Source organism: Panthera leo, chromosome C2, assembly GCF_018350215.1.
Source record: "Panthera leo isolate Ple1 chromosome C2, P.leo_Ple1_pat1.1, whole genome shotgun sequence".
Classification (NCBI taxonomy): Eukaryota; Metazoa; Chordata; class Mammalia; order Carnivora; family Felidae; genus Panthera; species Panthera leo.
Window position 1 is genome coordinate 10923033 of NC_056687.1, and position 144179 is coordinate 11067211.

General features: G+C 46.1%; 2 protein-coding genes, 1 long non-coding RNA gene and 1 other non-coding gene across 9 annotated transcripts; 1 reads left to right on the forward strand and 3 right to left on the reverse strand.

Moving 5' to 3' along the window:
- Positions 1-4801: 4801 nt before the first annotated feature.
- Positions 4802-16996, reverse strand: SMIM11 (small integral membrane protein 11). The gene is made up of 5 exons (XM_042955763.1): positions 16889-16996; positions 13837-13919; positions 13110-13212; positions 7676-7846; positions 4802-4984 (listed from the first exon to the last, which is right to left on the reverse strand). The coding sequence occupies exons 3-4, from the start codon at positions 13119-13121 to the stop codon at positions 7691-7693; spliced, it is 168 nt and encodes a 55-aa protein (XP_042811697.1). The 5' UTR covers positions 13122-13212; positions 13837-13919; positions 16889-16996; the 3' UTR covers positions 4802-4984; positions 7676-7690.
- A 3908-nt stretch (positions 16997-20904) lies between these two features.
- On the reverse strand, positions 20905-96968 carry KCNE2 (potassium voltage-gated channel subfamily E regulatory subunit 2). 5 transcript variants are annotated; one of them, XM_042956181.1, is made up of 4 exons: positions 96872-96968; positions 70684-70817; positions 52736-52849; positions 20905-21598 (listed from the first exon to the last, which is right to left on the reverse strand). In XM_042956181.1, exons 3-4 carry the CDS (start codon positions 52844-52846, stop codon positions 21218-21220), a joined length of 492 nt encoding a protein of 163 aa, XP_042812115.1. In that variant the 5' UTR covers positions 52847-52849; positions 70684-70817; positions 96872-96968; the 3' UTR covers positions 20905-21217. The 5 variants fall into 5 exon arrangements, 3 of the variants coding, with proteins under 3 accessions (XP_042812115.1, XP_042812113.1, XP_042812116.1); XR_006207402.1 differs by lacking the exons at positions 20905-21598; positions 52736-52849 and adding an exon at positions 63601-63773; XR_006207401.1 differs by lacking the exons at positions 20905-21598; positions 52736-52849 and adding an exon at positions 63780-64046.
- Positions 44361-49830, reverse strand: LOC122230392. 2 transcript variants are annotated; one of them, XR_006207404.1, is made up of 4 exons: positions 49660-49830; positions 49426-49512; positions 45534-45660; positions 44361-44576 (listed from the first exon to the last, which is right to left on the reverse strand). It is a non-coding gene; the product is annotated as an uncharacterized LOC122230392 (long non-coding RNA). The 2 variants fall into 2 exon arrangements; XR_006207403.1 differs by having other exon boundaries at positions 49426-49830.
- On the forward strand, positions 52828-52932 carry LOC122199009. The gene has a single exon (XR_006193289.1). It is a non-coding gene; the product is annotated as a U6 spliceosomal RNA (small nuclear RNA).
- Positions 96969-144179: the final 47211 nt, after the last annotated feature.

Sequence of the window (144179 nt, forward strand, 5' to 3'; positions counted from 1 at the left end):
CTAATACGATGGATCCACGGTCATCAAGAACCCAGAGTCCTTCCACTGTCCTAACATGGTTCCATCCTCATTGTCCCAAACGGCTGCTGAACAAGCCACTGCATCAGCATTCCAGAGGCGGGAGGCGGGGGGCGGTGGGGGGAGCACTGACAGGTCACACATCTGCACCCCCAGCCTGGCGCCTTCATTCTGGGCTCCCCCGGTGGGGTCTCCAGGCTCCTCACGGGGAAGGGGAAGGCTTGGGGACACTTCGCCCCGCTCTGACTTCTACACTCCAGGACCTTCCCTCTGGCCTCCCACCCACACCCCGGGGGGCCCTGAAACCACCAGAGCCTTTGTTTAGGGAGCAGCTCTCTGTCTGGGCGGATCCACCTGACCCCTGGCAGGTGCACGGGGGGGTTGGGAACGGAACGGGGCAGGCCGGCCCTTCCTCCTCGCTTTAGACTCTTGCTGGTGCCATCTGGTACCCTCAGAGTAAGTGGTTAAAGGCTTAACTCTTCCATTTGGAGCCTGTTGCCTCGATCAGCTCCTCGGACGGCTGGCAGCTCAGCCCCCTCTCCCAGCTCAGCTGAGCCGCTGGGGCCCCGGAAGCAGGGAGACACCACAGAGGCTACGGGGGAACAGGGAGGAGGGTGCCTCCGTCCGAGGGGAGAAGGCAGAGGGAGAAGGGATTGTGGAGTCTGGCCCCTCAAGGGCAAGACACAGGGGGCTCTCCCCGCTGCACGCAGCACCCCTCCCACGTTGGGAGCAGAAGGCCTTGTGCCAAGCCGGAGGGGAAACTGAGGCCACCGCCCTGGCTTCCAAGGCCTTCAGTGCCTGGTCCCCAGATGACCCCCCTCCTCGGGCCCTCCCTGCTTCCTCGCACAGCCGGTCCCCCTTCCTCTGTCTCCTTCAGCCCTGATGGAGCTCAAGCTTCCCCCTTTCAGAAAAACTTTTCCGTCCATCCTGCCTTCCCCCAAGGCTACCGAGGTTCCTCTCCCCTCCCGGGAGGTACTCAGCCTGCTGCAAAGTTGGGGATCACAGGACAATTCTACAGGAGCCCGATGCGGGGCTCGAACTCATGAAACCGTGAGATCATGACCTGAGCCAAAACCAAGAGTTGGAAGCTTAACCGACTGAGCCACCCAGGCGCCCCTCTAATATATTTTTTAAAGGTTTTATTTTTAATTTAATTTAATTATTCTTATTTTTTAAATGCTTATTTATTTTTGAGAGAGAGAGAGAGAGAAAGATGGAGTGTGAGTTGGGGAGGGGCAGAGAGAGAGGGAGACGCAGAATTGGAAGCAGCCTCCAGGTTCTGAGCTGTCAGCACAGAGCCCAATGCAGGGCTCGAACCCACGAACCTGAGATCATGACCTGAGCCGAAGTCGGACGCTTAACTGACTGAGCCCCCCAGTCACCCCAGGAATCTGCATTTGAAACTGCCTCTCATGTGTGCTCACGTTGGAGAACCCATCCTGCATTCTTGTTTCCCTCCAGACTCTCTCCATTATCTCCCGGCTTCGCTCCCACACAGGGGCGACCCGGGACCAGCGCCCAAGAGGCGATGTCGAGCAACATCCACGTGATCAAGTCAGGCAAGACATCCTGCTATCAAGGCCCAGGCATCTAGAAACCATCGGGACTAGGGCACCCGGGGGTCCGATGAAGTCAGCGGAGCGTCCCAGTTGGTCTCAGGTCGTGATTTCCCGGTTCCTGAGTTCGAGCCCCGCATCCGGCTCGTTGCTGTCAGTGCAGAGCCCGCTTTGCATCCTCTGTCCCCCTCTGCCCTCCCCACGCTTGTGCTATCTCAAAAATAAATATTAAAGAGAGAGAGAGAGAGAGAGAGAGAGAGCGTCGAGACTGAATCATTTAGGCAGCTATGTTTCCGCAGAGATGAGAATTTGGATACTCTTCGGGGGAGAGGTAATGCTTTTTAACACACTCAAGATATTTTCGTTTGAACTATTCAGTTCCTGAAATACATCATATATGTCTCTGCCTCTCTGCCTCGATAAGCAAAGTAGTTGAACCTTTTCTTAGTGACTAAGGTCATCCTTGTGAACGTAAAGTCATAACGTGCGGTGGTCCCGGTGTGGGGCCGTCGGCCACTGTGTCGTCTGGCACTAGGTGATGGTACAGTGACTTCTCAGGCTCGGTCCGCTTCACAAAGACCACCTCTTTCGTGCCGAGGCATTTCTCCTGCGAACAGCCTTTTCATTTCTGCTTCCGATATGTTAATCAGCTTGAAACCAACAGAGAGGGGTTAGGACAAGTCTAATAAGATTAAATGGGATCTGTGTAAGGGGTCCCGGAGCTCCCCTGGGGGGAGAGAATAGGTTTCAGTTTCGCTCTCAGAAACCTCTTCCGGCTGCCCGGGGGCGGTCTTCTTGTGGATCCACTCACAGTTAAGGTCGGAGAGCTGCTGGATCGCCGCAGACCGGCTGGGGTCCTGGCTGTGGGCTGCACCGATCTCTCTGTCCTGTCCACCTACATTCATCCACGCACAGCCTGCATCCCGCCAATTATTTAAACTCAAACAATACATCTACCGACTTTGTGTGTGGTTAATGGTTTAAGCAGTTCAATCCTTAGGTCACCCTCTACCAGATTTTCCAAGATAACCCCATGTTCCACAAATTCCCCAGTTTTCAGTCCCCTAGGAAAGCACCTGTTTAAAATAAACGTGGATCATCTGGTTGGGCAGATTGACTCTCCGGGAAAAGGGTACAGCCCCCCTCCTAGGATTGATGAGGCAGCCAGCAGGGGGTGCACGTGGGAGGAAAGGTACCCAGAGGTACCCCGTGTGCTGGAAGCCAGGGATGCCCTAGACCTGCAGAGAGGGAAGGAAGCAGAGACAGAGGTCCCAGGCCAGGGTGGGTGGGTCGCCTGCCAGGCTGGAGAGGGCACCGCGACAAAGGCGGGAGGGTTGGCCGTGGCCCAGGGTCAGTTCTGGACCCCACCTGAGGAACTCGGGGAACGTGGGGACCAGGGCGCAGAAATCCTAGGGCATTCCACTTCTGTTCTGAGTCTGTTTGTGCTCCACGAGACCCAGGCCACATGGGCTCTGGGGATTTGTAGCTTGTTGGGTCAGAACCAATTCTGTACCTAGAATTTGATCCTATGTCAATGCTGCTTCCTAAATTGTGGCTAAGAGCATCCAGTAACCACAGTAAAATTTAAGAACGATAGAATTCCTTTTACCTCTCTGGTTTAAAATTCGAAGTTCTGTCAACCGGGGCCAGAGTGGGCTGGACACCCATTAATACACAGCTGCTCCTTGAATGCAGGGGTTAAGGATGCCAGTCCCCTGCGTAGTCAAAAATTCACCTGTATTCTTCGTAAAACTTAATAGCCTATCGTTGACCAAAAAGTCTTACTGATGGACATAAACAGCTGATTAACACGTCTGTTGTGTATGTATTATACAATGGGTTCTTTTCTCTTCATCTTTCATATCAGCTCTTATTCTGCAAATGGTTACATGTCATTTCTGACCATGAATTTTAAAAATGGTTTCTTCCAATTTTATTTTTGAATAATTTATTGTCAAGTTAGCTGATATACAGTGTATACAGTGCAGTCTTGGCTTCGGGAGTAGATTCCTAGGATTCATCTCTTACATACGACACCCAGTGCTCATCCCAACAAGTGCCCTCCTTAATGCCCGTCTCCCATTTTCCCCGTCCCCCCACCCCCCCCCCACCCCCATCAACCCTCAGTGTGTTCTCTGTGTGTAAGAGTCTCTTATGGTTTGCCTCCCTCTCTGTTTGTGGCTTAATTTTCACTGGAGGGTATTCTGCTACGTGAAATAAGTCAGTCAGAGAAAGACAAATATCGTATGATTTCACTCACATGTGCAATCCGAGAAACTTAACAGAAGACCATAGGGGAAGGGAAGGGAAAATATAATGTGTTCTTCAAGCAAGCTAGGGAAAAAACCCATTAAAACCGTAAGCAAAATACATTGACAGCACTGTATTTATGGAGAAAACCCACGTACAAGTGGAGCCCTGTGGTTCAAACCTCCGTGGCTCAAGGGTCGATTACACACCCATGCAAATGTTCCACGTGGCCACCAGCAACGGCACCAAACCTTCCCCCAGATGTATGGCTTTGGTTACTGCTTTCTCATCCCTGATCCGCTCTCTAATCGAGGGAAGTGAGACATCGTGAATCTTTTGGCAGAGATCTCCGTCTGTGAGGTGCTGAGTCAAAAAATCTTAGGATCGCTTCTCTCAAACCTGAAAGGCTCCCTGGTTCATCCCTCCCCTTCGTCTCTTATCGCAAATCCCAACAAGCACACGGGGTGGGGGTGGGGGGGGGGAGAGGACCGTGTACACCCCGCTCTTCTAACTCTGTCACAGCAGGACTCGGGGACGCGAGTTCTTCCTAGACTCCCGCCCAGTGTGGCCGATGGGTCTCACCCTGCAGCCCTCCCCACGAGGACCCTCCTGGGTCAGCAGAGGCGCTAACGTGGCTTGGGCAAGTGGGGTGCGGCCTCCCTCCACCCCAACAATGGAAACACGGCCGGAGGCGGGCCGGAGCAGGGCAGCGTGCGGGAGGGCAGCACAGCAGAGGGCCGGAGAGCCGGGGAGGGCGGGTGGCCGAGGCTCCCACCCCCGGAGCAGACGCCACTTCTCCCTCCGCCCGGTCCTGGGTCAAGAGCACCTGCGATCCCAAGAAAGGCCGGGAGGGGTGCAGGTTGGCAAAACTCCCTCCCCTCACAACACCGGGCGGGGGGTGGGGGGTGGGGGTGGGGGGCGGTGTGTGTCTGCGTGAGACACAAATGCTCTGGCTTATTCCAGAGACAGAGACAACGTTTTTACAAAGGTATTTTATTTCAGTAAACAAAATACTGGTTCTTTCAAGGGCATAAAAAAATGCATACAATTTTAAGTTAAACCTATAGGTTGGGAGTCTATCCTCCGACACCCCATTCAGTAAGGGTCTCCGCTTCCTTCTCAGCTGGGGTCCACTCAGGCTGACATTTAAATCGCAAACTCTAGAAAGGAAGACAAAAAGGGTGGGTATGAAATGTCTGATTGAACACCGACGGAGGTTTGACCTGCTCAGCGCTGACCCTGGCGCTCAGCCGGCTCAACGTAACAAACAGAAACCACCGCAAGTTTATCTATTAAAAGAATGTTATTTTCAACATCCCGGTTTTCTGCCCTGGTTTAAAAGCAGGTTCGAGGCTGGCAGGAAGATGAAGCGTCAGTCTCGCGGCAGCCCCCGCGCCCCGAGGCCTCTGCGGGTGCCGGTGGGAGGGAAGCGCTCGTGGCCCCACATCCCATCTTTCCTTCTTCTTCTTGGTCTAACGCAAAATGAGGGCTCTGGGGGCGCCGGGGTGGCTCAGTCGGCTCAGGTCATGATCTCACGGTCTGTGAGTTCGAGTCCCGCATCGGGCTCCGTGCTGACAGCTCGGAGCCTGGAGCCTGCTTCGGATTCTGGGTCTCCCTCTCTCTCTGCCCCTCCCCCTGCTCGTGCTCTGTCTCTCTTGCTCTCAAAAATAAATAAAACATTAAAAAAAATTAGACTCTGCCTGAGACGGAAATTCAACCTACCACACATTTCAAAGAGAACTGCCCTCCCTTGATGGTTTTAGTTTTGCAATGCTCCCTCTTTCCTCACCCCAGTTGCCCACTCCTGGGTTTCAGCCAGTAAAACACCATTTCCAAAAAAACCAAGGTTCTGGCCAGGGACGGCGTGGGGGGCAATGACAGAGGAGGGGATTCTGGGCCCGGGGTGAGGACCGGAGAGCCTCTGTGCTTCACAGTCTCTCAGTGCACGTCCCTGCACTCGGGAAGGGGATGCAGCCGGGGTGAGGTCCGGTGGGCCCGTGTCTGACCTGGGTTCGATCCTGACTCTGCTCTTCACGAGGCAGAGGGCCAGCCCTTTCTCAGTCTGAACGGGCCCCGCAGAGCTATCAGCAGTAAGCGATAAGCCGGCCAGCTGAGAAATGCTGAGCAAAATGCTAGCCACACAACAGTCATTCAGTAAGTGTTGCTACGATTACTAGTCGTGTGCCATTAACCTCCACAGGTCCAAACTTTTTTCTTTTAACATTTATTTATTTATAATAAGAGAGAGAGAGAGAGAGCGTGGGCGGGGGTGGGGCAGAGAGAGAGGGAGACCCAGAATCCGAAGCAGGCTCCAGGCTCCGCTGTCAGCACAGAGCCCGACGCGGGGCTTGAACTCACGGAGTGCGAGATTGTGACCCGAGCTGAAGGCTGACGCTCAACCGACAGAGCCACCCAGGCGCCCCTACACCTCCACAGGCCTAAAGATCCTCTACGGGAGGCACCTGGGTGGCACAACTGGTTAAGCATCCGAGGCTGATTTTTGCTCAGGTCATGATTTCACAGTTTGTGGGATCGAGCCCCGTGTTAGGCTCTGTGCTGACAGCTCGGAGCCTGCTTGGGAGTCTCTCTCTCCCTCTTTTTCTCTGCCCCTCTCCTGCTCTCTCTCTCTCCCTCAAAATAAATAAATCAACATTAAAAAAGGTTTTTAAAAATCCTCTATGGGAATTCCTATTTACAGAAGCATGGTATCTCCGGGTGGAGAGGGGTTAGGAGATCGCTGGCCCAGTGGCTCCTAGAGTGACACATTGCTGAAAGGGCTGTGTTAACTAACTAAAATTTAAATGCATGTTAACTAACTAAAATTTAAATAAAAAATACACCTACGTATGTTAAGAAAGAAAAAAAAGAAAGAAAAATCCCTTAATGGTTTTTCAAAAGAACAGATGTCTACACCCACGTAATGGAATCTCTCGGGGGTTGGGGCCTGGAAATCTGCACTTTCAACAATTCTGATCAGGAGCCAAGTTTGGGGACCGCTGATCTAGAAACCTGTCACCGTAGTTGAATCCTCAAATTTTCAGAGCAGCACAGAATTCAACCCGATAAATGGAAGAAATCAGATCACACACCAGAACTAAGGGAGGTGCTGATCATCGTCTGTTCACTCTGTGGTGGGCGTTTCAGAACTACTTCCTGGTGCCTTAACTCAACAGATGTGCTCTGGGCACCTCTTGGGTGCTGTGACAGGCCCAGGGCTACCGCGACGAGTAAGACTTCACGCTTACATGAAGAGGTTGTTGGGAAGGACCCTCTGGTACTAACAAGCCAAGGCCAAGGGGCCGGAAAGTCTCCCACGGTCAAGGAGTGGCCTGCAGAAGTGTGGGGAGTGAGCACTGGAGGGGCAAGAACACATCGGGAGGGGATTTCTATGCCATTCCTGGGAGTCAGACTTTCTCCTGAAGATCGAGCAGGGTTTGTTCATCTTAGGTACGGGCCACAGACCTGTGACCCCACCTCCTCCCCGCCCCCGTCTGCAATTTGATGTGCAACTGTAGGTGTTTCTACTATGCGTGCTTCTGCTGGGAGAAGGTCCACGGCTCTCAGGAAATTCTCAAGAGTTCTGCGACCCAACACCTGCTCAGCCCCGCTGCCTGGATAAGGGAGCAGCGCCCAGGCTTCGAGCAGAGGCGGGCACAACCTAGCTCATCTGCACCCAGGGTGCAGGGGGCCGGGATCTGCACGCCTCCCCTCCCGCAGATGCCCCTCATCAGACAGCAGGTGGGTCTCACGCGGCCTTCAGACTGGAGGCAGGAGGGGTTCTCTGACCCCCACGTCTGTGCCTCGGCCCACCCCGGCCCGCTGTAAATTTTGCACGAGCAAAGTCCCCATACCTTTGATTTTTCCCTCTAGTTATCTTTCTTCTCTGACTGCTTCTTTTTTTCAGCTTCCAGTTTTGCTTCTAATCTTTTCCGTTGGTAGATTTTGACTCCAGCAAACGCCAGGCAGAGAATTAAGGTTTTTGCTGCCAAGATATACAGCAGCAAGGGCATGTGTTCAAGGACCTTAAAGAAGAAAGCAAGCATTCTAGATGTACTATGATTGAGAAGGAACGTTTCTGTTACATTCCCTCGTTTAGCAAACCCTTACCGCACACCTGTCACGTAACAGGCACTAGGCCAGCTGCTGGGGCTACGCTGGCGACCAGGACAGACGCGGTCTAGTTTTCCCTCCACCCTCCACCGCCCCCTTGCTGCTGGCTTCGTGCGCGAACCACCCACGGGCCGCAGACGTAACTGTGGTCTCCCACGACTGGACCAGGCCCTGGGCCGGTCACCCCGGCCCCTGCTGCCCAGGAGGCACTGCGGTCCAGTGAAAGCAGCCGGAGCTGGGGTGGGGGGGGCGCAGGGGGGCCCGGGCTATAGCTCTGCTCTGCCACCGACTGACCACGAGACCTGGGTCAGGCACTTGACTTCTAAGCTTCTGCCTCCTCAAGGGAGGTGGGCCAGACCCCGTCTCTAGATTCTCCGATCCTAGGAGGCTACGATTTCCTCTTGGTTGTAGCCACTCATCAGCATCGGCGCTTCAATAAATATAAAAATACAGTAAAATTCAAAACATGAAAACTGAGCTACTCATTAACTGTTCCCATAGTTTCCGGTTAGAGGGTAAGTTCTGACCCATGGGCCACAATGGCGTCCGGGGAATAACGATGGATTTGAATTACTGTCTGTACTAGTAGGTACGTTACGATGTTAGTGCACATAGAGCAACAGTATCTCAAGGGAAACACTATACTTGTTTCATAAACACGGTTAGCGTGACCTGAATGATAACTGTGAGCTTTTCGCGTGAGTAAAAACTCCTTCCCGAATAAAGGTGTGCTTTAGTTGAGTGGTCACTTATTCTAGAGGATTAATTAGGGAGGATTTATTCCAGTGAAATCAGTAAACTGCCAAACATAACTTATTATACGCAATTCCCATATAAGGAGGTCCTACTAGATTCTACTACAGAAAGCACATTTGTCTCTCCTTCTAACAGAATGAGTCCGTGAAAACTTCAGCTAGCCGGGAACAATATGCTCACAGAGCGGGAGGGCCGGGAGGGATTTTAAGCACGACTTAAATCTACCACTTGTTTGCCTTACAAACAAGGACAGTGAAGCTCATGGTCGGGGAGAGGCCTGCGTCACACAGCCGATTCACGATGAGGCCAGAGTCAGAATGAAATATTCTAACCTCGATGCCGGTCTTCTTTCCCCTGCTTCCCGAGTTTCAAGGAAACGGACTTAATGAAATCATAAATTACGTACATACGTGTTCGCACAATTTTATTACAATTCTTTAGGCTTAGACCTAGATATAGATTTCACGCTTAGATGTCGTGGCGTCAGTGAGGCCTACAGGGAGCTCACTGGGCGCTACGGGCCTCCCCTACAGGTTCCTCCCATAGCAGGCGGGCTCCCGGCTCCTGTCCCCGGGAGGCAGACAGACTGTCCTAATTTTATGGCTGAGAAAGTGTAAAGTCTGGAACGGTGAGGGTCCGACCGAGCTCAGACCGCTCCAAAACCTGAGCTCTCTTTATCACTACACTGTAAGGTGCATCATCCGCTCCCCACGCTCACCAATTTTGCTATGAAATTATACAAACAAACGACGTCTGGGCTACTGAATTTACTAAAGCCGACTGCAATCACTACCTCTGAAATGATTTAACAGGCTACTTACGGATATTTGAGGACGACGGCAAGGTGGTACAGCAGGAAGAGAACGGACATCCAAAGGAGGAATCCAAATATTTCAATTGTTTTAATTTAACCAGAACAGTCAGAACCCAAGAACACTGAGCAGCTGGGTAACAGTGTCCAAGCACAAAGTCATTTTCACAGCAAAGAATAAATACAACATACGCACTGAGAAAGACCACTCGAGCAACAGTAGAAGAAACTGAACACCTTGCAAAAGTGAAACTTTCCATCGTGACAAATATAAGCAGCTTGGAACGCGGGTCTGCCTCACTCAGACTTAGAGCTAACCTCCGCTACCTCCCCCCAGTAGCCCTCTAATTCCTGTATTTTCTTGAAGGTTCTCAGTCGAGATGAGGCTGGACGCCATGTTTACAAACCAGCTATGAAAGAAAAAAAGCGTTAAATGTGCTTTTATTTTACCTCCTTGGCGGCAAAAATCAAGCAGTTCAGAGGCGGAAACCCCCTTTGATGTTCATGGGGTTGATCTAGGCCAACAGAGCACTAATCCACATGGGAAAGTCACCCCTCCAGTTCTCCCCATCTCCACGGCTGAGGCCGTGGAGTCCTACTATGACGGAGCCCACATCACAGCTCACGGTTCCCTGTGATCTAAACATCAAACGGCTCAGTGACGGGAAATGTAGAGCTCAACGGGAAGTTAGAAAATACACTGAATTGGGAATACATCAACAAGTGGACAGAGGCAAGTGGTGTGGGTACTTACGTTCTTTCTAAAGGTAGTGGAGAGGAGGCAGCGCGAGGCAGGGGTTTCAGGACCGGGAAGGGGGGCAGAGAGGCGGCAGCAGAGGTCAGGGGCCCCCCTTCCCCAGGCTTAAAGCAAAGGGTTTCAGGGCTGCACTCCTGCCCCTCTGGGGGACTGAGCTTCAGTTGTGCTAAATGTCTGCCTTTGATTTCTTTCTAACAAACCCCTCATTTTATTTAACTTTTTTAGAGTTTATTTATTTTGAGGGAGGGGGATGGTCAGAGAGAGAGAGGGAGAGAGAACCCCAAGCAGACTCCACACTCAGTGAAGAGCCCAATGCAGGGCTCAATCTCATGAACCATGAGATCGTAACCTGAGTCAAAATCAAGAGTCAGCCTCTTTAACCAACTGAGCCGCCCAGGCTCTCCCTGTCTCGGTCTCAAAACCAACCAATCTTCAAGGGGGTAAGTGAATAAAATATTGTGGGAGTGGGCGAGATCTATGCCAATTTTTAAAAGTTTTTTAGATCTATTTATTTATTTTGAGAGAGAGAGAGAAAGTAGGAGTGGGAGAGGGGCAGCAAGAGAGGAGACAGTGAGAATCCTAAGCAAGTTCTGCACGGAGACCAGCGGGCCCAACGCGAGGCTCGAGCTCACGTACTCAGAGATCACGACCTGAGCCGAAGTCGGATGCTTAACCGACTGAGCCACCCAGGCGCCCCATACCAATTTTTTAAAATAAATCCCCAAATCTCGTGTAATGAGAGTGGCTCATTTTTTGAATAATTAGCAAATACTGTCGCTAATGCGCAGTACTGACTGTCACTGATGCCACAGGCCCCCTGAGCCAGAAAGGGAAGCCGACAGGATGTACCGCGGGCTACATAATCCTGCTGCCTTCCAGAGCCTCATGCAGTCAGGGTGCGAAGAGAGGCCACTTCTTCCCGACAGTACAGGGAAGGGCCCCCTCTTAAACATGAGGTGGTTCCCAGGCAGCCACAGAGCTATGTGTCTGCTCGAAGTCGGAAAGGTTTGGGCAGATTCTGTCCCTGACATAAGAAAGAACGCCTTCTGTCACCAGCAGGATTGGCCTGGGTGGTCAAGTGGGTTGTCCATCATTCTACGATTAAAAACGTTCTCTGTGGCCTGCCTTAGACCAGTGGTAGCCCCAGACTAAGTGATCAGGAACTTTGGGGGGTGTGTGTTTTAACACCGTCTGTGTTTTAACAAGTCCTCTGCAAGCCTTCAGTACCAGTTACTGCCTCTTGTCCCCACTGACTGTGGCCACCACAGAGAGGACAGGCCCTTCCCTAAATCCCACCCCACGCCGTTTTCTGCTTCTTCCCCTTGTATCTCCTTGCTGCCTCGTCTTTCCTTCCCAGCCTTTCCACGGTGAGTTCTGGAATCCCAATATTTGCTAAACAAACGCTCCAACATTTTCAACCCCTTCAAGAAGTCCTCACTCTGCCTCTTAAATTCAACCAGGCTTGTCCTGGAGAAAAGTCCCCATGGTCCGTCCTTCTGCATGGTCCCCCCCAAACCTTTGCCCCAAAGAGCTGGGGAAGCAGAGGGGTTCTCTATCTCCTAGCCCCCCCCGGTCCTGCTTCCACACCTTCCCAGGGAGCCTTGCAATGGAAAGCTGGTGGATGTTTTGAACAAGCAAATGCTCATAATTGCAAAAATACACAGTGAGATCCTAAGTTTGAAAACACACACGCTACACTTACAAATATGGACAAAACACTAGAAGAAAACACACCAAAATTGTTAATAGTAGCCATCTCTAGACGGTGAAGACAACACGATTTTTGCCGGATATCATACTTTCAAAGACTCTACAATATGATCTATTTTAGTGGCTGCTCTCTAAACCAACAGCTACCACACCCCACCCACTTTTGGGATTTGATGCGATGATTCTCCTTCCCTCTGTAAAACCTGCTGGCTGCTGCCCGCAGCCCGCTGAATGCCCCGCAGAATTCTGCCCTTGGCCCTGTGCTCTCATCTGCTGAATCTGTTCTGCAGAGGACAGCTATGTTTATTCCCCAACTAGTTTAAGTTGAACTTGATGTTATCATAGGTAATTTTTGTAAACACAACACTTAGTGAAATATGGCTATATTTTATAGAGAAAAAACTTGTTTCCATGAGAAGTAAATCAAACGCTTTCAATGCATTTTCGAGTTTGAGTTGAAAAAAAAAAAAAAAACAGTGCTGTTGGCAACACAAATGTAAAAGATTAGGGAAGACGAGATAAAAATCTGGAAAGATTTTGTATGTAGGTTGTTTCATAACATAGTAACCCACTTGAAAGAAACCAAAATGTGAAACTGTAGGTAAAACTTTACAGGCATGGTTTTTGCAAGAAAAGTGAGGCAGATCTGAAGTCAGTGTACCCCCATTCAAAGAAAGGGCCTAACCCCCCTCCAAAAGTCTGGTGACTAAATGAACTTTTATATGTTTTAACTTAAAATTAAATATTAAATAGTATTATGATTCCTGCTTTAATTCATTTTTTCTTTTTAATCAACCCACCTCTACAGCACTGTTACTCTCAATTTAAAAAAAAAAGCTTTTTTTTTAATGTTTATTTTTGGGGGGGGGGAAGAGAGAGAGAGAGAGAGAGAGAGAGAGACAGAGCATGAGTGGGGGAGGGGCAGAGAGAGGGAGACACAGAATCCGAAGCAGGCTCCAGGCTCCGAGCTGTCAGCACAGAGCCCGACACGGGGTTCAAACTCAGGAGCTGCGAGATCATGACCTGAGCTGAAATCGGATGCTTAACCAACTGAGCCACCCTGGTGCCCCCTACTCTCACTTTTTACAATGAGGAGAAAGAAAAAACCAAGCCACAACGTATAAATTAAAAGCATACTCACCTTCCAGTTCATGCTGGGCCAATTGCGAAGTCACTCCTGGTCGACGTGGGCCTGCTCAGACAAGCACATGGAGAGAGGAACTGGGAGGTCAGGTCTTGCTGTTCTGGGGGGGGAGAGAAGAAACAGGTCACTTTGGGTTTTCCAGATCAGTCCACCTTAGGAAGCCTTCCCTTTGATGGAGAGAAAGGGCACATGAGCAAAGACAGCAAGCCCCACAGAGAGGAGGGTTCGGGGGGGGCCCCCAGCAGGGGACCCAGAGCCTGGTGGAAAGCAGATGGCCCGGCTCAGGGAGGAAAACGGGCTTGGCTCTTGGTGAGCAGAAAGGTCTCCGTGGCTATTTTTTGCCTGGGCTGGGGGCACAGCCCCGAGCAGCGGTGGCAGTGTTGTGCCTGAGGGGACAGGTGCTCCCCCCCCGCCACGCATCTGTGGACAGAAGAGCTCCCAAGTCTTCTCCACCCACCTCCTGTCCTGAGCAAAGAGCTGGCCGGCGGATGAGTGCCTCTCTTTTTTCAAGTCCTCTGAGTGTTAAGCTCATCTTGGTGTTTAAAAAATATCTGGAGGGGAATAAATGATACGCAAAAAAACTGTCCTCAGGAAGTAATTCCTATCTAGAATCTCATCTAAAATGTGAGGAAGCAGCAGGAAATGACAGGTCAGGGGACACAGCTGGAGCACAGCATCTGCTCCAAGGCCTTGTATGTCATTATTCTTATGCTACGGCACGTACCCCAAGAGTCAGAAGACTTGAGTTCTGGATGAAGAACCCACGCACTCTGGTAAGTGACTTCCCTCCCGGGGCCTTGGTCCCATCTGTAAATGAAGAAAGGGGGTGTCAGCCAGATGGGCTCTAGGGCCCTGACTTTTTTCTGAAATTTGGCAACTTACAGTATACTCAGAGCTTCACGTCACGGTGCCTGGCTGCACTACGGCACATTAGCTGTGCAAACTCATTTAGTTTTCACACGAGCTCCGGAGAGAGATTTATTGTTCTGTGTCAGAGATGAGGCAACAAAGTTTATGTAACGCGTCCAGGGTCGCACAGGGACTGGGATTTGAACCCATCCAGTGTGGCTCCAGAGTCTTACCCTGATATAGGCAGAAAGCTTTGCAAATTCAAAAATCATGGGGATGCTTGCCTTTAAATGTACTTAGAATGGAGAAAAGGCACAAGAAAAGGTCAGGCCTTTAGAATGGGGATACTAAAATGAACTTCGGGGAAAGTGTTTTATTAAAACTTTTACTTACAAAAGCATGTAAGTATAGAAAATTCATACCTCATCGATTCAAGGTCATAGTATCTGGAAAACAGGCTGGTGGTTGGCACAAGATAACCGAGTTTTCCCCATGACTTCTTTCAAAGCCAGATAAGTTCATGATAGGAACGTACACCATAAATCTCTTTAAATGGGATGACGTGATTGAAGGTGCTCGTTTTCTTCATGGATAAATGGCCTATTTGTCCTCAAGTAGCAGGAGATTCTGACTTGCACTGGAGAAACACGTTCCTATGACCTGTTGCTAGAATTTTCACTTTCAGTAATCTCTGATAATCTCAGGGCTTAGCCGTGTTGTAATTGAACAATGTTTAAGGTTATGTAAATTTTATTTTTACAACTCTTGCTCTAACGGAGCTGTGTACAAATACAGTAGGTAAGTTTGGCTGTTCTTTATTTTCTGCGGTCATATTAATGTATTAATGTAATTAATTACAAGAATTAATGTAAGAATTAATGGATTAACGTAAGATATTGATTCCCAAGGTCAAGGGCAACAAATAGGTCCAAAAAGCTTATGAGAGGAAATTAAAAAGAACACCCCATGGGATGCCTGGCTGGCTCAGTTGGTAAAGCATGTGACTCTTGATCTCGGAATTGTGAGTTAGAGCCTCACAATGGGTGTAGGGATTATTTAAGAAAATGAATTAAAAAAAAAAAAAAAAAAAGAGTGTTGACTTAAAAAAAGAACACCCAACGGTCTGGCCCTCTGGCAACCAAATATTACATTTACTACTGGTGTGACCTTGGACAACTCACTTGGCCTCTCTGAGCCCCGCATCTCTCATTCGTAAATTCTTCAGAGACTGGATTATAAACACTAAGCACAATGCTCAGTACATGGAAAACATTTCAATAAATATCAACCATTAGTGTTATGATAAATATCTCTCCTTCTGCTAATGGGCATGCCAAGCTTAAGAACCATAAACAAGAGGCAACCAGAGCAAAATGCAATCAATGCAAGATAGCAGGGACCAAGAGAACTGGAGAGCTGGATTCTATTCTTGGTGGCACCAATGGCAGGCATGTGACCCGGGGCAAGCCATTAACCTCTCTGAACCAAAATGTTCTCATTTTAAAAATCGGAATCCAAGGAACAACTCTGCAACTCTGGAATTCGTTAAGTCCCCATTTTCTCTGATATCACACAATCTGACTATGAAAATTTACTGGCAGTTGCCTCAGCTTCATACCTAGGGTGATGAAATTCAAGCTCTTTAGAAGGAAACATATTTAAAGTCAACTTGCAAAAAAAAAGTAGTGGGAGTGATGCAGTGAGCGGGTGGGAGACAAGAGGGCTGATCAGTCCAGCTCATTCCTACCTGCTGCCTCCAAATGATAACTTTCCTCTTCTCGCTTCAATTGCATGCTCTAACTCTAACTTTTGTAGCACCTGGCAGGACTTCAGCAAATGAGAACCGAGACAGCTAAAAATATCAGCAGGCTATTAGCTCCACTGCCATATGTATGTCTGATGCAATATTAGCCACAGAAGGCAGCTGGTATCTGAGGGCCGAACTGCAGAAGCCAACAAGGCGTGGACACTGTTGAGGCATAAAAACTGTGAAGTGCAGGAGGTTTTAGACTTCCCCCGGAACTATGCACCATTCAAGCTAACTTAAATCTGAAAAATAACAGTGGCTCAGATAGAAGCCTTTGCTTCTATCATTTTTTTTTTTTTTTCCTTTGCCAGATTTATCCTAAAAACCGGAAAAGCTCTCCGTTTATTCAGGTTAGGACAATGAAAGCCATCTGGACAAAATACTGTCCAGAATCTACGTTTTCTTCTTGGCACACCCAGCAAACTCCAGGGTGGTCAGTCTCCTGCTATCTACGCTCATTCCAGCCGCTAATTAGGCCGTGTCAGAACGTTTCGGAACATGTTCGCATTCCCGGTCTCTGCCCTTTTCACCCCAGCTCTTCACCCAATCATTAGACGTTGGGTGGTGCGAGGAGGAGGGAGTTGCAGGTGAACCCTGGGCATCACTCCGTCGACCTCTGAGCCCCACTACCAGGTCACCTGCGGTTCCCAGGGCCAGAGAGGCTGGATCTCGGCTCCTCCATAACCGACCCTTGGGGAGTAACACCTAACCCGCTGAGACCCGGGGATGAGGGCCAACGGCGGCCGTCGCTTCCCCCACCCATCCACATAACAGGGTGTCCGGAATATTCGCTCATCTCTCCAAACCCTCCGTCCGGAACAACTCTGGGCCCCGTCCGGACCTCGTGCCGGCCTAAACACAGCGCCCCCGGCGCCGGATCCGCGGATTCCGCGGCGCCGGGACGACCGAGCCAGGCCGGGGCGCTCCGCGGGTGGGGCCGCGGCGGCCGTCACCCTCCCGGTCCCCACCCGGGAAGCCGGCGCCGCGCGGCAGGGGGGCCGGCTGGCGGGCATCCCTGACAGAACAGCAAACGCGGGGCCGACCACCGGACTCCCCAGCGCCCCCCAAAAGCTGTCGGGCTTCGGGTCAGGATCCCGCTGACCGGATGTCACCCACTTACAGCTCCAGGCCGCGGAGGCTCCTGCGCCGGGGACTGCACAGGAACGGTCACTCGCTCAAGGCGGCGGGGAGACTACACGTCCCGACATGCACCGCTCCGCGCGCCGGCGCAATTCGCGGGCCGCATTCGCGGGCGTACGCCCGGTACGCAGGCGCAGTGGGACGCTCCGCACCGGACTGCTGGGGGCTGCGCAGGGGTCAGGGGTCACGATTGGCACGGCTGGAGACTGTGCTCCGGAACCCGGCGCGTTCCCGTTGTGACCTTACCGGAGCTGGGGGAGGTCGACGGCCGCAGGACTGGGCGTCCCGCTTCCTCTGGCTACTACCCGCTGCTGTCTGCGACTGAGGACCCTTGGGTCCCCAGAGGTTTCCAAATATAGCGTTCATCTCTGACAAAATGCGTGCGTTTTCCTTTGGGAGAGCGGTAGCCCGGGTACCGGGGTCCCAGCTTCCTTCGTTCACCAGACGCGAAGTACGCGCTCGGGCACGCTCAGCCCCGGCCCCGCGGGAGCGCGCAAGCCGGACCCCAAATAAATGCAAGGGTGACCCCAGGGAAGGTGCACGGAGCTCTTTCTCCGTGCTCGGCTCACCCTTCTGTGGATTAAGGAGCCGAGCAAGGGGAGAGTAAGCGGCTGGCGCAAGAACAACACCCGTGAATTGCAGGGACAGAATTTAGATTCGAACCCAGGAGGAGGTCTGACTCCAAATGCCATTATGACGTTTTGTGGTGATGACGCACAAGGTGTTGTTAGGCCTGCAGAGGACAAGGACAAAGTGAGGGGTGGAGGGTTTGGTTCGGCTGACCAGCGAACTTTTCCTATAGAAAGTAACAAAACTAGGCTTCTTGTCTCGCGGAAGTCTCGTAACGAGCCTATACCCGGACATCATACAACTAATTCGCACATGAGGAAAGGGAGGCACAGAGAGATTAATTTGTCCAGGGTCTTAAAGCCCGCAAGTGCCGGAGCTGGGACCCTGACTCTCAGTAGTCTGGATGTAGACTGTAGGGGCAGCAACTCCCATGGGCTCGTTTTCGGACCACTTCTGAACTCTTGTAAGAAGTTAAGAGGGGCTCAGGTCATATGGAGCCAGGGATCCAAGCAGCTGGAGCTCTAACAGCGAACGGGGTAGAAAAGAAAAACAAGTTGTTTGAAGGGGCATCTTTCGTTGCCGAGTTGAAAGTGGAAAGCCTAGGATTTGGGGGATTAATGTCGAAGTGGGTTCCAACAGCTCTCTACCCAACATGCTTCTGAAGATTGGGCATTTCGCCCATCCCCCAAAAGGAAAGCTGGCTGATAGCCATCTGTGTCACCAGCTGTCCTTTCAGTGATGATAATAAAATGCACTTTCTTCCAGAAATCTAAATTTCTTTCCCTCAATTTGGTTTCCTGTGTCCAAGATGAAGCCAGACACTAGTTAAAGCATGAAGGATAGACTTCCTTCAGGAACTGTTGCAACAGAGAAGAGGGTCCAGTATGAACCAAAGTCAAGTTGGATTTATGGAGTGGGAACTGGGGGGGGGGAGAGTGGGGGAGTGGGGTGGTGGGGTCAGTTGAGCAGAATCAGGGAAGTGGAAATTTACAAAAACCAGGGCATTAGTGGGTCTGATTTGACTTACCCGAAAGAGAAGAAGCTTCTGTCTTTATGACCAGAGAGAGTGGTGCACGTTCGAGCAAGGTACCCACCGGGTGGGAAGGGTTCCCTCCTTGAGTGTTGGCGTTTCAAAGAGACAAGGCCGTGCTGGCTGGTAAAAGATTTGTATCTCAAAGCAGGAGAGAAAAGATTTCTAATTCCACGTTTCCTAACTGCTCTCAGAGGGGATTCAGGGAGCTGATCTGCCAATCCCCAGATTTGGGCTGGAACCAACAGTGAATTTTCCCAGCAGCCTGTTGAATTTTCTCAGGCACACACTCTAAATGGAGCTGGGGTCCTCTTAGGGATGAGGCCTTGAGCTGTTAGTAGCTGTGGTAGTGTTTGTTCAAGTCTCCTAGTGTGAAGAGGGGGACGAAGTCACTTGTACCAAGTCTCTACAGTATTTACAGGCCAAGGCCGAGACCTGCTTGCTGGCTCGGAAGAGACTGACCAGAAGTTAGTGAAGGAGATGGTCTTTGTCACCTGGTAGAAACCTTGGGTCTCTGTCTGGATCCCGGCCCAAGGCCAGGGTTTGGTAGCCGGGGCCGCTTCTCTGGGCACACCGGGATGAACGTTCTGTGTGCGATAGCGTTTCTGGATTAATGATTTGAGGCAGGAGGCCACTCTGGTCACACGTGAGTATCAGTGGATTTTCATGATACTGTTGTAATGCTTATGTTAGCATAATTGCACATTTGTTACTAAGGAACAAATATCTCGTAGACACCTCCCTCTGGAGATATAATCCTTGTAGGCAACAGAAGACATCCTACAAGCCTTGAAGAAGGGATTCTTTTTTTGAATTTTGTCTTGGAACCCTGAGACTTTTTGCTTTTTAAGATTTGATTTACTTATCTCTCTATTTTATTTATTTATTTATTTATTTATTTATTTATTTATTTATTATTTTAAATGTTTATTTTTGAGAGAAAGAGAGAGAGAGCAGAGGAGGGGCAGAGAGACGGGGAGACGCAGAATCTGAAGCAGGTTCCAGGCTCTGAGCTGTCAGCACTGAGCCCAATGCGGGGCTCGAACTCATGGACCACGAGATCGTGACCTGAGCTGACGTGGGACGCTTTAACCAACTGAGCCACCCAGGCGCCCCTATTTGTTATTTTTTAAAGTTCATTTATTTTACCTTGAAAGAGAGAGAACGAGAGAGAGAGAGTGTGCATGAGCCGGGGAGGGGCAGAGAGAGGGAGACAGAGAATCCCAAGCAGGCTCCATACTGTCAGTGGGAAGCCCAACGTGGGGCTCGAACTCACGAACCTTGAGATCATGACCTGAGCCAAAATCAAGAGCTGGACGCTTAACCGACTGAGCCACCCAGGCGCCCCTAGAGTCCTGAGACTTGAGGCCCTACTGACAATTGCTGTGCCTTGGCTGAGAAGATGGGGAGATAGGGAAGAAGAGAGGGAAGCTGGGAGGTACGAAGCAATAACCCCATACACCCGTCTTGGCTTTGACTTCCTCCTCTCAGCTACTCTGAGAGAATACACCTTAACCCGAGTTAGGTCCCCATCCTGTCCCTGCTCTAGCTCTGCCCACTCTGTGTTGATCTCCTTTATAACCTGTCAAGTTGTCATCATGAGGTTTACGTACCTGACTCGCTCTAATGAGCGGGTCACTCCAGCTCAGGGAGTCTCAATCATCTCTACACTCCTGGGGTCTACACCAGTGGCCTGAGTGGATAGATAGGTGTTAAATATCGCTTGGCTTAATTAGTAGATGAAGTCACCTAATGTGTGGATTGCATCTCTAATGCAATGTCTAGATGGAGTGAAGTGTCTAGCTTTTTCAACAGACATCAGTAATTCGACACCTTCTGTACCGTTAGTCTTTTGAAACACAAATGAAAATCATTGTAAATGGAAGAAAATCAAGTGACTGAAAAGAATATGCTATTTACAAAGTGATGTTACAACTTTTCATTATCCTTTTCTATAATAACAAGAACTTTAAAGGGTTAGTTTTCCATAAAACTTTAAATGTTAATTTAAAAATATGTTTCTGTTGCACTGGGCACTTCGTAAAGATGCTACGTCTCTGTTGTGGGCGATTTGCCCTCGTGAAATGTTTGTTCTGTCGACAGACTTCCCAGTAAGCCAGATGCCGGGAAAACAATATACATAAAGTCACCTGGTGATTCTGTTCATTCATCACTTCAGACTTGACATTCATGAATGAATAAATAAACGCTCTGATGTCAAGCCAGTGAGCGGGTGACACATTTTTGAACCACAGCCTCTGCGCAATACATCTGGGTTATTTACAGAGCGAATTCATCACATACGAAATACTGTTTCACGAGGAAGACAGTTCAGTGACTTGTTGGTACCTGCCTCCCCCTCCTCCCCCGCGCCCTCGCCGCCAGCACACAGGCGCTGTCCTTCAAATTTGACTTTATTTCCACTCACTCGACAAAATGTGTCAAATTTGACATTGACTAAAGTGACATTTATGTTGCACAGAAAGTAAAAGGGATCTTCAGCATAAAACACGGCTCTGGTGAGCAAGTCTAAATCACACTGAGATTACCATTGTCGTCTTAGTTGAGTCGCCGCAGGGTCTCCGTGAAAGTTCTCAACGGAAAGCAAGGAGCTTAGTGTCGTCTAAGTGACAACTTGGATTTGCTCCACGGCACAGGCGTCTCTTCACACCCAGGCATCCTCTGTGGGCTTGACGCCTTTCCTCCTCATCAAGGAGCCAGGTGGAACCCTGCTGCCCCGAGGTTCTCGTGGATGGTGGTCTTTGATTCTTCTAGATTCAAAATTTGACTCTTGTACTTCTCTTGCCAATCTTCCACGATGTACTGGTGGTAGGGGTCGTTGGAGTGCTCTCGTCGCTTGGATTTCACCGTGCTCACCAGGATGGCGACAATGATGAAGGAGAACATGCCGATCATCACCATGAGGTACAAGATGACATAGTAGAAGTTCTCAGCATCAAGCTTGGCTTGCAGGGCCTCTTGCTCAGCTGTCGTGTTCCTGCGCCAGTTGTCCATATAAGTGATAAAAATCCTTCTGAAGGCATCTTCCAGCGTCTGTGTCAGATTGGACAGAGCCGGCATGTCTCCCTCCTGCTGCAATTTAAATAATGAAACGGATGACCAAGGTTAAGAACACTGATTCTTTCTGCATTTGCCTACTTTAAGGGATAAAGAGGGGTGAATACAAAGGGGGGGGGTAATATAATTTCTTCTTTACCTGGCTGGTGATTGATCGAGTGCATATTTTTTGAAAATTATTCTTTAAGCCTTGCATACGCAGTTTATGTATTTTTTGCATGCGTGACACCTTCCGACAGAAGTCTGATGGGAGGGCGCCTGGGTGGCTCAGTCGGTTAAGTGTCTAACTCTTAATTTCCGCTCGGGTCATGATCTCACGGTTCAGGAGTTCAAGCCCCGCGTCGGGGTCCGCGCTGGCAGTGCAGAACCTGCTTGAGATTCTGTCTGCCTCTCCCCTGTTCGTTTTGTATCTCTCTCTCTCTCTCTCTCTCTCTCTCTCAAAATAAACACTTTTTAAAAAGCTGGCTGGAGGACATAAAACCGTATATAGTACCCCAACTTACATATGTAAATAAGTATAAACATACAAATGAAAATGGAAAAAAGACTGGAAATGACGAGTTCAAAATGTTAACAGTGGGTAGTATACTTAACACCCCCCCCCACGCTTTATACTTTGTTCACGTTCCAAATTCTCGTCAAGCACCTCACCCTACTTTGTTTTTAAAAAGACCAGTCGCCTCACGATGCCTAGCATAATACGTCGTTCGTAACAGGCGTCCAACAGACATCAGCTGAATGAAGCAATGACTCACGTCTGACCCGTGTGTGCAGAGAATTATGGGGCAGAGGATTGCAAGGGGCATTGACCTTGCAGTCTCCTCCATCCCCTTTGTCTCCGCTGTGGGCTTTTTCCAAGTAGGCCCCAGGGCGGAGTGTGTCTGTCCACATTGGAAAGAAACATCTTAGGTAAGTGGCACAACGCGACGACCTGAGAGATCATTCGTATTCCCCAAGTCCGGCTCCCCTCTCCATCCTCACTGGCGCTGTCCAGCCACCAACACCTCTCACCTGGATGACACCATGCGGTGCAAACCGCCCCCCCCCCCCCCCCCCCGCCCCGAACAGTCTCCCGGGGCATATCTGTCCCTCCCTGCCCTGCACCGCAGCCACGGTGCTCTTTTTAAGAAGGAAGTGAGATCAGGAGCACCTGGGCGGTGGAGGGCGCTCAGTCGGTTAAGCGTCCAGCTCTTGATTTCTGCTTAGGTCGTGATCTCATGGTTCATGGGTTCAAGCCCCTGTCGGGCTCTTGCGCTGACAGCGTGGGGCCTGCTTGGGATTCTCTCTCCACCTCCCTCTCTGCCTCTCCTTCTCTAAGTAAATGAATAATGAAGAAACAAACGTTTAAAAAAAAAAAAGAAAAAACGAGAGCATATCCCCTTGCTTTTAATATGACTCAATACCTTCCTGTCCCACTTAACATAAAACCCCAGTTCCCTAGTGGGGTTTACCTGGCTTGGCCTGAGCTGGCCCCCAAGCACCTCCCCAGTCACTCCACCCTCGTGATGACTGGTCGTTCGTACCTCCAAGTCAATAAACGTTCTCCCGCGTCGGGGCATTTGCACATTCTCTTCCCCTCGACCTGGAATAACTTTTCCTTTCTCTTGCCTCTGCTACCTCCTTACCTTTTGGGCCCCAGCTTAACTGTCACTTCTGAGAAAACCCCCTGGCCCCGCTCTAAATCACCCCCTACCACCACCACTTTTCTCCAACGGCATCTTTTTACTTTTATTTTTTTTTCCAAAGCTTCCTTCACCATCTGTGCTGACTGTGTGTGTGCCGCTGGTGTTTGTGTGTGATGATTGGCTCACGGTGTCGCCTTTCCTGCTCAACTGCCATCTCCGTGACACAGGGCTCGTATCGCCTTTGCCTACCTTGGTGTAGCGAACGTCACCACAGAGCCTGACACATCGAAGGCACCCCGTGGATGCTCAGTGAATAAGTTAATGTGCCAGGCACAGGCGGGGCGTCGGCAGGGCCGAGATGGTGAGGGGGAGGTTTCTGCCTGTGGCAGCTCGGTGTGGCAGGAGCACTGCAGACAAACAGCCACGAGAAGCCCAAAGGCTGGCGAGCGGTATGGACAAGGTGAGAAGGGACTCGGAGAGCTGAACGTGGTTCGGGGATGGAGAATGCGGGGGTGGGGGGAGGGGAGCAGAAGTGGGCGGAATGTAGACAGGAGGCGAATTGGTGACTAGCCAGGACCTACCTACAGGTTCACCCAGGCAGTAAGAGCCCGAGCAGTGGGTTTGCCAAAGGCCCTTCCGGAAACAACGCCCACCGTCTTCAACATGTCTTTCCTTTCCTCTTATAAGGTGAGATGTTGCAGGCCTCCCTACCTGAGGGAGGGGCCCGAGTGGAGGTCCAGGTCTTTCTCTGATGCTTTCCCAACATTTCGCTCAGTGAGAGTTACTGACAACTCACTGTGAGAGAGTGCAGCGAGGCTGGTTTTAATCTTACCCAAGATGTCGCCACAGGCCCCCTGACCCTTACAGAGACAAGATCTGCTCCTCTGGTGGGAGGTTTATGTGTATTCATTTAGAGAGAGAGAGAGAGAGAGAGGTGGGGGGAGCAGCAGAGAGAGAGAGGGAGACACAGAATCCGAAGCAGGCTCCGGAATCGGAGCTGTCAGCACAGAGCCCGATGCGGGGTTCGAACGCACGGAGCCATGAGCTCATGACCTGAGCCGAAGTCGGACCGACTGAGGCCCCCAGGCGCCCCTCTGCCAACTTTTCTCGGCATCTTCATCCAATAAAGAAAACTGTGATTTTTCCAGCTTATATAGTCCCCCTACTGCACCTTCTAGAGAGAATTCAGTTTTCTTTTGCAAAGCCAAATTGAAGAATGGAGAGAAGATAGAGACAAGAAGAACCAGAAGAGCTACGTGTACCAAGTGAAGGGCTGGTGGAGGGGTGTGGAAGTCACCGAGATGAATGATGGGGGCAATTGGGTATCGGGGAGGGTGCTGAGCAAACCCAGGGCAGCAGACAACCAGCAGGGGGAAGGGGAACCCTCTTCCAGGCAGAGAAGTCAGTCCCCTGCAGGGTTCTTTCTAAGGTGCTATCAAGATTGGAATTATTACTGAGGTGCCTGGGTGGCTCAGTCAGTTGAGTGCCTCCCTTCAGCTGAGGTCACGATCTCACACTTCATGGGTTCGAGCCCCGCGTTGGGCTCTGTGCTGATGGCTCAGAACCTGGAGCCTGCTTCAGGTTCTGTGCCTCCCTCCCTCTCTCTTTCTGTCTCTCCCCCACTTATGCTCTCTCTCTCTCTCTCTCAAAAATAAATAAATAAACATTAAGAAAAAAAATTAAGATTGGAATTATTCCAGTTATTTTTGCTTTTTGGACAGCCCTTTTTTTGGAGGAACTCTAGTATGCTCTGAGCACCCAAGGCCTTGCCTCGTATCTGAGTTTCCCCCAGAGAGGTGGTAGCATTGCAAGTTCCCAAGTGCTCTGAGCTCCTCTGTCCACCCTGCCTCCCGTTTATCTCCTTTGTGGACTCTGCTGCTGTGCCTGGAAATTCCACCAGTGAACGCCTCTGAGTGGAGGACATAAAGGTCCTAGTCTTTTTCTTTCAATAAATATTCAAAAACAATTTTTGTTAATGTTTACCTATTTTTGAGAGAGAGAGCAAAACAGAGCATGAGTGGGGGGGGGAGGGGGGAGGAGAGAGAGGGACAGAGGATCTGAAGCAGGGTCCGGGCTCTGAGCTGTCGGCACACAGCCTCACGCAGGGCTTGAACCCACAAACTGTGAGATCGTGACCTGAGCTGAAGTCTGATGCTTAACCGACTGAGCCGCCCAGGCGCCCCGAGGTCTTAAATGGGAAATGCAGTAGGGTAGGGCATGCTCACTGTCAATATCGTTTTGCGAATGTTTTCATCAAAGCTATGGCACACCACCTATGAAAAATCTAGACCAGCCCCTGACTCATAAGAGGGCTCAATAGTTAGTCCCCTGTGTTTTCAGGGCTCTGAGAGAATGGGGACACAGGAGACCTATGTTTTGGTGCTTTCTTAGCAAAGCCATCCAGGACAGGGTGCCTCAAGGGAAGCCTCAAGATTCCACAGGTAAAATGGGAATGGGGCACCTTAAGTAAGTATTGAGGGGAAGGGGAAATGGAGCCCAAAGGACAGGGGAGAGGTCACTGAAGTAACCTTGGTCTTCTGAATGATCATCCCTGAATTGCCCTGCAGAGGAAGAAAGAAATACAATTTCTGTAAGACAGAGGAGCTGAGTATCTCCAGGCTCACCTGTAAAAATGGCGGTATGCTGGGGCACCTGGGTGGCTCAGTCAGTTAAGCGTCCGACTTCGGCTCAGGTCATGATCTCACAGTTTGTGAGTTCGAGCCCCGCGTCAGGCTCTGTGCTGACAGCTCGGAGCCTGGAGCCTGCTTCACTTGTGCTCTGTCTCTGTCTCTCAAAAATGAATAAATGTAAAAAAAGATGGCAGTATGCTCTTGTAGTTGAGAAAACCCCATCAGTGGCCGCCTCACCCGCAAGCTCTTCCCCAGATCTCTGAGTTGGAGATCCCTTTCTGTGCTTCTTCTGCAAACTGTCACGTGTCTGTCTGCTTGTTTGCCATTACCCATTTATTGTGTGCTCGTGCATGTGAGCACTGTCTATGACACTGAGATAATTGCCTCCATTTTGCAGGGATGCTTAGGTGATTTGGATCATAATTACATGACAGCTTGAGCTGCTGAAGGGGGCAAGGATCAGTCATTTTAGTCACCTTTGCTTTTTTTTTTTTTTTTTTAAAGTTTATTTATTTTGAGCAAAGGGTGCAAAGAGAGAGGGAGAGAGAGAATCCCAAGCAGGCTTCACGTGGACGTGGGGCTCGATCCCACGAACCCATGAGATCATGACCTGAGCTGAAACCAGGAGTTGGACGCCCAACTGACTGAGCCACCCAGGTGCCCCCATTCTGTTCATCTTTGAATCCCAGGGCCCTACATGGTGGTTGGTGCATCATAGATCTTTACTAAATGTTTGGTGAATGAATGAATGCTCCTCTCTAGTGTACTGTGGATTCCCACTAGAAACTGCTAGAAAGGGTGATTCTCAACTTACTTGCAGGAAAGGAAGGGATTTGACTTTATTCTTCTCCCCAAAAGTATACATGTGCACATACTCTACATTCAATCTCCAGGAACTCCCTAAAGCCCAACCGAGTACCTCTGCAGCAAAATATCTTTGAGTTGAGGGATGTCAGTGCTGGATTCCACTGGAGCTGTTTGGGTTTGAGGCGTGAGCACGGCAGCGTTCTCCAGCCTGCTGGAGCCAACACTACTGATTATTTGTATGGACAAAGTCTGCTGACATGGACAAAGGCTTGTGGCAGAGAACACATCAGGAGGTGCTTCTTGATAAGACTTAATCTTAGAGTGAAAAGGGCCCAGATAGATAAAGTGCCTGGTCCCCAGCCAGGCTGACAAAATTGGGTCCAAGGGGGATTCGCATTTTGAACACTGTTGGAGACATGGCTGAACAATCCATTGTCTCTTCCCTAACCGAGGGGAAAGCCAATCAGTAGGTGAAAGCAATTTTCTTGATGGACATGGAGCTAGAACGTTCAAATAGGTTTAAATTTATGATACCCAGAACAACTACCTAACTGATAGACATTGAGCGTATTTGGTATACATATTATCCCTCCTCTAAGTAGAATACGATAATAGGTATTTAGCAATGAGAGGACTGTTATTTATGTTCTGTTCGATCATATGAAAGAGCCATTTCTATAGGTGAAATCCGGTCAATATTGGCAATTTCATGTGGTTCAACCTAACATATGCGGACCTATATTTTCAGCCATTTTCAATAAGTAGTCCTTGCTCAAAAGCCAGGATGGGGCCCTAGAGATTATTTAGGCTGGCCTGCTCATTTGGCAGGTGCAGTAACTATAGCCCACAGAGCTTAGATCATCTGTCCAGGGTCACAGGGCTTGCATGTCGACCACTGTGCTGGCACTCGAAACCCAAATCACGCAGGCTAGCTAGCGCCCAGGACCCACTGTGCCCTAGCAGAGGTCGCACATTCCAACAATGCCCCATTTCAATCAGCTCTGACTGGGCAGCTCAGCTGGGTAAAAGAAATGAGACTAAGACCATGGTTTCTGCTCACACACACCCAATTAGTTGTGCCCTATCTTCAGGACACATAAGGACCCCCTAACTCCAGCTGCGCTTGTCAGAGGGGTGTGTAATTCACAACAAGGACAGTCTGGACACTGTGAGGAAAGTAACACCCCTTTGATCCCCAAACCTGAAGTTCTCGTCTCTTAAAAGTTCATCTTTTCTTAAAAGATGGTGGCTCATTAGCATCACGGGGGCCTGGAAAGGCAGGGAAGTCTTTCATTTTTATACCAAGAATAGAAAAAGATATGATTACTTGCATTTACCATGAACATTCCATAAAAACGCTTTCAAAATTCTCCTCCAATTATGAAGAAATGAGGGAGGAAAACAATACCAAGGAGAAGAAGAGTGAGGAGGAGGGTGAGAAAAAGAAGAAGAAGGAGGAGGAGAGGAAGAAGGAAGAGAAGAACAGAGAGACAGAGAACAAAGAAGGAAGGAAAGGCCATCTTATAACAGGAAAATAGCTCCTTTTATAAATTTCTTGAAAAAGGAAATAGATTGCTTTGTTACTTAATTTCTGAAACAATAAAGAATTTGCAATAGAAGCTTACCTAGGCAGTGCTTGAGCGGTAGGAAACCCCCTACTACAAAGCCAGGCGGCTCTGAACTTCCTGGCTGGTGTTGGCAAGTTCTCGGGGACCATGCATAAATCTCAGCCTGCCGGGCACTTTCAGCTCGTGGCTGACCAAGCCTTTGTTAGCTGCAATCTGCAATCTAGGCGTTTATGAACCCAAATGTTTAATCTAATCTCATGTGGAAAGTTAAATACCCACCGGCAGTTGGGAAGTGACCTTGGTGCCTGATGGGGTGTGCCTGCTTGGAATCTGCCATTGGGTAGGGGCAGTACATGTCTCTCCCTCGGGCCGCTGGATGACAGCTTCACCCAGGACACTGCCTGGGCACAGTGAGCCACCGTCCTCAGGAAAAGGCTTCGTGGTCCGCGCTGTTCCCCACAGGACTTGTGCCCAGGGAGAGCATCCCAGAGAGGTGACATAAACATGGTGAGCTTTGGGTGGGTATGGTTGGAGCGGAAGGCCAGTATGCTTCCAGACAAGCACCCCTATCCTGACCACCTCCTCATGAACCTAATTTTGTTTAAATACCCCTCTTGGAGACAGTTTTCAAGTGACTTTAGAGCAACATCGTTATCTTGTAGATTGGAAGCTGGCCACAATAAAGGTATAATACCAAGGACACAGAAGCAAGTCCAGTAAAGTATGTAAAGACTTCAAAAGAACTAAACACTCTCTACTTATCAAAAGATCCTTCTCTATCCTTGAAATTGGACAGAGTGGGGCTTGGCAAGAGCTAACACCTTCTGAGAGTTACCATGTGCCAGGCCCTTCTCAAATGCTTTAATTGTAGGAGTCTCATGCAATCATTGTCACAACCCAATGTAATGGTACGCTGAGATTTACAGCTAAGGAATCCAGGCACAGAGAGGCCAAGGTCATCTCAGGATGACACAGAAGCAGAGCCAGGATTAGAATCTAACCCTGAATGGTGGATGTGGTAGTGATACACCACTAAATCACTTGAAGGTCATGAGGTTGCCCATTCCTCTGTCACATAGCTGTGCAAAGTAAGATTAACTTTGTTTTACAACTGAATCTTCTCATCAAATGGTGCTCTGAGCAATGTGGCTTGAAAGGCACTGGGTGGCAAGAGGAAGATGGCTAGGATATAGAATTATCCACAAATTGTAGTAGTTAACATAGTAGGTGTGATCTAAAGAAATATAAAGATCTCTGTAACTGTTCACCAGCTTCTCACAACACCGTTTGTCTACCTAGACTGTCTTCAATGAACACGATTAGGCAACCTCAACTAGAAAAAAATGGTTTGATGGTTCTTTGGGGCTGAAAGTGTCTCCATAGAAACGGACGCCTTTCAAAATGGCTCCCAGGGAAATTCCACCAGAGCAACTGTGCCACCTGCTGGTGGCAACAAGGAACAGAGACCAATCTCTCGCTCACTCCTAAGCCAGCCTTGGCCACTTAACTTGTGTCTTGAATTCTCCTAGTGCAAAGGCGAGGGGAATCAAAACTGTGCAAGTCTACACTTCCATAGTTTGAGGCAGAACTGGAAGGCAAGACATCATAGAGGCTGAGAGCTTGGCTTTGGAGGCTGAGAAACGAAGTGAGAAAATTAGCGTTCCTGATCTCTGGATTCTTCATCTGTCAAATGGAGAGAATAAAAGTTCCTGCCTCACTGGGTTGTCCTAGAAATTAAATGGGATCATGAGCGTAAAGCGCCAAGGACAGAACCTGATACATAGTAAGATAGGAAATGTTTAATGTATTAGCTTTTACTGTTATTTTTAAGAGAAATAAGCAAGAGGACATGGCAGTGAGAAGCAGAGCTTAACTGCGCCGCACCAAGGAAAAGAACATTCTAGCACGATGTGAAGAATAGCTCCTTAGTGGTTTATTTTTAGATAGCTCTTACTCAGGGCCTGGTACACAATTCACACAACTGGAATGAGATGTGGTCCTGACAAAATGGATGCAGAAGCGGAGTGTAAATACGACCCAAGTATCAGCTGTAGGCTGAAGATGAAAATAGGAAGAGATGTTTCATGCCTCCCCCTGACAGGCTTCAGCCACTTTGGCTCCTGCAAAAGACTCTTAATAAATTCACTCTGTATTGTCCCCAACAGGAGAGTAAAACAGTATCTGCCAGAAAGCAAGGTACATAAAAGCAAATGTTCTCTTTGAGAGTCAAATTGCAACCCACACCTTTACAGAGCTCCTCTGCCTACATATGGCATATGTTTTTTAAAGCCCAGGGAGTTGAGGTTGCTTTTGGATTTAAAATTGGATGTCATTCAGTTGCACATCCAGCACTAACAAACCCCAAACTCCTTCAAAAGGTAAGAACAATGGAAGACTTGGTTCAGACTTGAGCCTGCTTTCCAAGCTACTAGTACTGTTTTTAGGGCACCACTATGATACAAACCAAAAGGCTTCCTTAAGTGGAACACAACTGCTAAAGACAAGTAATGGGGAATGCAGAAAGTTGGGTAATTGTCTTTGGAGAGTTTCAAATCAGTTAGTGCCCGTCTGCCTCAAGGCAATCCTGCTAGGAGATATCCTGTACAGGCTTTATCTACTGACCTCCTGTTATGGTAGGTAAGTCTAAGTCTATATCCTTTCCCCTTTTCCACACCCTCCCAGTACACCATAATTTAGGGATAAATCCAACTTCAGATTCTGAGCTTCTGTGGTAACAGAAATATTGTTCTCTGAGGACCCAAGTAATGAGCTATAATTAACTCTCTCCTATACAAGTTTTGGTTTTCAAGGAATAAATTATGATTTCATTGTTTTCATTTTTGCTATCTTTGAATCTCTTTCTATACCCCTCGATGGCTCAACATCATTACTCATTAGGGAAATTAATTTACAACCACAGTGAGATGGCTCTACACACCTACTAGAACGGCTAGCGTCCCTTTTTTTGTTTGTTTTTTGTTTCGATTTTTTATTTAGATTCTAGTTAGTTAACATGTAGTGAAATATTGGTTTCAGAAGTAGAATTTAGTGATTCATCACTTGCATACAAACACCCAGTGATCATCATACCAAGTGCCTTCCTTAAGACCCATCACTCATTTAACCCATCCTCCACCCCCTTCCCCCCCAGCAACCCTCAGTTTGTTCTCTGGAGTTAAGAGTCTTTAATGGTTTGCTTCCCTCTCTCTTTTTCTTTTTTTTCTTCCTATATGTTCATCTGTTTTTTTTCTTAAATTCCACGTGTGAGTGAAATCATATGGTGTTTGTCTTTCTCTGACTGACCTATTTCCCTTAGCATGATACTAAGCTCCATCCATGTGATTGCAAATGGCAAGATTTCATTCTTTTTGAAGACTGAGTAATATTCCATTCCATATATAAAACACAGCTTTATCCACTCATCAGTTGACAGACATTTGGGCTCTTTCCATAGTTTGGTTATTGTTGATAACATTGCTATAAACACTGGGGTGCATGTTCCCCCTTGGATCTGTATTTTTGTATCCTTTGGATAGTGCAATTGCTGGGTTGTAGGGTAGTTCTATTTTTAACTTTTTGAGGAAACTGCATACTGCTTTCCAGAGTGGCTGAACCAGTTTGCATTCCCACCAACGGTGTAAAAGTATTCCCCTTTCTCTGCATGTTCACCAACATCTGTTGTTTCCTGTGTTGTTAATTTAGAACGGCTAGAGTCCTTTTTAAAGAACCGACAACACCAAGTGTTGATGAGAATGTGGAGTAACTGGAACTTTCATACATTGCTGGTGGGTACATAAAATGGTCCAACCACTTGGAAATAGTTTGCCACTTTCTTAGGAAGTTACCACATGGGTTTAACAATCCCATTTCTATGTATTTATCCAAGATAAATGAAAAAAAGTATGTCCACACAAAGACAAGTGAATGTTCATAGCAGCTTTACTCATAATAGCTAAAAACTGGGAATAACTCAAATATCCCTCAATAGATAAATAGGTAAACAAATTGTGGTATATCTATACAACCGAAAATTGTTCAACAATAAAAAGGAACAAACCAGTGATGCGTGCAACAACATGGATAAATCTCGAAAACATTACCTGAACAAAGGAAGTCAGACACACAAAAAAGCTGTACTGTATGATTCCATTTCTAGAAATTCTAGAAAGGGAAAAAGTAATCTATAGTCATAGAAAGCAGATCAGTTGTTTCCTGGGGCCAGGTAAGAGGAAGACTGACTGCAAAAGATACAGAGAGAGCTTTATGGGGTAACTGAATTGTTCAATACGTTGATTTTGGTGGTAGTTACAGGGTATACACATTTGTCAAAATTCATTGAACTGTACCCTTAAGATGGGTACATGTAGAAGCCCCTGGGTGGTTCAGTGAGTTAAACATCTGACTCTTGACCATGACTCAGGTCATGATCTCAAGGCTCGCAAGTTCAAGTCCCGTGTTGGGCTCCGTGCTGAGCCCTCTTTTTGCCTCTCTCTGCCCCTCCCCCACTCACACTCTCTCTTGCTCTCAAGATAAACACAGAAACATTTTTTAAAATGTACATATAATTTTGTGTAAGCTATACCACAATAAAGTTGATTTCTTAAACATCCATGGTTATGTAGTTCACTTGTAAATTTATATCCCCTGACCAGTCCACTCCTCTGAACTTCAGACTCGAATATCCAAATGCTTGCTTGACATTTCCACGTGGATGTCTAATGGGAATCTCAACCTCAAGGTCCAAGCAGAACTTTTAATTCTTCCACCAAATCTGCTCCTCCCAATGCTCCATCAGTTTCTTAAGCCCAAATGATAAGAATTGGTGTTGATTCCTCTCTTCTCCTCACCTCCCTGTTGGGAAAGGTCATCGAAAAGGTATGACCACCAACTGACCTGTGAGCTGGACTGGGGCACTGGGGGGCTCCTTGTTCCCCACCCTGTCCTTGGAATGTGGGTTCTGCTCTCCTTTCCTGTGCCGAGGGGCTGCTCCAAAGACATGGCCTTGAGATAGTGATGGGGTATTGAGAACACCTGCACAGTACATGTATCTAGACCCAATTAAGGCCTCTTTATAAACTTTTAAGATCTGGCAAGTAGGTGCAGGGATCTACTCACCTTGATGCCACCTAAGGGAAGGCTCATATGTATGTTCCCTCTGGAACTTTAAAACTGCCACCTACCAACCTGGAGCTGCCTCTTTCTTTGTTCTCTCCTTGCCCTCTGAGTAGAGGGATTGGTTTCAGGTTATACCAGAGAAGCTCCAAGGAGAATTGTAAACCAACACTCCCACATCCAATCCATTAGCAAATACTGTTGGCTGCCTCCCATCAAAGAACACTCTTGAGCCTGGATGTATGAATTTGCCTACTCAGTGACACTGAACCCACCAGAACCTTAGCAACCCATCCCAACCTCTTTGAAAAAACATGCTGGGACTTTTGTGCTGTTAACTGGCATAAGGGCCAAATGCAAAGAAGAATCACCATCCATTTCCTAAGCCATCCAGACACCTGTTCTCAGCATCTTGCCCTTTTTTGTTGTACTTTCTCCCTGTTGCCCTGAGCCTACTTCTTCCCATTTCTGCACAGACAAGTTCTTTAAACTTGTTTCCTAGGCCGGGAAAGCAAAAACTCAGCTTTGTTTGTTTCTTCTCTAGTGGTTTTGTGTTTTAATTTGACACCTCAAAACACATCCCAAGTCAGCCTTGGCTCAGGGCTGAACAGTGTCATGTCTTGGCCACTGTCTTCAGCTTTCCACTCATTGTCCCCATTCATCCACTTCCCCAGGAGTGAGCAGGGTGATCTTTTAGAAACATAAATCAGAACATGCTATTCTCTGTATAAACCTCCCTACTGCTTTCCCATCATCTTCAGAATAAAGTCCAGAATGCCTGGTCCCCTCTCTGACCTCTTCTTCCTTTTGTAGTTTGATCCTGGCTTCCCTCTTCTTCTTATTTCTGCTGTAGCATCTGTATTAGTTTCACACTATGGGTATAGTAAATTACCACAAACTTAGTGACTTAAAACAACACAAATTTATTATCTTAAAGTTCTGGAAGTCAGAAGTCCAAAGTGAAGGTAGAGTGCTTCCTTCTGGAGACTCTGAAGGGAGAACTCGTTTCCTCTAGAGGCTGCCCTAATTCCGTGGCAGGGGTGGTGGCCCTTCCTCATATCATGCCAACCTCTGCTTCCACCATCACATCTTCTTCCCTCTGATTGACCCTCCTACCTTCCTCTTCTAAGGACTTCGTTATCGTATTTGGCCTACCCAGGCAATCCAGGATAATTTTCTCATCTCAGGACCACCAAGTCAATGACAACGGCAGAGTCCTTTTTACCACGTAAGGTAACATATTCACAGGTTCCGGGGATTAGGGTGTAGATGCCTTTGAGGGGGCATTACTCAGCCTGCCATAGCACCTTTGCATCTGCTGTTCTCTCTGCCTGGAATGTTCTTCCTGCAGATCTTAACACAGCTCACTTCTTCGCTTCAAATGACATCTTCTCAGACAGGTTTTCTCCTGCCGTCCCAATCTGTAATACTGACACCCACCCTAGTCACCACTCCCCCTGTTTTATTTTCCACGTAGCATTATTTATTGTCTGAGTTGTGCAAGGCTCCCGCATACTGTAGCATAGGTCGGGCAGTACAGAAAAGGAGGACACCACTCAGAGCGGGCATGGAGTCTGTGCACAGCCTGCATCCTTTGTTCATGGCATCTTTGAATTCTGAAGCCACCCTATTTTATTGCTGGCTGTTTACTTTTCTTGTCTCTCCTAGACCTTGAGCTCCATGACAGCACGCACTTGGTCTGTATTGCTTTTTTCTGAGTCTGGCTGAACAGAAGCTCTCAACGTTTCCCAAACTCCCGGAAAAGACGGCAATTCTAGATTCCGGCGCTGATGAAACAAACAACCCCATCGATTTACAAGGTACCAAGATCATGATTCCAATCAGAAAGATACCTGGAAGGGAAACTTTGCATCATTTCAAAAGCACTCACGATCCTTGAAGTTTCCAAATGGGACATAAAACAGGAAACTTCCTTTGATGGTTTTAGCACGAACATAAGGGGTTTTGTTAAAAGTTGGACCTGGCTGTGCTGAGACACCACTGGTGCTTTTGTGCAGCTGCTTACAGAGCAACTGATTTCTCTGTGCCCAGCTTCAGATTCTCAAAGAGGTGACAATGGTTCTGGAGCAGTGACTCAGTCTGACTGAGGACTTTCTCAAATGTTCCCCCTTCTTGAAGTCGAACACAAGCTTGACCATTTCCAACATTTATGGCTTCACCAAGAACTTCACTTCCCAACCGTGTTGGGGCTTCTTTTGTTTAGCAACGAAGGAGACAGGATGCTTGTGAGATGCTTCTTTGGAAAGAGCAAACTGGGCTTTGTTAAAGTGTATCCTTTTCAGATGGCGCCTTCACCCAAGGTGCTCCCCCAACTTTGCTGGCTTTGTGCGTCTGGGGGTGAGAATCTGGCCACCAAGAAACAGGGGGGCTACTTCGCAATGGAAAGCCAGAGGACCCCTCAGCTTCTTCGTGCTCTATTTTCCTTGACAGGATTGAACTTCAGCAAAGCATGCGGAGCCAAAGACACAGAGGCAGATGTCAGGGGCCCAATGGCAGGGCATTGTCTGCAATTTCTCTTCGGGGAAATGAAGGCAGCATGGAACGTTTGAGAGTTATATGTCACCCCAGAATCGCCCGTGGCATTTTTACCTAGGGCATTAATCTGGAGTGAAACGACACTTTATACCATTATACTACAGTTACTACACAAAGATGATTTTCAGTGAGGAAGAGAATCCAAGCAAACAAAGAAGAAGCCTCAGCATGAGGGTTTGTGGGAGTTAAAACTAGATGGAAAGGTGAGAGGGGAGGCCTGGAGTTCGAGGGACAGCCATGGGGGCTTCGCTCCCAGGAGCTGTGGAAGGCCCGTGGGCCCTTGTAGGGGAAAACAGACCGATGTGGAGAAAGAGACAGAGGAAGGGGTCTTCTTTTTGGTTTTGCCAAGAATCAGGCCTATGTTTGCTGAGAACCCAGGTCCTGTTTGTGGGCCCAACAAAATTCTTTCCAGATGGGTCATTGGCGACGTCTCTCCTCATTCCCAAGCCCTTCACGTGGGCACTGAGTTGAGTGCGTTTTCCCTGGAGCTTCTGTGTCTAATTCCAAGACAGAAGCCCGGGGCTGGAGAGTCCGCAGAACAAGAAGAGACCCTCCCCTCCCACGGCCCCCACCCCCCACCCGACACGCCCTTGGGAACAACCACCCCACAGACTCCCAGCTCTCCTGCCCTCCTGACACACTCAGGGTCGGCCTCAGTGGGGGGACATGTGTTAAACCCAAGCGCTGTTCCCTTAATAAGTCTCTTCCAAGAAATGTCTCCTTGCACATTTAGAACAAACCCACGATTCCTTGCCTGTCGGGGAAAACCATCCCCAGGGCTTTGGTGGGTTCCAAAGTGTGGTAGCTTCAAGAACTTGCTTCGCCTCAGACCTGTCAGGATGGCCACTATCAAAACATCCAAAGACACATGTTGGCCAAGATGTGGAAGGATTGGAACCCTTGCACACTGATGGTGGAAAGGCAGCCTGGTACAGTTGTTACACCTAACGGTCTTCAAAAAATTTAAAACTAGACTTGCCATATGATCCAGCAATCCCAGTTCTGGAGACTTACCCCAAAGGATTGAAATCAGGGTCTCAGAGAGATACCTGCTTCCCCACGTTCATTGCAGCACTATTTACAATAGCCAAGATGCAGAAACAGCCTAGGAGTCCATCAACAGATAGACGGATGAAGAAAATGTGCTCGACACACACACAATGGAATATTAGCCAGCCTTTAAGAAGAGGAAAATTCTTGGGGCGCCTGGGTGGCTCAGTCGGTTGGGCGGCCGACTTCGGCTCAGGTCATGATCTCGCGGTCCGTGAGTTCGAGCCCCGCGTCGGGCTCTGTGCTGACAGCTCAGAGCCTGGAGCCTGTTTCAGATTCTATGTCTCCCTCTCTCTGACCCTCCCCTGTTCATGCTCTGTCTCTCCCTGTCTCAAAAATAAATAAAACATTAAAAAAAAAAATTAAAAAAAAAAAAAAAAAGAAGAGGAAAATTCTCTGTTACGTGACAACACGAATCAACCTTGAGGACGTTACGCTGAGTGAAATAAGCCAGTCACAGAAAAACCAAACACTGCCTGTTTCCACTTCTATGAAATGCCTAAAAGAGTCAATTCAGAAAATCAGAGAGCGGAAAGGTGGTTGCCGGGCACCGGAGGGAGGTAGAAATGGGGAGTCACTACCCGACAGGCATGAAGTTTCAGCCGAGCAAAATGAAAAATGTCCAGGGATCTGCTGTCTCACATTGTACCTGGAGTCAACAATGCTGTATTGTGCACTTAAAGATCAGTGATAGGGTAGATCTCATGCAAAATGTTCTTCCCACAACAGAATAAAATTAAAAATGGAAGTTTCTGCTTCTGGTTAGCAACCTCAAGCAGAAAGCACAGCTTTACCACGCATCCAGGAAAGGGAGGGCTCAGGGGCACCTGCTGTCCAGCTCTGGAGAATTCCTGATGACCTTCTAACTTTTTTTTTTTTAACATTTTTATTTATTTTTGAGACAGAGAGAGAGACAGAGCATGAACGAGGCACAGAGAGGAGGCACAGAATCTGAAACAGGCTCCAGGCTCTGAGCCGTCAGCACAGAGCCCAGCGCGGGGCTCGAACTCCTGGACCGTGAGATCATGACCTGAGCCGAAGTCGGACACTTAACCGACTGAGCCACCCAGGCGCCCCCCTGACGACCGCTTTCTATTTTACGGTCTTTCAAGCTTGATAGACAGGGTGTTTATAATCGGTTCCCCTCTGCTAGGGCTAGAGAAACAAAATCTAAACCAGAGGCTGCGGTGTTCAAAACAGCCACACTGTGTCCCCACAGCACTATTCAAGCGTACGTGACTCATAAAGCCACTAAGTCCAAAGGTGTTCAGTTGTGTGCAGCTGATAAAAACAGCCTGGGTGGGAGGAGCCCTCTTCCCTGCCGGCCCTAACTGCCAAGAGCCCTTGGCAAGGCTCTGGGTTTATTTCTTTTTTGATTTTTATTTTATTTTATTTTATTTTTAATTTTTTTAACGTTTATTTATTATTTTTGAGACAGAGGGAGACAGAGCATGAACGGGGGAGGGGCAGAGAGAGAGGGAGACAGAATCGGAAGCAGGCTCCAGGCTCTGAGCCGTCAGCCCAGAGCCCGACGCGGGGCTCGAACTCACGGACCGCGAGATCGTGACCCGGGCTGAAGTCGGACGCTTAACCGACTGAGCCACCCAGGCGCCCCTTGATTTTTATTTTAGAGGGTGGTGGATACAACCATTCTTTTTTATTTGATTTGATTTAAATTCAAGTTCGTTAACACATAGTGTAATGATGGTGTCGGCAGTGGAATTTAGCGATTCCTCGCTTACATGCAACCAGTCTATGTATTTCTTTTTAATTTTTATTTCGAAATCAGGATAGACTCAGAGGAAGTTGCAAAAATGTTGAGTCCCACGTACCCTTCACCCAGCTTCCTCCAGTGGTGACATCGTGCATGACTATAATATATTATCAAAACCAGGAAACCTGGGGCGCCTGGGTGCCTCAGTCGATTGAGCGTCTGACTTCGGCTCGGGTGACGATCTCACGGTTTGTGAACTGGGGTCTCGCGTTGGTCTCTGTGCTGACAGCCCGGAGCCTGCCTGGGATTCTCTGTCTCCCTCTCTCTCTCTGCCCCTTCCCTGCCTGGGTTCTCTCTCTCTCTCAAAAATAAATATTAAAAAAAAAAAACCAACAAAACAAAACAGGAAACTGACACTGATATGGTGCTGTTATCTAGCCCACAGACTGAATTCAGATTTTCACTGTTTTTACCTGGACTCATCTGTGCGTGTGTATAATTTGGTGCAACTTCATCTGACCTCTAGATTCATGGAAGCAGCACCACAATGAGGGGGAGAACTGCCCCATCACCATCGAGGAACTAACTTTTACATGCCTCCCTTTACGTTCACCCCCCTACACCCCTACTCCTCACCTACTCACAGCCCTACTCCTATCCTTATTCCCTGGTTGCCTTCTTTATGAATCTGTCACTTCTAGAATGCTCTACACTGGGACTATACAGTTTATAACCTTTTGAGACTGGCTCTTTGCCCACTGAGCATGATGCCGTGAGATCCGTGCATGTGTATGTCAGTGTTAGCTGCTGAATAATACTCCAGTAAACAGATGTTCAACCACTCATCTGCTGAAGGGTATCTGAGTTGTTCTCAGTTTCTTGCAATTGTGAACAGAGCTGTTATGAACATCGACATACAGATTTGGGTGTGAATGTTACATGTTCATTTCTCTGGGGTAGGCATTCAAGAGTGCACTTGCTGGGTCAGGTCACAGATGTGTGTTTAGTTTGATAAGAAACTGCCAAATTAGTTTCCGGGGAGGCTGTGCCGTTTTACGTGCCGACCTGCAACGCGCGGAAATTCTAGGTGCTCCGTCTCCTCGCCAGCCAGCAAACCTCCGTGTTTTGGATTCACGGGTGGGAACCCCTAGGACTCTAGAAGATTCGTGCTATACGAGGCTTTAAAGATGATGCAGTCCAGCCCATTGATTCTACACAGGAAGGAACCAGATGCTGAGGAGGGACCTGACCATCCCTTCCCCCTTAGTCCAATCCTCCCGTTATTGTCACTACCTGCCCTGTTTCCCAGTGGCAGGCAGAGCTGTCTCTGCTCTGTGACATCTCTGGAAACTTGTCAAAGGTGGGGCAGGACCTAAGAGCCTTATGCAAGCCTCGGGGGCACGTCTTGCCCGGGAAATTTGACCTCGTGCTTTGCTGCCATTGAAGAAACCACGCTCCAGCTGCATTGTCTGATTCTCACACTGCACTTAATGCACTGTCTTCCCTCAGGAAATTGCTACCAGCACGAAAGTTCAAATACAATCTGAAGTCACAGCCCCTGGCCAACTTTCCCAGGCTCACCCGGCCTCCTGCCCAGCAATCATGTCGACACCCATTGCTGCTGGCTGAGCTATGCATTTATTGAGAACGTACTGTGTGCCAGGCCGTGTGCGAGGCACTCTGTGTCCCATGCCTCTGGTCTTTACCCCAATCTGCAAGGCTGCTAACAGTGAGCCCCATCTGACAGATAAGGAAAAATGGCTGGGAAAGTCATGATCTCGGACTCAAAGGCTTTAGAATAAAGGACCAAGGTATAGGTCGTTGTTTTACACAGCTGCGCCTGGTACAACATACATACAAGACTGTTTGGGGTGACCACAGCGGCCCTTCCTGTCATTTTCTGAGCATTAAAACGAGCAGTGTGCCTCTCCCGGGGTTTTATACCTAAAACTCGCAAAGCGGACACCAGGTGGCGCCAACGCTGAGCTTTTCCCGCGGCGCGGACCAGCCAGACTTTTCACAGAAGCTTTCTCCGCTGATTCTCATACTATCCTATCACCGTGCATGCCTCCGGCTCAACTATAGCATTGCTGGCACATTAAACTCTTTTTTTCTTTTTAAATAGCAGACATCCCTTGCTTTCTTAGAAATCAAATCATTAAATATTAACATCTGCTCGCGTTTCTAAAAGGGTTGCCCTTGACAGCAAAAAGCAAAGAAATGCGACATCTAGGTAGAGTATAGAACCTTTTCACTGAACATCAACTGTTTAAAATTGCGGGGTACTCTAACTTCAACTTTTCCATATATGGATGTTCTTGAGAAGCAGATAACTGTTCCAGACCCTTCCTGCATTTTGCATGATAAGAAGCCATGAATTTGCTTTGCAGTTCTCTGCGGAGATGAAGTTAAAACAGATCTGTGGTTGTGGTTACCACCTAGTTCTCTTTTCTCTGAAGTTACAACCAGCGGCCCAACTTGTACCGAGTTTGTCTGGGAATTCTTTTGCATTCTGCATCCTGGGAATCGCCTCGATCCCAGGCAAGGCGGGACAGTTTGTGACCCTAGCTTTAAGTTTGAGCGAAAGTTACCTTGCGTTGAGTTTCAGATGAAGATTTGACTTCAGTCACTGTAGAGGGCTTCCTTCTCCAGCACAGACCTATCATTCATTCATTCACTCATTCATTCATTCAGCAGATGCGTACTAAGTCAACCTCAACTCCCTCTGCCATCCCAGGTCTATCAAAACGAGTCCTGACATCCCACCTTTGCTGGGTTTTGATGCCAAGGGTTTGTGTCGTGTACCTTCTAAGGCTCCCCGTGCCGGATGTAGCATCTAATCCAAACAGATGCTTCATTAATCGTTATTAAATGAAAATTGGAAAAAAAAAAAGAAAAAGGAATGCCCCTCTCCCCCTCGAGGCTACCGCTTCTTTGCGGTTCCAAGAATGTCATTAGTTTGGAACCTTACGAGCCCCTGCTTGGAGCTGAAGAGGGACGTCACGATGTCATATGGGGTCTTGGCTATGATAGGGACAGCAGTGTCCAGTCGTTTTTAGAACCTGCCTCGAATTCAAAATTCCTGGCTACCCTTCTGGGAGTAAACTCTCCCCAAGTTTGTTTTCCGTGGAGTTTAGATTTATATTTTTGAGAAGCTAGCATTGAGGAGGAACCCAGAACTCAAGAGCAGTCTTAATTTTGCACCAGACCTCAAAATTTCAGAAAAGGAGGTAGTGGTTGAAAGAGTGGGAGAAAGGAATTTGCCGGAGAGATTGTCCTCTATTCCCAAATAAGTTCTGTCTCTCTTTCCCAGCCAGACTCTCTATAAAAGGGAAAACTGGACAACAGGCAGTGGGAAAGAGTGCGTCCTGGCAAGTTGCTTCGAGACGCGTACACCATGCTGTTTACAAATTCCTGCAGCCAGCCCCGGGATCCAAATGTAGACAACTCTGTTTATGTAACTAAAATAGATGCTTATACCGTGTGATTAAGGTGGCTCGGGGAGCTGGGCCACGGTGAGGCGACATTTGCTGCAGCCAAGGCCAGAGGGGAGCACGGGGCACAGGGGCCCCTTGGACCCCGGCAGGTATGAGGTTTAGTAGATCAGTTTTCTGGTGGAGAAATCTCCCCGGGAGGGCACATCTAAGTTGCATGGGAGAGCCAGAGAAGTCATGACCCAGCATCCTTTGTTGCTGCCAGTCACAGAGGATGGAGGTTTTCATCCGAGAGGGACCAGCCCAACCCTGCCCCCTCCCGGCTACGTCCTTTTCCAGCACAATGTTTGGAATGAAGCCCCCGCTCCTGCACCACCAGGAGAGGTTTCATACCGACATGCGGTTCCAGTGCCCGGATCACTAAAGAGGCCTGAATGTTGTAGGGTCAGTGGACGTGCAGCTCGGTGAAACATTCCCTCCGCTGACCACGCCCTTCGCCGCTCTGCCCCCCACTTTTTACGACTGGCAGGCTTGTTGTTCTAGAAGCAATGCAAGTGTCCCCTCCAGATGTGCCCCCGGGGCCCCTGCCTAGCTGGAAGAGGTGACGGCTCCCTCCTCTGGACACTGAAGTCACCCACCGCTGGGTCCACCCGCCGCTTATCACCATCTTGGCCCCAGCATAGTGTCCAACGTGGGCCATCAAGTTGGCCCATGACTGGTCTTTCTGAGGAACAGGAAGACAACATCCAGGGCCATGGGACGAGAGCAGGAATGGGGGTGCCACGCCTGCTGCTAATCACCCCCACGGACTCCCTGAGCCCCAAAGAAGGAGGCTCCCGTCCACGTGGCTTCCGGGCTGCATGTGGTCACCCGAGCCGGGCTCCCCGTGGCTCTTCCTGCTCCAGCCTCTCTAGTCTTCTCAGCTTTGGAAGGAGCCCGGCGCCCTTTACACGCTCTTTCTTCTCCTGAGACCTGCGGTCCCGCTTGCCTAGATCTACCCTCTGACTCCTCCCACTCGCCCTTCTGGTCTCCCCTCAGATGCCAAGGAAGGTGGGGACAATGTCCTTGATGGCACCTTCCCCCAGTCTAGATTAAGTCCCTTTCTGATATGTTTGCACCACACACCAGGTGCTGCTATAATGTCTTACGTGCACTCACCCCCCTCTTGAGGAACAGCGCTGGATTCTATCCCTAGGACTCTGGCCACAGCTCCCTGTGTATCCCCTCCTAGCATTACTATGAGAGTACTCAATTACCGTGTAATTATAACTTACCGTCTACTTTCTCGCTCGACCCTGGAGAACAGTAAATCTGGCTTCTTCTCCACGGTCTTCCCAACGCCCAGCCCAGTTACCTGCCTCACTAGAAACCAATGAACCAATGAACGGACGAATCAGTTGATCAGACAAAGGAGGCCTGGGGAAATTTAGGAGAGCCTTGAGCAGTCAGAATCAAGCCCCCCCCCCCCCCCCCGAGGCAGGCAAGACCAAGCTAGAACTTGACCGGTGGCCCACCACCCAAGGAGCTTCTAGGGCACAAAGGGTGACTGTTCTCTGGCCAGATCGACAGGATCTTAGGAGGCAACGCGTCAGGGGAGAAAAGGCAACAGAAAAACCCCACGGTTTCAAGCTGAGTGTCTCTTTCTCCTTCTCGTCGGAAAAAAATAAACAGAAGTGTTCTTCGCCGAGTTCTTAAGGGGAAGGTGGGTGGCTGGGGCATACAGCAGGAGGAAGAAAAGTTCTTGACAGTTACCATCTCTGATTGCAGATGCAGAGTCAAGGGGAGGAGGCCCCACTGAAGTCCCACTTGGATGCCAGACTCCCGGTGCGAGGGAGGCCACCGTGGCTGCCAGGACCAGCTTGGGCACACACAGGGGGTATTCACAGCCCATGGCCACGGCCGCTCCCGCCCGCCCCGCGCACCCCCAGCAGCAAACAGAACTCTCTGTCTTGGTTCCTGAGTCAAGCCTGCACAGAATTAACTGTAATAATTGGCAGGTGTGCCTCTGGCTTCTGGGTTTCAATTCACCGGGGGCTCATGAAAAAAACTGGATGTTCTGCCGCAGCCAGTATTTAGCTTGGGCTCTGAGAAGCTTCAGCTTTCCATGACGAGAAACAAACTGTGTGGCTGCAGCTGCCCTGGGCAAATAAGAGTTCCAGAACAGCCTTGGAGAAAGAGGCCCCTCTGGCCAACAATCAGTTCGCTCCTTGGGGGAAGCGGAGGAAATAGCCCTTGACCCGCTGCCCTTCTCGGGAGCGCAAAATAATGGAGAAGAAAGGAGTCTTTCCGGGAGGTTTATTTTCCACCCCCAGGATGGAAGAGAGTGATCATCACCTCCGGAGATTTTCTAGGGCATGAATGCCCTTGGACTTCTTTCCGTGAATCCCGATGACAGCGAGGGTGTTCATCCCAGCCCACGGCCGAGCCGTCATCATTCAAGAGCAGCGATGCCCACAGTATAGGAACCAGCCACCTCCACTCCTGTACCTGTTATCTGCCCATTGCAGACATCACTAATCAAGAGTGGTTATCTTTTCTCCTGAGTCTTAGACGTGAGCTCAGAATCCTTCTCCACACTTCACCCCGGGAAGCCATTACAATTAATAGGGGTTGGCATGAGCGATTGAAAGTATTTGCCACTTCTATTTTAGTAACTCAGAAGAAGCCCAAGCGATAATCTCATCAGAAAGTTTTTTTCGCAAGGACAGGAGTCAAGCGATGTCCTATGACAGACCGTGGCTTTGATGCCAATTACTGCCCAAACAGAGAATCCTTATCACCGCTCTCCAAAGAGCTGGCTCTGACCGGCGATCCTCGGGGAGGGGAACACTGTATGGGATTTCACTGGGGACCCAGGCACGGCGGCCCAGTGGTGGGGTAGCCAATGCCAAGAGCACACCCTTTCTGCTCATCACACCCACACTTGAAGCTTGTCCTTCGACTGGACTTTTTGCCACCAGTTTGTAGCAGGGACAGAGCTGGCCGTCATCCTAAAGTCCTTTAGGAGACAGCTGCTCATGCACGGTGCCCCCCCCCCCCCGCCATGTGTCACCCCACTGCTCTTTTTCAGCAGGCCTTCTTGGGCCCTTTTTTGTAGGAACTGATGTGTAGCACTAGTGAGAGAGGACTCCAGCCTCCAGGGCTGGGGAAACCCTGAAAAAGTGGCATCTCTCGAGTCGGGCCCACATTCTCCATGGAGGAGGCCCCTAAGTCACAATCCAGGGAACACCAGTTCCTCCTCCATGGACGATTGTCCTTGTGACTTTGGGCTTCCTTCCAACAGGCTTTGGGAAGGTGTCTCCTCCTAGATGCCCTTTCCCATCCCTGTTTTGCCATTCGTCAGAGACCAAAGCTTTAAGTGATTACAACAGTGCCTCCCGCGCCTCACCCCGATGATATGGGGAGCATCTTCCTCTACTATCGAAAGTTGGTGTGCATCCCGAACTCTTACCCGATGCCCTCAGGAGATCGGAGAACTTCACAGCCCCTCGCTCTTTCTCACCTCACCGCTGGGATCCTGAGTCACGTTCCTTGGGATTTGGTCAGTCACTTTAGCTCTGTAAGCTTGTGTCCTTCCCCTGCAAATGGGAATAATGACACCAGCTCCTAGGATTGCTATGAGGACCCAACGAGAGGGTCCACACAAAACCCTAACATGCAGCAAGCATCCAAAGGATACAAGCTTTATCAATATGGGGTAAATATTCCAGCCAAGACATTTCATCTTATGGATTTTATTTTAAGTTTATTTATTTTTGAGAGAGAGAGAGAGAGAGAGAGAGAACAAGTGGGGGAGGGGCGGAGAGAGAGAGAGGGAGAGAGAGAGAGAATCCCAGGCAGGCTCCACATTGTCAGCACAGAGCCCGATGCGGGGCTCAAACGTACAAACCGTGAGATCATGACTTGAGCCAAAGTTGGAGGCTTAACTGATAGAGCCATCCAGATGCCCCTCTCCTAAGGATCTTTAAAAGTTGTGGTAAAATACACATAACACAAATTTTACTATTTTGAAGTGTTGTCAATTCAGTGGCATTAAGTATCTTTATAATGTGCAATCATCACCATGATCCAGTTCCAGAACTTTCCATAACCCCAAATGGAAGCCCTGTACCCACTGAGCAGCCCCTCTGCTTTTCTCCCTCCCTAACAGCCTCTAACAACCACTAATCTGCTTGCTGGGTCTATGGATTTGCCAATTCTGGACACTTCAAATAAACAGAATCATACAATATGTGGTTGTCTGTCTGGTTTCTTCCATTTAGCATTATGTTTTCTAGGTTCATCCATGTTGTAACATGTATCAGTACTTCATTCTTTTTATGGCTAAAGAACATTCCATGGTATGGATAGACCATATTTTGTTGATCTAGTCATCTCTTGATGAGCATTTGGGTTCTTTCAAATTTTGGCTATTGTGAAAAATGTTGTGAAAAATATTGTGAAAAATGCTATGAGTACTTGTGATCAAGTGTTCGTTTGAAACCCTGTTTGCAGTTTTGGGGGACATGCACCCAGAAGCAGAATGGGTTGGGTCAGATGGTAATTCTATGTTTAATGCATTGGGAAATTACACACTGTTTTCCACAGTGGCTCTCCCATCAGCAGTGTATGTGGGTTCTAGTTTGACCATAGTCTCAACAACACTTGCTATTTTCCCTTTCTTAAAGATCGGGCCATCCTAGTGGGTGTGAAATGGTTTCTCATTGTGGGTTTGATTTTCATTTCTCTGGTAACTAATGATATTGAGCATCTTTTCATGAGCTTTGTGGCCATTTGTATATCTTCTTTGGAGAAATGTCTATCCAAGTCCTTTACTCATTTTTTTAGTGGGGTTGTTTGCCTTTTTGTGGTTTCTCCTACAAATTTTAGGTCATCTAACCAATGGGGTCAGAAAAAAAGAATCAAAAGACATGAAAGTATGTGAGTGTGTGTGTGTGTGTGTGTGTGTGTGTGTTTCCAAATTCCCTATATAACCTGGATGTGTGGGGAATAAAACTAGTTCCATTATGTTGTCTAAAACTTATTTGTCTTCCTTTTCATCTTCACTGCCAGTTAAGGGAAAAGATTAATCTCTAATCTGATCTGCTTTATTATCTAGATCCTAAATCTAAAAAGTCCTCCCACTTATGCTCAGTCTTTTTAGAAAATAAATAAGTAAAGCCCAAGTTCTAAGTCTCCGTGATTTCTCTTCCCTGACCCCAAGGTGGTCATGGTCTCTGAGAGTATGATGTGGTGGCGGTTTTATAACTTCAAGGCAGAGGGGACATCTCAGCATTCTTGGTGTGGTGACTTCTGCCTCCTCGGGACGCCTGGGCCATATCCCTTGTCTGCTGGCTGAGCCTCGGCAGACTGGAAATGGCGGCCAAAGACTGTGGTCATGTGGTCAGTCTTCTTGGCTCCATCAGAGGTACCCGCTCCTGGTGACACGGACTCCCCTTTGAGGTCTGGCTGTGACTTCCCCTGGGCCTTCCTCTCAGGGATCCCACCTTACCCCAACCAGAACTGGGCTCCTCCTGAGTCTTACCTTCACCACAGACAGGAAAACCAAGGACTGCTCAGGAAAGCTATAGCCTCGTGCCTTCCTGCCGAGCCACCCTGCACCACCAAGTTTGTGTAGAAGAGCTGCCCCCTTGGGAATCTCCTCCTGAAGACTCAAAGACCTGGTGGCCCATCAGAACGTGGCAACCAAATAGGTCCTTGAAGGACAGGGAAGCATGTTGGGGTGGGAACTCTACCTTCTGACTCTCTTTCACTCCTCAGAGCGCCTAACAGTGTAAGACATGGAAGGGATACTCAAGCCACAAACTGCCTGACTTGACCATGACAAATAGAAGCCTTGGGAGGTTGAAGGCAATAGCTCAGTGGCTATTTCTTTTTGAATTAGAGGAAGCATTCAAATGGCTACCCAAGCCCATCTCCATCATTGACCATGAACTCCCATAACTTAGTGCCCACAAAATGACAAAGGTATAGGGTCTATACTCATATTCTTTCTCTGCCAGTCTTGTAGGTCAGAAGAAGGAATATTTCCCTCCTCTTTGAAGCTAATTCTCCCACCTGTGTTCATAATTCCCAACCCTCCATCTTCTTTAAGATGGGAACTTGAGGGGCGCCTGGGTGGCTCAGTCGGTTGAGCGTCCGACTTCGGCTCAGGTCATGATCTCACGGTCCGTGAGTTCGAGCCCCGCGTCGGGCTCTGTGCTGACCGCTCAGAGCCTGGAGCCTGTTTCGGATTCTGTGTCTCCCTCTCTCTCTGACCCTCCCCCGTTCATGCTCTGTCTCTCCCTGTCTCAAAAATAAATAAACGTTAAAAAAAAAATTAAAAAAAAAAAAAAAAAAGATGGGAACTTGATCCCAGGAGCTCAAAGAGAGGACACCCTGCTCAGATCTACAGAGAAATGGTTGACCAGTTGGTATACTGTTGACTCCTGAGAGCAGAAACTGCTGAACCTTTCATTGCCTGCTGGTTTTGCCACTGCTTGACAAATGTGTTCACCTTGATCTGCCTGCTGGTAGACTACAAAATCAGGAACACTTAAGGATCTGGGATAAGGGGGAGAAAGATGCAGCCTTCAGCCCAAGAGGTCCCTGTTGGGGCAGGACAGACCAAAGGGGTTTGAATGAATAGGTAGTGAGAATTCTCAAGAGGACACAGAGTCTAAGAAAAGGACTTCCTGGAACTAAAAGAAAATTATTTTTATTAAAAAAAATTTTTAAGTTTATTTGTTTTTGAGAGAGAGAGAGAGAGAGAGAGAGAGAGAGAGAGAAAGCAGAGGAAGGGCTGAGAGAGGGGGAGACAGAGAATCTGAAGCAGGCTCCAGGCTCTGAGCTGTCAGCACAGAGCCCAACACGGAGCTCGAACTCACGAACTGCGAGATCATGACCCGAGCCAAAGTCAGACACACAACTGACTGAGCCACCCAGGAGCCCCTATGTTTTATTTTTAAAACATGGGAAATAACTGAAAGGAGGACAATCACTGCTTATCAGTGAGCTCAAGGTCCACGGGACCGAGTGGAAGAAGGAGCTCATAATATGAAAACACAAAGATTTGGAAAACAGGAGGAAATAGCAAGGGATTTAGAGGGACAAAACAGGAGATAGGATGTTCAGATAAGAGGAGTGTCAGAAGGAGAGATGGAGGGGGAAAGAGAAGAACAGATGGAGGAGAAGTAATATTTAAGCAAATAACAGAAGAAAATCTCCATTGTCTGATACAAGATTTAAGGCTGTAGATGGAAAGGGCCAAGTCCCAGACAGGGTTATTTTTTTTTTGTAAAGACACACACCTAGATGTAACTTGGTGAAATCTTAGAATTCCAAGAGCAAAGAAAACTGCTTACCAAGAAGAGAGAGGAGGAAGGGTTACGAAGGGAGGTAGAGCTGTTTCTACATCTTCATGGTGTTTCACTAGTAAATATGAGTACTCCCTATTTCAAAATTGACAAAGAAAAATATATGAATGGGATTCTAATAATTCTCATTTTTCTAGGGGCCCTCTTGACCCAATGTCTAAAGACAGGCATGACCCTGGACCCAGTGCCTTATTGTCTTGTTTCTCTGGTTCTGCCTCTCACATCTGGGTCCTGGGCAGCCCGAGCTCCTTCAGACCATCAAGCACTTCTTGGGTCTTTACTTTGAGCCTGAAACTGTGCTTGACATTGACATGCAAAGGTAAATGAGCATGGTTCCTATGCTTGGAGCATAAGGTGAGGCCTCTGGGCCTTTGCTCTTGGCTGTTGTCTGGGTGAATGGTGACATCACAAAACATCATGCACATTTCCCCCATCAGCCTGACTGGGACCGCCACCCCCCACCACCAAAGGAAGATGGTCTGACTCTATAGCCCTGTGGTTTCCATGACAACCTCAGGATGGCATGGAACCTAGCCGAGGTTCTTCTGAGACAAGATGGGTGACTTGGCCTTCCCCCACCCATCCCAGCTCCCTTCCTTTCTCCTTGCACCTGCCTTCCACATCATCCCAGTCACAATGTGTGTTGGGATTCCCTTATTTCAGGAACACATTCTATATTCGAAAGGCAATGGAAAACAGTCCCCAGAGACCGGCCACCGGGAAGCAGTTGTCACCCGGGGGGGGGGGCAAGAGAGGAGATTAAGAACTCAAGAGGGGAGAACCTCCCTGAAGAGGAAGGTTCTCCCCACGTCTTCTCTGGTCAGGAGAGTGAGATGGGGATATAGGAACTTTAAGGGAAGTCAGCAGGAGGAGCATCAGGGAGGACTAGAGAGGTAGTCTCTATCAGAAGAACCGTGGAGGACCACCACCCAGGGCACTGACCTGCACTGCCAGGATCTGCCAGGGGCAGCTCAGGAGGGTTGTAAATGATACTCAGTGAGGCAGGAATATCACCATATCGGACACAGTCGGGTTTCCAATCACCAATGTGTCTGCGGAGGTGATGAGTTTGCCTGTCTGGAGGTCCCAGACTAGGTAAAGGGGTGCAGCTTCCCAGGTGCTCAGTGACTCCCAAGTAACATCAGATGCACCTTTAGCACAAGGCAATAAACTCACACTCCCCGCTTGTTTGCCATCACCCCTCCACAACCTGCCTCTCTGATTCCCCTTCCACCTGTCTGGTCAGGAACTGGGCATGGCCTGGAGCTTGGGACCCTTCCTTACCCCAAAGCTTCTTCTCAATTCCAGAGGCCAAGAAACAAGAGCACGGTCACCCCTCCTTCCCGCCCCCCGAGATATGCATCTTAGTTAGGGCAAAGACCCCAGAGGCCCAAATGAGGAAATGTCAAGGCATCCCAGGGCAGCTCAAGGCCACGTGGCCAACCCCAGCCAAGGTCCGAGCCAAAGGACATAAAGAAATAAGCTTTCCATGGAGAGAATCTTCAAGGATTTGCACTCCTGCCCAGTTGACAAAAGCCCCAAAGTGTTGGCCTGGGGAGGGAGCGCCAGCTTTATGTTTAGTCTGGCACTGATCTAACAGGCCTGCAAGGATCAGCACGCTGACAGTGTGGGTTTCAAGGCCCCTGAGTACCCGTGTTTATCTTCAGGCCCAGATCCAAGAGCTGAGAAATGTGTCCGTTTCAAAATAATAATTACAATAGTCTGTCTTCGGTAGGATGCAGACTTTGGAATCCATGTCAAAGTACAGTGGGACAAAACACCCTAAGAGGAAGAGATCTGTATGCCCGAAGAATGGAATTTAATATAAGAATTCTCAGAATTCACGTGGGCCTCACACACCTCAATAAGAAAAAGATGTGAAGACGTGATAATTGGAAGAGATAATGAGGGAAAAGACTGGAGCTTAATGCTTTGCAAAATTGGGTGTTTCAGCTGGTTCTGGTCATTGGACAATGGAAGGATCAGCATTTGGATATTCAATTACCTCCTGAAGCTGAGGACTAGTTGGATATATTTGGTTCCGGAAATGTCCCAATGAAGCAAGAGAAAAATGGAACAAAAGGCTTTGGCAGAGGCCAAGCCATTCTCACAGCTGCAGAAATGGAAGACAAATCCAGAGCGCCCTCCACCCCGCCCCAAACCCAGCCCCCTCGTGGCCTTAGGAAAACACACGAAGCAGAGCTTTGCGACAGCTTGGCTCACGACGGCATGAGCCCCCCCAGGAAGACCCTCCTCTGTGGGCCCACCGTGTCCCTAGGACACGCCGTCTCTGCCCCACTAAGAACGAGAAATACTGAAATAACCTTTCTGACTGTTGGCACGAGGCACCCGGGCACCCGGGCACCCAGGCACTTACCAATTGGCTTCCCTGCCTCCTTATAGAAAAATGCCAACTTCTCAACCACACACTGACATTCCTGGCAGAAAGAGCCTTCTTATTCCAACCTGAACCAACGAGAAACAAAGCCAGTCGAGAAATTTGCCTGTTGGGATTGCAAAGCTTTGAATGCCATCAGTCATGTGGAAAATGTTGAGCCGAGCCTGGCAGAGCTCTCCAAGGCCTCCATGCAAACAACAAAAGGCTGCTGAGAGCTCTCAGGCCGGCGTGGAGGAGGAATCGCTAATCACAAAACCAGTCCCTGGCCTCCTCCGATGGCCCTAATGAGGACCAGGTGACCGCAGATGAATGCGACCACACTGCCTTTGCGTTTGTCAACTCTGAGATTACCGCAAAGCCTGGAATGAATGAGTCTACAAACAAGAAAATCTATCTGTTCGGGAGCTGGAAAGAATAGGATGTGGAAAAGGCGGGGGGTGTCATCAATTACTTGTGGTTCTCGGAGAGCCAAGAATTATGCTTGGAAGCACAACTTCTGAGCATCTGGAGAAGTCTTTGGTCAGCATCCTCAGTCTTCTGGATAATATCAAAATCATTCAGACCATCCAAGCGAGGCCAGATGGAGGCAATATTGTGTAGTGTGCAAACTTGTCTTGGGCCCCTCTCTGCCCTCCCCCTGCTTCTTGCCTGTCTTCCTGGCGGGGGGGGAGGGGCACACCACCCAGAACAGCTTAGGGTCTCACCTTCTCACCTGCCAAATCTGCTCCTAAGAATGGGTCTGAAACAGGGTATTAACGTATTTCTATTGTAATGGGAGCGAATGCCTTCGGACAGAGGGTCCCTGTTCTCACCGTGGAAACTGAGGAATTAGCTGACAGCAGAGAAGGCAGGGGTCACAGTGAGGAGGCTTTGGCGGAGGGAGGAGGGAGGGACACTCACCCAGCTCTTCCCTTCACTTCCTGCGGGGCCTTGGACACTGGCCTCTCTCTCTCGGTCTCGGTTCCCTTCTCTCCATAAGGAGGGACACGACTGCTCCCTTTGGCGACACATATACTGAAATTGGAAAAGCACAGGGAAGATTAGCATGGCCCCTGTGCAAGGAGGGACATGACTTAGGTGACTTGGATCTTCCTTCGATCTGGACCGGCCCACGGGCCGTGGGCCGGCGGAAGCTTCTTGTGAGGTAGCGAGGCCTGTTTATGGAGATGGGGGGACCCGATAGGAGGTGCTGCAGCGCCCCTGTGGAGCAGCCTGGCGCCGCCTCCGGAAAGGCTGACCACGGGGTCCACCGGGCCTGGGGGACTGGCCACTAGGGGTCACTCTCACGGTGCCCATGGGGGCACTTGGGATCATACTGACGGTGTGATAGTACTCGGGCTGGGCCCCCGTGTACCTCGATTTTACTCCCCTGCAGGGGTTCCAGTCGCCCTGCAGGTGAGACAAATGACTCAGCTTTGCCAGGGCGAATGACGCCCCCTGGGTTTGTGCAAAGCCACCACCACCCTGCGTCCTCCTCCAAATCATTCCCAAGCAATATCGGACACGGCAGGAGCTCGTCTGTTCCCGCGGACGCTGTCCCTGTCATCACGCTTCCTCCTCTTCCCTCACAGCCCGCCTGCACCTCAAAGCGCCCCACAAACCCCGTGGACTTGACCGGACTAGAAGTCAGGGCCACAGAGGACCATTCCTTGTTATTCATAAATGTAGGTGGGTTGTTTTTTGTTTTTTGATTTTTTTTTTTTTTTTTTTTTTTTTTTTTTTAGGAGAGGTATGGGGGTGTCTGGGAAAAGGTTTTTAAAATAACTTTTTACAGCTAAGGAAGAATTTTAAAATAATCCTTTAAAACAAAAGGCCTCTTTGGAGCTCAGGCCGCAGAACACCAACACAATGAGCACCCTGTTTACTTGCTACAAATTGTTTACTTTGCTACAAATTGAATGCAGAGAGAGGGCTTTTTGTGCCTCGGGTTGCAAAGATGTCAGCCTCGAAAAGAATTCAAGTAACTTTAGCCCCGTTCCGCACACCCCACCTCAACTATGTGCTATGGAATGATGTTGTGTTTGGAGCAGCTGTCCAGCGCTCTGATTTGGCCCTGCGGTGCGGTGGGGGTGGCCGGGTCTCTTATTACAACTCTGTCTTTTAGACCCTAGGGTGAAGACAATGAATACAGCAACGTGGTGTTTTTGACCTGTGGAAGAGACTCCAGCCTCCACGTGAGATGGAAGGGAGGGCGTGTAGGAAGGAGGGGAGGAGAGGTGCTCTCTCTCCTCACAGCTTATTTTGGGGAGCTATCCCTCACCCTCTGACCCCCCACCCCCCACACACCCCCCGCCCTCCACGGTCTGCCATTAATGAAAATATATCTTCCACTCTCCAATCCCATGGTTCCCCATAGTTCACCCTAGTTGCTGCTACATTGTGTCCCTCCCGTATTCGTGTATTAGAACCCCAACCCCCAGTATCTCAGGATGTATTTGGAGATGGGGCCTTTAAAGAGGTGATAAAGCTAAAATGGGGCCTTTCGGGTGGGCCCTGATCCTATCTGACTGGTTTCCTTGTAAGAAGAGGACATTTGGACGCACCCAAGAGACACCAAGGGTGCACGTGCACCAAGGGAGACCACGTGGGGACACAGCGAGAAGATGGCCGTCTGTCTCCAAGCCAAGGAGAGAGGTCTCCGAGGAAAGCAGCCCTGCGGGCACCTTGATCTTGGACTTCTAGCCTCCAGAACTGTGTGCAACAAGTTTCTGAAGTTTTAAGCCAGCCGGTCTATAGCATTTTGTATGGAGCCCTAGCAATTTACTATCCTGTCAGAAGACAAAGACCCTGGGGCTGTCTCCAAGCTTTCCTTTCTCATTCTACAAATAGAAATATCTGTCTTGTAGGACCCTTGCAAGGGTTCAGATTGCAGGTGACAAGGCATGGGGAGCAGGGGTCGGAGACAGGCGCTCGCTAAGTAATTATGAATGTTCAAATTGTTATTGAGGGACTAATCGGTGCTTGTATGTTACTTATGGGCCCCTGGCCCCTTACTCTCCGTCATTCCAGAAATCTCTCTCTATCGCTTTGATGACTTAGGCACAAAAGGATTTAGTGTCGTTGGCAAGCCTGGGGACCTCCTCCTCTGGGCCACCATGTTGTCCATTTCCAGGGGGCCTGGTGTTTGTCACCCCGAAACCAATCCCTTCTTCATGACTGTAATTTACATCCTCACCAATTTCACAGGAAGTCAGTATTCCATAGTAACCATTGGAAGACAAAGTTGTGTTGAAGCTCTATACGAATTGTATCCACAAATCTATTCACTTTTAGGTCAAACTCTAGGAAATTAGCCACGTGTGATTTTGTCCTGATACAATCTGTTTCCTTTCCCCAAAGAAATACTATTTTTTAACTATTGGGAGTGTCTGTCTTCTCTCATACCTGTGCTATGTGATACGCTGGAGAGGCAAGGCTTATACACTGAGACTTCTGTTAGGTAGGAGGGTTTCTGGGGACACTGTGACCACATGTAATGACGGGTTGCATCCTTCACCAACAGTCCTGGCCATTGATCTACATTTAGCTTGCTTGTCTTTGAAAATACTGGACTTTGACCACCTCTGAAATGAAACTTCCAACCTGATAAATGAGAATCTCCCCCGAAGTTCTCCCAACCAACATTGGCTCGGATGCCGGCCACATACCACTTCCCTCCCTTAATTTCTCTAACTGAAAAGACCCTCTTAGCCCTCAGCGTCCGAGAGCCACAGATTCTCTGCGTGGCTTTTGGACCAATCTTGCTATAAATGCTTTGGCCTTGAAAAGTTAGCTCACCACGGAGCTAGTTTCGATCTCTTTGTCTCAATGAGATGGGCGGGACAAACAACTGGTAAGCTGTAACAGCAGAGGTAAATGTACTGTATCCTGTCTAATTAATGTTTTTCAGCTTTCACGGTACGCTCTCCTCACTACTGATGGATAACTTCAGCCTCAGGATTGGAGAGAAAGCTGTGCTCGTGAAAAGAGAGTTGTCTCCATTTATGCCAGCCATGGCTGTCCGTCTTTGGCAACGACTTCTCTCCGTATCTGACGTCTCTTCCTTCCACTTGGACTTAGGAAAGCTGCACGCCCAGGGATCACTCTTTTAAAAAGCAGTGGAGCCAGAACTCAGTCACAAGGAGTTTGACTCCGCTGAGCATGTCCTGCCTCACATCTGTATCTGTCTCCCTCTTGCTATTGTGTGTCCACTCAACTGCGTGGCCCTTGGGCAAAGCAAGACTCCTCAACCCCAGGCAACCCTGGACCGGAAGGGCTGTCTTCCTCCAGGGAGCCCAAGCCGTCTGGGGAGGACCCTGACATTGGCGGCTGAGGCCCCTGGCCCCTTACTCTCCGTCCTGGATTCTGTTCCGTCGGTACTTTCTCCACCCTCTCCAGACCAGCTCAGCTGCATCCACTTTGCCTGCTGAGTTGCCACCACGGAAGGGGAACCCAATTTTGTCCCCAAGATGCAGAAAAGAGGAGCAGTTATGCCATAGACTTCTAGTGGGCTGTCCAGTTTGAATCCTGGCTCCTCCACTTACTCGCTGTGTGGTTTGGGACAAATTACTGGACCTCTCTGTGCCTTGGACTCCACATCTGTAAAATGCGGGATGACAACAGCACCTCCCTCGCAGGGAGACCGTGAAGCTGAAACAGTATAGTCTGAACACTGAATAATCATTTGCTGTCGTTATTTGCACCGTTATTTGCGGTCCTAAGGAAACCTCCCTGCTCTTAGAGATAATGTTTTAGAAGGAAGCTCTTGTTAAAAATTAAAAAAAATTTTTTTTACTGTTAATTTTTATTTTTGAGCGAGAGAGAGAGAGAGAGAGAGAGAGAGAAAATGTAAGCAGGGGAGGAGCAGAGAGAGAGAGGGAGTCACAGAATCCGAAGCAGGCTCCAGGCTCGGAGCTGTCAGCACAGAGCCCGAGGCGGGGCTCAAACCACACAAATCGTGAGATCATGCCTGAGCCCAAGTTGGACTGAGCCAGCCAGGTGGCCCTAAAAAGTTGTTTTCATGTTTATTTTTGAGACAGAGAGACGGCGAGCACATGTGTGCATGTGTGGGGGAGGGGCAGGGAGAAGGGGGGGCAGAGGACCTGAGGCAGTCTTTTCGCTGAGAGTGGTGAGCCTGATTCGGGGCTTGGACTCAAGAACCGTGAGATCATGACCTGAGCTGAAGTCAGATGCTTAACCAGCTGAGCCAGCCAAGCACCCCTAGGAGGAAGCTCTTAACCGTAGAAAACACCGGAAGAGCTAAAGAAATACATCTCTAACTGTAGATTTCCAGGCACCCTGGTGCATGGGTACTTCCTTGTATCCTCCAAATCAAATCACCCACCTGTCCTGACCATGCTAACAGCTCAAATAATAGCCACCAAGCTGGTGTGCACAAAGTAGCCGATCGCCTCGCGCCAACACTGACTCAAGCTTTTCATTAGTTTGATGTGCGCGGAGGAGGTTCCTGTGCTATTTAAATGAGGCCCAAGGAAGACTTAATCTCTGCAGTGATGACCATTACTCCAGAAAAGCAATGAGGGAGGGGCAGGGCCCGGCCCCAGGCTGGCTTGCTAGGCCTTGCCTGAATTCTGTCCACAGAGCGGGGAGCAGGGCAGAGGGGCTGTGCTAAGGGAGAGTGGACAGCTCTGGAGGTCCCCCCCCCCCTTTTTTTTTCTGCTGTGCACAGTTGGACCAGTTACTGGTCCCGATCGCGACGCCTTGTTTATTGATTCCACAGGCTCAGGACCAGAGCATGATGAATATCACTTTTCCACTGGGGCTAAAGTCACAGGGCCAAAAGACTGAGGCAGTCATCCAGAAAACAAAATTGTTTTTGTCTGAATGTGCCGTTGGAGATACTCTGAAAAACAGGCTTTTCAGGTGATTATGGAACTTAAGCAAAGCCAGGCTCTTGCTTGAATTATCCACATAATTGCCCCAGTTCTCCCGTGTGATCATGCAGATACGACCTCGCAAATCTCCGGCTCATCTGAGCGAGCATTCGAAGTCAGGCAACAAGGGTAATGATGCCAATTTAATAAAGGAAGGACTAGGCTCTGCTGAGAATCCAGCTGTAGCAACAGCCTGGTGTTTAAGAATTTGTGTTTAAGGACTTCCTTTGGCAGAGGTTTGACGAATGTTTTTATTGCTAGTTGTCCACAATAATCCTGGAAGGTGTAGCTCCCGCCTTGAGGATCATCTTGGTCCCTGAACAAGCTTGTCATCTCGGATGTCTTTCCCTGCTGGGAGATCCCGTTTCCCCACTGCTGGGGGTGTCCATGGTGGGCCGGTTCCCGAATCAGCCGTCTGCACTGTATTAACCAACCTGGCTGCCACCTTGCAGAGTCAGTGTATTTCCTCTGAGACGCGCTTCCTGTCCCTGCCTGTGGCTAGCTAGGCAGTTACCCCCCTGAGGGGGGTATTGGATAGAGTATCCAAGCACCACCCCCACCAAGGCCACAGCCAGGACCCCAACAGGAAATAAGTGGCTTGGCAAGATATGATCATTCAAGGAGGAGATCATTACGAAGAGGTGGGCTGGCCGAACGGGACCCTGAGGGCTGGTGCAAGAGTGCAGCGTTGACACTGTTTTGGCTTTTCCGTCCGTCTGACCACACAAGGGAGGCAGTGGTCCCCAGAACACAGAACATGGAGCAGGCCACCTTGGGAAGAGCTGCGAGGGACGTAGCCTGCCAAGACCACCTTAGAGCAAGGGGCCAGGGAATTCAGACTAGGTGCCATCCCACTGCTAGCCTCTGATCTTAGTTGAGCACCCTCCTAGCTGAACTCAACCAGAAGGGGAAATCTCCTCCATCCCATCCATGAGCCCATACAGGTCAGGCCCTCAGGGCAGAAAACAGGGGTGGAAGAGGGTGGAGGGTGGAAGCAACATGGCGAAGAGAGAGATCCTGCAAACAGAGAAGTCAAAACTCAATTGTACAAAGGAACCCAGCTTGCAAATTCAGAATGGAGTTTCCTTGGGTCTTGTAACCATACTCTAGATCCCAACAAGAGTCAGCTGGTATAGAACCTAGAACCTGCTGGCTTCACAGGTCTGAGAGGATATTTTGACTTTGGTTCCGATAAGTTATCATCGCCTTAGGAAGCTATAGAAATTGCTATCTTGTATAGTCAATGAAATCTCGGGAATGGGTAAAAATGAAAACGAGTAGGAAAATAATAAAGAAACAGCTCCATGATACTAGCACTTTTATCACTGTTTTAAGAGTAATTGTAACAAAGTGTCATTATCACCATGATAACAACATATACGTTTTTTGAAGTGTATAAAGAACCCGATATGGTAGAATTGTGATTTTAATTGGATGATAAGGCAAATTTGATTAAAGAAGTTCGTAATCAATGTTTAAATGTCAGGGACTTTTTTAATTTGGAAATTCCTAAGTTTTATGTTATTGGTTGGGTAAATGGTGTTTGGATTTTTACAGGAACAATATTTAATAGGCTTATGGGATTAATAAATCATGCATTAGATTAAGCACACGTAGTATTGAGTGTGGCTTTTTATGGTCAAATCCATTGGACGTTCACAGGGCCACTCTCATGTTACTACAGACGTTGTCACGTAAGGTCCAAACCAAGTCCCTTCATGGCTGTGATGCATCAATTGATTCCTACGGGGATTTCTCATCCTAATTCTTTACTGCTAGACCCTCTTTTTGGTCTCTGATGTGAGGCCTCGTTCTTGCCCTACTATTATTTGGGGGTATGTATGCCTTGACTCCCCAACTAGACTGTAACCTCAGGGAGACCAGAACTTCTCCAGAAACAATCTTCATTTCTTTTCCATTTTCCATTTCTCCAAGCCCAGTGCTAGACACATAGTAGGTAGTCACTACATGTTTGCTATTCGGTTGTTTGTTTTTAGACATGTGTGCAATGGTTGTTATTACGCTACTGGTACCCCAATAAACAAAATAACATTTTCTGTCAAGGAAGGAGTTAATATAGAGGATTCAGATGCGGCCAGCTTGAGTATTTAGTGATGAGAACGTTTTATTGGTACTTACGGGACTTCCGTAAAAATACTTCCTCAATTCTGGGATGACCTTTGTGCCTTTTCTCTATTTCACCCTCACTATCGTGCAGAGACTCATTCAGCACCACGGACTTTTTAGGCTCTGGGGTTCTCTAAAGGTATAAGGTACAACTTCTTCTGAGGAGGCTCAAACCTTGTTAACAGAATTCATCTATTAAGAAGATGTCCTATGAATATCTACTGTGTGTCCAGCATGCGCTAGGTCCTGGGAATACAGAGAAAGACGCAGAGTCTCTGCCCCCTTACAAGGTCATGATCTAGTCAGCCTCGCACAAAACCATACGCCGTGTGTTCCGTGAGATGTGAGTGACAATAAATGTTCTTATTAGACTTGAGAAGGAAGCCACCATGGTGTGACTGAGTCGTTGGGAAAGTTCCGGGAAAGAGGTGGCAGGGTGGTGAGGCAGACCTTAGGGAATCAAGGGCGGAGGGTGGAGGTGGGAGATGTCTTCTTACTCGAGGCGGGTGAACAAGGTAGTAACGGAGGTAGAAGCGGATTCTGTTCTGGCCACACTGCAGCACGGTGGCCCCATTGCCCCAGGGTAACTGCTGAGAATGGAGCTCTGCGGAAGTGATACGAGCCGACCAGAGCCCGCTGAGGGCCATCTAGGAAGGGATGACAGGGTGTCAAGTCCCCGTCAGGGGTTGAGAGTAGATCCACAGGTAGCGCGATGACAACACGATGTGTCGGAGGTGGTGTTTTTAGTATCAGACATTCCTTCCTGCTCACTAGGTCCTTCTTCTAGTCTATCAGTTGGAACATTCCAAAGGTAGGATTTTAAAAACCTGACCCAGCCAAGGTGGAGGTGGGCTGTGGAATGGGATAAGAGGCATGGGGAGTCAGTGAGGGAGGGGCTACTCTACTTTAGGAAGAATCACTCCCCGTGAGCATTCCTGAAAGGGGGCAAGCCTGGAGGGAGGAGGTGCCTCCATGCCAAGCCTGAGGGCTGGAGAAGCAAAAGCTGGGCGGCTTGTCAATGGGGCAAATGGCCCAGTCCCCTGTCAGTTTCCCTGAATCCACATCAGCTGGATGATCCCCGTGTGCCCCAGAGTAAGAAGTAATAGAGAGAGAGAGAGAGAGAGAGCCAGAGCTTGGGGGCCCGAGGAGGACACTGTGGTGACATACATTGCCGAGGACAGGGACCTGACAGGAATGACAGAAGCCTCGGGGTGTGCCACTGTGTGTGGAGGATGATGAGTGGTAACCGGATGCCAGACCCTCACCCCCACCACCTCCCGGCATAAGAATCCCGGGGGGAAAGGGGAGAACAGGGCAGCAGAAGGATCTGAGATGCCCCTGAGTTCACAGACATTTCGGTTTCCACTACGTGGCAAACTAAGAGCCTGAAATAGAATGTAAAGGTGGTTATTTTGAAAATTAAAATAATGAACGTCTCCGAGTTTGTGATCTGAGATTTGTGCCACACGTTTAAGACTAGAAGGAAAAGCAGAGACACTGAAATAGACACAGAAAAGTAGGACAAAACCCCAAAGAGATAGGTGATGTCACAGAAGTCAGGGGAAGGAAGAGATCCATGAACTGGGTCGCAGCAGGGGAGCATCCAAGGAGCTGATGCCTGAAGAGCCAGGCATGAGCCACGGTCCCCCCAAGTTGGCTGTGAGAAGCGAGGCAGTGGGCTCTCAGGGCACAGAGGCCACCCGCACAACGCTTCCCTCGGCCTTACCAGCCGCCTCTGGGTGCACCTAGTCATGTACCTTGAACTGGAGACACCGTCGCCTGCCCCGTTCTTCGGGGGACAGACCATTTAGCCCTTTTTTGATCCCAATACCAGCCTCCTTGTCAGGAAGTTTGACCGGACTCAGCATACATATTGAAAAGCAAACATGAGGCGGACTTGGTCCAGTTTGAAGGTCATAGAGCAGCTGACTGAATATAACGCTTCAAAATGGAAGGGGACGAAGGGAATCAGGTAAGCTTGGGACAACTGTCAGCTCGTCGATCTGACAGTGTGACCAGAATTGGTCATGGTGCTGCAGGCCAGTGACGACGCTCCAGTCCGGTGTCGATGACCCACGCGCTGATTCCCCATATAACTTTGGGCAAATCACCTACTTCTCTGGGTCTCACTTTCCTCCTCTGTAAAAGAGCCACCCTGCATCCTCAGAGATTTCTTCTGTTCTCTCCACCGTTGTCAGTGTTTTGTCCTTGGCTACTGGCATATTATTGTTCAATGCAAAGTGCTACAGCTGTCGATTGACCAAACCATGAGGACGTGTTGTCCGGTTAGTGTGGGTTTGGTGAAACGAGCACGCCTATACCCTGTTGGTGAGGATATGATTCTAGAGGGCAATGTGACAATAAGTAACAAAAGCCTTGAGAAAATTGTTGTAGCTGTGACACAGCGATCCCATTTCTAGACGTTTAGCCGGGAAATAATCCCAGGCATGTGAAAAGATACGTAGGCAACGATGGATGTTCATAACTAGGAGAAAATTGGAAACAAATGCCAAACAATAGGAGATGATTATCTAAATTATGATACATTCACACAATAGAATATCATGTGTAAAATTATCCATAAAATTATACTGTAGGTGCACATTTATTGCCACGAGGAAATGTGTATAATATTACGCAGGACAGGGGGTTACAATGAGACCTGATCTTTGCAACATTATTTGTTCCATTTATAAGAATAAAAAATAAAGGAGAAGGATGGTGTGAGGGTAGAGGTGGTTTTCATTTGCTTCTTTGTGCTTCTCTGTGTTTCCTGAGTTTTCTGCAATGAATGTGAACTATGTTTGCAATCACGTTTTCAAATACGTCTTTTATAGAGGGCATTTTTCTCCCAGCTCCTCTTTGTATTCTGATGCCAATTAATCTCTCAGAAATATGTCAGTAAGTGCTTCATCGACAAAGGGTCTTTGTCTCTGCCCGGCTCTCGGTCTTCTGGAATGTGGCTTTCCCGGATGTTGAGGAACTTCAGGTGGGTTTTGGTCACATGGTCACATGGTTGGGATGTTTTCGGAGCGAAAGGTGAGAGGGGCTGGGGGTGGCTCCCTCAGATCGGAGGACAGAGTGAAAAGAGTTCAGCGGGCGCTGTCTTCTCTCCACCACTGCTAAGTTGAGCGTAAGAACCTCCAGCTCTACAAACAGGGGCCAGGGTGGGTGTCTGTCCATCAGGATTGGGCAGCCGGTGATATTTTTGGAGACGAGATTGCAAAGCATTATGTCTACATGCCGAGCATGGAAGCGGCTCCCCTCTGGCGCGGATCGCCAGCTTCCCCAGCTTCAGAAATCTTGTGCCGTCTCTTCAGCGGATCCACTATATTCGACTGGTTTCGAGCAAATCACCAAGGCCAGTGAGATTCAGGGGGAGAGCAGTTAGACGCTGTCTCTTGGTGGCAGAGTGGCAGGGCCACGTTACGGAAGAGCGCAGGGGGGGACGTCTGTTGCGTCTGCCTGGCGCAAGGCCTTCTGGAAAGGAACAGCTGGTGCCTGTCGACGTGTGGATCTATCGGTCTGGCATTTCCAGGCCTTCTAGTTTTCGGGAGCAGCCCGCAAAAGTCTTGCGTTTTATCTGAAATCGTTTCTTTTTTCATCTTGGCGGCAAATTCCAAACACGTTAAGGACACTTCAGAGCCGCTGGCCGATGTCACTTCTTCCATGTTTCCCCTTATCTCCTCGCGAGAGCCCTTGCCCCTTCTTTAAGTGGTGGCGCTTCTATCTAGCCCATAACCACAAGTTTTCAGCTTTGCCGTGGAGTGGGGGGGAAGGTAACAGAGGATGCTGCTTTGAAAACAGATGGTGCTGAGGGCAGGGGGAAGATGATGACGACGACCCTGGGCAGGACACCAGGGAGGACCAGGCTTCTAGAGCAGAGAACGGCAAGGCAGGCTGAGGTCATCCTTGATCAGGAGAAGAGGTCTTCTTCTCTGAAGGGAAGGAAGGAGGAAAAGAGGAGGGGGGTTCTCCCAAGGTGTCCCAGCCCTTTGTTGAGTGTGGATTATGGCCATCGGGAAGCCCGACTATGATCCTCTTTGGTGCTTACCTTCTAAGCGGGTCCCCCTGTCTTCTCGGTGGGGCCCAGGCATGTGCTGAGAATGTGGCCCAGGGGAGTCCCAGGGGTAGGAGGAGCCACTGTGGGCAGTGTTCTGGGGGCTCTCTGGTGTTGCTCATCAGCCACGTAGGAATTTCCGAGCACAACCCTGCGAGCAGGCACCCACGAACAGGGACCTTTTGAGGCTTGGGGGCAGGGACGCAGGGACACTGAACATGATTCTGGGCTGAAGATTAGGGCAGAGGAAGGCCAATGGAGTGAGGTATGAGTGGCTTCTAAATAGTGGCTCCAGGAGAGGGCCAGTGGAGCCCGGGGTGAGGACATGCTCAGGGCACAGTCTCCTCTTAAGAAGCTGGGGGAACACCTATGATTGAGCCCCGAGGCCATGCCCACCTGCCAGTTCTGCCACGGGCCAGCACCCATAGCCAGCTGAGTGACAGGGCTCCCTGGTCAAGAGACAACGTGCGCCTGTACCTCTGGGGGAAAAAGTGCCACAAACTGTCAACTCCCACTTTAAGGAACCGGTACAGAATTGATGATGCTAACCAACTCTTGGTTTAAAAAGAGAAATAAAGTATGTGACTACTGTATTTATTCCAGTTATTAAGGACCTGAAGAAAAATTAACAGCTGCAACTTAACTGAGCAGAATGTATGATTTAACATTCTATAGCCATATAACCAGCAAGGGCTTTATTGAAACTCCTGGGTTGTTTTTTTCTTTAGGAGACTGCTGTCAGAACCAGGCTATAACAGAACACGCAAAGATTCACAGAGAAGAATATTAGAATGCGTCGGTCGGTGAACAAAAAAGGCTAAACATCTACTCAAAAGCAAGAGAACAATTTTTCTGAGCCTATAGATCTAGAAAAGCACATCAGCTCTCTATTGGCTACCTTATGTAAGAGTATTCAGAAAGTTGCTTTGTCTCTGTGAAATAAGGCATACCTTCCCAAATTTCATTTCCAAACTTAAATTTGAACCTGGAATAAAATTTAATTCCCCACTCACCATGCTATGCATCTGTTGGAAGAAAATTTGAAACAAATTTTCTATTGTACGGCAAAATCAATGCCAATTCATCCTGGTGTTTCTAATCAACATGCCTTATTTTCTTCTCTGTTCCCATAACTTATAATTATTTGTGGTACACTCCAAACAAACCCTTCTGTTCTTCTCCTTAGTGTCTCCTTCTGGCTTGCAATTTATATATGTGGAAGTCATTTGAGGCTGGAGATCACTGATCTATCACTAGGCAATTCTCTGGGTCTTCAAGACCCCCTGCCATTCAAAAAATTCGGAGCTCTATCCCTTGGCTCCTGAGAGCTCAGGTAGAATATCTTAGGGATTAAAATTTTAATTAGAAGTCAAACATGGAGCCATACGGTTTCTCAAATTGGACTTTGAGAAAACAAATCATTGTCTTGGTGCCACCGCTGTTCCCTGCTAAAATAATTTCCACAAATGCTGGAGGACTAAAATATTTGATTCTTGTTCAGAAATCTCATCCAGTAACTTAACATTGGCACATTCCCACCTGGGCCTTCGGCGTGAGGCTGCCTCTCACCCAGCCCTGACATTCTCCCATTCTCGATCCCTTTGGGGTTGTTTAAAATATATAGGCATATTTTCAGCTTGAAAATATTGAAAACATTTCCAATAAGTTTTTATAATTATTGAGGTTGAGTTTTGGAGAGCAAGCTTCTCAAGTGGGCATCAGACCAGGGAAATTCTTGAGAAACCAGCCAGACCTCCTGCACCTGAAATGCTGGGGGCAGAGTGGGGACTGAAGCTAAAGTTCATGTCCACAGCAATCACAACCCAGAACCTTCCTGCTTGCCTTCATCTCTTCCTTAATCTAAACGATGCGAGTCAAGGGGCAGCAACCCAGAACTAAGGAGCCAGGCACTCTCCACTGCTTAATTTAGGCAATTATGTGGTTGAATCAAAAGACAACAGAAAGACCCAGAAAAACACTCACAGCAAGATAATCCATTGCATATTAGCGACTGGGTTGGAATCTCTTTTCCTCTGGCTATAGTGGACCCAGGTGATGTGAATTGGTAATATGCTTTCATATTACAATTTTTCCCAGTGCTGAGTAGAGAAATGTGATTTTGTGGTCTCTCAAGCCATTCAACACCACTGCTTTTTGGCAAACAGAAAAATGCTTTCCTGCAGCACTCATTTCTATATCCCACTGGACTGAATTTGCACAACTAAGGGGAAAAGCCCCACAAACTCATGAGATGCTGCATGGCCGTTAGGTTTTCATTGGTCTTCAATCTTTCTCCATTGTATCTCCAAAAATGTCAACGAGTGTTGTGAAATCTTCCACACAAAACTGATTTTAATTCACTGTAGTCAAAAACAAATAAACATACCACAATTTGGGGCGGGGGGAGGGGTGGTAAGGGAAAGGTTGTGAAATAATCGTTTTCCATCGTAGGTAGTCACAACACCCCCAAAGTTAGGGACGCTGCCTGGGAAATACTATCTGAAGATTTATTTACCTGCTTGTTCGATGTCAGGATTAGAAAACAGACTTACAACTGAAAGGAGGGGCAGACAGAGTCTGGTAAGGGGGAAAGCAAGACTGTGAGCAGGAAATGGCTCTGACATAAGATGGCAACAGGTGGGGCTGGGGAGTGGGGTTTTAAGAAGACAACATTCTCCAAAGAGGGAACTATGGGGGCAGGGGGCAGAGCTATGGAGAGAGCGTTAAAGGAGGCTTAGACACCCCCCTCTCCATTCGGGCCACGCACAGACCTTTGAGAAGGATCAAGTTTTGTCAGTCACTTTGCAATTTAGAAAAATTAAGCCATCCCTTCCCTTACCCTTCCTCCTTTATTTTCTTCTGCATTCGAAGACAAATTGAAGTGATTTCTAAAGAGAAGTTGTAAAAAGAAGTGGTATAATATCTAAAATATAATTTCAGAGAGATCTAATGTGAAATAAAACTATTTTTACAAGACGAGCACAACCCAATTACCTTTCTTAAAGCAATACTGCTTTATCTGCTGTAGCACCTTGGAAAGGGCTTCTCTGCTCCTGAGTGGTTAGAGCTGTAGGCCTGCGGATATCCAGCCAGGATGTACCCATAAGGCATAGCACCCATAGTCCGTTTTGACTGGTTGATACAAGCCATTAAATATTTTTATTAGTGATATGGATGCTTTCACAATCTGAGAGGGGTGAGGTTTAGACCACAACAAAATGAAGAACATTTGAGTTCCAGGAGGTTGAGTTGGAATCCCTGTTCCATTACTAACAGTGGGAACTTGACCTTCCTTTCCTCCCTTCCCCTTTCCTCTTACCCACAGTGATACATAACATCTCAGGTAACTTAAACAGCATCAACGAATAACCTTTCAAACTGGAATGCCAACAGCCTTTCTTGTCCATTGGTCGCTTTTCAAGCTGGTGAAAAAGAAGCCAACCAATAAACACCAATACAGTAGGGTCTGTGTCTCCAGAGGCCTTTACCTTTAAGATAAACTTTCCTAAGTCAGTATTTGGATCCCTTTGTCAGCCCACGTTGGCACTGAAATTGGCAAGGCATTGCTATTCTCTTATAAAATATACAATGTCCTTAACAAGGAGATTATGTAGCTTCCTCTTATGTCTGTTGAGGTATCAGTTTGTAGCCAGGCATCCGGTTCCCCTTTGTATCTTTGTCCTTTCAAGTCTGATAAGGATTGCTCATCAATTATGTACTTCTCCCTCCCGGGGTTGGGGTGGAGGTGGGGAGTCCTCTGCCTCCAAGCCCAGAGAAAAATTCACTACCTGAGATAGGCCAAGCTCTCCGTGTTGTCACGTTAGTTTCTTCCATATTATGAAAGAGAATTTTCAAAGCTCAGTTTCACAGCCTGTTGGAGTTTTATGGTGACGTCTCCGGGTGATGCTCACGTTTGCGTTTGCATCAAAAGCTCTTTATATTTTTACGTATAAAAACTTGTAAGTGCAGGATAGCTGTCTTCACATTTTGAAGGACACTCCTGTCAAAGGAGCACTGGATTTCAGCTCTGTTGCTCCAGAAGGAAGAAATGGAACCAAGGGGTGGAGTCTACAGGAACAGATTTCTTCTCAAAGTTAGAAAGCATTTTCCTTAATGGTTTGAGCTGCTGACAAATGAATGGAACCACTTGCTTCAGAACAGTAGGGGCTAGTCACTGGCACTGGAAGAAGACACCCTTAACACATTATTTCAAGAGACTGGACACCATTCATGAGGGAAGTGAAAAGGGGCTTTGGCACCAAATGATCACTACGGGTCTTTCCAATTCAAAGACCCCTGGGACCTCCCAACTTTGAGGAGTCGGTTGGAGAGTGGAAGTTAGCCCACTCTGTAGAACACAGCATACTCACGAGAATACTTGTCTTCTTTTGTTCAAGTCTTCCTTTACCTCTTTTAGTAGAGTTTTATAGCTTATGATTGTATTTATATAAATACCAGGGCTTTTTTGTTTGGTTTGGCTTCCGCTTTCTGAGATTTAAAAGTTACAGTAAAATAAAGGAGTAACTTAGACTTCCATATTTCCACAATTCAGAATGAACAGATGTTAGCTCTTTTGTCTTATTTGCTTCTTACCAATTTTTTGGAAGAGAAAAAGAAGGAAGAAAGGAAGGAAGGGAAGGAGGGAGGGAGGGAGGGAGGAAAGGGGAGGAGCGAGCCCAGGAGCGATATTAACCAACATCCCCAAACAAGTAACTCCCCACCTATTCTTCTTGACATCCCTCTAGAGACAAAAATGTTCTTGTATCACTTTAAAAACTTTTATTGTTAGATAGATGTGCCTCTGTTAAAACACACACGCGTGCACACACACTGTATAGTTTGGTTTTTAGCGCATACAAGTATAAATCCCATCAATCTACATCTTGCTGTTACACTCTACCTTCTGTTTGTAACATCCACTAGGGACGATATAGACCAATTTTATTTATTATTTTTAATTGCTGTCTGGTATTTCATCATAGAGAATACCACATTTTCTGTATTCCTGTATTGGGAGATGTTTCAGTCACTTGCTTTTTGTCCCTGCCATTACAAAAACATGCCGCACTGACACTGTTGTGTGCAAGATGCTTATGACACTATGCAGGAGGCTGTCTTGTGTGTATCCCAAAGCACGATTTCTAGCACACAGGGTAAACACGTTTTCCTAGCTGCCACCAAACTTTTCTCCTCGGGGCTTTTACCAATTCACATTTCCAGCAACAATTTATTATTTCTCCTACAACCTCGCCAACAGTTGAGATAGCCCCCCCCTTAAATTTTACGAATACAATGAATGGAAAGTGGTCTCCTTTTGTGTTGTTTCTTTGCCTTCTCTGGGCTTGAACATCTTTTTTGTTTGTTTCCTTATTTGTTGGCCATTCACATCTCCTTTTCAGACAACTGGTTCATTTTTTCTACTTTTTTTATTTTGTGTTTTTGTATGTTCATTCCTAGTCTATTAAATGTGTCTCCTAGTCTGTTTTTAATCTTTGGCCAATAGAAGGCTACAGGCTTTTTCTGTACAGAATTTTAAAATTTGACATAGTTAAATCTATCTTTTTCTTTATTGTTGGGACTTTGTAAATTTTTTTTTTTTTTTAGGTTTCCTCTACCCTAAGATCATGTAGGCGTTGTCCTTTATTTTCTTTATTAGTTTTTGAAGTGTGTTTTTTCACATTTAGGTCTATAATCCATCTGGTGATGTATGTGTAAAGTGTATGATATGAAGTAGGGATTTAATTGCATTTATACAGCCCTCCCTCCCCTCCACCCCACAACTGCCGATCCCATAAGATTTTCCTAGGATTGTTTCTGCCATTCCAGAGCTGGCCTGTCCTCATCTTAGTTTAATGGTCTCTGTAACATATTCTTGTGGGCCAGAAGGTGACAAAGCAAGACAGTTCCAATGGACTCGTATCATAGTACACTTGAGTGTACTGAAGCAGAAAGAACGTGGAATTATGGTGAATAGTCTTGACATGTCACTTCAGTGGTCTACACAGTCTGATCTGTTTTGCTGGCACAGACTCTCTCCCACCTGTAGCTAGTATAGAGGTTACGGGTTGGAATGTGTCTCCCCCACGATTCATATGTTGGAGCCCGAACCCCCGGTACCTAGGGAAATGACCAGAAATCGGGCCTGTGAAAAGGTAATTAAGTTAGGGGCTGCTGGGTGGCTCAGCGAGTTAAGTGTCAGACTCTTGATTTCAGCTCAGGTCATGATCTCACAGTTCTCGAGATGGAGCCCCGTGACGGGCTTTGCGCTCACAGTGCAGAGCCTGCTTGGGATTCTCGCGCTCCTCTCTCTCTGCTCCTCCCCTGCTCATGCTGCTCTCTCTCTCTCTCTCTCTCAAAATAAATAAACTTAAAAGGTAATTAAGTTCAAATTGTTTTTTGGTAATTTTAGGACAGGTCCTCATCCAATATTACTGGTGTCCTTATAAGAAGAGGAAATTTGGACACAGACATGTGCAGGTACAGAGGAAAGACCATGCGAGGACACGGCAAGCAGGAGGCCGCCTGCAAGACAAGCAGAAAGGTCTCAGAAGATACCTTTCTCTTGGGCTTCCAGCCTCTAGACCTGTGAGAAAATAGATTTCTGTTGTTTAAGCTCCCAGTCTGTGGCACTTTGTATCAGCAACCCTAGAACACTAATACTGTAGGATAATCCCCAACAAAGATGTATGAAGACGTCAGTAATTAGATAGATTTAAGCCTCTCACCATGTATTTTTCACTTAGCATAAGTACGTGAAAAATCCGCAAACAATTCTACTATGAGCTCACCCGAACAGGGGGGATGGCGGTCGGGGAAACCGTATGAAGATTCACGCGGAGCCATCAATTTGCCAAGTCATTCCTCTCTCAGGCTAGCAGGCGTGATCTGATCGCTCACAATACGTTGTATTAGTTTCTTACTGCTGCAAAAACAAATTAAAACAAACTTGGGAGCTTAAAACAAATTTAGCGTCTTCCCGCGTGGGAAGTAAGAAATCCAGAAATAGGGGTGTTGGCGAGGCCGTGCTCCACGCTTCTGGAGGCCACAGAAGAGAACTCACTCTCGTGCCCTTTTCAAGTGCCTAGAGGCCACCCGGGTCCCTTGGCTTAATGCTTCTTCCTCTGTCATTACAGTCACCACTCTAGCCTTTGATTCTGCCTTCACATCTCCTTTTCAGGTTCCGACCCTCCTACCTCCCTCTTGGGAGGACCTGTCTAACTCACTGGGCCTGACTGCATAATCCAGGGCGATCTCAAAAACCTTAACGTAATCCCATCTGCACAGTCCCTTTTTTGCCGCGTATGGTAACTCATTCACAGGTTCGAGGGAGCATTATCCCGTCTACCACAGTTGCAAAACAGTTCGGGAGAGTAATTTTATAAGCAACTAATTCTGTTGTGTTCAAAAGTAGAGAATTTTTAAAAGAATGGAAGTCCTGAAAGGCTTCCTGCTTCTTAACTCAAGGGAAGAGGCGTTAAATTAAGTTTTGAAAATTGTCTCTCAGTACCAGAAGTTTTTCAAAATAGTTTTTAAGTCCTTGTTAAACTTAAAACGTGTTGTTTTGGTTAATTTTTTTTGTTTGTTTGTTTGGTTTGAGCCCCGTGTTGAGCTTTTTTCCACATTCAGTTGGATTCCATCTGCCAATGTGCAAACGGGGCTGTTTCCACTTAGGAGATTTTCTCCCATGTGCAGCCTCGAGGCAGAAGTGTCCCAAACTACCACTGATCTCTTCAGGCAGCTTATGCAACACGCGGAGTCAGGCTCCAAGTTAGAAGGGTGAAGCTGTTGGGGCCGGAAGGGAACCAACACTCCTCTGGCCCAGCATGACTCCGTTCCTTCCCCGCGCCTGTCACTGACCCTCCCGGGCAGCTGCAGGCAGCACGTTCTTGCCCCTAAAGCCCCGCAGGGTCACATGGGGGAAGTGAGTGTCATCGGCTGACAGCGCTGAATTACGACCTGCGTTGGGCATGGCGGATGCGTGGGTGGGAAAGCTGCCTGCAGGCAGCCTGAGACGAACACACGTGGGCACTTGCCAGAAGCCACCCCGGGAGTTTCAGATACAGACAGATCGCGACCGCTTGCAGCTGACTGATGGAGGAGGGAGGGCTGATTGTTCTGGAAGGCTGTTCCATTCCCAGGGGACATGTGTTAGAACAATTCACTCCCCAGGCTCTCAAGAGAACATGTTTATCAGCGGCTACTGCTTGCATTCCAGAATGGCAAGCTGCCTCGGTCGTCTGTCTGTGTGCACCTTAGTAGATGTGAGTTCCGACTGTGCACACGCACATAATCGTGCAAGTGTACGCCGGGCACGTGTGCGTCAGTGTATGCCTGCCGATCTGTCTCCTTCTGTGCATTTGTTGTTGCACGTGCCAGTGCGTGCCTGTGTGTGGGTCCTGCTTTTCACTAAGACTCAAGAGAGGCCAGAGGTGGGATCTTCCAGCTTCCCGGCCAGCCTCTCCCTGCTCACTCTGACGCTCCCAGGGGTGCAGATCTCTGTCCAACGCATCAGCTTTCCCAGAAAGGCACTCTGGCCATTCTTGGGGAGGCAGGAAATGCCATATGGCCTGAGTTCTCTTCTTGTTCCCCCTCATCCTTCACAGAAGCGATGTCCCAGGCTTGTGGTCTCGTTTTTTTCTTTTTTTTTTTTAATTGATAAGCTTTATTTTTAAGAGAAGTTTTACATTCGCAGCAAAACTGAGCAGAAAGTTCAGAGAATTTTCATGTAGCCCTTGTCCCTACATATGCACAGCCTCTCCCGTTATCAAATCTGGCACCAGAGTGGCACATTTGTTAGAATCAATGAACCAACAGGGACACATCATTACCACTCAAGGCCCATAGTTTACGTTAGGGTTCACTCTTGGTGTTACGCATTCTATGAGTTTTGACAAATGTACATCACAGGTATCCACCATTAGAATATCACACAGAGTAGTTTCGCTGCCCTAAGAATCTTCTGTGCTCTACCCATTCATCTCTCTCCCTGATCCAAGCCCTGGCATCCCCTGCTTTTTTTCCAGTCTCCATAGTTATGCTTCTCCAGATTGTCATATGGTTGGAATTGTACAGTCCATAGCCTTTTCAGATGGGCTTCTTTCACATAATAATTTGCTGAATTTAAGTCTCCTCCCTGTCTTTTCATGGCTTGATAGCTCATTTCTTTTTATTGCTGAATAATATTCCATTGTCCCATGGACCATAGCTTCTCCAATCCCCGACTGAAGGACATCTTAGTTATTTCCAAGTTTTGGCACTTCTGAATAAAGTTGCTATAAACACTCATGTGCAGGTTTGTGTGTGGACAGAAGTTTTCAACTCATTCGGGTAAACACCAGGAAGCTTGGTTGCTGGATCGTGGGTAAGAAAATGCCAAAGTGTACGGGCTCTTTTTAAACTTAGCATTTCTGCTTGACTTTATTTTCCACAAAACTATTTATTAATATGCAGTAGGCACTTGAAATCCTCATGGGATGGCACTCTTGCTTCTTCCAGAATTCCCCAACTCAAGAATGTGGAAAATTTGTACAGGCTCCTGGCGTCTTCCCGAATCACATTTCCATCGGGAGTTAAGTGCTTCCTGCACATCCTTGCACACCACAGTCTAACTGCCTCCCAACTTTTACAAAACGTCGAGCTTTTACTTGGTGGCCATTTTGCACATACACAAAAATAACTTCTTGTTGCTTTATAATTCAAAAGACTTACTCTGTAGCGTTAGTCAAGGAGAGGAGGTCAATACGCTGCCCTAGGACGAGGCTGTCAGTGGGTGGGAGGGTAATCTAGGCACATTCATGAAGCCGAAAGATTTGTCCCCAGTACAAACCCCATGGCGTAGTCGGTTCATGTTGATGCCTCAGCAAAAGGACACGTTGCAATCTGATGTGTGCCTTCTGAATCACACAGGGAAACTCAAAGCCACAAATGATGAGTCCACAAATTCCATACGGTACCTTTCAAAAAATTTTTATGAAATAGATTCATATTATTAACTTGGTCTAATCTGAGAAACATTTCATTAGTCTGTTCTCAGCTTGCACAGTAGCCTGATGACAGTATAACTCTAAGAATGCAGAGAACAATATAAAAATCACTGATTCATTCATTTAAAAAAGTGTATCGAGGGGCGCATGGGTGGCTCAGTCGGTTGAGTGTCCGACTTCAGCTCAGGTCACGATCTCACGGTCCGTGAGTTCGAGCCCCGTGTCGGGCTCTGGGCTGATGGCTCAGAGCCTGGAGCCTGCTTCCGATTCTGTGTCTCCCTCTCTCTCTCTGTCCTTCCCCCATTCATGCTCTGTCTCTCTCTGTCTCAAAAATAAATAAACATTAAAAAAAAATTGTAAAAAAAATAAAAAATAAATAAAAAAATAAAAAAGTGTATCGAGTCCTGGTTCTGTTCGTTTCTCCATTTAGAGATGAGGAAGTTTTCTCTGATGTCTCTGGTAATACAGTGACACCACCACTAAACAGCCTGCTTAAAATGCTGGAGATGATATTAATTAAAATATATATATATATTTAAAGCACAGCTGAACCAGCATCAGAACAAGGCATTCCTAAGAGATCAGAAATCTTGAGAAAGCATGAATCCAGAGAGGAGAACTGATGCTGGAGGCAGTGATTACCTGTGGGGGCATGGCCATTTCTTGGTGACCTAGTCCAGGCTTTAATGCATCATGCAGGTACCAGGGACAGGCAGGGTGAGGAGGGGACTGGGAGACCCCTCACATAAAGCCAGGACCGCTAAAGAACAATATGCTGAAGAACTGAACCAGGGCAAAAGAACCTGCCCCTCTGAGGGACCCTTTGGTTGCAGGAGGAAAGAAAAATGTCTCCCAAGAATTTCTAATAGTGAGCCAAAATTCATACTGCTTGGCTAGCTCTAAAGCCAGCAATTTATTTCACGTGATAACATGTTGGGACTACCCCCGTGCCCCTGAAAGAAGCAAATGTAACACCTCAAAGAATCATCACAGGAAAGATTTTAAGAAATATGAGCTCAGGATCAAAATTCACCAAACTCATGAAAAAGTAAGCCACCATTAATGAAAATCAAGAGAAATCATAAACCATAGAATCAGACCTGCAAAGATTGCAGCTACTGGAAATACCAGCAGAGAATGTGACATCAGTTTATGTAAAAATACTTAAAGAAATAAATAAGGGGATTGAATGTAAGGTGAGGATTAATAGGCATCAAAATACATCAGGCAGGTTTCATAAGGAGCCAAAAAGTACTGTCAGAAATGGAAAGTCAGTGTGGATACAGCACAGAGAAACAGGTAAAAAATATAAAAGTGGTTAAGAGGACGAGGATGAAGGAGGAAGATCTAACTTTACCAGGTGAGAGTTGCATGAATAGGTAACAGGAATGATGTGGAAAAAGCAGGATTTTAAAGGTAATAACCATGAATTTCACAGAACCAATGAAAGACATCAACCTTCAGATTCAGAAGGCCTAAAGAACACCAAATCAGATAATTAAAAAAAAATCCTCACTTAGGGGCAACTGGGTGGCTCAGTTGGTTAAGTGCCCCACTCAATCTCAGCTGAGGTCTTGATCTCAGGGTCTTGAGTTCAAGCCCCACACTGGACTCTGTGCTGGGTGTAAAGACTACTTTAAAAAAATCCTCGCTTAGATATCTTGGCAGTAAAACTGTGGACCAAGGGTCAGCAGTTTGGCCCATGGACCAAATCCTGCCTGCCACCTACATACAATTTTAAGGGAACACAGCCACGCCATTTGTTTACATATCATTTATGGCTACTTTTGTGCTATAGTAGCAGAGTTGAGTAGTTACAACAGAGACTGTATGGCCCACAAGTCTAGAAATATTTATTAAATGGCCCTTACTTGAAGATGTTTGCCTACCCCTGTTGCAGAACATCAAGGCAAAGAGAAGACATAATGATTATTCATATTTATGGTGAATTGGCAGTATGACTAAGATTTCCTCTTAGATCTCTTGAGCAATAGTTCTCAAACTTGGTCTCAGAACAAGGGCCAGCAGCCTGAGCATCACCTGGGAATTTGTTAAAAGCGTAAACATCTTTTTTTTTTTAATGGATGGATGATTTTATTTTGCTTACTTCTCTTTCACATCTATATTTTCCACACTTAATATATTTTACTTTTTAATAAAAAATTGGAAGTTCCTTAAAAATAATGATTTCAAGGATTAAGGTTAACAGAGCATTCCTAAGTGATTAATGAAGAATAAGAAGTCTTTGTTATCTGGTATTGTGGTTACGGTGATGGAAAGGCCATAATCTTAATGATGAAACTGAAGTCAAACAACCTGCCCACAGTCATCCATACTTGTATGACCACATGTCCTGATTTGGGGCTCATAAAATGTGATTACATTACACCCTATGTTATGGGTGCAGAGGTTGTCAAAACCATATAGAAAAAGTGCAAACATCTTGAGCCCACAGTCTTCTGAACAATTCTGATGCACACTGAAGTTTGAGAACCATTGCTCTTGACTATTGTATTAGCCCAGAGGTTCTCAGCCCTGGCCATCTCTTAGAATTATCTGTGGAGCTTGTAAAAGAAATATCATTGCCTGCCCTTACCCCCAAAGATCCCACCTAACAGGTCTGTAAGGAGCCTGGGCATTGGCATTAAAAAAAAAAATCCCCTCCCTCATTCAGGTGAGAGCCATTGTGCCTGCCTCATTTGATCACTGGTAAAGTGGGCATGGAGAAAATCTGAAGAACTCCCAAAGCTTTGTCCATGTCATGTATGGTATTCTTGATTGTGCAAACTATATAAGAACAAGGGCCACTTGGGGTGCAGGGGACTGTTTTGCTGACTTATCTGAACCTCTCAAATAAGCCCAAACTAAGTCTTACTTACCTTTCCTTTATCCCTTCCCCACCCTGTCCACCACCATCTTTCTCCTGGAAGAGGAACTACCAAGGAGTGAAGTAAGGAAATATCAAGCCATTCAAGTGGGTGGAGAAACAAATTTTGTGAACAGTCAGTTTTGTTGTAAACAATTCTGGGATAAGAAGGGTTTGGGTAATGCCCGCTACACCAACAGGGGAAGAAGGAACTGAGCCTTGATGAGTTAAGAAACTTTGACCCGGTTCCTCTGCATTGCGGGTGCATGGGATGGGAGCAAGCAGGGGACAGAGGATTCATGCCAAAGTTCTCACAAATGTGGGGTGCTAGAAGGGGAAGGCTGACATCTTCTTTATTCACCCGTGATGACAATGACCTCTGCTGAAGGACATACTTCCCAGGCATACCTACTGAAAGCCTGCCCAACCTGCACCCACCCGCTTTCCGGTGTCTCAGCACAGATACCTCCCCCAGCAGACAAGGCTACAACCTGAAACCCAGGTGACATCAAATCACTACCGTCTTCTTAGCTTTTAGGTGAAAGGGGCAATTGGGACCAAATGCTTCTTTGGCAGAGGATAGTAAAATTCAGGGGGAGAGGAAGAAGGGGCCAGGAAAAGGCTGAGAACACTGCTTCTCAAGCCCTACATGTGCACACAAGCCACCCGGGGATCTTGTTAAGCTGCGGATTGGATCTGAATGGATCTGGGTGGAGCCTGAGATTCTGCGTTTCTAACAGTTTCGCAGGTGAATCTGATGCGACTGGTCCTCGGACCGCATTTTGAGTGGCAAGAATCTAAGGTTTGCTCCCAGGGCCGGTTCCCTTGAAAACCCTTCCCCACACGGTGTCCAGACCCCCTGCAGCTTCTAGCTTCTGGCAACAAGAACATGTAGGGGTGGACGTTGAGATGCACTCAAGATTGGCCCTCTATAGTTTGCTCAAATGTAGGGACTGACTGATGTTCCCAAGCTTGGCAAAATACCACTTGCCTAAAAAAGAATCCTGGGAGTTTATCGAGTTTCTCACCTAAAATTTCAAAATAACATAATGTGGAACCACCATGAAAACAAGTGGTTTTTATAATAGGGAAGCCCACAAAATGGCCACAGTAATTTACATCTTCATGGTTTATAGGCAAAAAGTCTTCAACTTGAGCTGAGGGAGAAGTAAAATAAATAACTGGGGTTCTTTTACCACTCACCAAGATACTTATGCACTTAAAAGACTGATGCTAGAAACCACATTCTCATCCATTCTGAGTTTCCACCCATTCCCTTGGAGCTGTATCTGGTGGCTGTTATTGTAATGCCACTGTGAATATTTGTTTAAAGCTCACCGCACATTTATGGGGACCAGATTTGGTTCCCCGCAGAAACCTTGCATGAGGCAATTGAGAAAAATAATTGTCATGAGCAAGGCTTGGGCAGCAGGGAGAATGAGAGGGTTGTAGAGAACTAGAACTGGAAGACAGGCAGACCCCCAGGGTCAGAGGACTCCACACAAGGAGTTAAACTCGGGTCCAGGAAGTGAAGAACCCTGAATCCAGAAAGCTGATCTGAATCTGAGTCTTTTTGTCTAAGGCAGAGCTCAGGACAGCTGCAAGAGGTATAGGGGTCATGCAGGGTGAGAGCTCACTGGGACAGGGTTGGGAAATGGTCAGTGTGGGAAACAGGACGAAGAGAAAAGCATTAGGTGAGTAAGAAGCCTCCTGGTACAAACTCCTTCTGATTAGGCAGACGCGGGGACTGGTTCCCAAGGATCACTGATGCCAGGAAAGGCCAGCTGCCAGGTGACCTGTCCCTGGGAAATGAGGTACCTCCTTTGACAACTCCACCAGGAGTCCGTTCTCTCTCCTGACCATCCTGGGCATGGATATGGAGTCTTCTAGGCTGTTCCTCAAGCACTGATTGATACACAAGACCTGATGGGTAAGAAACAGGGGCAGACCGGGTATCTGCCTGGTGGGCTAGACCAAGCAGTAAACATCATGGAGATGTGGCCCCCTGGGGACTGGGAATCCAATTCTGGAATCTCATTCCCTGGGAGGCTGGAATACAAGCATCTGTGTTCTCACCACTGACCAGGCATTAGATGATTCCAGGGAGCTTTCAAATAAAATCTCAATGCCCTGGCTCATGCCCAGAGATTCCAACTGAATTGGTCTGGGAAGCGTCCCTGGCATTGGTATTTTTTAAACATTCTCTGGGTGATAATAAGGCTCAGTCAAGGCTGAGTTAGAGGAACGTGAACAGGGGAGATAAGCGACTGTCTCTGCCCTTGTCACCCCCCCTCTTTCTATGGAAAGGCCTCCTCTGAATGTTTAGTGTTTGACAGTCTGAGTTTTATTCATACCATCTCTTTAAAGAATAATAACCATTGGGTTTATTTATTATTTTTCCACTAAATTACTTTAAAATCCTAATTTTTCCAGAAGCCTTTCAGTTATTTAACAATGACTAATCACTATGTACAAAGCACTGTTCTCCAAGGGAGAGGCACGAAGTGACAGGAGATGACAGGAGGGGGAGGACAAATGTTCAGAGCCCACGCGGGGATGTGTGTTCTCGCCTGCCCACGGCTGGGCCCACCCTCCTCCACAATGCCACCCCTCTGCCGTTGGCGGATGTCTCCCCTGGGGACCAAGATGCTTGGTAACAGGCCACAGAAGATAGGCTCCATGTGAAATGTGGATCCAGAGAAGAATCGGAACAACAATGCAAGGAATGTCCTGGGCTTAAGCATCTCCGTGAGATACCATGTCAGGACCTCAGTAGGCTGCCAGCCAATGGGCTTTCCCAGGCATCCTCCCTCGACGTATTTGCTTTTTCTGAGACCACCAAACCCCAGTGGAAATATCTGTGAGTTCCGTGCTCCACCAGGTGCTTCACAACCTTGGTCAGAATATGGTCGTGCCCACCATGACCTCTCCAGCCGGCAAACCTACGCTCACCATTCCCAGCTCCCTAGGTTCGCGTGAGTCTTCTCTGTGGATAGCCACCGACTCCTAAATCATGTTAAATGAGATAAGTTAGACAGAGAAAGACAAATACTGTATGATCTCACTTATATGTAGAATCTAAAAGAGCCAAACCTGCAGAAACAGAGTGGAATGGTTGGTACCTGGGGCTGGAGGTGGGGGAAATGGGGAGATGTTGGCCAGAGTGCACAAACCTATATCGTTAGACTATGTCTGAGTTCTGGAACTTGAATGTAGAGCATGGTGATTATAGATAATAATTACATACTTGAAAGTTGCGAAAAGAGGAGGTCTTAAATGTCCTCACCACAAAAATGCAATGCTGATTATGTGCCATGATGGAAGTGTTAATGCTGTGGTGGTAATTATTTGCAGTATATCAAGTCGACTCACTGTGCACCTTAAATTTACATGATGCTATATGCTACTATATCTCAATAAAGCTGGAAATAAATTTTTTATTTTTTATCAAAATTTTTTTTTTAATGTTTATTTTTGAGAGACAGACAGAGAGACAGAGACAGAGAGAGAGAGAGCATAAGCGTGAGTAGGGGCAGAGAGAGAGGGAGTCACAGAATCCAAAGCAGGCTTCAGACTCTGCAATGACAGTGCACAGCCTGAATTCACAAACTGTGAGATCATGACCTGAGCCAAAGTCATACATTTAACTGACTGAGCCACCCAGGTGCCCCAAAATATCAGGAAATGTTCTTGAGAATGCTCCTATTTTGTGTTCAATCTCACTGAGTATATCTGCTGTAGTTCTGGCCAAGTCATGAAGTTGGCTAGGCCCTCTATGTTTTTGTATGCATCTCTGACTTTTGGGTCAAATGGATATGCATTTTTATATTTTTTTATTAGTGGAATTAAGACATAGTAGGGTTGAAGGAATGGGATTATTCTTTATGTTTTGTATGGTCATAAAACCTCTCATTTTTTAACGGGGAAAGTAGGTATCGGTATTTCTGTTTCAGTAGAAAATCTAGGATTAGAAAAATTAAATAACTCACCCAAGGTCACAGCTAGTCAATGGAAAAGTTGCAGTTCAACCAATGTTAGTTTTATTATTTATACATTAAGTGAATTTTTCTCTGCTTTGTTCAGAAGTAAGCCAAAATAAATATTTAACTGATATATTTTCTTTTGTTTTTTAAATTTTTTTAAAAGTTTATTTACTGTGAGAGAGACAGAGACAGCGCAAGTAGGGGACAGGCAGAGAAAGAGGGAGAGAGAGAGAGAATCCCAAGCAGGCTACGCACTGTCAGCACAGAGTGGGGCTCGAACACGTGAAGCTGTGAGATCATGACCTGAGCTGAAACCAAGAGTCAGAGGTTTAACCAACTGAGCCACCCAGGAGCTCCTGATTTGTTTTCTTTTATGTGGAGGGCTGTATTCATTTTGTTAGTCTGTTCTTACTTTTACTAAAAAAAAAAAAAAAAAAAAAAAAAAAGTTAAAAAAGTTATTTGGGGAACTAGAACACAAACTCCTGAACCTACCCCCGTGATTGGCTAAATAATGGTCCCTTGATGATGTCCACATCCTAATCCCAGGCAACTATGGGAACAAAAATGTTACCTACATGGTAAAGAGAATTTGCAGATGGGATTACATTAATGATCCTAAGATGGGGAGATTCTCCAAGATAATACCAGTGGGCCCAATATAATCAAAGGGGTCCTAATAAGAGAAAGGCAGAAGGATCAGAATGAGAGAGAGAATATATAAGGGTAGAAGCAGAAAAGGACTGATACAATTTGAAGATGGAGAAGAGGCCATGAACCTAGGAATGTGGGCAGCCCTTGCAAGCTGGAAAAGGGAAGGAAACAGATTCTCCCCTGGTGCCTCCAGAAGAAATGCAGCCCTACCAACACCTTACATTTAGCCTAGTGAAACTGATTCTGGAGTTTTGAACTCCAGAACTGTAAGGCAATACATTGATGTTGTGTTAAGCACTGAGTTTGTGATCATTTGTTACAGCAGCAGTAGGAACCTAATACTCCCTGCTTTCTGCACTTCTTGGTTTTTTTTTTTTTTTTATGTTTCTTTTTGAGAGAGAGAGAGAGAGAGAGAGAATGCATGTGAGAGGGGGAGGGGCAGAGAGAGAGGTAGACAGAATCCCAAGCAGGCTCCAGGCTCTGAGCTGTCAGCACAGAGCTGAACACAGGTCTCGAACCCACGAACTGTGAGATCATGACCTGAGCCGAAGTCGGACGTTTAACCAGCTGAGCCACCCAGGCGCCCCACCGTTGTGGTTCTTGCCCACAGTATTTTGCTTTACGAGCAATGAGCTTGCCATTCTGCCCCAGGCAACCGTTACTTTTAGGTGTGTGATCAGCTCACTTTTCTCCTGTATTTTTCCCACTGTCCCGGATCCTAAAAACAACCAACCGTCTTGTTGTTTTGGGCTGAAGCCACATAGAGAGGACTAGGATGTTTTCTGGAATTCCTGGCTTTGGGTTGAGCTTAGGGGACCAGGCCAAGTTGTGGGGGGTCTCAACACTGGGCGGATGCTTGGGGAAGATCTCTCTCCTCTTCTTCTCCTTCTTCCAAGCCACGCCACTCACCCTGGCTGGCTGAATTATACTTGAGTGTTTGTGCAAAGTTCTGGAAACATAGCCATTCCAGCCACAGAGGTGGCCAGGAGACTTCCCAGATTCTTCCATCCCTGCCCCCATTTCGTACTTTCCATTCATTCATTCAAATGACACTGATTACCTGTCAGGCCCAGATACCGTGCTAGGTAGGCACTGGGAATGAAATGCTGAACAGGCACAGCCAGTCTCTGTATAGCAGGGTGATGGGCAGTGTATTCTTTTTTTTTTTTTTTTTCTTTCAATATATGAAGTTTATTGTCAAATTGGTTTCCATACAACACCCAGTGCTCATCCCAAAAGGTGCCCTCCTCAATACCCATCACCCACCCTCCCCTCCCTCCCACCCCCCATCAACCCTCAGTTTGTTCTCAGTTTTTAACAGTCTCTTATGCTTTGGCTCTCTCCCACTCTAATCTCTTTTTTTTTTTTTTTTTCCTTCCCTTCCCCCATGGGTTTCTGTTAAGTTTCTCAGGATCCACATAAGAGTGAAACCATATGGTATCTGTCTTTCTCTGTATGGCTTATTTCACTTAGCATCACACTCTCCAGTTCAATCCACGTTGCTACAAAAGGCCATATTTCATTCTTTCTCATTGCCACGTAGTATTCCATTGTGTATATAAACCACAATTTCTTTATCCATTCATCAGTTGATGGACATTTAGTCTCTTTCCATAATTTGGCTATTGTTGAGAGTGCTGCTATAAACATTGGGGTACAAGTGCCCCTATGCATCAGTACTCCTGTATCCCTTGGGTAAATTCCTAGCAGTGCTATTGCTGGGTCATAGGGTAGGTCTATTTTTAATTTTCTGAGGAACCTCCACACTGCTTTCCAGAGCGGCTGCACCATGGGCAGTGTATTCTAACAGAGATGTGGGGTCACAGAGAAGGATGGGCCACTGTACTGACAACTGGATGGAATCAGTCTCTGGGACATTCTCAGAGAGGACAGGGCCCTTGAGCTAGGTCTTGAGGATGAAAAGTGTTCAAGAAACAGGTGAGGAAGAAAATGGAGTGTGCTAGAGACAGCAAGTTCTGCCACTGTAGAGCCTGGACATCAAGGAGTGGCATGGCCCAACTCAGCAATGAAAATAGATTGGTGTGGCCAGAGCAAAGGGTATACAGGGAAATGGGAACAAGTAGATGGAGAGGGGGCCACAGCCCCTTGGGGTCTAACAGTAATGTCAAGGGCAGAGTTTGTAAAACTGAAGCCTATTTTCCTGAACATTTGAATTGCAAAACTGAGACCCATCAGTTGGATGGGAGGGAATTCTGGAAGCACCTCTTAATGACAGTATTTGTTGGCTGATTTAGCTAATGTAAGTGTTACATGTTAAGACTGGTGTGTCATTGAAGAGGAAAGATGGGGTAGTATTGTGGTTAGACTGTGGGTTTTGGAGTCCCACAGACATAGGCTATGACTTTCCAGCTGCGTAATTTTGGGCCAGAAGATAACTCTCTGAGCTGAAGTTTTCCCAGTGAGGTCCAAAGGTCAAAGTGAAGATTAAATTTAATAATGTATATAGGGGCACCCGGGTGGCTCAGTCGGTTGAGCTTCCGATTGAGCTCAGGTCATGATCTCACCGTCCGTGAGTTCGGGCCCCGTGTCGGGCTCTGTGCTGACAGCTCCGAGCCTGGAGCCTGTTTCGGATTCTGTGTCTCCCTCTCTCTCTGCCCTTCCCCCGCTCACACTCTGTCTCTCTGTCTCTGGAAAATGAATAAACCTTAAAAAAAGCTAAATAATGTGTGTAAAAGGGCTCAGCTCGCTACCAAGAACACAGTCATTGCTCATAAATCACAGTTGTGTATTATCATGCCCCTTAATGTCAGTTGAATGTGTCACCCTATTTTCCTACCAGAGAAAGATAAGAGGGAGCCGTCAACAGCTTCAGGCTGGGATTTTAATAAGGAACTGTGAGCAAAATGACAAAAGAGCCAGGAAATACAAATCCCCAGATTATAAAAAGATGCAGGTTGAAAGCATATGGGACTAACTGAAGTATTAGAAGATCCTCAATGAGTTAGGGCAAAGTTTCCAGATCTAGAACGACAGAACTTTCTCTAGCTCTTCTCAGGAAACCAAGAATACAACAGCAGGAACTGGAAGAGAGATGGAGTTATATCATTTTCTCAAAGAATCTTCACTGAGAAAAGGCAGGCGGGGCCGGGGCGGGGAATGGGGAGGAGACAAGACACTTAGTCGCCAGCATGGTGGCATAACTGTCAAGTTCAGTCACCTGTGGAACCTGGGCTCTGTGTTCTTTGAGGGCAGGCCCTTGACTTAGGTGTCTTTGTACCTGCAGTGTCTGCTTAGGTGGCGGAGAACCAATAAATGTTGAATGGGTGGGGACCCCTGAGTGGCTCAGTTAGTTAAGCAACAGACTTTGGCTCAGGTCATGATCTCAGGGTTCGTGAGTTTGAGCCCCGTGTGGAGCTCTGCGCTGACAACTCAGAGCCTGGAGCCTGCTTTGGATTCTGTCTCAGTCTCTCTCTCTTTGTCCCTTCCTCTCTCTCTCTTTCTCTCTCAAAAATAAATAAGCATTAAAAACAATGTTGAATGGGTGAAGGAGGCATTGCTGAGTTTTTCCCCTTAACCACCTCATCTACCAATCCAGGCATTATTCAAATGCTAATTCAGCACAGGTAAAACAGTGGATGGCTTTTTTTTTTTTTTTTTTTTTTTTTTTTTAACTCAAGTTAGATAACATACAGTGTGGTCTTGGCTTCAGGAGTAGAACCCAGTGATTCATCACTTACATGTAACACCCAGTGCACATCCTAAAAAGTACCCTCTTTAATGCCCATCGTTCATCTAGCCCATCCCCCCATCCACCACCCCTCTAGCAACTCTCAGTTTCTTCTCTGTATTTAAGAGTCTCTTATGGTTTGCCTGCCTCTGTTTTTATCTTATTTTTCCTTCCCTTTGCCTATGTTCATCTGTTGGGTTTCTCAAATTCCACATATGAATGTAATCATATGATATCTGTCTTTCTCTGAGGGACTTATTTCGCTTAGCACAATACACTCTAGTTCCAATGGATGGCTTTATTTTTTTATTCTTTATTTTATTTTATTTTATTTTTTTGCTCACACATGAACATCGTGTTTAGTTTTCATTTTTTTGAAAACTTGTAAGGATTTAATCTTGGAAAGCACTCATCAGAGCTAGGTCATTTCTAATTTTGCCTGAGATCTAAAATTCTACAATTCATTGAGTTATCCTAATATCATATTACCCTCCTTCTAGTACCCTTCATGACTACATTGGACAAGAGAGACTTGACATACAGAACTAAAACACACACACCATGACTAAGCATGAGACAAAGAAGTAAAAAATGGAAAACATGTAAAGAAATTCCCTTGCTCCATTGGTATACCTTAGTCTGGGCCCAGGTCTTTATTTTTGCCAAGATACAAATTCATTCATTCAACAAAGCATGTAATTGACCATTTTCAAGGTCCAATGGATGTGCAATTTCTTTTTTTTTTACCCTTTAGTGAGTTTTTTTTCCCAATGGGTGGCTTTTTTTAAATGACACCTTCTTATCTCGATTTGAACCCCAATCATCATTCGAATTCCTCCAATCACTCAGAAACCGCTATTGCTCGTGACTCTGTGTCACCTGATGAGCGATGCCAGGAAGAGTCATGGTCACATGTTTAGAAGACTTTTAGAAACTGAATGAAGCATTGCCCTTCGTCTCTCATAGAATATGGACCAACAGTGAAGGACACTTAAAAATATATCTTTAATGAGAGAGAGGTGAGTAATATACTTCATTAGTTTTGAAAGACTTAGCTTTATACTTTGTGAAACAACAAAGCCTGTTTTTTAAAAAAGTTTTATTTATTTTTGAGAGAGAGAAATAGAGGAAGCAGGAGAGGGGCTGAAAGAGAGGGGGATACAGGATCCAAAGTAGGCTCTGTACTGTCAGCACAGAGCCCGATGTGGGGCTCGAACTCATGAACCATGAGATCATGACCTGAGCCAGAGTTGGTGCTCAGCTGGCTGAGCCGCCCAGGCACGCCAACAAAGCCCATCTTTAGAGGCACGGTTTTACTGGCTGGCATGGCTAAAAAAAGTTACTGCTCCAATCTGAGAGAACCAAATGGAAGGTGTGTGTGTCTGTTCGTACTTTACTGTGTCAGGATGCTCACTGTTTCCTCCTTCCCCCCAACCATGACGTCTTTCTTGAAATGGCACTAGTTTTAACTGACGTAATAGAATTTTCCTGCAATCTAAACAGAAGGCATTGGCTTTTTAATATTTTAAACCAACAGGTTAAAAGCTCACTGAAATACTACCTCTGGAAGATTTTGGAACAGGTTAAATAAAAGTTTCCATTATTAAAAAATGTGCAGATAGGAGTTTTTATAGTGAACACATCATTTTCAACAACAATACTACACAGTCCTGGAATATTTCCAAACATCTGTTTTCAAACTGCTTTCTCCATAGCATGATTTACTCTGGAGAATCGGTAACTTTCTTACTCGAAGGTAAAGTATCATCTTTACCTTTAGAGATTATGTTGATTTATTGCTTCAGAAATCTCTGCCAGATAACAAACCACTGAGAGCCACAGGCTGCAGAAAACCGCCTGAATTTGCAACACTAATCTTATGGTCAAAGCAACCGGATGCCTCCTCTCTAAGTTGTACAAATACTTCTAAGTTATTTTATGAAAGATAACCAGTAACCTCTGTGCAATACAAAACATGTTCATAATACTCCCCCTTCCATTACAGAATGGTCCAAAGAACCTCACATATTTTATTTCTTTATTTTTTAATTTTTTAATGTTTTTTTTTTTTTGAGAGAGAGAGAGAGCACGCGAGAGTCAGCATGAGTGGATGAGGGGCAGAGAGAGAGGGAGACACAGAACCCAAAGCAAGATCCAGGCTCTGAGCTGTCAGCACAGAGCCCCACCCAGGGCTCAAACTCACGAACCTCAAGATCATGACCTGAGTGGAAGTCGGATGCTCAACCCACTGAGCCACCCACAGGCGCCCCTTGTCTCTCGTATTTTAAAGCCTTTTTGCGTGCTTTTTAAAGTTTTTATCTATTTGTTTTGACAGAGAGAGAAGGAGAGTGAGTGGCAGAGGGGCAGAGAGAGAATCCCAAACAGGCTCCACACTGTCAGTGCAGAGCCCGAGGCGGGGCTTGAACTCACAACCCATGAGATCATGACCATGATCTTAACTGACTGAGCCACCCAGGCGCTCCTGTGTGTGTGTGTGTGTGTGTGTGTGTTTAACCGCTATATTTTGTTTTGAAAATTAGCTTCATCAGTGCCATCCTCTAAAACTCTTCCTTCAAGGCAGCAACAACCCCTTCCTAGGGCTCGCCTGCCTGTGAAGGAAGTAGTAAATGAAAATCACCTTTGGATCTGTCCCCATAGGGCTCCCCTGGGATTCCTTTTATATGCGGGTCAAATGAGCTGCCTCATCAAGCGTGACACTGATGCTGTCGTCTCCTACAACATTGTTCTGGTTACAGAAGTCACTTCGCATTAACAATATCTTCTCCAGGCCACCTTTCTCTAGACGTTCACGGAGAAAGTCGTCCTGGATGTATTTCATTACTGAGTAGAATTGGGGAATTCTGGAGGCTGAGACATGTTAGAAGCATCTGTACTTCAACCCAACTGCAGAGTAAGCCTCCCACACTGTCTAATTTCTCCCGGTACTTATTCCGTTAAATCTTCAGTGATGTTTTCAAGGCACCTTCCAAGCGTGTGTGCCGACAAAGGAACACATTTTCATTTGCTTGCCAGTTTGTGTTCCGGGCATTATTGTTCCGCAGTTGTCCCCACAACGGGAGTCACAAGTGTTTCCTCCATAGTATGTAGCTTTTTTTCCCCATTTACTATTGGATAAGAAAGTGACCATTCGATAAGAAACTTAAATAAGGCTTTAGGGGCTTCCAAATGTTTATCATTAAATTTATTGTGATGTTTGCAAAGCAATGGATTAAGTAAATCGCTCTGAACATTCAAAACAAATTGTAGACATTTACTTGATATTCCAGATAATAAGTTTTTTAAATGTTTCGCACATAGTTTTGGCTTCGTACGAGCTTCAGTTGATACCCCGGTTACAATATCCATTTAGCTTGGATTTCATTGTTAATGGTAGATGACGTAATTCCTATTTCAAGCAGTTTTTGTGGGCCTTTCAAATTTGCGGAGGAGGGGGTCACTCATTGCCAGAACTGATTAGATTATCAATGTTTTGCCTCATACTGTGGCCGCCAAAGGGCTTGCATCGGAGGGTCAACCTTGACATTTTTCTAATGGTTCACCACTGCTTTTATCACCAGTATTATCTGCACCCGGCGATTAATCTGGAAGTACATTGAAAGCCACTTGTTCACTTTGTGAGGACCGGTTTCGTTAAAAACAAGATAATATAAGCCATAAAGCCACTCGACTTAGCTCACACGATTTGCATTTGTCAGACCTCCCTGGGCTAAAATGAATGAATGAATGCAGGGCCTGCTGTTAGCCTGCGCATACAGGGGAAGTCTACTCTTCCCTCAAGATGACTCTCGCACGTTGGATGGGACACGGGAAGATCCGACACCAGGACCAAATGGAGGCACCAGCGTCATTTCACAGGCTGAATGTCAGCGATGCTGAAGTTCCTTCTTATTATTTTAGATTTTTAAAAAGATGCTCTAATATCCTTCTCCTTGTCCCCACAGATCACCTTGTGCACGCTGGAGTGTGTGTGTCGTGCTTTAGAGACCATCATTCTTAACCCACTTCCCTGATAAATACATAGCAACATATTAATTATTCATTTCACAAATATAACCTGGATAGCTACCGTCCCACCCCATTTCTTCTCCTTCCTAGCACACAATGCCTAATCTCCTATCTTCTTTATGGCTTCTATGGCCACGAGACTGAGTTTCAGCCAATGGAATGTGTCACTTCCAGGCCCGGGCCATGCAACCCGCCCCCCACCCCCGACACCTGCCATCTTTCTCCCTTTATTCTCTGTTACTACATCTGTCATCTGGCTGTCAGTGCCCAGAGCAAAGTTGGAAGCCACATGTTGAAGATGGAGGGGTCTCTTTCCCCCAGAATGACCATGTGAGCACAGCGCCATTCCCACCCCTCATCGTCAACTGAACTTTACAAGATTCAGAAATAAATGTTCATTGTGTCAAGCCACCAATATTTGCGGGGTAGCTATCACAGCAGCCAGTGTTACCTTAAGTAATACCTTCCCTTTGTGTGACATTTTGACAGATGTTGTAAGGGTTGCCAAAATAAACAGACATATGGGGTGCCTGAGTGGCTCAGTCAGTTAAGCCTCTGACTCTTGATCTCGGCTCAGGTCATGATCTCACGCACGGTTCGTGGGTTTGAGCCCTCCATCTGGCTCTGCACTGACAGCCCGGAGCCTGCTTGGAATTCTGTCTCTCCCTGTCTCTGCTCCTCCCCGACATGCATGCATTGTCTCTCTCCCTCTCAAAATAAATAAATATATTTAAAAAAAATTTTTTTTGAAAACCCAGACATATCCCTGACCTCAAGAATATAATAAAGCAGTATGCAAATCATGGTACTGTGAATTAGTCTAGATCACGAGCACCATGAAAGGGGCCCAAATAAAGCACAAGGTGAGTTTAAGCAAAGACAATAACCGCTCCAGTTAGTGTGGCCAGAAAACGTTCCATGGAGGAGGTCACATTTGCACTGGACTTTGGAGCCAAGAGAAGATGGCAGTAAAAAGAGCTACAAGGAGAGAATAAGGGCAGGTGTAAGCCTCCAGGTGGGGCTGGGACTTTGACTATCAAGCTAAGGGGTTTGGACTGTATCCTGCAGGCAGTGAAGAGCCAGTGAGAAATTGTGAGCAGGGGAAGACGCATTTCCAGTGGCACATTAGGGAGATCACTCTGGTAACAAGGAAGAAGGTAGACTAGAGGAAGCACAGGAAGCCCTGTGTGTTTGTGAGACCTTTGAAGAATCAACCACAATTGTGAGCCTAGCATCACAGTTCAGAACTCAAGCTGTGGGGCCAGCAGACCTGCCTGTGAATTCTGACTCTTCCATTTGTCAGCTATACTGACCCTGGGTAAGTTACTTAAGCCTCAGTTTGCCCACTTGAAAAAAGTGGATAATAGCAGGTGCTTCATAACATTGGTGTGAAGAGGGATCTCATGCATATAAAGCAGGCAGCCTGGTGCACGGCAGATAACAAACCCTTAAGAAACAGCCATCTTTATTTCTATGCCCAATGTGACACAGTAAGGGTCTGAACTGGGTTTGTTGCAGTGATAATGGAAAAGAAGGACTGAATGCAAGAGTTACACAAGGAAGGCAGATGAATCAAAAATCACTCCAAAGTTTGGTCTCAGCTGCTTGGGAGAATGGTCTCCCACTGGGAGGATGGGTGGGTTTTGTGAAGTACGGAATAACCGCATTTTTAGACAAGCCAAATTTAAGGTGTGAAGGAAAGCCAAAGACATTTGTAGACAAAGATGAAGAAGGCAGCAGAGAAGGAGAAATTTAAGAAGTAAAATAAGTTATTGGAGAAAGATTCCAAATGGGAAAGGAGTAGATGTGACCAAGACGGAGGTTAGGGTCTCATGTGCCGAGAGATGAAGATATACACCCTTCTTGCTTTCTCTGAGATAAAAGAGAATGGGTTGGGGTGGGGGGAGAAGGAGGGAAAGCTTTCAAGAAACCAAGATACATGGAACAGAAAAGTTGAGGTTGCTGGTGTACATGGCCTTGGTTTTTTCTGAAAACCTGGGGGTGTGGTCATCTGCTCAGATGTCAGTAGGGACAGAGATCTCTGTACAGAAGCAGTCTCTACTTACCACTCACCTTCTATGAATCTTGTTCACTGAAGATCCGAGCACATAAGACCCTGGGCTCAGTGCTCTGCAGAGAGAATTTTAGAAGGACATTGCTTTTATGAGCATTGTTGAATGACCAGCTTTCCTGGCCCTGCTGGAGACTTACAAGGCTAGCTGCAGGCTAAGAGCAAACACTCTTGCTATTTTAAAGTTAAATCAATTTTATTTATTTATTTATTTTTTTTTTTCAACATTTTTTATTTTTTATTTTTGGGACAGAGAGAGACAGAGCATGAACAGGGGAGGGGCAGAGAGAGAGGGAGACACAGAATCGGAAACAGGCTCCAGGCTCCGAGCCATCAGCCCAGAGCCTGACGCGGGGCTCGAACTCACGGACCGCGAGATCGTGACCTGGCTGAAGTCGGACGCTTAACCGACTGCGCCACCCAGGCGCCCCTAAAGTTAAATCAATTTTAAAGTTAAAGGTCCAAATTGACTTTCTCCTGTTCTGATGTTGTTGGGCAGAGTCAGCCCCAAGGGCATGGCACATTACTGTGTTTGCCAAGTAGGGCCATGCTGTAATTTGCTCTCAATGATCCCAAGGAAGCCATTGGTTAGCACCATTGGCAGTTGGTTAGCACAACTGGTGGTAAAAACAATGGAAGGCTGGTGTGGGTGCTCACAGAGTAAGCTCCCACCATCCTACCACCATATTTGACAGGCCAGGGCCTTATTGACCCCTCATCTTCCAGTCTACCCAGATATTCCCTTCAACTGGATTTCATCTCTGGACAATTTGATTGAGCAGACTGGGAGATGTCCAGTGCACTGGATCACCCTGGCTGCTGGAGTCAAGTTTGGGCGGAAGTTGAGTCTGAGCAACCAAACTTTGGAAGCTCATCATGTGGAAGACCACCAGAATCTTCCATGTGAGAATCTTCCTAATGAAGTGAAGTCTTGTTTATTTTTCCCTGGTGGAGGTAATTGCATATGACATTTCTCTGAATCATTTATTTATATTTTTTCTTCTTTTTTCAGCATGAGAAACTAAACAGATGGAGAAAGCTCACTTAAAGGGTTTTCTTATTACTCCTGGCAGTCTTTGGCTCCAGAAAACTGCTTAGCCTCTTTCCTTGGCTAGAAATGATGCCTGGAAGTGTTTCCGCTGCCTTCAGACTCACAGAGGGTGAGCAGGGACCACGTTTTTCCCATTTGTTCCCTTCATCATTCCTTCATCAAAGTCTTCTTCCGAATTCCAGCACAAAGATGTTTTATTGAGGCTCTGGACCCCACTCAGAAGCTTTTTTGTTTAATTCAATTCTTCTTGTTGCCATTAGGAGTTCATTTAAGCATGTCTCCATCCCCATATTTTAGCCGGAATCCAGAGCTGCTTCTCAGAAGGTTGGACATGGATGAAAACACCATGATGGTGAACCCAGCTGGGAGCATGGACAAGTTAGGAAAGGACAGATGGGAGGGGGATGGGCAGCAGAGGTAGAGGACATTGTAACAGCACCTTTATGGGTAGGAGCTCCAGAGAGATGGGCCTGGGGGATTGTTCTGGGGGGCCAGGAGCCTGTTGCTACTTCCAAAAGGATTGGTTTCTTCAAAGTCTAGGCCAGACTGAGCCCCCAGAATCCACCACCCTTGAATATATTTGTCATCTTCTGCTCAAGGCAGAGCTTACACCAGAAAACAGAGTTAGGAAGAGTGACAAAAGAAGAGGAAAGAGGGTGTAACTGGAGTGAAGAGGTTCTGAGAATTCCAGGTGTGGGGTGAAGTTTGGGGGGGACCAGGACCTGTAATGGGGCACAAGTGGCATCTCTAGCTCCTTATCCCATGACCTATCTTCTATCTGCAAAACTGGGGTTCCCTTTCTATTTCCCCACTATCTTCTGTCCCTACTGAGAAAGAAAGTAGTAGCCCAGCAGCACATCACTCCCTGGGGCACCCTCAGTCACCCCTGATAATTACCAGAATTCCCTTATCTCACCCTTCACCCCATCCTGGGTGGAGCACCTCTCTTTTCAGGTTCCCACCATATGTAACACTTGACTGGCACCATATTGGAATGGACCTGCATATGGGTCTCTCTCCCTCATTAGACTGCACACACTAAAATCAGGGACTGTCTCTTGCTGGTGGGTTTTTCCAGGAATTAACACCATGTCAACTCATAGTTCAACAACTGTTCGAATGCATATGTAAATGAACAAACATAAAATACATATGTGAATTTTCTCACATCGACTCATCCAACTCTACTTTAAGAATTGCATTCAGGGGCATCCAGGTGGCTCAGTTGGTTAAGCGTCCGACTCTTGATCTCAGCTCAGATCATGATCTCACAGTTCCTGAGATTGAACCCCATGTCAGGTTCTGTGCTGACAGCTCGGGGCCTGCTTGGGATTCCCTCTCTCCCTCTCTCTCTGCTCCTCCCTCACTCCCTCTTTCTCTCTCTCTCTTACACACACACACACACACACACACACACACACAATAAATAAATAAATAAACTTAAAAAAAAAAAAAGAATGCCATTCAACAATACCCAGCAAACATTGGGTGCCTGCTATGTGCCAAGCACTAGGCTGGGCCCTGAACATACTACTGTAATAAAGAAGAGTTGGGACTTCCAAGTTGCAATCAGGCATACAAGATCACAGATAGGAGAGCACTGGTTGATGTTTTCTGTCCTACCCCTCTTGATCAGGGATGCCAGTGTCTGGTTGGAAACAGACATGGTCCCTTCAGCATGGCATATGGTGCACCCCATTGCCTCTCATCCCTCACCTTGGCAATAACTCTCCTTGGGCTATTTGAAGTTCTCTCTCCTCTCACAGTTCTCAGTGTGTCAACTATTGTAAAACTTTGTATGGTACTTTTGTCTCAATGGCCAGGGTTGTCCCACTGATATTTATTTGGTGGAAGCCAAGAATACTCAACATTCTGCAATGCCTGGGACAGTCCCCTGCAGTAAAGAGTTATCCCACATCCTGCCAACTTCCAAATGTTCCACCAGAGCTTCCCATAGATAAAAAAAAAAAACACAAAGTATTTCTTGCAAGGTTCTAAATATGCTGAATTCCCTGGAATGAGACTCCCATATAAATTGAGGGAAGACTGTACTTTGTAAAGAGTCAGTCACTATTTGGGACACCATGTCACCAATGACAGTGCCCCATGGTATTTGAGTTGCCAGCACAGCTCACCTGCGGCAGGCTGCATTCTTATCTGCTGCTTTCATAGAAAGGCTGTGCAGACACCCAAGAATCTGACTTGAGCATTACATTTTCTACCTTACTCCTGCCTGAGCATTTATCTGTGGAAACATACTATCTTGCTATAAATTACTTCCCATATCTTTTTAAGTCAGAGCATTATATTGATCATTTAATTTTTTTCATGTTTATTTATTTATTTAGAAAGAGAGTGTGTGAGCAGGGGAGGGGCAGAGTGAGAGGAGAGAGAGAATCCCAAGCAGGCTCCATCCTCAGTGTGGAGCCTGACACAGGGCTCAATTCCATGACCGTGAGATCATGACCTGAGCCAAAACCAAGAGTTGGATGCTTACCAACTGAGCCACCCAGGCACCCCTATGTTGACCATTGAAAATATAATGCATGTATGCAGGGTGTCTGGGTGGCTCCGTTGGTGAAGCATCTGGCTTTGGGTTGGGTCATGATCTCATAGTTTGTGGGTTTGAGCCCTGCATCAGGCTCTGTGCTGACAGCATGGAGCCTACTTTGGATCCTCTGTCTCCCTCTCTCTCTGCCCCTCCCTCTCTTGTGCTCTCTCTCTCTCTCTCTCTCTCTCTCTCTCAAAAATAAACATTTAAAAAAATATAATACAATGCATGTACAGAGATTAGATTCATTTCTGTTATGGGCTGAATTGTGTCACCTCCCCCTACAAGCATCCAAATTCCTATGTTGAAGTTCTAACCTCCAGAACCTCAGAATACAAATTTATTTGGAAATAAGGTCTTTATGGAAAGAATCAAATTATAATTAGGTCATCAGGGTGGGTTCTAATCCAATATGACTGGTGCCCTTATTGAAAGGGGAAATTTGGACACAGGCATGCATAGAAGGAAGACAATATAAAGAGACACAGGGAAAAGATGGCCAGCTATACGTGAAGGAAGAGGGCCTGGAACAGACCCTTCCCTCAAGGCCCTTAGAAAGAATCAACCCTGTTGACATCTTGGTCTTTGACTTCCTGTCTTCAGGACTATGAGAAAAAAACTTTCTGATATTTAAGCTGTGAGGTCTATGATACTTTGTTATGGCAGCCCCCCAGTTCATTTGTTATACAAACTAATATAATTTCATTCTGGAAAAGTACAGCGGTATGAGAGGTAGCATAAAAAGAGGACATTGGGTGTGATGGGTTGAGAATAACTGTCCAATTCAGACTCTCAAACAGCATTTTTTAATACAGCTCCAAACAGCAATAATAATGCAAAAATTGGTTTGGGTTTGGCAAAGGCAAAGCATGGGTAATTTCAGTGTCAGAAATAATCAAAGTATTAAATATCTAGCAAAAGAAAAGAAAAGTAAACCTCTAACTATGGTGATTTCCTGCATGTGAGAGAAATTGACCATAAAGCAATTAAAGTAAGGTTAAAAAAGAAAGAAAACCTTCTATTTCGTACATGGAAAAAAGCTCTTAAAACTCTGCCTGCTATAGACAAATAGCCCCACTTCTATTTGTATGGGTTTTCAGTTTATTCCATTTAAAAGTCCTGAGAGGGGCTCCTGGGTGGCTCAGTCAGTTGAGCATCCAACTCTTGGTCTTGGCTCAGGTCATAATCTCATGGTTCATGAGTTCAAGCGGCGCATCAGGCTCTGTGCTGATGATGCAGAAGCTGCTTAGGATTCTGATTCTCCTTCTCTCTGCCCCTCCTCTGCTTGTGGTCCCTCGCTCTCTCAAAATTAATTAATTAATTAAAAAAAAAGTCTGGATAGGCAGGGCAGATAAAAATTATCTTCAACTTACAAATGAGAAATCTGTGGCTGTTTTTTTTTAAAGATAATTTATTTATTTTGAGAGAGAGACAGAGAGAGTGAGCAGGGGAGGGGCAGAAAGAGAGGGAGAGAGAGAATCCCAAGCAGGCTCCATGCTGCCAGCACTGGGCCCCACATGGGGTTTGAACCTACGAACCATGAGCTCATGACCTGAGCCAAAACCAAGAGTTGGACACTCAACTGACTGAGCCACCTAGGCACCCAGAGAAATCCATGGCTGTTAAAGTGATTTGTCCAAGATAAAAATTAAATTTCTTTACTGATTAAAATTATTTTGGTTGCGAGAAGTAGCCACCAATTTGAATTACTCAGACAAAAAAAAAAAAGTTTTGATGGTAGAGATCCCTCCAGGCAAGGGAGCCATGAGCAGTTTGCCATGGGAAAGCCAGGGCCCAGCCCGTTCAGGGCCTTCCCTACAGGGGGTTGAGGGTCTTCACCCAAGAGGTTGCTATGAAGATGACTCCACAGCCAACCTCCAAGATTCAGTCTCTGATCTAATTTCAAATTCCCAAATGAGAGGCTTTGATTGGCCAGTCGGGTGTCTAATCCTATGCCAACCAATTATGGTCATGTAGTATCAGCAAGACAAATGGGGACCAATCTTATAGATTAAGGGGACAATTTCTAGAAAGAGGGAAATCACCATGTAGCTGGACAAGTCCCCAGAAGGTCCACACCTTAACTGCCAAACACCGACACATACCAGTCTTCCTGTGCATCCTGATATGACCCTGGGTAGCACGCTGCAGAACACAGAGGCACAAAGGCACACTCATCCACTCTCCAGGAGAAACAACCAAGTCATGTCCAGATAACAGTTAGCAGATGGACTAGGAGCTTCTCAAACTGAATTCCTTTTCTTCAGGGGCTCACAGACTCACTCCAGTCCCCAGCCTCCCTTGGAATTAGACGTGGCACGTGACAAAGTTCTAGTCCATGGACGTGAGCGGGAGTGTTAGGTATCATTTCCAGGTCCAATCCTCCTCACGCTTCTCACTCCACTGACACGACATATGCAGTGGCCTTGGCAAGCTTCTGTAAACTGAATATGGACAAACCACAACATGGAAGGAGCTTGGGTCCCTGAGTCACTTCTTGGAAAAGAGGTACCAACAGATCAGGAATGTATGTGAGAGTGTAGGAGAGCAAGAAAGAAGTTTCTATGGTGTTTAAGCCCTAGTACATTCTTGGTATCGGTTTTATAGGAGCTACCATTATCTTAACTGACACAGAAAGTAATGCTCAAGGTGCACTGTTCAGAGGGTTCCCAAACTCCAACTGATGTTCATTCCTCCCCTTCATTCCGTCATGGTCATTTCTTCCAGTTCTGTACCCTAGGGACTCTGCTACCGCCAATATACATCACGTAAGGGAGTGAGAAGGAGAGAAGAAACAGTATTAGAGATGAATCAGAAGACCAAAGTGAACACCTGCTTCAGTAACTCTGTTCTTTGCTCATGGGGATCCCTCTTTTCTCTGGGAACTCCAGAAATGGTGTACTGGTTGCCCTGTTTATACCGCATGAACTTACAGAGCTGACTGGGGAAGAGGACCCATCCCTCACTTAAATGGGCCAATCAACTTCTTTATTCTGGGAATTTGGAATTTGAATGAGGGTAACAGACACCAGGAGATGGGAACTAACCACATTAATAGCAATGTTCTGCAGGAAAGGCCTAGTAACTCCTGAGGTTGACATCAGTAGGGCAGCCTAGTTCCCATCTTCTTTGGGTTGACTTTTCAACTCCTCCCTGAATCACACGACATGCCAAGGAACCTTCCAATAAACCCTTTATGATGAAACTTATTTTAAAAAACTATAACCAAAAGGACTCCATCTAATGAGGAAGGTAGCTCCAGAAGAAGGCATTTGCTAATTCCCTTGGTACCCAGAGGAGGAGCTCTTCAACCATTCATTCTTTCATTAAAGACTATTTATTGAGCTCCTACTATGTGCCAACCATACTGTGATACCTACTGAGGATTCAGTGACAAATCCAGTATCTGCCCTCTTGATGTTTATAGTCTAGAGGGGAGAGAGGTACTAGACAGGTAATCTCACTCATGAACATAAAGTTACAGAGATATGGACCCTTAAGGAAATATTCAGGTCTATGAAAGAGCTTAGCAAAAAATGGAGCCTTACTTAGACCTAGGTATTTGAAGAAATGACATTTGGGCCAAGTCCTGAATACCGAGGAGGTATTAACTTACGGGAGAAAGCAATATTAACACAAATATTTATTTACAGAACTCTGTGGTGGGGGTACACAGGGAGTACCATAGAAGCCAAGGGGAAAAAGCATTTTAATTTCTCTGAAGGAAATTGAAAAGGCTTCTCATAGGTGGTTATATTTCAGTTGAGTACTAAAGAAAAAGAAGATGGTTGCAAAGAAGAAAAAGAACCCTCCACGCAGAAGGAAAAAAGGATGTTCTGAGGCATGAAGGCATCCAAAGTTGAGAACAAACAGTTCTGCATGGCTGTAGCATTTAGGATATTTTTGAGGGAAATGGTCAGTGAGGAAGCCATAAAGGGCCTCACCTAGGGGGTGGACCCTACCCCAAAGCCAGTGGGTAGTGGAGAGTCAAAGGAAGACTATTGCAGGGAAGTGTTTCAATAAGATTCTTGATTCAGAAGTTAATTCTAGATTTTATGAAGAACAGATTGAATCTGAGAGAGAATGGAAGCTGAGAGGATAATTTGGAGCCATGAACTGCTTCTGTGTTAACCACTGTCATCTACTAAATGGTCCACCGTAGGCCTGAGGCCCATCATAACCTGAGTGTTGGGGGCAGAAGGAATAGTTTGAAGTGTCTTTCCAAAGCCCCGCACTGCCACCTGGCTCACCGCCACATTCTTGGTTGACACGAGACACAAAAACAAATAGCCTGGGTTAGTTAGGCCCCAAACTCTACACCCCAGATTTGCACTACCCTAAGAATGAGGCCCAAGTACTACTCACATAAATTTGAAGAATTCCAGTACTATTCTCTTCCCCAAACACAGTAAAAAATTGAATTTTCCTAATTTTACATATGTGCCCTCTATAATTAAAAAAAAAAATCTTTGGTCCCTTTTCCACTTGTAGGTTAGAGTTAGAATTTCATATTGAACACTGACTCTGCACTAATTACATAGTTATTTTAATTGATTCTCTCTCTCTCTCTCTCTCTTTTTTTTTTTTTTTGGAGAGAGAAAGTAAGAGAGTGAGCGTGAGTGGGGAAGAGGGGCAGATGGAGAGAAGGAGAGCATCCCAAGCAGGCTCCGCTTTCAGCACGGAGCTTGACATGGGGCTTAACGTGGGGCTTGATCCCACAACTCTGGGATCACCACCTGAGCTGAAATCAAGAGTTGGTCCCTCAACCAACTGAGCCACCCAGGTGCCCCTAATTGATTCTCTTAAATAAAAGTTTGAAATCCACTGAGTTAGATGACATCGTTCATGGGGAGAGTGGGAAATGAAGCCAGACATCTTTTGGGGGTGGATACGCAGGAGGCTCTGAAAGCCTGCCCCAGAAGGTTGTGCTTGAGCCACTGGGGGCCTTAGGTAGTTTTGAGCTGAGGAGTGGCCTCATGACAGGCCACAGGAAGACTTCCCTGACCACCAGGGCCCAAAAGGTAAAAGCAGAACTTCTCAAAATGTGGTCCCCTGCCAACTAGATCAGAATCCCTCAGGAACAGGTCAGAATACATGTCAGATCCTCAGGCCGTGTCCCACAACCACAATCAGAGTCTCTAAGGAAGGGGCCCAGGAATCAGTACCTTAAAAACCTCCAAGATTTGAACGCATATGGAAATCGAGAACTGGTAGACTCGGAGGAGAAATGAGAGGTGAGGAAACCAGTTAGAAGGCTGGAGAGTCTCCAACAGAGAGGCAGTAGGGAGTGAGCTAGAAGGGAGGAGACGGAGTGGGAGGGTGGGATCTGGAACAGGACAGCGGTTCAATGACTCGGGACACATGCAAGAGGAGCCCAGCCTTTCTGAGCACGTGGCCAGGAAGCTGGTGGCGTTATTGACGGGAACAAGGAATGCAGGAGAAAAAGCCACCTGGGGGAAGAGAATATGTGTCCAAGTTTGATGACTTTGACGCTGAGGTGCTGACAGGGCATCAAAGCCAGCGTGCGGAATAACGTGCCACCAGCAGGTCTCTGCGTGGCATTGGAAATCTATGGCCGCCTGGCACTTAGCTTTCTCCACTCGTGGCCACAGACACCTCTAGCCCTCCAGCCATCTGCAGAGACAGGTGCTCGTCGAAGGTGCTGGAAGGTGTGGGGCCGGGGGAGAGGAGAACTATCCGAGCCCTGCAGATCTGGCCTGGCTGCGTGGAACCAGCTCCAGGTTCCTGTGCTGCCTGGGCTCCCTTGTGACACCGTCTTCCAAAAGGCACCCCATTTCCCTTCCTCTTGTACTCTGGCTGGTATCTCTATACGTGTCGCCATTGAGATCACTCACCAGCAGGGAACTTTCAAAGGCAGCTTCAAAATCCACACAGCTGTGCTCTAAACTCTGCCAATTATATTTGACTGCAAAGTCAGTTGGGGCCAAAACCTGGGAGTAATTTCAAGGACACCTTTTAAGACCAAAAGAAGGCCTTTTAGAATTGACAGTTTCTGTAGATCCAAGTCACCCGGGGCCTTTCATCTGCACATTAACACATGCAGAACTCGGGGAGGGGGCTTGTCTGAAACTCAAATCATCAGGTTTTCTGAAACACACACATTTTCTTGTTTAGCTTCCAGTCCACCAACGGGGTCATCTGGGGAATATCAGCGCCGGAAATGCATCTAGAGGTTTCCAATTAAAATAAATTGCCTCAATCTTTGCATCAGCGATCTTTGAAACTGTCAGTGATGTGCTTAGGGCCACAAACTGTTCACTCTGGGGTGAGCTCCAGGCTGAGCTCCTATAGAGGCCACAGGCGAGGAAAGAAACATCAGTGAGACTCAGTGCCTCCTCCCGGACCTCATGAATGGAGTCACAATGTCCAGTTCTCAGCCTCAGGAAGCTCTCAGCAGAAGCCTTGGGAAATCTACCCCGGCGATCAGTGCCTCCGGGGACTCCTGGAGCCCCACAGGGTTTTGTGGCCTCCCAGACACCCTTTCTCTACCATCGACCAAGTCCAGCTCATCCTTTCTTCTTCTTCTTCTTCTTCTTCTTCTTCTTCTTCTTCTTCTTCTTCTTCTTTTTAATGCTTATTTGAGAGAGATAGAGACAGAGAGAGAGAGAACGGGGGAGGGACAGAGACAGAGGGAGATACAGAATCCGAAGCAGGCTCCAGGCTCTGAGCTGTCAGCACAGAGCACGATGCGGGGCTCAAACTCACAAACCATGAGATCATGACCTGAGCCAAAGTCAAACGCTTAACCGACCGAGCCCCCGAGGTGCCCCAACCAGCTCATCTTAAGGACAAAGTGGCTCCACATCCCCGGCACCTGGTCCAAGCCTCCTCTGGTCTCTGATCTTTGTCCCCAGGCAGAGTCTGGCACATAGAACAAGGGTGCATTTACCCTGGTCCCCACACCAGATCATAAACACTCAGGTTGTAGGTTTTCGTTCTGGAATTCTCCCCCTAGCATCACAGCCCCTGAGAGGCCAGGAAGAGCGCAAGTTTGAGGCGAACTGCCCCTGTGTTGTTTACAGACCTTTCAGGATGTGATTGTTGAAGACAGGTCAGGACTGTTCATGTTGACACATGCGTATGTCACTGTCTTAGCCCACTAGGACTGCGGCGACAAAGTACTGCAGACAGCAACAGAAATATACTCTCTCACAGTTCCGGAGGCCGGAAGCCCAAGATCAAGGTGTTGACAGGGTTTGGTTCTTCCGAGGCCTCTCTCCATGACTTGTAGGCAGCTGTCATCTGGTTTCTTCACATGGCCTTTCCTTTGTGCATCTGTATCCTAATCTCATTTAAGGACCCCAGGCAGATGGGATCAGGGCCCACCCATATGACCTCCTTACCTTAATCACCTCTTTAAAGGGCTCATCTCCAGTACACTCTGAGGTATGGATAGTTAGGACTTTTGGGGGGGACACAGTTCAGTCTGTGACAGTCACACAGCTCAGGAGGCACCCCCTCCCCACCCGCCGTTCCTTGCCGATTGGCCAGGCCATCCCCTATTACATTCCTTGCAAACTGCAGGGCTGGAGACAAGAGAAGTCAGCTGCTTCTGGGTCACAGTTCTGGTAGAAAGTTCCTTCAAAGGAAGTGTCTGAAATTAGGAACTGATAGATCCCTATCCTCACCTATGTGGTCACCCATCCGCCTTGGTCATGGGAGGTCACCAGGTGCCTTTCACTGGGAATGCAGATCAGCTACTCCGGCTTATAATGGTGGCCCCCCAGCCTTCAGAGAAGATTCTTTTCCCCAAGAATTCACACACCTCAGGCAACAGACATCGTGTTAGTGTCAGCGCTGCTCCTGTGTCTGCTGGGGATCCGAGCAGCAGATACAGGCCGGCCCTGAGGGCCTGTAATCTCACAGGATAGAGGAGGCCGATGGGGGGGACCCACATGGAGAGGGGCCGAGGCACCAGCCAGAGCCTCCTGGAGGCTTCATACAGCTGTTTGAAGAGAACTGTTTTGATCCTCACGACCGATGAGCCGAAACATTTCAGGAAATCGACTCCAAAAGGAAAAAAAGACACCGACATCTAGAGAAACACTGCTGTTTGTGAACAAGTACTGCGAGGTGGAGCCCTGTGTTAGGAGGAGGGGAAGGCCGGGGGCCCGGATGAGGAAGACCTGGGGAGAACGTGGCACCTGAGCTGAGCCCGGAAGGGAAAAGACCAGGTTGATCGCAGGCAGGAGGGAGGCCCCGGAGGTGGAGGGCACAGCCTGACGCGGGGACCAGATTTAGATGCCAACCAGCCGTGCCCAGGGCGAGCCCCGTTCTGACTGACGCAGAGGCAAGTTTTTCCAAATGCAGATATGAGGATGCTGCGTGGACCGTACAATTTCCAGAAAAACGGGGAGCTGACAGCAGTGCCTGTGGCCGAAACAGGCCCGCAGACAGCAGGAGAGGCCAGCCTGTTCTCAGACTCAGCACCTCTTCGGCATCTAAACCAAAGCTCCGCTCCACTTTCTGGCAGGCCCCGGACTCGCTCTCCGCTGTCAGCATTATTGCTTTCCAGGAATCTCCTGTTTTTCAAAGCATTTTTGCCAAGATGTGATGTTTTGCAAGCCCCAAAGCCCATCTCCCTCCTCCCCTGTCAAACTGATGAAACCATTCATCTTGCAGCCCCAAGCAGTCCCCCCCACCCTGCCCGCGCTCCTCAGCTCACCCCAGGATCTGGCGGAGACCCAGGAGTCCCGGAGGCAGAAGACAGGCCCGTCTGTCTGAACCAGAGCTGGCGACACAGAGGGGCTGCGGTATTCTCACTACCCAGTAAAGACAACTGCACACTGGCAGATTCTCCCAAGGGGCATAAATATCTCCAAGGCAGCCTTTGAGTTTTGGCAAGAGACAGGGTGGGAGGGTTTCTGAATATATTTTGACATGAATTAAGGGCAAGGGGCCCTTTCTAAAATATTTGCTTGAGGACTGCGTTTGAAACTTATTCCACTGCTTAGTGACCCCCACTCCATCTAAATGAATCAATACAGTAAAATATTTATCGAGATTCCCATTTATTAGGCCAGGAAGACATAAGCTGGCTATGGAGGAAATACTTAAGGCTTTTCAATTCCTCTACCTGGAAATCATTTGAAGCCAACCTGAACACTGAACTCTGCCTACAACTACACCTCATCAACCCAGGCAAAAAAACACCTTAAGGCTGGAGAATATGTTATTAGCATTTATTAGGCTATGGGGCAGGCATTGTTCTGAAAGTTTTATATGTGTAAGTGTACATAATCTGAAAGAGACTTCCATTTTACCAGAAAAAAAAAAAAGATCAAAATTTAACATTAAAATAACCTGTGACTCTTTATGCTTTACATCCAGGGTGATATCCCATGGAGGTAGGTACCGTTCCACCATAAATCCTGGAATGATAACAAACTGTACCTTTGATCCCAGGCCTAAGGACTAAATCCAGATTGTTCTAGCCCAGCATTCTTGGGAGGCCATCCAAGCTTTCAACTAATCCAAGACTCAGTTTTCCTCACCTGTATACTATACTATACTATACTATACTATACTATACTAATCATACTACACGACCCTATTCTGTTCTATTCTATTCTATTCTATTCTATTCTGTATTATTCTTTACTACAGTATTCTATACTATACTATACTATAGTATTCTATACTATGCTAAGCTATTCGATACTATACTATTCTATAGTATTCTATAGTATACTATACTATTCTATAGTATTCTATAGTATACTATAGTATTCTATAATACACACTACACTACACTATAGAGAATTTCCAGCTGCTGGCAGAGTTTTTGGTAAGCAGTCACTCTGAGAAATAACCCTGGGCCTTTCCTGGAAGCCTAGCCAAGGCCTGGGAGGGCAAGCAGATGGACAGGCTATTTTACTCCTTAGCTAGCCCCAAGGTCATGGTCTCCCCAGCACCAAGCACGCAGCTTTGGGGGAACAGAAAGGTAACTCAGTGAGAATACTCTTTAGGAGTTTAGAGGGTAAAATGGCTGCCGCAAGCCATAAATAGCATTAGAGTGCTTTCCAGAGAAGCTACCCTGTCCGAGACTGCTGGCGCACTGGAGTTCTATAGGATTGTAAAGTGATACCGTGTCACAGACGGAAGAAAATCTTAGAGGTTATGTAAGTTTGTGGTTTTAAAACCACTAAAATTGTTTTTACTATGGAAACCTTCTTCAAACAGAATCTTGCATGGAAACCCCAACTGGAAGACTCTCTGACCCTCGATCCCAACTCCAGACACCGCTGGTGTAGGGGAACAAGCTGGGCCACTGCCTTCCTGTGGCTTGCCTCTCTGCTGTCACTCAACTGTCAGCATTGGAAGCAGAGAGGAGTCCCAGAGCCTTCTAATATGGCAGCTCCATTGAAGAAAGATGCCAGGTCATCTCCTCGAGGTGGGCATCTCACAGTGGCACCAGGCAGCCAAACTCAAAGCTCGCATACCTCCATCTGGGATTCACAGCATCTTGAGTGAAGTGACTTTGCCTGCATGGTCCTTCCTGCCGATCAGCCCCTTTGGCCAGTAGTTCCTTGGCAGGTTGGCCTGACCCAAATGGTTGGTACAAATAGCGCAGCAAAAATCACACCTGTTGTCAATGTAGGTTCATCAGTTGTAATAGACACATCACAGATACAACATCAAGTCTTTACTTTATAGCCATTTTTCTTATCTATCATGCGTATCATAATATCATGATCATACTATAATAGAATTCTTCTCTTAGAGCATCTGGGTGGCTCAGTTGGTTAAGTGTCTGACTTCAGCTCAGGTCGTGATCTCACAGTGGTGAGTTTGAGCCCTGCTTCAGGCTCTGCACTAATGGTGTGGAGACTGCTTAGAATTCTCTCTCTCTCTCTCTCTCTCTCTCTCTCTCTGCTCCTCCCCTGCTCATGCTCTCTCTCTCTCAAAATAAATAAACTTAAAAAAATAGAATTCTTCTCTTTTCACTGGGGCTTAGAGAAGGAACTTGCCCTACTGTAGATGAGGTCTCTAGCAAAGTCAAGCTACAAATCAGGGTGCTGCCTCAGCTTTTTTCTCTTCCTCTATCTTATGTCTTTACCACCACCACCTCCCCCCGCCTTTCCTAACACCTGTGTCAGTCCCTCTGTCTTTCAACACGTTGTTTCAATAATATTTGTTGAGCACCAGTTGTATTCTTGGCACTGCTCCATGTACTAGGGATATAACAAGGAACAGGGCACACAGGGACCCTCCCTCATAGAGTTTAAGTAAACAAACAAACAAATAATGAAGTTACATCTCATGATAATTGCAATGAATGAAATAAATAAGACGCTGGGATAGAGAATAACCGACCTCCCTCATATAATTTTAGGGCCATACCCCAAACCAGAGACCATCAAACTCCTGATATGCTCCTGACAACTGGAGAATTTGGCCCTGGTTAATCCTCCTTCCAACCTCAGAAAAGAGATGTCCATGCCCAAGAGAGGCTCTTATCGTAACCACCCACCCATCTGTGTAGAGTTGGACAAAAGAGAATGGCAGAATGCCCAGAGGAAGTGCCAAGGGGAAACAGGAAGTGCCTAGCAGGAAAAGAAGCCCAAGAAACAGGAAGTAAAGGAAGCATAGATCCCCTGGATCCTCAAGTCTTCAGCTAGTAAAGGGTTGATTCTCAACTCCTCTGAGTCCTAACCAAACACATCAGGAAGATGGTAAAAGGGATGGGCAGAAGGGCATACTCATGAGACTTCCTTCATTTATGAGCTAAGGGGGGATCACAATGAAGCTGAGTGGAAAGTTCCCCCTCTCATCCACCCTGAGGGAACACGTGACTCTAATAGTAGAAGTTCAGGCACTCTAGCTAAACTTTGCCAGCTAGGAGAAAATGGAAGCCTCAAATACAAAACAGTAATCAGACAATTTATTCACCTTAGCCCAAGACAATACCAACTATGAGCCGTCAGACAGGCAGTTGCCATATTTCAGAGAAATTTGCAGGAGGCTGGGATCTCTGTCAGAAATGCTTGCTGGTCTTAGAGAGGGGACAGAGAATGCAAATATATTGAGGGCATAAATTTGCTCACATTACAACTCAGAGGCTCAAAGAAACAATCCTTTATTTTCTCTATAACTTCATCTGCTATTCCTCATGAGCCCCCCACCCTGCTGGGCAGTGGAGGCAACCAAGACTGGCCATTAACAATAGTTCAGACTTGTCCAATTTAAACGGTCTCCTTTCAATGTAAACATTCAGTCAGTTTATTCAAAGTTCAATTCCCTGTAAGGCTGGTCTTAACAGTCTCTTTAGGACAGTTCAGATTTCCTCCCCTGTTTGCTCCGCTACTTTCCAATATGGCAGCTAAGCGTTTGCAGGAAATGTAAGGATTTTGTGACTTTGAAGAGACAAAGAAAGACATCTCTGAACCTCCCTACTGGAAAGGGAGCCTGAATCTCCCCGGTCAGATTTTTTGTCTGGCTTCTGTCTTCCCCTTCAAGGATATCCAGGCCCATCTGCTGTCCATTCCATGCTGGAGGTGAAGACAGCTGGGGAGGGCCAATCTCTGGTTTTCTTCTGACCCACTCAGCTTATGTCTTCTCCAGGCTGGTGCAGGGGAATCCTGTGAAACAGTCTCCTCCCAGAGTCCTAAATTGTGTTTCTCTCAGCTTATGCAGCAGGGCTCCCATCACCCCCAACTCTGGGGGTGTAATTGTAACAGTATATTTGGACTGGGGTTTGGTCTCTTGCCTCCCCTCTAACCCTTTAACTATTAGCCTGCTACCAGTCCTCCCCTGCCATTTTGGAAATGGTCAAGATCAGGATTTCTCCCAGAGGTCAGAAGCTTCCCTATCATATACTCAGGGAAACATGCCATGAGCTTTGAGGTTTGGGGCTGCCCATGCCTATCTGGGTATTTCTGGTAGCCTCGTAAGACAACAGTGTTTGAGCAAGATCCTTGATACTTGACCCAGTCTTTTTCCTTCTCATTTCTTTTCTGTACCCACAATGCCAGGCCCAGGTAGGGTTGGTTCAAGCCCTCCCTTCCTGTCTATCATATCTTTCTCCCACCCTGGAACAGCAAGCTCCAAGGCCTAGTTGTCACTGGCTAAAGTCTGTCTCTTCCATAATTATGGAAAAGGTTTCAGGATATGAGGCCTCCAGACTTGGTTCCTGGTATGTTAAAGAATTTTGAAAGTCATCTTCCTTTCTACAAAGTCTGGTTTTCAAAACTATTGTTTTGCTGCAAAATTTTGTTTTGGATGTCAGAAACTTCTTTCTCTTTGCACCCTGACAGGGCAGGCTTGACTCTTTCCCAATCTCTCCCTGGGGGAACGAATAGCTCAAACAGCGGAAGGAGAACTAGGAGGATTTTCTACCCACAAAAATGCAAAAGGTAAAAGAACATTAGTAGTTTGCAAAAACAACACCCCTCCCCCCACCACACACACACACACACACACACACACACACACACACAAAACCTATCCCCATTTCATAAATCTAGTACTGGACTCAATCAAATGCTTGCCTTCAGCCTGATTTTCTCTTTTTCTCAGAAGAGAAATGCAAATACTTCAGTGGATAAGAATGGGCCTACCAGAAACCCAAAGCCTATTTTGCCTCATGTCTCCACTGAACATTTACTCACCCCTGCTTCCTACTCTTAAACCATCTAGTGAAGGACTGCAGCCATCCTACGACTCCATGAGAGAACGGGCCTTGCTGACTCTGACAGGAACTTGAGGGACAAGTTGGTGTCTTTTTGATGTCAGAAAGAGGGAGAGAAGGACAGATGGATGAGGCTGGGCTTAGTAGTTTTATGAAGTAACCAACTGATGGCTGATTTTTTTTTGCCAAGAGATGGAACAGTTTCCAGACTAACTGCCACAACTCTTAGAGACTCTGTGAAGAAAGAAACTGCAAGTCTTCTTCAGTGCCCTCCGTATGGAGGATACAGTAGGAAAAGTCAGGGAAAACCAAAGAGAAAGAGCACCAATGCTGGCATGGGGATGGCTTTCATTCACCAGCTTCTCCAGGAGCTGCTTTAAAGAGACAGAACTACTGTTACATTTGATGATGTCCTGATTCGTGCAGCAACTTGATTCTCAAAGCGCTATGACATCCAGCATCTCCTTGTATCCTCTCAAAGTCTTGTGAGGTGGGGACAATGAGCTGCACAACCATTGCCTTGACAGATGGCATCAGCTTCTGGGGCACCAAGAGGTTGAGATGCTCAAAGTTATTTGCTTCAGCGGAAGCAAAGTTATTTGCTTCAGTGAAGTGTTGGTGCACGCTTCAAAACATCCCCCTTGACCTCCAGGGTAGGTTCCTCCCCTTGTGTCACAAAGAGGTGTTGGGCAGAAATCTTCATAAAAAGGCATAAAGTTGAGTGGCGCTGCTGAACAACTGAGACAGTGGGTGTTCATAAAGTCCTGCTAGACTCTGAAATGGGAAACCTGGCTTCTGATCCTGGCTTGGCCACTGAGTGGCCATGTGACTTTGGGGGAGGCCCATCAATCAATCATCATCATCATCCTACTCTACTCACTTCACAGGATGGTTGAAAGCATCAAAAATAAGCTTATCTATGTGGATGTATGTAGGCATTTATGGAGGAACATGTCATGACACAACCAGAGCTTTTGGAGATGGTGCTATGACTACTCAGTACTGGTAACTACAGTGTGCTCATGCTCCTGCTTTTTCGAAACTCATTTTGGACATCAATCCTGGCATCTCTGCTTCTTCTTTTTTTTTTTTTGAAACTTATTGTCAAATTGGTTTCCATACAACACCCAGTGCTCATCCCAAAAGGTGCCCTCCTCAATACCCATCACCCACCCTCCCCTCCCTCCCACCCCCCATCAACCTCAGTTTGTTCTCAGTTTTTAAGAGTCTCTTTCTGCTTCTTTATCTTAGGAAAGAAAGGGGAGGAAATGGTGTGCAATAAGGAAGATACAGATTAGTCCTTTTCTTCTTGTTTACAGATGGCTGGAGGAAGGAACATGGCATGAATATGGTAAAGGGTGGGTGGGGGCCATAAGGGTTCTCAGTCTGTACATTAGAGGAACACTCTGCAAAGCACCTTTTTACATACTTTTCTCTTTTGGTCCTCACAGCAACCAAATAAGTAGGTAAGCAGGACAAATAATATTACCTGGGTACAAGACTGAACAACGGTGTGACCATGGCCACATGGTCCTGAAAGCAAGCCTCCTAAACACCTCATAATCTCCCCCTTCATTGATACTAGATTTGGGACTGAAACTTCCAGCACTTGAAACAAAAGTTTCGAGCAACTTGAACCAAGGCATTTCCGCCTCCCCCCCGAAATTCAGCAATACTCATCATCCTTGAACATCTAATACTTATAGAGTGTTGTACCAACTTATAGATCTATTTTGAGTCCCTGTTAAGGGCTCCGCTTTGTGTTGGACCCAAAAGTGATGTTGAAGTAAAGTGGTTGATGACTTCCAAGGTGCATGAAACTATTAGTAGAGGCAAAGGCATGAACTAGCAATGAATGAGCCGGGACAGAAAGGAAACCAACACAGGGTATGGCACATACGAAGCTCTAAAGGAACACATTGACTTAGCAAATGGTTGAATCGTCTAATTAAACCAAATTAATGGAAATTAATGGAAAACATACAATTAAGCGCTAGGTTGTTTGGTTCGGGACATAAAGAATGCCGTGTTTAGGGGTGCCTGGCTGGCTCCGTTGGTAGAGCATGCGACTCTCGATCTCAGAGTTGTGAGTTCAAGCCCCACATTGGGTGTAGAGACTACTTAAAAATAAAATCTTAGAAAAAAAAAAAGAATGCAGGGTTTGGGCGGCAAATAGGTCAATGAAAGCGATTATTGTCAGGGAAGTGTGATTGATAAGGAGAGATGTAACTGGGCGTTTAGGGATCAGTAAAGATTTTGTATTGTGGGGAAAAAAGGGAAGACCTGCTAAATTAAGAGGAAAAAAGAAGGACGTCCCAGACAGAGAAATATACAAGGGATGAGGACAGTGGAACGCTGGTAACGTTCAACATCCTTCTCTTGGAAAAAGAAACCAACCATTATTGGTGGCATTTACCAATTTCCGTGGTATAAATATCCCAAACATGGCTGATTCTCAGCTACTAGTGTGACATTACTGAATGCAGAGTTCGGAAGAGATGTGCATCAGCTCACTCTCACTGTCATACAGCATTTCCACATACAACATAAATAATCTCAAGAGCCCAGATAATATTAAAATAATTAGGAGGTTATGAGTTTTAAGGATTTATTAACTTTTTAAACATAATTTGTTTAAGTTTATATGATTTCCTTTTAATAATTACAATTTCCTTTAGCTGTGTTTAACTGGCTCAAAAACTCCCGAAAATTTCACACCAGCTCTTGTGAGCCAGTACCAGACATTTCCAGCATACTGCTGCACGTAGATAAAACGAAGACATCAGTCCTATGGGAATGGTTAGTGTTGGAGGTTAGAGGGAAAGAAAATTTGCTTCTGGGAACCAGATTATAAAGACTGGGAAAGATACAGAATGAGGTCTAGACTGAGTGTAGTAGGACATAGAGAGGCACTGAGGATACTCAAGCAAGGGAGCAGTTGCCATGATGCTTGAAGAAATCTGAGAGGGATGGACAGGAAAGAAGGATGCGGGAAGAGATGGGTATTGGGGTGTTCATCTCAGAGACCGTGAAAGTAAACAGAGCTGGAAGTAAGGGCAGCAAATCGAACAAAGAAGGGGAGACTAATGTGAGAGAAATTTTGAGGTAAATCCAAGCACAGCTTGGTGTCTGGGTTTGGGTTATCCCAAAGGGCCAAAGATGTTTGAGGTAGGTCTGGGTGATTGAGACGAATTAAAGCTGGGAGGACTAGCTCTCCTGAGCATACTGGAAAGGAAGGCGATTTCTTGCATCTGTGAGATACAAGGCACATCAGGGGGCATGTGGTGGTAGAAATGTCCTGTGGACAACTGTAAGGAGATATGGGACTGGAGCCTGGGGAGAAGGAACGTGCTAGAAAATGCCAACTTAGGAGTCTTATACATACAGAAAAGAAGGCCCGAGTGTTGGTGCACGCTGTCATTTGGAAGGTAAGCGAAGGAGGAAGAAGAGCCACAGAAGATTCCAGATATGAAGTCACTGGAGAATAGGAGAACCAGAGAAAAAGGTCAGAGATACCAGGATGGGGAAGTTTCCAACAGGGAAGTTTGTATCAAACGCATTAGAGATGTTGAGTAAGCTAAAACAGAGAAAAATAAGTTCTCAGAAAGAAAGGAAAACAGTAATAAAATTTAATTCCATCCCATCAAGAGAATAAATTCCTCTATTTCAGGCAGAAGCTGTTCTCTTGGCTTGGTCATCTGGCATATGCCCCAATATGGCACCTCACATTGCTTTTGTAGATGCAGGCTCTTTATTTCAAAATGGAGGATCCCAGTCAGCCAAGTGTAAATGTGTATTAGGAAATCTCACTGTGCTAAACAAGTTCTAAAAATAACGGGTAACTTCTCCGTAGTCAACAACAATGAAAGAGCTGAGATTATAGAAGCTCAAACTTTAATAAGCAACTGGAGGTAGAGCACAGCACATGCAGCCTTTAGAGACATTTTTCTCTCATAGGGAAATGAAATTGCAATTTGTGAAATAATCTGATGGCTGCGTTGAATCTAGCTGCTTCCTTTGAGAAGATTCTCCGTAAAACTAAAGACACAAGTCATGTCCCTTTAGAGGAAATCGGTTTTAAATGCCCAAGAACAATAAAGTATAAATACAGTCTTCTTAAAGGAACGTGCTGTGTATGTCCATTGCTTGTTATGAGTGCCAGAGATATCTACATGCAGCCTGTAGGGACTGCTCGGTCAATAATGAGCCCTCTTAAAAATGCAAAAGCCAATTTCATAGCATTTTCATCGTTCTTATTTTGGCTGATGGCTACTGAGAGAGAAAACAGATCTCAGGCCAAGTAGAGAGAAAAGATAACATCCCACATATTGTGTTGAATTTAACATATTTAACACCAATAACAAACACAAAGCTTACGCTACAGGTTTATTCCCCAAATGTAGTAATTCTAGCAATTCTTTTGCTTCGGAAAGTGCTGAAAATAGTAAGCAGGGATATTTCCCTCCTCATTTGTTCTACAATGTGCCTCATCATTTTCCCTTTGGTGTTGTCTTATCTATTTGTTCTCTCTTTTGCCTCTAACCCCTTAAAAGGGCCGCCTGTGTCCCCACCTTTCTTTTCATTTTTGTGCTTGAATGATAAAAATCTTTCTTAACTCTTTAGGATATATGTCAAAACCTCCCACCTATAACTACAGCAGGCTTTGATTAGGGGAAGATTATTTTCTGATTTCCATCTCCTTAGCTACATGGAGTTGTGCTGTAACCGGAACAACAGGAGAAATGAATAAAAACGACAAAATTGTTTATTGGCAGGGCTCTGAGGAAGCAGGCACACTAAACTTTGCTGGTGGCACTATAAAGTTGAAAAAAAAAAAAGAAGTCTTCAAGAGCAGTTTTGCAATAAGTGACAAGTCATAAAAATTATTCTACTCTTTGACCTGGTGGAGACTCTTGGGGAAAAATGTCCCCAGGAACAACTCCAAGGAAACAAACACATGTGTAAAAAGATGTTTCAAGTCCTGCCCTATATTAAAACGAATAATTGGAAACAGCCCAAGTGCCCAACTGTGAGGCAACGGTTTAGGCAGACTGCGTTCTATTAATATAATGGGATTGTAAATGGTCACCAGGAAGGACAATTATAGAGATGATTATGAAATCTGGGAAGTATCATGCAAAAGCATTCTAAGTGGGAAAGAGGAGAAATAGACCAGTGCACAGAGAAAAAGGTGAAGTTGCATACAGCTATAGCAGGATGTATGAGGTTAAATAACCAGTGATGCAGGGGTTCAGCTCCTGGAGCCTTTATTTCACCTTGCCTTTTAGATGGGCCTGTTTGGCCTCATTGTTCAGGGTACTAAATCCTCGAGTCCTCATCTGGAAGATGGCATAGTTCCCTCCCAGGGGAGAGGCAATATGAGAAGACAGGGCAAGGTGGGGGCGGGGCGGGGGGAAGGAAGAGGCACATGTAGTTTACAAACAGTGGAACAGTGGGTGTTTCGTTTCATTGTTTTTGTGGTGGTGGTGGGGATTATGGTTTAATTTGAACCTCAAGTAATAATTTTAGAGAGTGTGAGCTTTGTGTGTTTATCGAAAACAAACGCAGGGCTTAGAAATACCGAGAAATACTAAGTTCCCCCCGGGGCAATTCGTTCTAGGTATTTACTTCACCTATTTAATGACGGCGTTTGAGTGAGCTCTCCAGCTATTCCATTGGAATTGGCCAGATTGAAGCAGCCTGTCACACAAAGTACCTGCCTGTCGAGCAGTTTGCCAAGGAACAGAGTTTATACAAGATAAACAGGCTGATGGTTTGTCTCACTGGGATGGCAGTATGGCAGGACACTTAAAGCAAACTTTGAAATGCTCAAAGGTGAATTCTATAAAGGGAAGTCGGATCAATGAGGAGGACCTAACAGTCATATCAACAGGATATGGTTGAAAAAGTCACGTTATTTTGTCATGCATGTAAGTGGCACTTACGCCACGTCAGTGGATAATAGGCCTTCCCTATACCAGAGCTCAGGGACCCAGTCCACCACCCACTCGGTCTTGCGTCATGGAAGTGCCATCTGTCTCAGGCGTCTCCACCACCATCGCCAATGGCTTCTTACCCCCATCTTCCCCAGTCTAAATGAAACTCAGACTGGATCCTTTTCTCCCCCCATTCAAGCAGTGGTGGGCCACTGTAAATGGTAAATGTTTAACAACCAGCGCTCTGGGGAGAAGAGTCCTGATACACAGCCTTAGCCAGTTGCTGCCGTGTAAATACTCCTACGAAGGCCAGCTTCACCCGACCCAACATGACATAACTGGATGCAGAGCTGAGAAGTGACAGTCACTAGCATGCCACTAGGTACTACTTAGACCACACAGATTCAACGGACATAAATAACCTCAAGAGCATAGACAAGAGTAAAATGTAATAAAATAATTAGGAAGTGAAGCATTTGGAACCTTTATTATCTTCGATTTTAATGTATTTAACGGTAAGCTTACAAAAGATAATTTTTTAATTTTGATAATAACTCACAACATTCCCCCAAAGTCAACAATTGGCTCTTGCAAGCCAGCTCTAGCACACTGCCCTGGCACACCAACCCCTCTCTCCACTGAAATTTGAACCATAGAACTACTGTGCTGGTGGGTTTGCCTGTCGACGCTGGCCTTCTTGCAACTTTCTCCTGCCATGATTCTAAAGCTTATTTATTTATTTTTAGATAGAGAGAGAGAGAGGCAGAGAGGAAGAGAGAATCCCAAGCAGGCTCAGCACTGTCAACGCAGAGCCCAATGCAGGGCTTGATCTCGTAAACCGTGAGACCATGACCTGAGCAGAAACCAAGAGTTGGACACTTAACCGAATGAGCCACCCAGGTGCCCCACTCCTGCCATGGTTCTAGAGCAACATACTGTTGGGGCTTTCCTTTGACACTTCCCACGTGCCTTCCCATCTCTTGTCTTGGTTCCATGTCTTTCCCCAACTCCTTTTACATAGTAGTGTGCCTCCGGTTTTTATTCTTGATCTGTGCCCCTTCTTATCTTCCCTAATGATCTCATTCATCACCAGCACATTAACAACTCCAAAATGATTCCAGCATTTGTGACTTTTTGCAGTCTTGACTTTTCTCATCGGTTCAAGAGAACTTTGGGCAGCTCTGCCCGGATCCTTACCTTTGTGCCTTATTTCTTACCTCTTCATCCAAACTTGACATTTTTCCTGCCTTCCTTATCTAATCTATGGCAAAGAGCATTCCCACTCATGCAATAATTCATTTGCAAATACTAATTGAGTATTTTCTGTGGCCAGGCGTGGTTTTAGGCTATGGAAATATGATAGAGAGCAATATTGGAAGAGTCCTTAAGCAGCTCACTTTCTAGTGGGTGACACAGTCCACAAAACAAACAAGCCAAAAAAAAAAAAACCCATATATGTTTTATCATATCAGATAATAATAAATGCAACGAAGTCATTTTAATGTCATTCTCACTTGCTTTCTTCTTTACTCTCCACATTGAATTGGATACAAGGATCTATTCCTTTACTGCTAAATAGCCCTTGAATAGAAACCTTCCCCTCTCTGCAAACTGCCTTGGCCTTAATTTGGTCATTATCACCTCGACTTCCACAGTCTCTAACCTGGCCTCCCTGGTACAGGTTCTTGCCTGATCCAACCTCCACGCATTCTCTGGAGCTTTCCAAAACACCCATCTCAACATGCCCCTCCCCTTGTTAAATACCTGGAGGTAGGAGGACTTTAATAACTGTAGGATAAATCCCTTGGCATGCCATACAAAGAAACTAATTTTGCTAGTTATTTACTATGTGTGAAATGCTTGGTGAATACACACACACACACACACACACACACACACACACACACACAAACACATACACACACAGTTTATTTATCTCTATATCCTAAATAGCTACAGAAAATATTTGGTTACCCTTCCAATAACTTGGTGAATTCATATTATTTTTCACTTTGTGCTAGACACTTTCACAGTCCAGCCCAATTTTTTCTCCATAAAGTTTCCTCTCTTGCCCCTTGCCCACACACTTGACACATGGCTTCACTGACCTAACTTTCCCATTTGAAGTTTTTTTCACTCATATGATCCTTTGTCCACTTTGTCCCCTCTTCCAGGGGTATGTTTGCTTCACTTCCTCTACCCGGTGAGACACTACAGTTTGTGCCCTGTTCTCCAGCAAGGCTTCCTCCCTTTGACCCTTACCACCATTCTTTGCTGCAGGCAATCTCCCCCTTCTCTGCAATATACAGCCCTGTGCTCATAACACATCTTTGTTTAGAACCTACTGTCAATGAGCTCTTTTCCAGACACTGGGGATAAGCTGATGAATAAAACTAAATCCCTGCCCTCATAAGGTTGGTGTTCTAGTGGGAAGAAATGCAACAAAAACAAATAATTTCAAACAGAAACACACACCATAAGATGAAGCAGTGGGTAGAGATTGGGGGGATGGAAGGAGTTCCAGGTTTGGTCAAGGACTCTCCCTCCTGTCCCCAGGAGGGGACAATCAAACATTAGAGCTGGTATCTGAGTTTACATTCATCTCCCTCATTAGTCAATGAGGGTAGGGATCATTCTCTTTGTCCCATATCGGTTAACATATATGCAGTAAGTATTTAAGAAAGAAGGGAAGAAGGGAGGGAAGGAAGGAAGGAAGGAAGGAAAGAAGGGAGGAAGGAAGAAAGGAAGGAAAGAAGGGAGGAAGGAAGAAAGGAAGGAAGGAAGGGAGGGAGGGAGGAAGAAAGGAAGGAAGGAAGGAAGGAAGGAACATCCTTTTGTAGACAATTTCGTAGACAGAATCCAATCAATTATCAATGTTTCAATCTCCAAGAAAAAAAAAAATCTTATGCTAGCCTAGTAGAAAATCCTGGCACAATAATTTGCCTCATTTTCAAGCTATTCATATCAAAGCCACCTGACTGGCTGTTCCCATCCCCACCCCCACCCCCCACCACGGTTACTATACCACATCCAGCCATTTGACAAGGAGAGTAAAATTGCATCAGAGTTCCCAATTTTGAAAGCACAAAGATTATTTCTGTCTTGGAAGCAGTTCAGTCCCAAGAGTATCAGTGCCAGCATCCTTTCTAAAGTTAATCTATTTCTCCATCTGTACCATTCATGAATCTACCCATTTGAACTCACAGGAGAGGGAGGTAGCTGCATGAACTCCGGGGCTACAGGAGACAGTAAAGTGGCGACTCCCTTTGAGGAAAATGCCCAGAACAACACCAAAAAGAGAGCTAATGGCGAGACATCAGATGTTCTTCATGCTCCCCCAGACAGCATGCAGCTGATGGAGGGGTAACTGAGAATTTTCACCCTTCTACCCTGAAAGTAGAAGTGTCACTTTGGCGGATCACAGGCACGATCACATTTCACGTTATTTGCAGCTCCCTAAGTAACATTACTTTTTGTTTGGGTGGGAAAATGGTACATATTCTTTTATTGCTAGTGCAAATACAAGAAGTACAAGAGGAAATATTATTTCAGGTCCTAGTTCTGTGGTTTTAACCCTAGTACCTTATGTCTTACATGCTTGCTCTCAATGTATTCAGATTTGCATCTGTGTGTTTGCATATAAATTTTTCTACAGCCTACTTGAAAGAATTTCAGACAAAATTATAAAATCATTTAAAATATAATAAGATTGTATGACTTAAAAATAGAATACAATTTTTGCAGATGATCTTTACTTGAAATGAGACCAACTTACTGCACTAGATCTTTCTCACTGAGATATGCTAAGGCATAATTAGAACCTTCTGTATAGGTGCATAAGGCTCCAAAGAAAATAATGTTGCTAACAGAAGCCCAGGACAATATCTCTGGGAATGGGGAAGATTATGTTCCACATTTCGGGCATATTTTTGCACAATAAATGAAAGGGAATCATTTTCTGCATGGTGAGCAGTTGTGAAGTTTCAGTCAATGCTTTAGTTTCTAAACCTTGTTATGATGGGCAAAGGAGGTGGGGCAGAGGACCAAGGGGTTAGAACATTCTCTAAAAAGAAAATCACTACATTTTAATTTTATATTGCCCTGTAGGCAGATTGGAAGAAGGAGGTAGGGAGTAGTTAGAAAAAAGGAGAAATAGGGGGAATCATGACACTGGAGCATTGAACACGGCAACACCAAAACATTGAGAACGACGGATTTACACAGATGTGAACTGGGAAGGCAAGATATGGGGTAGGAGTTAAAAGCATGGTTCTGGCCCACCCTGGCCTGGGTTCTAGCACCAGCTCTGCTGTTTACTAGCTGTGTGACCTTGGACAAGGTCACTTAGCTTCTTTGACTCCAAGTGTACAAGGTGTTTATTATTCTTAGCTCCTTTGTTGAAGCCAGGGAGCCAAACTAGAAGACCTCTTAAGAAAATTCCCCTTCCATTTTCAGAAGCACAGTGCAATGAAGAGGTGCTTGAGAAGCTGGTGGAGAGCTGCCATCCAACTAGGGCAAGCCTTGGAGAAGTTTCCTTCCATTTTTCCTAGCTGGATCTTTGGTGGATTAAGCTCAGAGTTTGGCCTCCAGGGGCTTACCTAGATTCTCCATAAGCATGTCTTTAACCTAAACAGCCCATTACTGAAAAGATTAGCGATCAAAGACTTTGCACATCTCTTTGGAATATCTGCTTTTCCCTCCTTAGTGGTTTATAAACCTACCATTTGTTCTTATAAAAAACAGAGGAAAATGGCCTTAAAATGTGACCTTTCAGACTTCCTTCAGTATGTGCCGGAGGCATTGAAGCAAATGGCCTTCACCCACCTTTGCCTTTTTTTCTTCTAATTTTCTATAAATTATTTTCAAACTTAGTAAAGATTTCTTTCACATACAAACTCTCTGGGCTCACGTGAAAACTTGAAAGCAAATAAATTAAATGCAATATAGCTAGGAACAATTAAGCATGTTTTATTTTATCTCCTGGAAAAGGAGATAAAACTCACACAGACTTTGATGGATTAACAGGAGGACTCAGAACAAGACCCAGTGAGAAGACCTAGCTAGGTGGCTACCACACACATTCTCTATGGATTTCTTCTCCATTAGGGCCTGTGCTCAGCTCTCTGAAACCCCTGGTCACAGGTCATTCTTCCCCAACCTGTCTCCATTTCATGAGTTCTTTACATGGTTACTCACTAGATTTTGCTCCAAAAGTCCTTTGGGAATTCTAGACTAAGAAAATATGGATTTCCACTTGATTTAAAAATCTTTTGAATGGTTCTTAAATTTTTTTAGATTTTATGTTCCTCCCCTTCTAGAAAGAATATAGCAGAAACTCAGTAAATTTTTGCTGATGAAAGTGATCATCAAGTACCCGAAGTCAGAATGTATGGACTCAGCCAATATTTAGTAAGCACGTACTACATATCAGACACTGGTCTGGTCACTGGATTTATGGTGGTGAACAAAGTAGACAATGCCCTAACCCTAATGGGACTTGAAGCTTACTAGGAGGAACAGGCACCAAATCTAGAATACAACAATAAATATAAAAGTACACACTGTGATAAATGTCCTGAAGGAGTAGTACCGGTGCTATGAGAGAATACAATAGGGGCTTTAGTTAGATTGGGAGGGGATCAAAAAGGCCTCTTCAAGGAAGTCATTGCACTGATAAGGGGACCCCAGCCAGGAGCTGGTTTAGGGGAAAGACTGGGGAGGCCAACACCCAATAAAAGGTGGAAACAGTGAGAGGAAGCTGGGAGGTAAACAGGAGTCAGATTACACAGGGTCTTGAGGACATGTGAAAGACTTAAATTCTGAGCCAGGGGCACTGGGAAGCCATTGAAGGGTTTGGGGCAGGGCTGTAAAGAGCTTTGTTTTCTACTTAGAGGAGATCACTCTGGCTGCAGGAGAGAAGGCTACAGATGATCATAGTCACAAATAGTCCTGGGGAGACAGGTAGGAAGCTAAATGAATACTCCAAGTGAGAACCACTGGTGCTGGATCTGGGATGGGCAGTGGAGATGGAGAGAAGTGGATGGACTGCAGATGTAAGCTAGAAGTTTGTAGTAGAGGAGAGAGAGTTGCAGGGGCAACTGAGTAAATGGTGGCTCCTTTTCCAGAAGGGGTGTACAGTCAAGGAGCGGGTTTGAGAGGAAGCTCTGGAGGTCCACTTGTAAGCATTGAGGTTGAAGAACTCGCAAGAGGTCCAAGGAAAGCTGGTAAGGAGGTGGTCAGATGTGAGTATCCTGGAGCTCAGAGGGGAGGTTAAGGCTGCCTAGTCGGGGTCCACATCCACTAGATAGGCCTAACGTATGATAACCACAGGACCTAGAACTTTCAACTGAGGCTGCCATTTACCCCACATCCCATGAACCCCAGTCTCAGGGAGACTTAACAGTTACTGTAGCAACATTTTGAGAACGTTGAAAACCAACCACAAATACTCCAGTTAATTGCCAAGAGAGCATCAAAAGAGTTAAATGCATAGTAAGTATCAAAATTACTTTATTTATCCTCAAGCTTCCCCCATATTATAGTTCATATACTCAAGTCCCAGTATAATAAAATCTGGATTAAGCTGTTGTAGAGCTTAATAGAGCCAAGTCACGATGCCAAGTTTCAGTTAATACATTTTAAATGAAAACACACCAGCAAGATTTAGAACAAGGGTCAGGAATCATAAAATAAATACCACAAAATAATTCTCCATTGTGAAATGATGGGCGTCATGCCCCTGGGAGTCTAAAATCTCTTCTGAATTAAACAGTCTTTTCACTTGAAGACAATTAGCAAACTACTGGCAGGCTCTGCTCTTACCTTTAGAGAAGGAAGAGAAAAAGAAAACTCAAAAGGGAAGCCACAATCTTGCTACCTCTATTTCTAAGCTTGGTTCTAGCCATTGTCAAAATACCATTGCTCTGGTTCAAGAAAATGACCAACTGACATCTGGGTTAGTTCCTGGGAAAGAAAAACCGGGTGATGCAAACCTCTTGAACCTTCTAAAAGCTGAATGAACTCATATTTCTGGGGATATCTTTGTTTCCTGAGAGCTACAGGTGGTCAATTAAAGCTGCTTCCCACCCATCCCTCTAAAGTCATTCTCATCATGAATCCTGCCATGAAACTCAGTTCTCCTCTCAGAGGAGCAATCTGTACTACAAATATTCTTGGCTGTGGTGATAATGAAGGCTGGGGGTCACTGTCAGCTGTAGGAGCTGCTGACCTGCACAGGCACTTTTTGTTTGTATCTAATGTTGGGCAGTGCCAGCCCGTGAAAGGAGGAGCTCAGAGCTCTGCGCTCTGACAGACAAAGACAAGGGCAGGACACCATATTTAAACTCCAAAATACAGAGTCTGCCCAGACTTGGTGGGAGCCTCCTGGGAAGGACATGTGTGTTTCTCATAGGGAGACATCCCAGCAGGATGATTCTTTGTTGGGTGACCCTGTCCCAAGCCTTACTGACATTTTTGCCTTCCTGCTCTCGGTTCCTCATGTCAACATCCACAGCATGGTGACTAACTAAAATGGCCCCCTCGTATTTCCAAATGCTCTTCTCAAGGAGGTGGTACCATTCCCTTATTGAGAACCACTATTGAGAAAACCTCAGGAGAGGAGTTTGAGACCCAGAACTGTGTCTTCTACCTGAGTCACACCTAGGCTTTGGGTAGCAAATAGAAAACTACTTCTAGCCTCTATCCTTCCCCAGATTAAACCAGGATGTGTCCCCCACCAAGGGTCATCTGGATCTTTTGGTGAAATGGAGGGCTTTCTCTGGTAGGCCTCTAAACTGCCTTCCATGCTGCTCTCCCTAGCCAGCTCTGTCTCTGGGGTTTGGCCAGCATTCCTGGATGGCCTGAGTGGCAGGCCATGTTGCCACCATCCTCTACCACTCATGACCCTCAGTGACAGCACTTGCCACCCAACCCTCATGCCACAATTCTTTCCCTTCCTTACACAATGGTTGGGACTCCTATTCCATTACACTAGGGCCCAGGAAGAGCCATTTTCAATAGATGCTGATAGGTTTTTGTGCTTCTTGAATGTGAGGACATGAGGATACATGAACAGTTTAATTCTGTGAGCAGAGGGACTAGGAATAGTGGCTGGTTTATGTGACTGGTAACTTAACTATTTGTAACAGATACCGTGCTGCCATTGGGCCAAGGCTGGAGTAAATGTAGCCACACATTTGAACTGAATTTTAAAAAGACCCTGTTTCCAGACTCTTGCAGGTAAAAAGCAGCAACGTCTACCACAAAATGGAGGTTTTTGTCCTTGAAAAAGGCGATGTCAAAGAGAAAGGTGATGAATGGTTTGTGAGCTGTATTTATAGTGCTATTAATACATTGGCCCCAAACCACAAGTGATCCCACGTGGTCGAGGTAAATGAGGAAAGAGGATACTTTTCTGAGGGCTTGCACATCCAAACATTTATGAAATTCAAAGTTACCGATGGGGACAAAAGAGTGGGGTGATGGCCCAGCATGGATAACTCCCAGACTCACCATCACGCAACTGGACTGTAGCAGTCCAGGCAAGAACATTAATATCGTTTGCCCTAATTAAATCTACTCTGAAGGGGGCCTTTGCAGGGCTATAATGCCTTGTGAGACCTTTGGAAAGCCAAGCAGCTTGTAGCCACCATGTCTGGCTCAGAGCAAATAAACAACAATCGACATCTTGGCCCAGAATATAAACCTAGACTTTCAGGGGAGTTATTTTCCAAGGGTTGGATCAGTGTTTTTCCTCATTATTATATATATATTTTTCATATTCATGCACATTGCTACTACTGGCCTCTAGCCAGGTATAGTCTGCCAAGAGTAGGAAAACTATGAGAAAACCTTTTTTTTTTTTTTTATTAACATTTCCACACTGACTAGAAACAAAAGGTGTAAGCAATCTAGACAGTGACTGGTGAGAAGAAAAGGGGAAAAAAGGAGATTCATGCTTTGGGGGCCAGAGTACAGAAACATTGTAGAGGAAAAATATCTAGCACTCAAAAATAAGTCATGGTAGAATGGGGATGAGGGAAAAAGAAAGAACAATCAAGGGAAAGTCCACATTCCAAGGCTGGGGTGTAGAAGAATAATGTGTCCTTCAACCTATAAACTTGGGGAGTCTATGCCAGCTTGGTGCTTTTAATGACTTTTTCCATGTGCATGTTCAAGTTCAAAGGAACACCATAAGGATTTATATCTAGCATTTCACCAGTTCAGAGCTTCCCACCCTCAAAACCCTCTAATCTCTAATCTCACAAAATTTCATCTTGCTGTCTTTCTACCTAGATTCTTTCTCCTGATTCACCTCTGTGAATTGGTGATATTGGGGATAGCCTGGCTGGCTTTGATTTGTCATCATCTCAAAACCCATCTTTCATCTTTGTTTTTAAAACCTATCTGGTTTTATGATCCATCACCCACACCCACCCCATATGCATCAACAGCCCACCCCATGCCCTGTAGCTTTTAAGAAGTGGAACTCAACTTTTCATCTGACGTAAGTCTAGGACATGCCACATAATAGGGTGACTTGAGGTTTCGATTACCTGAGCCAAGAGGGGACAAAGGGAAGAGGGGAAACAGAAAGGGAACTTGTTAGGCAGAATACAAGTTTGTTTTCATACATGTAAATGCAAAGTGGTGGTCTCTCTAAGTGAACAAGACCAGAGAACACTTAGAAGTTGGATCTGGAGATCAACATTTAGGGCTAGGGGTAAAGTTTGAGAGTCATCAACAAAAAGGTAAAAGTTAAATCAATGGTAGTCCTATGTATAGCAATTTTCAGCCCCACCTACAAATTGATCTACATTTTCACTCCCCAGTAACACATTGTTACTTCTCATGTCTGTATTCAATATGACTCCCCCACCTATGGTCATAACTCCATTCCTTCCCATCTCCTTTACTAACAGCTCTTAACCTTCAGTCTGCAAACATGTTCAAATCTCCCTTATCTTTAAAACCACAAATTAACAAACTAAAAAAAAAAATCCCCTCTTTTGACCCTGACTCTCCCTCCAGTCGCTGCATTGTTTTTTTATTCTTTTAGCTTTCCCAAGAGGTAAGGAGGTTTTGCCTGAAAAAGGGATAGATACTGCCTTTACTTCCCATTTCTCATTAACTGCTCTCTTCCTGAGGACATCACTAATCCCCATGTCTCCAAGTGCAGTGGATTTGTTTCAACACTCATATTGGTTACTTCTTCATTTAATATTGTGGTTCCTTATATTTCTTTGTTCTTTTGGCCTCTATGACTCCTCTTTCTTGGTTATCTTTATTCTACTCTGACCTTTACTCACTAGTTTCCTTCAAGAGCTCCTCCTATGGTATTTCTCCAAGTTTTAGCCTTGGACCATATCTCCACTTTCTCTGCATGCTCTTCATGGGAGATCTCTGTCATAGATTTCTAATTTATTTCCATTATAGAAGAACAAATTCCATATGACTTCATTTCTTTTAAATTATTGAGACTCATTTTATGACTCCACATATGACCTATATTAATGAACCATGTGCAAATTTTAAAAGTGAGTATTCTGTTTTTGTCATGGGGCATTTCAAAATAAGTGTTAATCATATCACATTGTTGATATATTGCTCAAGTTATATATGCTTATTGATTTTCTTCCCCTATCAATTATAGAGAAAGGAGTGTTGTCTTAAACTATAATTGTGGATTTGTCTGTTTGTCCTTTCAGTCGTGTTGAGTCTTTGCTTTGTGTATTTTAAAGCTTGATAATTGATGGGTATACATTTAGAATGATTATTCCTTCTTGATAAATTGATCACTTTATCATTATGAACTCTCCTTCTTTATCCCTGGTGATATTCCTTATTCCAAAGTCTACTTTGTCTGATGTTAATGTAACCAATTTGGCTTTCAATGGATACATGCTAGCATGGTGTATGTTTAACCATCCTTTAATCGTAACCTATTTGTGTCTTTGTGCATAAGGAGAGTTTGTTGAAAATACTGTAAAAACAGAGAAGGAGACAAACCATAAGAGATTTTTAAATACAGAGAAAAAACTGAGGGTTGCTAGGGGAGTGTTGGGTGGAGGTTTGGGCTAAATGGGCAAGGGTCATTAAGGAGGGCATTTGTTGGGATGAGCGCTGGGTGTTATATGTAAGTGATGAATCATTAAATTCTATTCCTGAAGTCATTATTACACTATATGTTAACTAACTTGGATTTTAATTTAATTAATTAGTTAGTTAGTTAATTAATTAATTAAAAAAAAAGAATGAGTTGTTGTAGGAAGCACATGGTGCAGTCTTTCATTTATCCAGTCTGACAATCTCTGACTTTTAGTTAGGGTGTTTAGACCATTTATATTTAATGTAATTATCTACGTGGTAGAATTTTCATTTACCACTTTCGTTTTTGGTTTCTATTTGTCGTGTCTATTCTTTATTCTTTTTCCCTCTTTTATTTCATTCTTTTTATTCACTGCGACTATTTTATGATTTATTTTATCTCCATTATTGGTAAGCAGTCAAAAAAGTGGAAATAAATATGGTTGAGCATGATGTCATGAAAGCCAACATAAAGAATATTTCAATAAGAAGAGTCATCAATTATGTTAAATGCCTCTGAGAGCTGAAAATGACCATAGAATTTAGCAATATGGAGATCAGTCTAATGACCTTGATAGGAACAACCATGATGAAGTTGTGGGGTTGTAAACCCAATCTACAAGAGACGAATGAAGAACAAATGATGAAGAAGTAGAGATAGGTACCGTGGACTATTGAAAACATTTTGCTATAAAAGGGAGCAGAGAGAATGTGGTGGTGATTAGAAAAGTATGTAGCATCAATAGGGATTGTTTTTTAAGAAGACAAATATAAGAACATGTTTGTGCTGATGAAAATGATCCTGCAAAGAAGGAGATTGATAAATTTATGTTAGAGGAGAGAGAAGAAGAAGAAAAAAAACCAAGGGAGAATACAAGCACAGAGAGCAAATTTTGGTAGGAAAAGATTAGTTGTCACCTGTGAAAGGAGAAGAAGCAAATGTATGGTAAAGACATCAAATCAGCTGGTTATTTATTTATTTATTATTTATTTTCTAAGTTCCTCTCCCTATTAGCTTATGTTTTCTTTTTTTTTTTTAAACGTTTATTCAATTTTTGAGAGACAACACAAGGAGGGGGAGAGAGAGAGGGAGTCACAGAATCTGAAGCAGGCTCCAGTCTCTGAGCTGTCAGCACAGAGCCAGATGCAGGGCTCGAACCCACGAATTGTGAGATCATGACCTGAGCTGAAGTCGGATGCTTAACCGACTGAGCCACCCAGGTGCCCCTCTCCTATGTTTTCAAAGATGAATAAGTACAGAGCATCAGCAAAAAATATATGTATGTAGAAAGTGCTGTAACAAAAGGAGTTATAAATCACAGTTAATTCCAAATGAAGTTAATTCCAAATGAAGGAATCAGAGTTTTCTTAGAAGTGGTATCATTCAAGCTGAGTATGGAAAAATTGGGTAGAATTTAAGTACATATTCACTCTTTGGCAAGTATCTTTGAAAGAGATTATAACAGGGGCGCCTGGATGGCTCAATCAGTTAAGTGTCCGACTTTGGCTCAGGTCATGATCTCACGGTTCCTTTTTTTTTTTTTTTTATGTTTATTTATTTTTGAGAGAGACAGAGACAGAGACAGAATGCGAGTGGGTTAGGGGCAGAGAGAGAGGGAGACACAGAATCTGAAGCAGGCTCCAGGCTCTGAGCTGTCAGCACAGAGCCTGATGTGGGGCTTGAACTCACGAGCTGTGAGATCATGACCTGAGCAGAAGTGGGATGCTCAACTGACTGAGCCACCCAGGCGCACCCCCTTTTTTTTAAATATAATTTATTGTCAAATTGATTTCCATACAAAACCCAGTGCTCATCCCAACAAGTGTCTTCCTCCATGCCCATCACCCACTTTCCCCTCTTCCCCACCCTCCATCAGCCCTCAGTTTGCTCTCAGTCCTCAAGAGTCTCTTATGGTTTGCCTCCCTCCCTCTCTGTAACTTTTTTCCCCCTTCCCCTCCCCCATGGTCTTCTGTTAAGTTTCTCAAGATCCACATATGAGTGAAAACATATGGTATCTGTCTTTCTCTGCCTGACTTATTTCACTTAGCATGATACCCTCCAGTTCCACCCACATTGCTGCAAATGGCCAGATTTCATTCTTTCTCATGGCCAAGTAGTATCCCATTGTATATATAAACCATATCTTCTTTATCCATTCGTCAGTTGATGGACATTTAGGCTCTTTCCATAATTTGGCTATTGTTGAAAGTTCTGCTGTAAACATTGGGGTACATGTGCCCCTAGAATCAGCACTCTTGTATCCCTGGGGTAAATTCCTAGCAGGCTATTGCTGGGTCATAGAGTAGATCTATTTTTAATTTTTTGAGGAACCTCCACACTGTTTTCCAGAGCTGCACCAGTTTGCATTCCCACCAACAGTGCAAGAGGGTTCCCGTTTCTCCACATCCTCGCCAGCATCTATTGTCTTCTGATTTGTTCATTTTAGCCACTCTGACCGGCGTGAGGTGGTATCTCAGTGTGGTTCCTGAGTTTGAGCTCTGCATGCAGCTCTGTTCTGACAACTCGGAGCCTGGAGCCTGCTTCGGATTCTGTGTGTCTCTCTCTCAGCCCTTCCTCCGTGCTCACTCACTCTCACTGTCTCTCTCTCAAAAAATGCATAAACATTTAAAAAGTTTTTTTTTTTAAAAGAAAGAGATTATAACCACCATGATCTTTGCCATAAACAAGATGGGGTCACTGCCCTCAGGAACTGCTAGTCAAAACTGGGAGAGGATTTTCTAGCCAAAAGAAAGAATAGGAGGATAAAGGGGTTGAGTGATGAGAAATAAGGTTAAATGGACAGGTGATAGCCAAATTATGGAAGACCATAGGTGTAAGCCTAAGGAATAATGTTACTGAAAATTTTCTAGCAGAGGCATAAAAAGACTGAGCCTTAAAATGGGCTACTTATGAGAGTTTGTCTATCACAGGGAGGCCAGGAAGCCCAAAAGGCAGAGAGGGCAAGTCTCATATCCATAAAGGGTCTTAAATGGAAATTTCTGACATTATCTCCAAGTAAGCTTATATGTACAGTAATAGTAATTCAATGATAGAATTGAGAGAGGACAATGTTTATCCACCTGATTTTTTTAAATGTTTATTCATTTTTGAGAGACAGAGCCACCCAGGCCCCCTTTATCCACCTGATTTTAAACGTTTGTCCTAATATTGGTCCACATAACGTGTAATGCCTCTCTCTTTTTATCAATCTTGTATTTATGTGGTGAGTGAGACAATTATATTGAACTTGGATTTTTATATTAAAAGCATTAATTCATTAAATGGTTAAAACATTCTACCGCTTGGGGAACTTGGAAACTGTGTGTGTGTGTGTGTGTGTGTGTGTGTGTGGTAAATACCAGAATCCTCAAAGGAATGGAAGCAATAAAGACTCAACTACTAAAGGCTCTGTTTGCAAACACAGTATTGTTACCTTGCATGAACTGATAATAGCTTTCTTCTTTCTGTAGTATTTTACAGTATGCTAAGAAGCATCGGATGATCAAACAGATGGTAAATTATTACAATTCTTTTATTAATGTCAACTTTGGTTTTATCATATCAGCAATGGTCACATGTTGTATCTAATTCTGCCTTCACAGACGCTCTGTGCCAATTAATATTCCCAGTCCATTGACATTTTTAAAAGGGTTTCAAAGTAAACAATTTGATACAATTTAATTTCAATGCTTTGAAATTCAGCTAAGATTAATGGAGTTAAAGAAGAACACACAAAAGTCTTGACAAATGCAAAGTGATTACTAATTGAAACTGTCATGAAAAATAAAAGATACTTATTTGAATTTCAGTTAGCCCTGGTAAGGGAACTCTGTGTATAGACAAAATAAGGACATACATTAAACGATGCTGAGAGTAAGAACAGATGTCCCCAAAACACATGATTCTGTATCCTTCATTGCCTGCCTTTTCCACCAGACCTGACTAACACAGGAACAGAGTAGGAGAGTAGCTGTACAGTATTTTGTGAAGAGAATGACGAATGTATGAATGCTTCCTGACTAAGAAAATCTCCCTTGCTAGTCTTCCATTAAAGATTGATATCTTTTGTTAAGTATTACCCTGTTTTTCCTTCTTTTTAAAAATCCAAGTACTTCTGCCTGACCATGAAAAGCTACACTAAAAAAGAGAGAGAGAGGGAGAGAAGAAAGAAAGAAAGAAAGAAAGAAAGAAAGAAAGAAAGAGGAAGAAAAAGAAAGGAAGAAAAAGAAAGGAAGAAAGAAAGAAAGAGGGGGGAGGGAGGGAGGGAGGAAGGAAGGAAGGAAGGAAGGAAGGAAGGAAGGAAGAATGATGCCTCACCCAGAGTCCTAGATTTGCAGCTGGATATGGTAATTGTGTGGGCTTTAGCTTGACTTTCCTTTAGGTAAAAAAGATATACAAATTTTGTTAGAAGGAGGCATATTTTAAACTATAAATATGAGAAGGATCTGTGTGTGTGCTGTGGGAGTAAGGAGTGGAATGTTGTGGACATCTGTGGTTTTTATCTGTCTAACGCCACCCCCCCTTTTCCCTTGGGGAACTGCTCCTTTTCCATAAAAATCATGTACTTACAGATAGACAACACGAGCATCCTGATACCATCACTTGGCATAGGAGTAAGCAACTGACATGGACCCTGATGATCAAAGTATCCCATTATTCTATTTTGTAACGTTTATTTTATTTTTGAGAGAGAGAGCAGGGGAGGGGCAGAGAAAGTGGGAGCAGAGGATCCCAAGCAGGCTCTGTGCTGACAGCAGAGAGCCCGGTGAGGGGCTCAAACTCACAAGGGGCTTGAACTCAGGAACCACAAGATCATGACCTGAGCTGAAGTTGGAAGCTTAACCAACTGAGCCCCCCTGGCACCCCAGTATTCCATTACTCTAAGCCACATAGGCTGGTTCAAGTGTAAGTCTTCTCCAGTATTTTTCTATATAAGCTGGAATAAAATATTATTTAGGAGGTCAGGAGATCCCCGATAAAATTGCAGAATGTAGGGACTCTTGGGTGGCTCAGTTGGTTAAGTGTCCAACTCTTGATTTTGGCTCAGGTCATGATCTCAGTTCAGGTCACAATCTCATGATTCATGAGATAGAGACCTGTGTCAGGTCTTTGCTGACAGGGTGGAGCCTGCTTGGGATTCATTCTCTGTCTCTGTCTCTCTCTCTCCACTCTCCTCCTGTCCCTCCTCCACTCTATCCCCCCCCCCACTCGCATGCATGTGCTTTCTCTTTCAAAATAAATAAATAAACATTAAAAAATCTAAAATGTAGGGGAATAAAGTGTTGACATAAGTCACTTTGGAAATGGGTAGAATCTGTAAGATTAAAGGCCAGAGGAATGTACACAGGCACAGCACTGCATTCTATGTGTAAAGTTATGTCCCATGAAGGTACAAGTTAACAACTTTGAAACCACTATATATGTATATTGGAATTGGACAATTAAGTAAATGGATGGCAGGAGGACAGAGCTGGGTTTGTCACTGTTGGGGGCAGGGAAGGTTACAGATAAGGAATAAGAGGAGGCTAGAATAATCCATGCAGCAACGGAGTAGAGTTGGAGACATCAGTATGAACTCATATTTAGCTTAAAATAGATACTGATGGTTATGTGTATAAATATTTATAGATATATGTATAGACACAAGTTAGAATACACACATATTCTCCTTACTGTATCAGCTGAGAAGCCTAGAAGCAATGGCCATCCAGATCTTGGTTTATAATAACATTCTCCAGTGAAAGGGACAATGGCTCCTTGGAGAAATGCTGATTCTAAGACTGGCGCAGGAAATATACAAGATGATCCTGTATCATTTTGTAATGCCAGAAAGTAAGGAAGTATTCAAAACCAAAACAAAACACAACTCACATCGTTGGGGTTATGTCAAATGGACCCAGGAGCAAACTGGAAGAGTTCTCAATGGCCAAACCAGGAACAGTTTGAGCAACAAAATTTAAAACGCGGTATTTGGGTCATAACTCAATGTATAAAGCAAATATAAATGAACCCATTCTATTATAAATAAAAGATCGAGTAAATAAATAAATGGGGGAGAAGAGGCAAGTCTTTTGTGAAGAGGAATTTGGAATAATTTCTCTAGCATAGGGTACAACCTCAAGATGAGAAAGCATAACTCCTCACTCTTTAAGTGTGGGCTGTGGACAGCAACTTCTTTCCAAAGAGGACAGTATGGAAAGGGAAACAAAGAGTAACTTTATGGTGTAGAAATCTAACAAAGAATACCTCAGCCAGATGATCCAAGTTAATATCAGCAGTGATAAGTCATGTTGATAGCAGTGCATCTTTGATATGATGCAATGAGACCTTTTACCTCTGTGGTCTTCCTCCCCAAAACCCATAGCCCCACTGTGGGGCTCCACCCAAAACCCACCGACTCACTGTTCTGTGACCTCTGCAGTTTTTCTTGACTGCCATAGCTTCTACAGACTTCCTGCTTTCTGCCCTGGGTCCCCTAGCTCTGATACTTGGATCTGCCTGGGTTACCCTTCTTCCACCATCCTTGGCACTTCACAAGACCCTGCTGAGTGTCCCTCCTCTCCTTCATATCATCACCTACAGGTACTGGCCAGGCATCCCAGGCAAGACACTAGATAAATGTGAACCTTCACTCAAAGCCAGTAAACACTTAGGGGGACTACATTGGAACACAGCTGCTCCCACTCCCTTCTGCTTCTGCCCACTTTAGTAGGAGTAGCTCTTTGAAGGAGGAGCTACTTCTCTCCATAAAACAATAGAAGGACTGACCAAAGAAAGAAGACCTAAAGCATTCCCAGACTCTGAAGACCTAGAACATTCTCAGACTCTGATGTCCCAATGTACCTGTGCCCTTCTGCTAAAACAATGCACAATATCCTTTTTGCAAATAGTTTTCCAAGCGCTTCAAATCATGCATTTGGCCCATAAAACTTTTCCTGGCCCTAGCCTCATATCCTAGGGTTCTCCCTCTCCTTATTCTCTATCCCCACTGCCTTTGCGTCTCTCTACACCCCAATGCATCAATGTAGTACTATAAAGACCCTGGGGAAAACAGGTGAAGGAGACATTATCTATGGGCACAGGTAGAGAGATAACTATGTGAAGGGAAAATGTGCACCACTCCAAGAAGAATGGTCAAAATGAGCAAGAAAACAGCTAGAATCTCGGAGGGGCCCACAGCTACAGGTCCACATTGGGCTGCTGCTGCTGTGGTGCCAGGAGGCCTCAGTCAAGAGAAGATGGAGAGAAATCAGGAAGAGTGTAAACCTTATCTGTAAAACAGTCAAGAGACACCTGGAAAGAGCCAAAGAAAGGGTGAATAAAGAAAATAGGAAATAGGACATACATAGTGACTGCCATATAACAAAACTGCCATAAACTTGGTGACTCAAAATAACAGAAATTTATTCTTTCATGGTTGTGAAGGGTAAACGTCTGAAATCAAGGTGTCAGCAAGGCTGTGCTTCCTCCAGAGGCACTAGGAGAGACTCTTTCCTTGCCTCTTCCAGCTTCTGGTGGCCACATTCTTTGGCTTGTGGCCATCACTCCAACCTCTGTCTCCATCTCCCATGGCCATCCCCTCTTCTCTATGTCTGTGTCTTCTCCTCTTCTTACTCTTACACAGACATTTGCCCTTGGATTTAAAGCCAATGGGTAATCCAGAAAGATCTCATCTCAAGCTGCCTGGTTGTACTTAGTTATATCCTTTCGCCAAATGAGATCACATTCAAAGGATCTGGGGCATAGACATATCTTTCTGGGGAGCACAACTCAAGCTACTACATAGAATTTAGGAGAAAGGGTTGAAATAACTGTCTCTCATGAGCATGAAAAAAACAAATGCCCCAAGTGTGGTTGTTTGATGTTTGATGGAATGGGTGTTTTCACACACTGGGTACAGCAGAGGTATGAAGCATTTGTGCTTCATTGAATTTCAACTTGAAAAAAAGATATGGCTTCACCAAGGACTAACTGAATGAGAATCTCAAGGGGATGAGTTCTGGATGTATTTTTCAAAGCTTTCCTGGTGATTCTAATGTGTGGCCAGGGCTAAGAACCACTGGGCTAGGTGTGGGCACTTACTGTTTTTATGAGTCTCCCAGCCCACCCTGAGAGTAAACAGAAGAGAGCTTTGTCCCTCTTCAAGCCCATGGGCCCAAGCATAAATGCCTCCATGCCTTCCCAGCATTGAACTGCAAGAGATGTGCCCTAGAATCTGCCCGTCCTGAGCAGGGGTGTCAGTGACGTCATGGAGTAGATTCTTGGGTTCACCCATTGCCAGTATCTGTGCAGTCTCCCAGACACACGTGCATTCCCCCACACGTGTAATTCCCTGACCACAAGTGACTCACACCTCTTTCTGTATGAGATCCTTCTCCCCAAATGGGGATATTCCATCCAGCACATGGTGATCCCTGTTGCAAACAGGATAGTTTTCTTTCTTTCTTTTTTTTTTTTTTAATGTTTTTTAAACTTATTTAGAGAGGGAGAGAGAGAGAACAAGCAGGGGAGGTTCAGAGGATCAGAAGCAGGCTCCTTGCTGACAGCAGCAAGCCCCACATGGGGCTCTGACCCACAAACTGTGAAATCTTGACCCGAGCCAAAGTCGGATGCTTCACCAACTGAGCCACCCAGGCGCCCCTAGAACAGGATAGTTTTCTTGAAGATGCTATCCCAGAAGAAAACACATCTCTATATAATCAAACTATTTCTTTTCTGGTTGGTTTATGCAAGAAAAGCCAGATCAAGTGAGAAATACAACAGTCAACTCATTAGAGTTATCAGGTTTATATTGAAAGGAAAATTAGATCTACATTTACCCGAAACAAACATATACTCTCAGCCAGATAATGAAAAATACATCAAACAGTATTTAAGATGGAGTACAAATACGCTTTGATTGTTTTTAGTAACACTCTTTTACATAGGTGACATCAAAGGAAGCAGGAGTTAGCCAGAAATGAAGCCAAATTGGCTCGCCTTTGAAAGAGAACAAGTAACTCACTATCCTATAATCATGTCTTGGATCCACTGAAATGATCACTTCAAAGTGACTTCTTGGGCTTTACACCAATTAGTCTCAAAGCTACAGGCAAAACCTGAGAGAACAATGCCCCATTGTTGAGAATGGGGAAAGGATGATTGGATATTTCTCAAGTTTGTCATTATGATTTAGCAAAAAGAAAAGTGAAGACAAAGTCAAAAATACTTCCAGGTTAATGCAGATTTTGAGTTGGTGGAAGGGTTATTTATCTGCTTCTTAGAACAATTATAAAAACCCAAAGAGAGAATGTACATGGAAGTGTTGTATAGACTATAACGCTCTCTGACTGACTCAAGTTTTGGTGAGAGAATCAGGGTAGAAGCGTGGGAAGAGCGTGTAATAAATCTTATTGGGGCGGCTGTGGTTCCTATGAGCCTGGATGATCTGTCTCTTCCCCCATGCTCGGCACGGCCAGGCAAGTTGTCCATTCCCCACTGGTTAGTCCAAACACAGCTTTCCTTCCTGCCAGCCCTCGGACACCAGGCAACACCTGCACATTCGGGGCACACCCAGGGCACACCAATGAGGGCTGATGAAAACCTGCAGATTGGCCAAGGCTTTTGTATCAGAGCTCCTCAGGCAACACCTGAGGGAGATGAGTACCAGATGCTCCTTGTACTAGTTATCCATTGCTGTGTAACAAGTTATCCCGAAACTTAGCAGCTGGAAACAACAAATGTTTATCATTTTACAATTTGTGTTGGTCAGGAATCCAGATGTGGCTTAGCTGAGTGCTTCTGGCTCAAGATCCTTCATGGGGTTTCAGCCAAGCTGTCAACCAGGGCTGTGGTTTTATCCAAAAGCTTGACTGGAGTAGGGGGTGGGGGGAATCCATTCTGAGGCACACTTATTTGGTTGTTGAAAGACTTCACTCTTGCCATGTGAACCTCTCCACAGAGCTACCATACAAGAGAGCTAGATTCCCCAAGGATGAGTGATCCAAGAGAGTGTGAGCCCCCAAGATGGAAGATGCAATCTTTTTACAACTTAATCTCCACAGTGGCATCCCATCACTTCTGCCCTATTCTATTTGTTAGAAGTCAGTCAATACATCCAGCACACGCTGAAAGAGAGGAGATTACCGGAGGCAGGGATCATGAGGGACATCTTGGAGGCAGCCTAGCACCCTCCTTCTTTCCCACATTCACTCCATAAGGTGGTACTGACACCCCAGCCAGAAGCCATGCTATCTACCAAGGTCAGTGCACTGCAGATCCAGTCCTAGCTCCAGAATGCTCCACAATGGCCTGAGAAGTTGGAAAGGTCACATCAGATCTACATACAAGAAGACTCACCTAGAAAACCCCAGCTCAGGCTCACCTCTAACAATGTCTTAAGTCCATTCAGGCTACTATAACAAACATGACACAGACAGGAGGACTTACAAACAACAATTCATTGTTCAAAGTTCTGGAGGCTGGGAAGTCCAAGATCAGTGTACCAGTAGATGTGGTGTTTGGTGAGAGCCTGCTTCCTGGTTCATAGACAACGTCTTCTTCCTGTACCCTAACATTGGTTAAAAAGGCAAGGGTACTCTCGGGGATCTTTTTTTTTTAAATAATTTTTTTTAATGTTTATTTATTTTGGGGAGACAGAGAGACAGAGTGGTGGAGGGGCAGAGAGAGAGGGAGACACAGAATCTGAAGCAGGTTCCAGGCTCTGAGCTGTCAGCACAGAGCCCGACGTGGGACTCGAACCCACAAAGCACGGGATCATGACCTGGGCTGAAGTCAGACACTCAACCGACTGAGCCACCCAGGTGCCCCTCAGAGATCTCTTTTATAAGGGCACTAATCCCATGCCTGGGGGCTCCACTCTTATGCCCTAATCACTTCCCAAAACCCTATTTCCTAGCCCCGTCACATTGGCCATCAGATATCAACACATGAATTTGGGGGAGAGGGGGACACAAACATTCAGTCTATAGCAAACACACACTGACTTAAAATGATGTTAAGGAAAAATAAAGAATAGTGGTTAAGGGTACACTCTGGAGCCAGACTATCTGGGTTCGAATCTTGATTGTGCCACCTAAGTATGTGTAAACTTATCCAGGTTTCTCACCCTCTCTGAGGCTCAGTTTCTTCATCTGTAAAATGGGACCTATCCCACAGGACTGTACTGATGATTAAAGAAAACAATAAAGAACTTAGAACAGTGTCTGGCGCACCGTGAACTCCCAATATATGTGTATAGTCTACTCGTGCTATTTCTTGTTGGAGATAAAAACAAGATCTGTTCTGGAAAGGGGATAGGGACTGATCATCTTGCTCAAACTTCCCGCTTAGCAGTCACAACCTTCTGAATATGGTGTCCGGTATTTTTCCAAAAGGAAAAGATTTTCCCAGGAGGGCCCAGTTGCATGCACCGCACGTTAACGCTTGGCCATCAATGTTTTGCTCGGGCCGTCACGAGCCATGAAAGTGGCAGGGATACAATAGTGTGCTTTCTGTGTGTCTCTCCTAATCTGAAAACAGATGCGGCCTGGACAGTCTCCACTCCGGGCCGTCTTCAGGAGGAATGACGCCCCACAACTCTGGCACAGGGTTCTGCATTCTCAGTGGACAGGATCCCCATAAATCAGGCCACTGATTCCAACCTCAGACTCTGAAGCAGAGGGGTTCTTGGCAGCAAGTTCGGAGTTTGTTAGCTTATGACTTTTTGTCTAATTACTTAGTCCTGTGAAATCCAATTGGTTGCGACCAGAAAAATGATTTTAGCTGTGATGTCTCGTTCACACTGAGCATATGTCTCCTGTCTGCGTCCCTTGGTGACTTCGAAAGCAAGAATAGCAGATTATGGCAAATTCCTCCCAGCAGGCTCCAGTCCTATTGAGAAAGCCAAGAAAAGTAGAGCATCCAAACCAAAAGCACTTACGAGCTGGGACGGACAAGGGCGCATGAACAGCCTCCAGGCCCTCGCCGGCCATGGCGCCCACTGAGAGCACCAAGCACTGACTGGGAAACACCTCCATGTGCATCCACGTCCTCAGGGGTGATGAGCCTGACGCCCAGTCCGCCAGTGGCTGCACGTCTGGAGCTTTGCCTCTTTGTCTCTTCAGAAGCAGGTTCACTGCCTTTGCTTCTTGTCTCTCCAAGGAATACGTTCTCCCTTTTGTCCTTGTATTCCCTGTTCTCCAGACCTGGGTGTCTGTAAAACAGCTGGATGGCCTGAAAAAAATATCAGTTTGGTCTCCATTCCAGGCGCTGGCTAAGTGAGCTTGGCCCGGGCCACTTCTCTGAACTCGTTTGTCCTCTCTGTCAGAGGAGAGAGGCTGAGCGGCTGGCCCCGGGGGGTCCTCCTCAACTCTGTTCGTCTGCTCTCTAGGAGGGTGGTGCTGGGCCCGAAGCAAAAGCCCACTGCTGCCCACTGATAATGAGCAATGCACCCCTGCAGGAAGACTGGTGGACCTCGTGGTCTGCTTGAGCCTGTCCTCTCTGCCTCCTCACCCCAAGCCCAGTGTGCCAGTGAGACAGGACAGCCCCCTGGGCCCCTTTCCCAGCAGCTGGAGGAATGAGCCTGGTTAGAAGACCCCAGCATGGGGAGAGGCAGCTTGTCAACAAAAAAAATAAAGGAATAAATACATTAAGATCCTTCATGCTTGGCAGTGAACCTTAAATGTGTGTGTGTGTGTGTGTGTGTGTGTGTGTGTGTGTAGCCAGATCCAGCTTTTCAACAACTGCTGACACTAAGGATAGAAGGTTTTTACTTGTTGGGGGGGCGCCTGGGTGGCTCAATCGGTTGTCTGACTTCGGCTCAGGTCACGCTCTCACGTTCATGGGTTCGAGCCTCTCATTGGGCTCTGTCTGTCTGTCTGTCTCTCTCAAATAAACAAACACTACGAAAATTTTTTTTAAGGTTTTAATCGGGATCAGAAAACAGAAATTACTATAAAGGGCATTTTGGGGGGCATTGGTGGAACTTGAATTTGGACTGTGTATTACATTTAGTATTGTGTCAGTGTTAGATTTTCTGAACTTCATAAATATACTGTGATTATTCTTAGCACTCAGGGATGAAGGATCATGTCGTCTGCAACTTATTCTCAAATGGTTCAGTAACTAATGGTGATAACAAGTCTACGTAAGGATAGAGCTGAAAGTACACGTGGTGATGCCAATCACTGGTAACTGTAGGTCAAGGGCAGACAGATGTACGCTGTGCGATCCTTACCACCTTTCTGCAAGCTTGAAAATTTTCAAAATAAAAGGTTAAAAACTAAACGAAGTAAGAAATTTAATAAACCAAGTGGGGATTTTGAAAACCTCTTGGGTTGGGATTACAGGCAGCAAGGATGAAGACAGGTGACAGTCTCTGGTTCTAATTAAGTTCACGGTCCTCTTGGGTTGCCGCACATCACAGTGAGGGTCGCAAAGTTGAGCCAGCCCCGCACAGTTGTGTTTTGCCAGAGAGAGCCCAGGGAGGGAGACCCCATGTGCCCTTCAGGAGTCCACTGTCAGTGGGGAAGAAAGGCAGTCCCCGGGCCATTACCTCGTGGCGACTGAAGGCCACCCAAACCTAGTAGGCCACCGAGAGGGGCAGCCCTTCAGCCCTGGAGGTGAGGAGACTTACTTCCCAGGGCATCTAATCTGACTCCTTCAAGCCTCAAACAGGGCTGTTACTCAGGCAAATCTCCTCATCTCCCCCTGCCAGGCATCAGCACTTTCTTTCCTTCTTTAACCTCTGATTTGCATTTCACTGATTGGTCAGGATGAGGCTGGCAGTGGACCAGGCTGCCCCCAGGAGGCAGGGGGGCTGGGCCCCTGGCCACGTGTGCCACATGAGCCCAAGTCAACACCTTCGCTCAGTAGACCTCAGTTCAATGGACCTCACCGAGATCCAAGATCAGAAGGGGCTCCATAACCACACGTCTTTGGGATGTCCTTGCTTTTTCAAATCTTTGTGACTGTCCCCAGAAAGGCACACCATGATGATCACAGAAGCATGTGTATCTGCCGCCCCACTGCACAGAAGGAGGGTGCTCCTGGGAACCTCGGACGGGGCGGGGGGCTGAGGCTGCCCACAAAAGGAGGACTTGGGGAACAAAAGCGCTTCTCCTTCCAAACGTGTTGCTTCTCCTGTTGCCAAGGCAACAGTGCCTAGTCAGGAATCTGGAATCTTCTGCCAGTTGTTCCATTTTCTTCTCCTTCACTACCCTTGATTTTCACAACCCTCCTGTGCACCTATTTTGGCTTCAAATAGCCAAGGGCCATGCTGGGGCTCCACTTCCCACTCGCCTGTACCTCTTGATTGGAAAGTACCCCCTTGGCCCTTCCAGCTCCAAAGGTGCCAGGTGCGTGGAGTGGTTTCCCCCAAGGGACCACAAGAGGGAGACAGCTTTCTCTGCCAGGATGAACAGCAGGCATGCCTGTGTACCGGACCCCATGCCCCAAACAAGTGCTTAGAAAAGAGATCATTTAAGAAGACATGCATAAGGGAAATCAGCAGGTATACCTCTCTAGAAGTCATGACACCGTGAAAAACGCCCTCCCACCTTGTTCTCTATCACTCCCTGGCTATATATGAAGTCCCCAGAGTAAATCAACCCTTTGGGTTAATTACTGGGTCCATCCCAGATTTCTGACTCCTACCCCTTCCGTTTTGAGTTTGGACCAACCCCACTCCTGGCTCAGTTTTCTGCTTTCGCCTCTCCTTTCCTTGTCCTGTGTATACAGCAAAGTCCCACTGACACCCTAGCATGGCATCCAGTGTCAGAAAGAGAGTCCCCGTAGACACCTATCACTTCTCTGCTCTGGTCCTCCCTCTCTTGGACTGCATACTTCTCTTCCCTGCCTCCATCTAGTTTGCCTGTACTGGAGCCTCAAGAACCCCTGCCACCCACTCACCCTACCAGAGAGCCCCAGGGAGACTTCTCCTCACCCATCCCTGCCCTTAGGGGGACAGGTGTGTCCCTGATCACAGGAGCACCTCCTGGTCCCTTGCTGGTGTGCTCTACACAGCATTTGCTATCATTTGACACCCTCCACCTTCCATCTACGACAGAGCATGATCTTAAGGATGGTCCTTAAAAGGAGAAAATGTTTCTAGAAGCACCTTGAATTGTGTGAGGATGTTAATAAAGGCAGTGCTGTTATTATTTTTTTATTTTAATGCTTATTTATTTCTGAGAGGGAGAGAGAGACAGAGCTCAAGCAGGGGAGGGGCAGAGAGGGGGTGGGGACACAGAATCTAAAGCAGGCTCCAGGCTCTGAGCTGTCAGCACAGAGCCTGATGTGGGGCTCGAACCCACAAACTGTGAGATCATGACCTGAGCCAAAGCCCAATGCTTAACCGACTGAGCCACCCAGGTGCCCCTGCTATTATTTTTTACTAGGCTTTATTTTTTTAGATTTTTTTTAACATTTTGTTATAATCAATGAACCTATATTGACACATGATTATCACTCAGAATCCATGGTTTACATTAGAGTTCACTTTTGGTGGCGTGTATTCTGAGTTTGGACAAATGTATAATGACATGTATCCACCATTACAGTACCATATGGAGCAGTTTCACTGCCCTGAAAATCCTCTGTGGTTTGCCCATTTATCCTCCTCTCCCTTCTCTCTAACCCGTGGCAACCACTGATCTTTTTCCAGTGTCCACAGTTTTGCCTTTTCCAGCAACCATACAGTATGGAGCCTTTTAAAGATTGGTATTTTGTATCTAATAACATGCATTTGAGATTCCCCCATGTCTTTTTGTGGCCTGATGGCTCTTTTCTTCGTAGTGTTGAATAATATTTCGTTTTATGGACACGTCACAGTTTATGTATCCATTCACCTACTGAAGGACATCGTGGCTGTCTCCAAGTGTTAGCGTTTATGAAAAAGCTGTTATAAACATTCGTGTGCAGGTTTTTGTATGGACATAAGTTTTTAACTCGTTTGGGTAAATGCCAAGGAGCATAACTGGTGGACCGTGTAAGAGACAGTGCTATTATTCATTGCACTCTTCAAGCAAAGGTTCCTCTTCCTCAGCTCCCAGATCTTCTGCGGTCTGCCTTATGAGGGCTTTGAAAAGCCTAGTCCTGGTGCGCCTCATCCACTTGACTTTTTTCAATATTACTTTCTTAAAAAAAACTTTTTATTTTAAGAGAATTGTAGATTCAGATGCAGTTGTAAGAAGTAATTCAAGAAGACCCCTTCACCCAGTTTCTTAAATGAAAACATCATCTTGCATAACTATAGTATAATTATACTATAGTATAATATCACCAGCAGGAAATTGACAGAGATATGGATGTACCAGTTTATTCAACCATTCACCCATTGAAAGACTTTTGGGTTGCTTCCAGTTTGAAGCCATTACAAATAGAGCCGCAACGAACATTTTTGTAGAGGTTCTGTTGTGAACATAAGTTTTCATTTCTCCGGGACAATGTCCAAGAGCATGATTGCTGGGTCATATGGTGAGTACATGTTTAATTTTGTAAGAAACTGCCAAACTTTTGCAGAGCGGCTATGCCATTCATATTCCCATCAGCAATGTGTGAGTGATCTGGTTTCTCCCCATCTTTGCCAGCAGTTGGTGTTATCAGTGGTTTTTATTTTAGCCATTCTGGTAGGTGATAGTGATATCTCATTGTGGTTTTAATTTGCATTTCCCTAGTGGCTAATGACGTTGAGCATCTTTTCCTGTGTTTATTTGCTTTCTGCATATCTTCTTCAGAGAAACATCTGTTTGTGTCTTTGCCCATTTTCTAACTGGATTCTTTGGGGGTTTTTGACTATTGAGTTTTGGGAGTTCTTTATATATTCTGGATACAAGTCCTTTATTGGATAATGTGCTTTGCAAACATTTTCTGCCAGGCTTGTCGTTCCATTCTCCTCACAGGGCAGAAGTTTCCATTTTGAGGATTTTATTAACTTTTCCTTTGATGGATTATGCTTTTGATGTCAAGTCTAAACACTCTTCAACTAAGAGCCCCTGGGTGGCTTGGTCAGTTGAGCATCTGTCTCTTGATTTCAGCTCAGGTCATGGTCTTGCAGTTTATGGGATCAGGCCCCACGTCAAGCTCTGCGCTGACAGCACGGAGCCTGTTTGGGATCCTCTCTCTCGCTCTCTCTCTGCCCCTCCCCTGTTTATGCATGCTCTCTCTCAAAATAAATAAATAAACTTAAAAGAAAAGAACCTCAGGGCATTAAGTGTCCAACTTCAGCTCAGGTGACCTCACAGCTTGTGGGTTCAAGCCCCATTTTGGGCTCCGTGCTGACAGCTCGGAGCCTGGAGCCTGCTTCGGATTCTGTCTCCCTCTCTCTCTGCCCCTCCTCTGCTCATGCTCTGTCTCTCTCTCTCTCTCTCTCTCTCTCTCTCTCAAAAATAAATAAACATTAAAACAATTTTCGTAATTAAAAGAAAAACCTCTCTGTCTAGTCCTAGGTCTCTATGATTTTCTATTTCTTTCCTAGAAGTTTTATTTTCTACATTGTAAATGTAAGCCCGTGTCCATTTTGAGTTAATTTTTGTGTAAATATAAATGAGTCATGATGTGATCATGAGTAATAACGAGTACTAACGTGTAAGGTTTAGGTGGAGGTTTGGGGGCTTGGGGGTTTTTTTGGTTTTCCTGCCTGTGGACCTCAAACACTCCAGCACCATTTGATGAACAGTCTATCCTCCATTGAACTGCTTTTGCTCCTTTGTCAAAACTCGGTTTCAGGTGTTTGTGTGGGCATTCGCTTGACTTTTGTCTTGCCTTTTTCTTCCTTTTAGAAACTCCCTGCCTGGCAGCCAACAGCTGCACACATCTGAAGTCGCAGAGACTCTAGATAAGTAGGTGGTCCTTGCTCCAAGCAGCCCAGACTCAAACCCTCACCCAGTGGCAAAGCATCAGGGGTGTGGCAAATGGCATCCGACCTCATGGAAAGCAAGAAGCAAAGATGATTTGGCGAAGGGGGAAGTGTCACTGAGCAACCTAATTCGATTTCATAAAAATGGCTATCAGCAGGATGGGGGGCTCTTTCCAAGAAGGTGGCCAAATATGAGTGGATTCCAACTTTCCCTTCCCTAAAGCACGGAGCTGCTCTGAAGGCCTGGAAGGGCTGTGTCACCAACAGCGTGACCACACGGGTGTGAGACTAAGCCATTCCCCGCCACCAGTAACAGGAAGTTGTGCATCTTTAAGGAGAGGCTTGCAGCTCAGTGAGGCAAACGTTTTAACTTTGAGGAGGTAAAATTGCCAATTTTTCTTTTTATGGATCATGCTTTTGGTGTCAGGGCTAGAAACTTTATATGGTCCTACGTCCCGATGAGTTACTTTATTTGTTTATTTTCTGATGTGCTTTCCTTATTCTCTCTAGTTCTCCTGTGAAGTGTCAGGATTCGTTCCGTCTCACCTGGAGCCGGAGGAACCCAGTGACGTTCCTTCTGAGCCAAGAAACCGTAGATCTTCTCTTGTGCTGCTCTGTGCTCTCCCTTACCCTGCTGAGTGCCCCCCACCCTTCAGGACCCATTTCACCCTACAGCCCCCACAGGGTGGGGAAGGTGGAGGGAAGGTGAATGTTATAACCAAAAGCCTCAGAATAGGGGTTCCTTGTCATTCCAGGTCTGAGCTGGAGAGGCCAGGCCCCTCAGAATAGTGCAGGTTCTCCTTGCAGTGCAGGCACCAAGCTGGGAATCACGGCTCCTGATCTTTCTTATGTCAGAATGCAAAAAATTAGAACAAATTTCTCAAAAAGCAGGATTTTGGCTCCT

Bases quoted from the DNA above. Each gene is read 5' to 3' on its own strand.
- KCNE2 (XM_042956179.1), bottom strand. From the start codon at position 52,882: ATGCTAATCTTCCCTGTGCTTTTCCAATTTCAGTATATGTGTCGCCAA. The intron at 21,599-52,735 runs GTGAGTGTCCCT...AAATTGCAGCAG, and splicing joins GAAGTGAAGGGAAGAGCTGG to GAGGGAGACATGCCGGCTCT.